This window comes from Ursus americanus, chromosome 23 (genome assembly GCF_024610735.1).
Source record: "Ursus americanus isolate L20-20 chromosome 23, mUrsAme1.1.p, whole genome shotgun sequence".
In the NCBI taxonomy this organism is placed as follows: domain Eukaryota; kingdom Metazoa; phylum Chordata; class Mammalia; order Carnivora; family Ursidae; genus Ursus; species Ursus americanus.
The window spans coordinates 11,015,582-11,159,760 of NC_142149.1; the positions used below are offsets into that span (position 1 = coordinate 11,015,582).

At 41.6% G+C, this 144,179-nt stretch overlaps 1 protein-coding gene, 1 long non-coding RNA gene and 1 other non-coding gene across 3 annotated transcripts; all 3 read left to right on the forward strand.

Moving 5' to 3' along the window:
* The first annotated feature begins 234 nt into the window (after nt 1-234).
* On the forward strand, nt 235-68,313 carry LOC123802947 (ABC-type organic anion transporter ABCA8). The gene is made up of 39 exons (XM_045813962.2): nt 235-467; nt 6,148-6,249; nt 7,341-7,545; nt 10,824-10,988; nt 13,654-13,757; nt 15,165-15,391; nt 16,931-17,072; nt 17,410-17,595; nt 19,400-19,547; nt 22,079-22,247; nt 24,069-24,127; nt 24,871-24,981; nt 26,012-26,187; nt 26,675-26,794; nt 27,232-27,370; nt 27,966-28,056; nt 31,353-31,492; nt 35,019-35,138; nt 37,338-37,536; nt 39,478-39,644; nt 42,506-42,639; nt 43,161-43,298; nt 46,036-46,143; nt 50,729-50,902; nt 51,099-51,212; nt 53,218-53,337; nt 54,174-54,239; nt 54,691-54,782; nt 55,994-56,114; nt 56,973-57,090; nt 57,757-57,848; nt 59,866-60,026; nt 60,669-60,744; nt 60,818-60,912; nt 61,642-61,761; nt 61,932-62,072; nt 63,425-63,504; nt 65,029-65,084; nt 65,210-68,313. Exons 2-39 carry the CDS (start codon nt 6,154-6,156, stop codon nt 65,306-65,308), a joined length of 4,869 nt encoding a protein of 1,622 aa, XP_045669918.1. The 5' UTR covers nt 235-467; nt 6,148-6,153; the 3' UTR covers nt 65,309-68,313.
* Nucleotides 46,837-46,943, forward strand: LOC123803264 (U6 spliceosomal RNA). Its single transcript, XR_006782800.2, has one exon. It is a non-coding gene; the product is annotated as a U6 spliceosomal RNA (small nuclear RNA).
* Nucleotides 68,314-81,211: 12,898 nt separating the features above from the next.
* On the forward strand, nt 81,212-90,640 carry LOC123802935 (uncharacterized). Its single transcript, XR_006782709.2, has 4 exons — nt 81,212-81,434; nt 87,372-87,473; nt 89,072-89,169; nt 90,428-90,640. It is a non-coding gene; the product is annotated as an uncharacterized LOC123802935 (long non-coding RNA).
* The last annotated feature ends 53,539 nt before the right edge of the window (nt 90,641-144,179 follow it).

Below are 144,179 nucleotides of genomic sequence, written 5' to 3' on the forward strand. Positions count from 1 at the left end.
TGGAGAGCTCTGTGTAGAGAGGAGCTTTTCTCTGATTTAACTGTTTACTTTCCCTTCAAAGGCACTGCTTTAAATGGGGATATTAGCTAACAATGACCTGGGACAGCATAGAGAAAAGCTTAGGAATACTGGAGCTCCCTGATAAGATGCTCCTTATACTATGATATGGCCAGGCCACCAAGTGTGAATGCCATTGCGCTCTGCAGGAACTGGCCGAATGTCAATGAGAAGATCAACAGTCCAAGAGGGATCACGTGAATGCGATGTTTGGCAGGGCCCACAGAGCTCGGGCTGTGACTTCTGAAGGCGGCCCTCGCAGGAACGTTTCACAGAAGTCAAACAGTTAAAGCAGATTCTGGACATGTGGTAGACACCAGGGGGAAAAAATGTGAATTGTTTTCTTCTAAATAAGGAGATCGGTGGATACGCTGTGCCTCTCCAGAGTCCTGGCTTCAAAAGTCTCAAAAGTAAGTTCATTGTATTTTTTCTGTGTTGTGATTTGTGTTGGGGGTTTCCTTTTTGGCTTTTAATCCTCTCGCAAAATTAGAAATAAGCCTTTGGGAATTGAATGCTGACCCTCTTGTGGGGAAATCATTTTGAAAACTAATGGGCTATTTTGATGTTTTCGAACACTCAGTGTTTCATATTATGTAAAGGAAAGCACTGAGTGAAAATATTTTTAACTGAGTTTAAATGATTTTTAACCAGAAACTGAGCATGGAAATAAGCCGAAATTTGCCTAAGAAATTTGGAAAAACTAAGTATCTTGAGAATTGATTTGTAAACCTCAGTTGTTTGCAAAGTGATAGTTATTTACTTTTATTGCACAATAATGTGAGGGCATTTTGAATAAACTGTTCTAGACTCTGAGACTGTTTACCAGAAGCATTTGCAGAAGTATTTGTCTTGTCTCTGGCTCTCACTCTCGGGCTATGAGAATTTGGGAAACGTAAGACGCTTTCCAGTATCTTTTACTCTGTGCCCAGGATGTACTGAACCACAATTGAAAAATGCCATGTTTCCTTATCACAATATTATTTCAAATGCACTTATTTTCATAAACAGAGATTTCAAGCTCCTCCAATGTGAGCATTTTGCTCTGAGTTTAACAACCGTATACGAGGAGAAAAATCAGAGTCCTCACAACTTGAAACTGTCTGCTGCATGCATAGGAAGGAGTTCAAGTTGTTCTTAGTCTTTTGGATAAACTACAGAACATACATGAGTTGGGGGGAAATAAAGTAGGCAATACTAATTTCTGATGGAAAATCGAAGGGACTGGAGCCAGACAGATGTTTCCGTGCTCTATCGGGCTGTGGCAGATTCCACAGTGAGATCACCTCTTTCGCCAGCTTGCCCTCCTGCCCAACCTTGCACAGTCCCCTTAAAAGTTCCCCCACTGAAGTCGCTAAACTAGGAATAGCCTATAGGGATCGTCAATCCCGTATCCCTGGATACCCGACCTAATGCTTTTTTTTTTTCGTTTTCTTCCTGGGAACTGTCTTCCTCCCACCCACTGCCATTCCCTGGGCTTTCTAGCCTCTTCATGCAACCTGCTTCCACCTACACGTGCCTGTCAGCCTCATCAGCAGATATGTGTAGATCTTTCCCCAGGCACTGCTCTCCGAGGCTGTCGTGGCTAATTTACCTCCCATTGGAACTGGCTTCTGGACGTCTTCCTTGAGTGTTGTTTCCAGGAAATAGCAGAGCCCTCAGCGTCATTTGTGGTGTGAATGGAATGACAGCTTCGGGCAGGGGCACATCTATTCCTCATCACGATGGGGAAGTTCATGGCAACCGCATGGTTTTCTATCCTTGGCCAGCATGACAGACACATGGGAGGAGGAGAACGCTTGCCTCAAAGTCAGGACTTAAGAGCCAGTTCAAGGTGGATCTGTTGGCTCTGTGCTCCGAAGTCCCGACTCATCCTCCCAAGTCAGGTCCCTGGCATGCTTTCCAGAAAACTGATGATCATTCTAGAATATAGTTACTTTCTGTAATTCAGCTTAGATATGCTGCTTCCTCGTGTAGTGAGGACCTTTTGAAAGCACTCAATTTCCACAGGTGTTTGGAGAGGCTCAGCAAATCATATTTGTGTAGTATTGGTTGGTTAAGTCTTTGGAAAGATGTGGTAGTATTATTATGCGCAGAGAAACTTCCTCCTGGGAGGTATTTTTGGTCTCTGCAAGAAAAAAAAAGTATAAATTTCCCTACCTAATCCACCACCACCAGCTCACATACACACATGCACACACACACACACACACACACACACACACATTCATATATGCCCTTTGCTCAGGGGAAAGGCCTGATCTATTGCTACATAGTTCTCTGGTGCTGGTGTGGTATGTATGGAAGAATAACGCTGCTCTCTGCAGACAATTTTAGGTAGAGTCCATGGGATGTTTTCACTGTGAACTAGCCTGCACACAAATCAGACGGTCCTGTGTTCTTAACCTGGCTAAAGCCTATCCAAGCCTAGTTCAGGTGGAGTGTCTGCCCTCCATCACAAGTACAAGCTCAAATACATCACAGCCTCCCCAGAGTAACCTGGGTAATCCATTAGCAAATTTAATTGACTATAGGTGGCTAAAATAAATTCACTTTATGTATTCTTTAAATTAAAAATTGAACCAAATTTCTATTTAGTAATAACCGGAATGATTGGGTTTGAGATTCAGCAGAGAGATAAGTATCTAGAAAGTCTTTTCCTATAAGAGTATAGGGTTATTACATTACATGGAGTTTCCATTTGAATAAGAAAGATTCTATTTTTCCAGGAAAGCCCAAAAATTAAGAGTAATCTTCAAAAGAATAACTTTTGTAAATATCTTTTATATCTTTGGGACAGGAAGAAAACTTGGGGCGGAGCAGGGGGAACTTGATAAATTTCAATAGAAGGTAATATGGACAAAACTAGAAGCAGAGGAAAAGCAGACTTCAAGTGAGAATAAAACACAGTGAAAGACCATCCAAAATGGAAATTTATACATGACTAAATTAATTCACTTCTTAAAATTATCTATCAGCTTGAATTTCCAAAAATAAATTCTGAATCTTTCTTACATTAATCACACATTTAAAAATTTGGCAAAAGGTTAAAAATAAAGAAAGAGATAAAGCTACATTAGGTAAATACTAAGCTAAAGAAAGTTCATGTCTCTGCTATTATCAGAAGTAGAAGCAACCTACCATTAAAATATGAGCAGTAGAGCAATATTTCATGCACCTAACCTCTTAGCCTTTAAATGCACACAGTAAAAAGTAACAGAGATACAATAAGAAATTGGCAAATCTATTATCAGCCTGGAAAAATTTAATAGAATTCTATCATGAAATGATTGATCTCGTAAACATAACATTAGAAAGGATGCTGAAAATTCAGAGAACACAATTATAAAGATACATAAAACAAACTAAAAGCTGACATATGTTTATTTCAAGCATCCATGGACTATTTCCAAATATTAAAATATGCTGTGCCACCAAGGAAGTCTCAAGAAATTTCAAGGAAGCAGGGGCGCCTGGGTGGCACAGCGGTTAAGCGTCTGCCTTCGGCTCAGGGCGTGATCCTGGCATTATGGGATCGAGCCCCACATCAGGCTCTTCCGCTATGAGCCTGCTTCTTCCTCTCCCACTCCCCCTGCTTGTGTTCCCTCTCTCGCTGGCTGTCTCTCTGTCAAATAAATAAATAAAATCTTAAAAAAAAAAAAAGAAAGAAATTTCAAGGAAGCAGTCTCTTACAGAGTTGCTCTTCCTCTGACCACAGCATGATCAAATCAGAAACCGAAAATAAAAGGTCACTAAAACCAAAGAAACATGGTATTGTAGAAGCTAAATAAGGAATCCTACGTAATATATCTGTCGTCTATAGCTGCATTTACATTGCACAGCAAAAGAAAAAGTAACAACAAATGACACACGATAATAAACATTTATCGCTGGGATGCATGGGGTGGTTTTTCGGAGGTTCTGCTGATCTTGGATGGGCTTGCTCAGATCCCTAGAGTCTGGCTGGCCATAGTCTGATGTAGGCTACTCTATACTGGCATGACTGGCATGACTGTGCTCTTTCTCGTGTGCTTTTCATGTCCCAGAGGCTAGCCCAGTATGTTCTTATAGCAATGACCGAGCCATAAGGGGGCAGATGCACCCAAGGCCTCATAAGGGCTAGGCTGAGAAGTGGCACATAGTCACTTCTACTCCTTTCTCAGTCAAAGTTATAGTCTGCCTTTAAGGAAGGAACTCGAGAGTTACTAGACAAAAGGTGTGGACAAAAGTAGAGATGAGGGATTGGGACAAGAGTTTGGTAAGAATGTGCGTCTTTGTCTTGTTCTGATCCTAGAGGGAAAGCTCTCAACCTTTCACCCATTGAGTATGATGTTAGCTGTGGGCTTATTGTATATGGCCTTTATTATGTTGAGATATATTCCTTCTATACCTACTTTGTTGAGGGTTTTTATCATGAAAGGATGTTGTCTTCTGTGAAATGCATTGTCTGCATCTATTGAGACAATCATATGATTTTTACCTTTCATTCTATTCACATGGTGTATAACATTTATTGATTTACATATGTCAAACCATCCTTGCTCCCTAGGAGTGAATCCCACTTGATCATGGTGTATGATCCATTTAATGTGTGGTTGAATCCAGTTTGCTAGTGTTTTGTTGAGAGTTTTTGCATCTAAATTCCTCAGGGATATTGGTCTGTAATGTTCTCTTCTTATAGTGTCCTCATCTGGCATTGGCCTTGGGGTAATGCTGGCCTCACAGAAGAGTTTGAAAGTATTCCCTCCCCTTCAATTTTTTGGAAGCCTTTGAGAAGGACTGGCAGTCATTCTTTTTTATTTTTTAATTTTTTTAAAGAGTTTATTTATTTGAGAGAGAGAACAGGAGAGAGAGCATGAGCAGAGGGGAGGGGCAGAGGGAGAGGGAGAGGGAGAAGCAGACTCCCTGCTGAGCAGAGAGCCCGATGTAGGATTCGATCCCAGGACCCTGGGATCATGACCTGAGCCAAAGGCAGATGCTTAACTGACTGAGCCACCCAGGTGCCCTTCATTAAAAAAAAAAAAAAATGTTTGGTAGAATTCACCAGAGAAGCCATCTGGTCCTGGGCTTTTCTTTGTTGGGAGGTGTTTGATCACTGATTCAATGTCCTTCGTGCTTTTCTTTTGTTGCTGATTTCTAGTTTGCTATCCTCATGGTCAGAAAAGATACTCTGTATAACTTGTTTTGTGACCTGTTGTACAATCTATCCTTGTATCTGTTGGGAGGTCTTGGATATACGAGAGCTGCTTCTCCCTTCCTTGGTGGATAGACTGTCTCTGCTTTGTGTCAATGCTGGGTCCCAAGCAAACCTCAGGAGCAACTCACCTTTGCTTAGGAATGCGGGCAGGGAGGTTTCCCACCCCACTGGTGGTGGTAGATGGCTATTGTTTTACTCCATGCAAGGGTCATGTTGCATCAACTAAGATGTGTTTGGACGGGTGTTGTTGCAGCCCACTGAAAGTCAAGCCATGGGCACAAGGAGTGCACTGACTTTGCAATAGGGGATCTGAAGGAAACAAAGCTCTGGGGTAAAGGCTCTAGCTCTCTGGGGCTCCCAGATACATTACTGCTCTTGAGTCAAGAGCTACTGAATACACACAGTGAAACCTTTACCATCCAGGCACTTTACATTGGAGAAAATCATTTAGTCTGAGCAGCGGGAAAAAAAATACTGTCTCTAGTAACAGGGAAAATGAACCACTCTGACACCAAAAAGGAGAGCCTCTTCCTCCTACAATGTCTTTTCAGTCCTCCCTCCTGACACAGCTTTACATCATGCCAGCTGGCAAAGAAAATGATTTAAAAGGCCCAGATCCATTTTCACAGAGCAGGCTGCAAAGAATGAATTTTGAGGCAATGCATTGATCACTGACACAATGCATGACCAAAAAAATAAGAAAGTAAAGAGTTTGCAAGTGGGAAACAAAGAAAGCCAGAGGACTCATAACGTGCTAACTCCGGAACTCACAGATTCCAAGCACTCGTTTGTAGCACTGCAATTATCAGGCTGCTCTTTTTCTGTTTGCAGGGCATTTCTTCTCACGGAGATCGTCACATTTACGTTATCTTCTCCGTTTCTTTCTTATTAAACAGGGCAAAATGATTAAGAGAGAAATAAGTGTGTGTCAGCAGACATGGGCATTATTATGCAAGAACCTTCTGAAAAAATGGAGAATGAAAAGAGAGTCCTTCATGGTATGATTCAATATCTCTGTCACTTCTTATTTACAATACGAAAATGTATATTCCCTAGGAAGTAACTACACTTTGTTCATCCCCCCTTCCAAAAACCAAACCAAACCAGAAAACCTTTCTATAAGAGAAGGAGCTGTTCCTCAAACTTCAGTCTGTCTTCAGACATTTCCGTCGACACAGACCCCAAGTCGAGGTCTAAAGGCCCTGAAGCAGGCCAGCAATAGAAAATCCAGTACATGTTTTAAAAGTCAGTGGTCACATGTTTGCTAGGGTTCCTACTAGTGGATAGTCAGGTTTAAACACTGAGATTCTGAAGGCATGGTGAACAAACCCACGAAGTGGGTAACTGGTAGGTTCTCCCTTGAATTTCTCTTTTTAAAAATAAATCATTCTCTTCAAAAGAGTAGAGAACTTGGAAATGTCACTGGTGCCAAGAAGAAAATTGGCATTAGCTCCTATCATTTTACCATGTAACAAAAATCCTGGTTGAACTTTGATATCTTCTGAAAATCAGATAGATATAAATTAGCAGCATTTCTAACTAAATGAGAATTTTACTGTATATCTAATTGTGAATTTTTCTATCATCAACCATTTAGGAAATAAAGTGACGTCTTATTGGAAGTTTACAGGTGACCAGTAATGATAACTAACAAGACAGTGTTTTTCTGATTGCCTGAATTGTGCTGAGTTTCCAATACCAGGATCTTGGCACGTAGCCAGTATATTATTACTAAGTTAAGCAGTGCCTTGGAACTGCCTCATGTAACGCTAGACTCTCAGTAGAACCAGATACAGCATGAGAAGCTCACACCAGCTGGTAATAATTTATAATAGCTTGCCAGTGTTGCCTCGCATACTTTCATGATCAGTGCATGCTTTAGACTGGTGTTAAATACATTTGAATACCTATAAGAGCTCATTGGATTTACTCAGACTGCTGAATTTTATACTGTACATAGTTCAGACAGTTCATAATGTGGCGTATATTGAAAGCAGAAGAATGCACAAGACAAACTGCATGACCAAATGATTGTGGATAACTAATTCAAAATCATAATTTTCTTTATTCTTTCTCTTGGATTGTATAGGAATGGTTGACTCCATTGCTCCTCCTACTTTGTTTATATCTGTATCCTACTGATCATAAAGTTCATGATTTTTCTTCACTGCCTGCCGTGGACCTGGGACCAGTAGACTCATTTAAAGACTCTGCATTTTCTCTTATATATACACCTGTCACAAATACAACCCAGCAAATAATGAATAAAGTAGCCTTGGCCTCCTTTATGAATGGTGAGTTTTCTAGCAACCAAAGAGGAATTTCTGATGTCAATTTTTGGTTCATTTAACTCCAGATACATGCATTTAATTTGCGTTTCAGTTGATAAACTGTGTTGTCAAAATTTATAGATTATGTGAAATTGAGTGCACAGTCTCTCAACAAAGAAATCTTGATCTTGCATAGCATTGGGGGAAGCATGGAATATAGAGTTTGGCAGACTTTGAAAAGCAGGCGTGTTTAGGGAATTGTTGGCATTTGGCTGTGGAAGCATTATTACTAGAATGAGACTGTCACTCTAGCATTGGCTTGTTATTAGAGACAAAAGCAATGAGTCTTTTCTTGAATTTGATTATGGGAATTCTATCTCCAGCTTTTTACTACCAAAAATTGTCTTACTCTATTTGAAGATTCTATTGATGAGTATTCTGTGTTTCAAGTTTCCACCCTTCAGTGTTAAGATACTTATCAATGAAAAATGAGAAGAGCATTATGATTGTCAAGGTCACTTTCCTGAAGAATAATTTTCTGAAATCAGAGGGAAAACAGCCTACTGCAACAGAGGCAAGAGAGCTAGTCTTAGAGTGAAAGCACATTTGACTAAAAGTACTTCGGTGACTGGGTTTGCTGTGCGTTTTACAAGTCACCAACTCCTCTGAGCCACATTATCACCATATTCAAAATAAGATCGACAGTACTATATTTTTCATGAATATTTCAGTTGAGAATGAGAGAATCCCAATTCAACTTGTGTCAAAGAAAGGGGGACATCTTTTGTCTCACTTTAAGGAAATGAGTATGGATAGAGATGGGTCAGCAATAGAGGAAGAAATATGTCTCCAATTGTCAGGTCTATAGTATGGTGCGCCAGCCTCATTCTCAGATTGAATCTCCCCAAATAGAAGCAGACTTACCTGCAGAATCTCTACATTTAAGCCCTACCACAAACAACTCCAGTGAAAAGTATACAGATCTTTCCCAACAGTTCAAAATAATTTCAGAGATTAGACCCATTAGAATGATGGTCTTCTTTGGATTAGTGTTGGTCTTGGGTCCACCAAGAACTAATCTCGTTCGATAGAAGAATACAGTATTGTCACTGCCCATTGGTTGGGTTCCTAGGCTATGTTGCAGACCATATCCAAAAGACATGGTATGTGAGTGGAAGAGGGGCGCATCTCAAATGAATTTTAGAGTGTTTACTAGAAGGGGGGCTGAATGTCAGGCGAATAAAAACAATTCTTTGCAAATATAAATGCACACCTTAAAGGGAAATCTACAGTGATTGGCCCATAAATCTGAGTTGAGTTCTAATTTAAAAACAGTTTAGAGTTCGCACAACTTTGTGAATCTACTAGAAATCATGAAATTGTACAGTTTCAAAGGATGAATTTTATGTTATATGATTTATATGTCAATTAAAAAAGGAACACAGAAACATGACCTGGGAGCACGTGGGTGGCTCAGTTGGTTAAGTGTCTGACTCTTGGTTTCCGCTCAGGTCATGATCTCAGGGCCATGGGCTTGAGCCCCACATTGGGCTCTATGCTAAGCATGGAGCCTGCCTGAGATTCTCTCTCCCTCTCTCTGCTCCTCCCCACACTCAATAAATAAATAAATAAATAAATAAATAAATAAATAAATAAATAAAGTGACTTGGAAGGTACTCAGTATCAAGTTTAAATACCATAATCCCCCACAAAGAGTATTATTAAGGGGAACTTCTAGATCTTGTTCCACCCAATCACTGGAAGTCTATATAAAGTCTCTTCTCTTTGCTAACCCATGTCCATGATTCTACTACAACTTATGTAACCATTAATTTTGTGCTTGGATCCTGACCCCCTAACTGTATTCAGTATCCAGAAGACCACCTTTCTGTAATCTGTGTTCAGGCTCTTGCTATTTTGAGTCTCTATGGCCGCAGTTCCCAAATTATGTTGGACTTTTCCTTCCTGTCCGTGCTGCATCCCACACTGCCAAGACAGGTGGATGGTTTACATCCAACTTGCTTCCCCATCATGCCTCACCAAGCACCACCGCTTTACTCCCACCTGAACTGGCATGTCTGCACTGTGTGTCTTGCCTACAAACCCTGACTCCATTTCTGATTCAAGATCACAGACTGATCTGCACTGTCCACCTAAGGTCTGGTCTCCCTGTCTATCCCAAGATGTGTTTGCCCTCATCCTCTGGTTCACAAATGTTCTCCAGTGGGGGGGGGGGGTGATTCACAATGCCATAAATTTGTGCCTCTCAACAACACCCTCTCAACCCAGTTCAAGGTCCCGTGCAACTGGGTTAATAAATATTCATTAAATGACTACTGTGTGCAAGGTCTTTACATCAAGTTTATCTCTACAATGAATGCATTGTTATCTTTGTTTTATAAATAATTTAACTGCAATTATGATATTCATTAAATGCTCTCATGTGCTAGATTTTATAGAGACTTTATTCTGTAGTAATAGAATATTATTTGTAACAATATTATTTTGTATTATATTTTTCTGTACTCTATAGTAGTATTCTGTACTAATAATAGATATTATTGTTTATTTCACAAATAATGGAAATTGAGTGATAAAGCTTACATGACTTGCTCAAGATCACATGGGTTTAAGGGATAGATTACAGAAAAAAAATAGTTCTATCAAAATACATGCTGTCTTTTCCTCCAGTTGCATCTTCAACACTCCCACCCCAATCCAGGACTTTCTTTGCATGCCCTCTCATTCTTTCAGTCTTAATGAGACATCTGTATGGCATCGAACACAATATCTGCTGAAAAGAGGGATTATTTTAGTGATGTCAATATAGTCAATTAACGTATTAAATTTTTCATTCTTTCTTTTTTTTTAGTATATTTACCATACTGTCAAGATTGTTAAAGGAAAATGAATCTTTATAATTATTTCCATCTGCTGTAAACCAGATCCTAATTGTGATTTAAACACAGTGACTACCATCCATGACCATTTTTTTTACTACCATTGTAGATTTATTGCAATGCTAATTCTCCTGTGAATAGTTTAACTGGTATGGAATGATATTATATGTGATTGAAATTGGCTCAGGTACTACAAATGAAAATAAAATAACTAATTTTCATGTAGTTCTTCTGAAGAACAATGTCTCTTCCCAAACTTTACTCTGCCTGACCTACTCAAAGTTGATATTTGATTTTGTTTTATTTCCATAAAGAACTCTAGTAAAAGTAATTTATCATGACATCCTGAAGTTGGTCTCCTAGTAATTTACTAACAAATATATTCCCTTCTTGTAATGACAGGTACAAAAGTTTTGGGGCTCTCCAATGAAGAAAATATTAAAGAATTAATGCTACATTATCATGAGGAAGTAATACAGGTCATCTTTACTAATACATTCTCATATCATTTGAAATTCTCACTGGAATACAGAATCCCAATAAAGAAGGAACACAGGGACCATGAAGGTAACTTTCCAGCTATGTAATTCCAGTGGCCTCCACTACAGTTATGTCATAAATTGTATATAGGAATGGATGTTAATATAGCAAATTTAAAAATCCCTATCTGCAATTTATGTCAACAGGATAATCAACACATTTTAAAAATGTACATTGGTTTTGGGTTTGTTAACATACTGTATTAGATGGTTATGTATGGTTATATATATATATATATATGGTTATATAAATATATATATGGTTTATAAATAAATATATATATGGTTATATAAATAAATATATATTTATTTATACATTTCCAAATATGCATGTGTACATATACATATATATTAGATGCAATATGTGGTTATAATATAGTATTGCTAAAGGAAAGTAAATTTGTTTATGAATAAAATAGAAGCTTCTCTTCAAATGCCTGAGTAAACTTATTTTTGAGGGCCCAAAATGAAGAGGGCACCAAATCCAGTGGAAAGCTCTCTCGTAAACATGAAAACTAACATATGACTGAGAAGACACTGTGGGTAAATCATCTCTCCACAGAGAACAAAATGAAATTATCTCATACTAAACAACCAATTCCAGGGACAGAACTCAATGAAAAAAACATCCTGTAAACTTTCTAGAAGTCAGTAGAGGAGAATATCTTTGTAACTGTGGGGTAGAATAGAAAACAAAAAATACGCAAACTATAAAAGAAACCTTTCCTAATTTCAACTAGATCAAAATTAAGGAATTATCTTTACCAAAAGACATCAGAGAGAGAGTGAAAAGTGAAGGCAAAACTTGTGATGAAATATTTATACAAATGAAACTAATGAAAGATCAATATCAGAATATATAAAGATTTTCTCTGAATAAATAAGAAAAAAAGCATAGAAACAGGAAAGAAGTGAAAGATATAAATAGGAACTTCATAGAAGGAGAAACAGATCAAGAATAAACACTTGGATCTGCATTAGTAATCAGGGAAATGCATTTTGAAACCACATGTGATACCATTTCATATTTAACCAAACCGGCCAAAAACAGTAAATAGAACGATACAAAGTATTGACAAGGATACACAGCAAAGAAAACCCAATATTATAAAATATTTTAAATAATTACAGTGGAGAAATTTTGTTTTTAAGTTGAAGATGTGTGTAACCTGTAACCCAGCATCATAGAAATTTTATTAGTGAAAGTCTTATCCCTGTGTTAAAGGTTTGCAGCCTATTCTCCTCTCCTTCTGAGGGCATAGAATAATTGTTTTGTGGCTATAATTAGATACCTAGATTCAAGGCATTGAAAAACAGATGCGAGTTCTCTACACCCTTTCCTCACCTGCTTCTGCAAGCTAGATGGAAACTCTGTCAACTTGGAACCCTTAGATGTGAAACAGAGGACCTCACTCCCCTCCTTCCAAAGACCTATGCCGAAACTATAGTCTGAGTGAGAAGTAAACTGTTGCTGTGATAAGACATTAAGATTTTGAGGGTTGTTTGTTACTAGGCATATCATAGACTATCCTGACTGATACATACATACTCATGAGAAGACATATATAAGGACTTCCATAGCCGTGGCTTTTTTTTTTTTTTGTAATAGCAAAAAGGAAAAGGAAATTAACCAAATTATCATCAGTGAGAGAATGGATAAATACATTGACTTGCATACCTACCATGTGGTTCTCCACAATCATAAGAAGAAGAAAAAATAAGGCCATTTATATAAATTTCAAAATCATAATATAGAACAAATGAAGCAAAATGCAGAATGATGACTATAATGAGATAGAAGATACGGAGTTAAACAACGTTAAATTACATGTGTAGTTTGGGGATACATTATAGAAGCTTAATGGCATATATAAACACAAAGTTCAGGAAAGCAGCTAGCCAGTTAGAAGCTTGGTGCTAGGAACAGCAATAAGATCGTAGACAATATACAGGGATTCCAATCGTATTTGTAATGATTTATTCATATTTTAAATTTGGCCATGGGTAAAATTTGGCCATATATGTTCGTTATATCATTGTTTGTAGGCCTGAACTATTTCCAAATGACTTTTAAATATTTAAGATGTTAATGAAACGTGCCTTTATTTCCAATACTCAATTTTACTTTTTCATATTAAATATCATATTAAATATAAACTCTTTAATGCAGTTTAATACTCAATGGACTGGTAGGCGCTTTTTTTTTCTAAGATTTTTTTCTTCAGAAGATGTTCTGATTGACATGATTTAAACATAACAGGTTATCTCCTCCGAACTCTCAGTTGCTCATTATTGCCTGTGTTGTATGCAATGTTAGGCAAAGCTTTAGTTCTCAATCCATATGCTTCTCAATCCATATGAGACCTACTAACCTTTGAACAACATAAAAAGATTGTTTGGACAATACAAAGTCACGGAAGAGAAGAGCTCCACAAAATTCTTGATGGGTGAAGAAGCAGGGAAGATGGTGTGAGAAAGCATAGTGTATTCTAATTTAATGCAGAATATCCCCTGCCAGTGCTCTGTCCACCCTGCTTGGAGAATCATTATTCCAGTTTATGTTTTCATAGGCCTTGAGTCAAAATAACATTTGGAATATGTGGACATTGTATAGGAAACACTCCACTGTTTCCTATAATCAGGACTGAAATAATCCATAATGGTATTTATGGCTTTCTTTTCTTTTCTTAAAGCTCATTGTTCTGAAATGGGTGGAGATGTTTACTGCCAAGTTTCACAATACTGGGAGAGAGGTTTCGTGGCTCTTCAAGCTGCTATCAATGCTGCTATTATAGAAGTGAGTACAAATGTTCCATGCTAACTAATGTTGCATGCAGACTAATGGTAGTAGAGGCCTCAGAAGGTTCATGAAATAAAATATAAGTGGGTAGCCTTGTTCTTTCACTTAATCGCTGGTCTCTTTAGAACAAAGTTTATTTAAGTTTCTATGTGCCTTGGGAGCTACAGACATAAATAGAAGAGAAATTTTCTCTCCCAAGAATTCAACCTTGTCAGGAAGCCAGGCATCTAATAGGAACATTATTAGAGCCCAAATGTCCATCAACTGATGAATGGATAAGGAAGTTGTGAGATATATATATATATATATATATATATATATATATATATATATATATATATATATAGTGGAATATTACTCAGCCATCAAAAAGAATGAAATCTTGTCATTTGTAATGACGTGGATGGAGCTAGAGTGTATTATGCTAAGCGAAATAAGTCAGTCAGAGAAAGACAAATACCATGATTTCACTCATATGTGGAATTTAAGAAACAAAACAGATGAACATTGGGGAAGAAAAAAAAAGAAAGAGGAAGGCAAACCGTAAGAGACTCTTAACTGTAGAGAACAAACTGAGGGTTGCTGGAGAGGTGAGTGGGGGAGGGGCTAACTGGGTGATGGACATTGAGGAGGGCACTTGCTATGAAGAGCACTGGGTGTCGTATGTAAGTGATGAATCACTAAGTTCTACTCCTGAATCTGTATTATGCTATATGTTAACTAACTAGAATTTAAATAAAAACTTTAAAAAAATTAAAAAAGAACATTATTAGAAAGGGAAAAGTAGGGTATCAGGAAGGTATAAAGTGTCTGTAAGTAAACAAGCCTAACTTCTCAGCCTAGAATGGCATGGAAGAATTCCCTTTTTTTTTTAATAATGATTTTTTATTATATTATGTTAGTCACCATACAGTACATCCCTGGTTTCTGATGTGAAGGTCGATGATTCATTAGTTGCGTATAACACCCAGTGCACCATGCAATACGTGCCCTCCTTACTACCCATCACCAGCCTATCCCATTCCCCCACCCCCTCCCCTCTGAAGCCCTCGGTTTGTTTCCCAGAGCCATGGAAGAATTCCTAATTGAAGTAACATTTAAAACTGAAGATTGAGATAAGATTTGCCAGTATATAAGGTCATAAATGTATTTCAAATGCATTATAAGGCAGTGTCAGGCAGGGAGGTGATAAAGCACACTGTACATTTTGAGAACTGTGAGAAGCTCAGAATGCCTGGAGTCAGGGCCCCAAGTGGGCCCATGGCGGAACACGGAAGTGAAAATTGGGCTAGCCTCAGATCCAGACTGACCAGTTATGTGTTCAGAGGAAAACAGATGACTGAAAGAAAAAAGAGAGTGCCATCCATGAATATACAAATTTTGTTTTTTAATATATTTCTTCAGACTGCAACAAATCATTCAGTGATGGAGGAGTTGATGTCCATTACTGGAAAAAACATGAAGACACATCCTTTCGTCAGTCAAGGAGGAATTGCAGCTGATTTCTTCATTTTCTTCTGCATTATTTCCTTTTCCTCGTTCACTTATTATGCCTCTCTTAACATTACAAGAGAGAGGAAAAAGATGAAGGGCTTGATGAGGATGATGGGTCTTTGCGATTCGGCATTCTGGTGAGTAAAGTGTAGCACAAATAAATAAATGTAGGGATTCAGGGGAAGTGGGCCTCTTCAAAGCATAAGTATTCAAACCTAATGATTTTCTAACTCTTCCCTATGAATGGGATAAATCGTTGTTGATGTAATGCTTGCCAAGTTAAGGCTGTGGGTTACCGTGCTTCTCAGACTAAAGAAAGAAAAGCAGGTTTGGGTTTGCGTGGTGGTTGTGAGGTAGGGATAATGAGGGATGGCCATTGAGTCTAATGGTAAGAGTGCAGTAGAAATGGTGGATTTGGGCATCTAAGCCAGATAGAAGTGGAAGGAATTCAAGCCAGCACAGGACTGAAAGGGGAGAAAAAGAGGTCAAGGATCAGGAGCTCTTTTGAGACTAAAGATCAGGTATGATGAATATATTTGAAGGAACAAGCTGGCAAAACAGGATTGTGAATAGGGCCTGGGTAGTTTGAATTTAAAAATTGTCAGAAGCTGTGTAATCCCAAGGATGGACAAGGCCCTGTGTGAGAAAGAACTTGATAATGACTGAAAAAGCATGGAGGTGTTGCTCGTAGTGAAGAGAAAGTAAAGTAACACAGAGGCTAGGAAGCCAGGTGGAATATGCAAATGGCAACAGATGTGGAGTCTGGAAGAAAATCCTATAAGTCAATATTGAACTGCTTGTTGAATTAATATTGGAGGGAAGTATGGCGCAGCAGTGAAATCTAATGACTCTAGAGCCCAAATGCCTAGACTTGAAATCATAGTTACTTAACATCTTTGTTCAGTAAGTTCTTTGTCTAGAAAATGAAGAGAATAATGATGCTTCTGCATAGAGCCTTTGTGAAAATAAGAAGATTTTATATTTGCTAAATTCATAAAACACTTTCTGGCATAGAGTAATTGCTGTATGTATGGGCTATTATTTTGTTGGTTTTGCTGCTGTTTTGTTTTTCATTATTTCTTTATACCCTTCAAAGAATGTTAATCAACATGATAAAAGAATTGAAGAAAGGAAAGTGAACTCTCCTATATGTCTGAGGAAATCCATGAAGCTCCTCACCCCTAGAGAGGCCCTAGAGAGGAGAAAAGGATCTGAGATTCACTGAGGGGTTACCACGTACTAGGACAGTGTCCCACATAGACATAACTTCTTTGAACTAATCCTGGGGTATTATTCCTAGTGTCCAGAGCAATAAAAAAAAATTATGAAGGATGACAGAGTTTGCTCAAGGTCACAGAGTATGAATGCAGCAGAAAAAAATGTTTGAACCCAAATCAATCAGAGTGGAAGAGTGTTTTCTCCTTTATCCCACAATGATGTGTGTGTGTGTACATGTATGTGTGTGTGTATATTTCTGGCATTCATTTTAGGACAAAAAATATCCCTAAGTCCTAAAGAATTCTTCCCAAAACATTTACCTTGTATTTATATATCCTGAAACTTAATAAATATCTACTGAAAGAAAGAATGAATCAATGAATAATGTTAGAATCCATTCTGGATCCTCCTTTCAATGGAACATAAAATTCTAAGATAACATCTTGTTTCCATCCTAGGCTCTCCTGGGGTCTGCTCTATGCTGTTTTCATCTTCATTATGGCATTTTTCTTGGCACTTATTATAAAATCTGTCCAGTTCGTCATTCTGACTGGCTTCATGGCGATCTTCACCCTCTTCTTCCTCTATGGATTGTCTTTGGTGAGTTGGTAAATTGAATAGCTCTCCATTCAACTCTTACCCTAAGGATCAAGTGTTGGCTTCTAAATAGGTAATTATTCTCCATATCCCTTTTCTTCACTGTCTGCTGTTTGCCCGAGAACATCTATGTACATCTGTGTATTTGACTTGTAGTGCTTTTTTTAAAAAAGATTTGTAGTATTTTGTAATGCCAGTTTATAGTGCAATTTGTAGAGCACAGTTTTGTATTATAGGAAAAAAAATGTAACTCTGATTTTGTATATTCAGTCCCTTATTGTGTTATGCTAAGAATAATCCTTAGAGAAATATAAACCAACTGGATCTTCTCTCATTTTAGATAGCTTTGGCTTTTCTGATGAGCGTCTTGGTGAAGAAATCTTTCCTCACTGGTCTGGTCGTGTTCCTTCTCACCGTCTTTTGGGGAAGTTTGGGATTTACAGTATTGTACAGGCAACTTCCTACGTCCTTGGAGTGGATTTTAAGCTTTCTTAGCCCCTTTGCCTTCATGCTTGGAATGGCCCAGGTGAGAAACAACCCAATTGTTGATTGATGGCATTTCAGAAACATCTTTCTTGTCTGGAATTCAGTTATTTATAGTCTTTTCTATGATTAGCATTGTCAGATTTAAAGCCTCAGTGCAACTACCGTGACATTGCAAAGATAAACTTTTTTTTTTTAAGATTTATTTATTTATTTATTTGAGAGAAAGAGAGAGAGTAGTGGAGAAGGACAGAGGGGAAAAAGAGAGAGAATCCCAAATGGATTCTGTGCTAAGTGCAGAGTCCAATGCAGGGCTTGATCCCAGGACCCTAAGATCATGACCTGAACCGAAACCAAGAGTCAGTGGCTTAACCCACTGAGCCACCCAGGTGCCCCCCCAAAGATGAACTTTTAAAGCTTTGGGCATACTGAGCTCAGCAAAATAAGCCATTTGGTGAATAAAAAAAATGGAAGGTCAGCATATCATTCTTCAGAGATGATCTGAAGTGTTTTCTTTGGCTATTAATTAAATATGGATTTGATACTGCAAATCTAATTCTAATTATTTTAGCTCTTATTTTGACTTCGTAATTGAACAACACACATGAATGTATCAATCACTATATAAAAGAAAAAAAATCAAAAGTTAAAAACACATTAATAGACCAGCAAATTACATCTCTGCTCATCAAATGCCATTTCTCTTTATCTGGGTCTCACAGTGAACTCGCTTTGCTCTCCATCCAATTAAATGGCAATGTTGATCATTGCATACTTAACTGTTATTTAGTTCTTGATGAAACGATTATTAATTATAAAAGACCCATTAATTTGAACATTATAGACAAGCCCACTTTTCCCATAGGTTCTCCTTAAACACACCAGTTCTGTTTTGTTCTTCCAAGATCATGAATTCTCTCTCATGTAGCCACTTTCAAGGAGGACCACATGTTTGTCCTGTATCCTATTTGCTAAAAATTTATCTAAGGTTGAGCTCAAATGTCACCTTTTCCCATACTTCCCTGCCTCCTCCTGTTAGGAGTTCATTGGGCACTTAGGTAGTCAGGGCCAGGGTCCCCAACAAGAAAACAGGGAGCCAGGACAGCTAAGACGAAACCACACTAGCATCCTGTTTTACAGATTAGACAGGACCACGATGGCACCCCGTCTACCAGCCTCTGCTGGAGTCGCTTTTGCAAAACATCCTGAAACGAAACAATGAACCATAAAACGTGGCTCATTACCACAAGTTGAGGCAGTGCGTGTCCAAATGTCAGCCCAAAAGACCATCAACACATGAACAACATCCAGATAGGTAGAAGGGTGCATGATCAAAGCCCTGATTGGCACACCTTAGTGGCCAGTCCACAGGGGGCCCACACTCAGGATGCTCAAGATACATCTGCAAAAGAGCTTAGAAAACCCCTACATCTAAATGCCAGAGCAGCCGCCCTCTCGGGTCCCCTCCCTCTCCGGGAGCTTTATACTATCGCTCAGTAAGCTTTGCTTTGCTGCCCACCACACTTCATCTGGTCTACTCTTCATTCTTCAAAGCTGTGTAACAAAGAACCATGGGCACTAAGGGAACAAAAATCCCGTAACACTCCTAATACTCCAGTTTCACTTGGAACATGCTTTAATCATAGCAGTTACTAAATTCCATGACAGTCGGTCACACACCTGTGCTTTCCAAAAGATTTGAGAATTGTAAAGAAGGCAGTTTCATTCAACTTTGTGTTCCCAGTGGGAGGCAAAAGGTATCTATTATGCTCCCTTATGCTAAACCTAATTGTTTATGATTTATCACAAACCTAACATCCTTCCATTAATTACTTTTTAATTTTCAGCTTTTGCACTTGGACTATGATTTGAATTCTAATGCATTTCCTAATCCGTCGGACTACACCAATCTGATAATAGCAACAAATTTCATGTTGGCTTTTGATCTTTTCTTTTACGTGGCATTGACGATTTATTTTGAGAAAATTTTGCCAAGTGAGTACTGATATGATTAAAATCAAATATTATCTCCTAAAGATGAATCTCCTAACACATGTGTTATTTATATTTTAAAAACTACTTTGTGCATCAGAAGGAAGGCAATGAACAAGGGCATTAGTTCTTTATTTCTTGCTACTTGACCGGTCAGAACTACAACTTGAATTTGGTTTATAGGGTCATTGATCTTTGAACTTCACTGTGCTCTAAATGTCATTTGTTTCTTTTTAAAGAGATGCTTAGAAAGCTATTTCCTGTATGGGTCTGGCTTGGTACTTAATCATGGAAATTTACAATTGCTTTTGCCTAGCTAGTTTGCTCAGTGGTTCTTAGCCCTGGCTGTATTTCAGAACCACCTCGGGAACTTAAAAAAAAACAAAAAACAAAAAACCAAGCACAATTCAACCCAAAGAGATTATGATTCATTTCATCAGTGGTGGGACCAGGGCATCTATATTTTTAAAAATCTCCCCAGAGTTCCACAATAAGAAAGTCAATAAGTCATACATTTTTGCTTTTATAGTAGATCCCGGGTGTTTTCAGCACGCACACACACACAGAAAAATGATAACCACGTGAGGTGATGATACGTTAATTAGCTTGATGGTGATAATACTTCACAATGTATGCCTGTATCAAAACATCACATTACACACCTTCCATGTATACGGTTTTTATCTGTCAATCATAATTCAATCAAGCTGTAAAAATTATAGAAGTTACTAATGAAATAAACATATTGAGCGTATTTTTTTTTAAGTCAAGGATTCAACACCTGGTCAAAGGGACAAAGGAGAAAGAGTGAGGGCAAAGGTGCAGAGAAACATCTGGAAGCAGTGAATTGATCATGTTGTTGTTTTCAGATAATCCCCTAAGAACAATAATTGTCTCTGCGTTTCAGAAGTGTCTAGGGTAATAGATGCCAGGGTCTACCATTTTGGCTAAAACATTTATTATACACTTGGAATTATTTGCATCATCCATTCATTAAGACTGAATGTAAGCCTGAATTCGGACAAGGTGACTTTGTTCAAAATTCTTTGAAAGATAAGCAGTGTGAATGGGAGAAAGGAAAATTAACTGGCTAAAATGACATAATAAAGTGAATCTGGTGATAGAATGGACCCCATCGAGCTATATAATTTCATTCGCTGGATTTCCTCATAAAGGGAAAAAGATAAGTCCTAACTAATAATATACCAAATGGCAGGTGTTTCGATACCAAATGTTTGGTCAATATTGCATGAAGGAATGACTAAACACGTAAAAAGTGCACATAAGTTTAAAAACCCGTCATTATTACACTGGAGGTCACTTGCAGAATATTAGTGAAATATATGTATTTTTTTCATTTCATAATGTCTCTCAACATGTAGGGAAACAGAAATGACAATTAAATGCAAATACACTGTGGATTAATTTCCAGAAAGAGGGTCATGAAGAGTAAATTTGCTTCAGATGAAACTTATTATTTGGGGATGAGATACAGCATAAATACAAAGTAGCTTTTAGAAGTTGTGGTCCATATATACAATGGAATATTACTCAGCCATCAGAAAGAACGAGTCCTCAACATTTGCTGCAACATGGACGGCACTGGAGGAGATAATGCTAAGTGAAATAAGTCAAGCAGAGAAAGACAATTATCATATGATTTCTCTCATCTATGGAACATAAGAACTAGGAAGACCGGTAGGGGAAGAAAGGGATAAAGAAAGGGGGGGGGGTAATCAGAAGGGGGAATGAAGCATGAGAGACTCTGGACTCTGAGAAACAACCTGAGGGCTTCAGAGGGGAGAGGGGTGGGGGAATGGGATAGGCTGGTGATGGGTAGTAAGGAGGGCACGTATTGCATGGCGCACTGGGTGTTATACGCAACTAATGAATCATCGAACTTCACATCAGAAACCAGGGATGTACTGTATGGTGACTAACATAATATAATAAAAAAACATTAAAATAAAAAAATAAATAAAATAAAATAAAATTCACATAACCTAAATAGAAAAAAAAAATTCCACTCTGTTAAATTTCAATGAATTATTTTGCCCCTTTCTTACAGTGTATCCCCCATTTTCGTTAAATCCTGTTCTGTTTTCTCTTGGAATATTTGTATCCAATAGTGACTTTGGATACAAATTCACAATTTCTCAATTTCTTCTTCCTTTGCCGATGGCATGACACCTGGGTTTCTAGATAGCATTCAGCATGGCCAGCATATCTTGCATTTGTATTCCAATAGCTGGCTTTCTTGGGGTTAAAGAAAGTCTTAACACTTATTTAAGTCCCCTTAGATTTTTAAAAATTCCAGTTTCCTTTCCTCCTGTAGGAACGATTATTATAATAGAGATATTTTAATGATTTTTTTTTCCTTATGTGACTACACCTATCAAGGAAAACGTGTGCAATCCCTGTGTTGATGGCATGTTCAGGTGTCTGGGAAAAGAGATGACATTGCTCTACTTTATTAGGGTGACTCTTTCCCTTAAACTGGTTATTGACCCAGTATTTGTCTCCTGGTTGTGTAGATGAATATGGACATGGATATCCCCTCTTATTTTTCCTGAAGTCCTCCTTTTGGTCACGGCAACAAGAAGTTGATCGTGTGGTCCTCGAAGATGAAATCGATTCAGATCCTTCATCTAATGACTCCTTTGAACCAATGCCTCCAGAATTCCATGGGAAAGAAGCCATCAGGTAACAAGGATGCAGATGGAGAGCAGGCCAAAGACTGAGAAGCTAACAGCCCCGAGGCTAGCACAGTTCTCTTTTGTGCCCTACGGACAGCTCCCACCTAACCCCCTCCACGCTACTTTCATCATTTTCAACTTCAAGTTTAGAGAAAAATTCCTTTAACCTGTTATATCTTACATCATTGACATTTACATTAAGTATAAACTTAGATTTCAAGAACAAAGATAATCCAATGAAAACTTTGCCTGGATTCTCAATCTTTTCTCTGCTGTTTCTCTTCTCCGTCCTTAGCTTCTCTCGTTTCTTTGCCTGGTCTCATTTATTCACACCTTGCCCCACCTCCTTTACCATACTCCCTATTTTTTTTTCTCGCAGTTTTTTAAACTTCTCTTTCCTTTTCTCTTAATTGCCTTTTCAAAGGGAATGAAAGAGTAGGGGAGAGGAAGGGAGAAAGGATCTATAGACAGACACAAAGAGAATTGAGGAACGTGTGTCAGAGTGTCGTGCACATCTTCGTTTCCAGATATGTGTTTCCTTTGGTGCTTGCAACTTTTCTTTCCAATAAGAAAGTAGGAAGAAAGTCCTCAAGATCCCTGACTGCTCGCATCTTACTTGTCCATCAGTGATGGACACCTGTCAGCCCTCTGTGAATGGTCTCAGATTACCCCAGCCTACAGAGCTTCTAGAGCCCATGTCAGTTTTTATTTTAGCCTGTTCCATATTTATCTTCTATCCTTACATTTGTCCTATGACCTAAGCTAGGTTTAACTTCCAGCAGAGCAGCTGGAAGGTAGCAAAGCAATGGCTTTATTTAATGTGTTTCTGTGTTTCTTTTTTGTATTTCTTCTATCTCTTTATCATCTCACCCAACTACAAGTGCTATGGAGTGATAGTAAATAGGATTAAAACAGAGTGAAGAATCTAATCAAACAATCCAGTATGAATGGGGCCCCTGAATCCTTTGATGAATAGATGACAAAATAAAACAAATTTGATTTCGTTTATGGATTACATATTTACCTGATAGAATCAAACCAGTAAAGTGCCTAGGATTCCAGATCTGTAATAGCACCCAGCGTATGTTAATTCTATTCCTTTCTATTATACTCAATGTAATCTAACTGATACCATTCTATGTTTATTGAATATTTATCATGTATCAAGCACTATGCATGCAAGATGAAATACTTCACTCATCCTTCAACACAACCCTAAAACACTCAAAAGTTTCAGGCTGCAAAAGCTGAAACTTACCTGGAATAAGTACATTGGTTAAGGTAACAGCTACTAACTGGTATAGATAGTATGAGCTCAGTTAGATAAGACTGCAAAACCCATGTTGTCACTGTTAACATCTTTGCATCTCTTCCTTACTCCACCCTTGTACCTCTTAAGCAACTTCTGTAGACCTTGACTCAAGATAACCAAAGATACCTCCAAAGCTGAGCCAGCAGTTCATAATGAGCCTTTCAGTACTGGATGCCATGTTACCTGTTGGTCTAGCTTTCTTGGCTCTGCAGTTTAGAGATGATCCCTGTCCTCAATACTAATACCAGACCATACCCTAAGCTTTGGAATCAGACGATCTGGTGATGGGATAGAAGCATAGGTAAATTTATAAAACTCCTCAGGTTATGCTAATGTGGAGCCAAGACTGGGAAGCAGTATTCTAGCTGATGCTCTCACATAGCCGTGACTTCATGAGAGTGAAATCCCACATCTTCCTGTACCCTGAGCATAAGATTTATTCAATCCTCTCAACCAAACCTAGAATTACAAACTGAAGAAGATTGTCATATCTTGAAGTATCTTCTTTCTTTTCAGAATCAGAAATGTTACAAAAGAATATAAAGGAAAGCCTGATAAAATAGAAGCTTTGAAAGGTAAGGGGAGGAAGAACATTTAGTTATTATATTGATATTGATTTGTGATTTGGTTTTATTTTTTATTTTTTGCTTGTGGTGAGCAATTACTGGTGGTATTTCAGATTTGAAATGACTTATTTGAGCCACATGATAAAATTTCCCTTCTAATACATGCTTTGACTGCATAAAAGTTAGGGGGAAAATGATTATGCTTTAGAATTAGATGTAGTTGAAAGATACATTGTGTAATAGTGAGGTAGTCTAAGGATTTTCTTGGGGGGCTGGTTTCTACAAATTCAAATTTTTCTCCTGTCATTTCAAAGCTGTTGTAGATATTGTATATTTTTCTTTTGTGCAAAAAGAGCAATTTATCTCAAAAGATTTTTAGCCACATAATAATTTGCTGAACCATTAATCTGTTATTTAGTCCATAAATATTAACATCCACCCGCATATGCCAGGCAATGTCAATGAACCTGGGACTGTTAGGTTTGTCACCTGCTGTGAAACCACATAATTTCAAAATTTCAAAACAGGATAGACATATAAACTGATAAGAGCACATTTTATTATTTTTATTTTGAATTTAATGACCCAGTGTATTCATATTTAGAAAACAAGGCCATTCAAGGACATAAAAAGGCAACCCATTAGCTCCGTAATACAGTTTTATTTTTGAGTTTGTTTTCCTTCCTGTCTCCCTACTACTTCCCCTTCCTTCCTTTCTCCCATCTTTTTTCCCCTCTCTTTTTTCTTCCTAGATCTGGTATTTGACATATATGAAGGCCAGATCACAGCAATCCTTGGTCACAGTGGAGCTGGAAAATCAACACTGTTAAACATTCTTAGCGGGCTATCTGTTCCCACCAAAGGTAAGAGGTTTTTTCCCAAAGTCAGGTCAACATATAAATCAGCTGTTAATATAAAGTCCTTCTGATTATCAATCACAAACACAGACAACTATGAAAAAATGGAGGTTAACTTACGGTATTCATCTATAGAGGTATGTAGTATTTAATTGGTATGTGTGAAATTTGAGTTGTTCATGAGAATCATTGTCATGGTCATTAGTTACTATCTGACATTTGAATTTGTACCTGTTAGTTTTGCTGTATAACAAGCATCCCCCCAAATTAATTGGCTTAATATAAAAATGTTTTATTATTTCTCATGATTCTGAGGGTTGACTAGCAGTGTTTCTGGATTTAATTGGCTGGTGCTGAATGGTTTGGTGTGTCCTAATTCACATATCTGGGGCTTCAGTTAGGACTGCTGCTCCCTTCTGCTTACATGGACTTTCATCTTCCAAGAATCTGGTTGGGATTCTTCACCCAGGGGTCCATGATCCCAGAAGCAAAGAGAAGGCGTATCTCGGTGCAGAGGCAACTTCACAGTCTGCTTCTATCCCATTTGCTAGGATTCTGTTCATTACATAACCAAGGCTAAATGGGAGGGGTGGATAAATAGATGACAGCTTGATGGGAAAAGCTGCAGATGGAAATTTTTTTCTCTTTCCAGTATACCATACAACTATAACAGAAGCTCATAATACCTGAATTGTAAAGACCTTGAAGAGAAAATCATGTGCCTAAAATGTAATTAATAAATGTATAGTGATTTTTCATCTAGAAAGAGCTTTTCTTTTTAAGTGTTTATTTCAATTCTGGTTAGTTAAAATACAGTGCAATATTAGTTTCAGGTGTACAATATAGTGATTCAACACTTCATTCAACACCCGTGCTCATCACAAGCACCCTCCTTAAGCCCCATCAACTATTTCCCCCATCCCCCCAGACCCCTCCCCTCTGTTAACCCTCAGCATGTTCTCTATAGTTAAGAGTCTGTCTAGAAAGATCTTAATTCAAGCATTACCCTGATATTAACTTTTAACCTTTGTTATAGGTTCAGTCACCATTTATAACAACAAACTTTCAGAAATAACTGACCTAGAGAATATCATCAAGCTCACTGGAATTTGTCCACAATCCAATGTGCAGTTTGACTTCCTCACTGTGAAAGAAAATCTCAGGCTCTTTGCTAAAATAAAAGGAATTCAGTCCCGTGAACTGGACAAAGAGGTACTAAATAGTTAGAACGAATGTACTGGTCAAAATGAGATTGTTAACTCTACTTGCATGGAATTCTTTATGCTTTCACTAAATTATATTTGTGCAAATCATGTCTAAATGTTGGGCCAAAAAAATCTAATTTAGATAACAGCTAACATAAATGTATGATTTACAATGTGTCAAGCATTATCCTTAATTTCAAATATAGTAATTGACTTATTCCTCACAAAAACTCTATGAAATAAGTACTATTATTATCCCCATTTTACACATGTGGAAACTGAAGTTCAAAAGCAAGTTACTTGCCCAAGATTACGCAGCTAGTTAAAGTGGTGCAGTTTTCAGATCCAGGCAGTTTGCCTCGGGATCCATGCTTTTAACCACTACACTTTACAGCCTTGTATTTTCAAATTGGAAAGGGAAGGGGAGGGGAGGGAGACGGAAGAGGGGAGGGATGGGATCTTGGTTTGTGACATAAATGTTGACATTTGGCTAGATACAAAGAGTTTTGCTGGAACTGGAGATGAAAAATATTCAAGACGTCTTGGCTCAAAACTTAAGTGGTGGACAGAAAAGGAAACTCAGCTTTGCAACTGCCATTTTAGGAGACCCTCAGGTAATTCAGACTAAATTTAGAGATGAATGAAGCATGAGAGACTATGGACTCTGAGAAACAAACTGAGGGCTTCAGAGGGGAAGGGGGTGGGGGAATGGGATAGACCGGTGATGGGTAGTAAGGAGGGCACGTATTGCATGGTGCACTGGGTGTTATACGCAACTAATGAATCATCGAACTTTACATCAAAAAATAAATAAATAAGTAAATTTAGAGATGAATTCAATTTTTTAAAAATGAAACTTTTAGTAGTAGTTCAGATTCTTTTATTTGCAAAGGACATCTGTGATAAAATGTTTGTGATAGAGCATTAAATATAATAACCAGGTCCTAACTATGATATCCTTTTAAATATATAAGTAATACGGTTTCGGCATGTTTTCTGGAAGAACAGCACTTTCCTGGAAATACCCTTTATATACATCCGTCTTTGATAGGTTTTCCTCTTGGATGAACCGACTGCTGGATTAGATCCCTTTTCAAGGCACCAGGTTTGGAACCTCCTGAAGGAGCGGAAAGCAGACCGTGTGATCCTCTTCAGTACCCAGTTCATGGATGAGGCTGACATCCTGGCTGGTAACTGCTGACTTCCCTTAAGTATCCTGATGAGGTCTTCATGAGACTTGAAAAATATGGATTGGTGTTCTGACCAGCTTTATTTCATAATGTGGTCATCTAGCCATACAGGGCAATCTGGACCACTGGTAATGATGTGAACTGGGCCCGAAGAGTCTCACTCCCAACCCTTTCCATGTGTCTCTTTGAATTTTATATCATTTGATAACACAGGGGCATGATCTGCCAGGAAAGTCAATTATTGAGAAGTGAGAGTCTGTATTCTAATACATTAATCTTTTTACACAAAATTAAAGTGAATCAACTTGAAATATTCAAATAATTTTGGCGTGTGATCCATTAAAATAAATAATATAATGGTAGTTTATATCAGAAGACACAGCCTTATAACCTCCCTCGCTGGCTGGATGGCAAAACAATAGCCTGAAGTATACAAATAAGATTAAAGGGAGCCTGTTTCAATGAGTCTTTATTAAACCCTGGATTTAAACATGCAGAACTCCTCAATTAGAGTTGGGTCATGATTACCTGTCTTTTCTTGGGAAAGAATGGGCGTCTTCTTAACAAGCTTTCTTCTTTGCTTCTTCCTTTTCAGATAGGAAAGTGTTTCTCTCCAAAGGGAAGCTGAGGTGTGCAGGCTCTTCTCTGTTCCTAAAGAAGAAGTGGGGCATTGGCTATTACTTAAGGTAGAGCCACATACGGAGGCTGGGAGAATGAGAAGTGAGCTGGAGGCGGCATGATGCTTGACGTAGCACATTACAACACAGGAGAAACTCCTGATTTGTGACACACAGATGTTGGCATATACATACGTTGGAGATACTTGCGTACATATATGGAATTGCTGTGTGTGTATGAGAGATACTGATTGGTAGATTGTAGAGATTGAAAATATAAGATAACTTGGGGTGTCTGCCTGGGTGGCTCAGTCGGTTAAGTGTCCAACTCTTGATTTCAGCTCAGGTCATGATCTCAGGGTTGTGAGAGTGCGCAGACTGCTTAAGATTCTCTTTCTCTCTCCCTCTGCCCCTCCAGCCCCACCCACCCCAGCTCAAACGCAGGCATGCACAGTCTCTCAAACAAAATAAAGGGAAAGAAAAGAAAAGAAAATATAAGATAACTTAACAAAAAAATTAAGATAAATGTGATAGAAAATATATTCACAACACACTGTTAAGGAAGGTTTGTACTAAGGAAACTTTCACAAATGACACGTTTTTTTTACCCTCCTCCTCTCTCCCACCTGTTTACATAGTTTTTTAAGTAGGCTCCTTGCTTCTCCTCTTCCTCCCAGTTGTCCTGTTCTTGTGCTTTCTCTTCTTTCCATCCACTTCATTTTATTTTTATCATTATTTTGAATTGTAGCATATTCTAGCTGTTATTGAGTCATTCAGAGATAAGATACTTAACATTATTTTATTTAGATCTTTTTGTCTTTTGAGATAGAAATTCTTGTTACTTTTACTCTACGGATAAACATTTGGTCTTCCTAGGTTCATAAGCGATAGAGCCAGGAATTGAACCTGGGTATTTTTAATGCCGAAGACTAATATCCAAGCCCATATTTTAAATTACCTTTTAATTTATTTGTGAATTGGTCAGTTTGTCTAAATTACGGCTCTGATTTAGACCATCTATACCTTAAAAAGAAAAAAAAATATATGACAACAAGACAAAACAAACAAAAAAACTTTAATGGTTATATTTTACCTATTGGAATCTGAATTTTATAGTCCTGTGATGCTGGTGTGGCCCAACCTATCATGATTTCCTTATTATTTGCCCTTAGCCAATTCAATATCCTTTAGCCAAAAATGAAATATTCATTGTTCACAGTACATGTCCTATTATGACCTACATTTCCCCTTGTTTGAGGTTATTTGCTGAACTTTGCCATTTTCTTGGACCCATTACCACCTGTTCAAGTCCTAAAGCATTATTTGAATGCCATCTCATGTAGTCTTTATTAATCTTCCAGCTCTGTGTATTTTTCCAATATTTCATTTCCTAAGCCACGTTGTTTGAATTGCTTTTTGGAAATTAATTTAACTCTCTGAAACTCAGTTTTCTTACTCATGAAGTGGGAATAACAATTCCTAGTTGAAAGTAAAGGTTAAAGAAAAGTAAATGACTTGGCACCTGCACTTAGCATAGCAACAGAATATGTCCTCAAAATTAAAAATGCTCATCAGGTTCCCTGCCCGATTCACAAGTGTCTTCATGGGCTCCTGGACAATACTTTGTGTAGTTACCTTATTTCTTCTAAATCAGGGCCAGCCAACTATGATTCATGGGCCAAAGCCAGCCCACTTCCTGTTGCTGGAAATAATGTTTGATTGGAACACAGCCATACGCATGTGTTTAGATATTGCCTGTGACTGCTTCCACATTGCAAGAGCAGTGTTGGATAATTGCAGTAGAGATCTACTGGCCTGCAAAGGCTAAAATATTTACAATCTAGTCACTTTCAGAAAAAGTTCACTGATCTCCATTTCCAAGCTATACAGTCTTCGAGAGAGGATACATGTACTGCTCCTGCCATCCTCTCTAGTACCCTACACAAATGCTTGTAAGTGACCAAGAAGTATTTCTTAAATTGTTCTTCTTTCAGGGGGCAGCAACATCATGGAGAACAATTATGATTTTTTTGGTTTTTGTTTCATTCCCTCAGTGTGTTTCACGGCTTCTAATAATAGCATAAATTCTCAGATGTTCTTAATACTTGAGTAAATAGCATAATTTCAATATAAGCATTTGATCAAATAAAATAGGAATTTTTAAAGGACTTGCTAAGTGCAGACATCACTATTATTCAATTCTTAGGACAACCTTAGATGTTAGGAATCATTATTCCATTTTTGCTAATGAGCAAACGGTCCAGATAAGTTAAGTAACACATTTCAAATGGCAAAACCGAGGTTAGAAGCCAAGCCACTACTGATACTACATACTTTATAACCTTGCTCAATATATTTTTATTTGTTTCCCAACACTGGGGAATTATACATGGTATTTTTTTTAAAAGATTTTATTTATTTATTCGACAGAGATAGAGACAGCCAGCGAGAGAGGAAACACAAGCAGAGGGAGTGGGAGAGGAAGAAGCAGGCTCCCAGCGGAGGAGCCTGATGTGGGGCTCGATCCCAGAACACCGGGATCACGCCCTGAGCCAAAGGCAGACGCTTAACTGCTGTGCCACCCAGGCGCCCCTATACATGGTATTTTTTAATGGATAGACTTGTTTTCTCTATGATACTTTGCTCTTAGTCAAAGTTCTGGGATTAGCATACAAAGAAAGCAAAAATTAGCGACCTCAACAACCCATACCTACATTCATCCACAATTAATTTCTACCTATAACCCATTTCCTTCCTAGCACTTACTATGATTGTTAATCATTTCTTTATCTGTTTGTTTTCTCCCTGTCTCCCCACTAGATGGTCAACTCCACAAGAGCAGAGCAATGCTCTCTTATTCACCATTGTACCCTCAGCATTTAGGGATATTTTTGTTACATACTAATAACTTAATAAATCTGCATGAAAGAATCCGTTGAATACCTGAATCTGCTTTTTATCTTTGCCTATCAAAAATCCCTTCTCCTTGCCCAATACAATAATCCTCTTAAGCCAACTTAAACTCCCTTCAAAAAATCTACACCATTTTCCATTTGGTGTAATCCTGGTTGTGTCCCTGGTATCTGTACTCTGCCACTATTTTCCTTTTAAGGACTTGAGTCAGTATCAACCTTGTCTGGGCATCATAACCTGAATGCCTGACAAGTAGTTCTGATTAGCTCCCTCTGCTTTCTCCCATTATATTTACATGATCTGATTTTTTTTGTCCTCTCATTTATGTTTCAATGGCCTATCTCTTGCATTAGATTTTAATTGATTTTTCTTTGTCCCCTAGAAGCTACTAATTTTCCTCATGCCACTGGAGACTATGTCAAATAACATAGATCTTTTTTTTCAAACACCAGTTTGCAGTTGAATGAAATGCACGTTCAGGAAAATATAACATCACTTATTAAACAGCACATCCCCGATGCCAAATTATCAGCAGAAAGTGAAGGAAAACTTGTCTACATATTGCCTTTAGAAAGAACAAATAGATTTCCAGGTAATGTACAAGAACACAATGAAATGAAATATGTAAATAATATTCATAGTAATAATGATAATTCTTATATATTGAGAGCTTACAATGCGTTCAGCTATTTGAAACATGATGCAAAGAATAATACAGTAACTGGATGATTTTATCTACAGTGGGAAATATTATATTCTAATAGTTGCATTACAATGTCTGGGTATTTTAGGGAGCTCTTTTGTCTTTCATTCCCTTTGTAGTACATAGCAGAATATTCTAGTGTTCATAACTGTGAATGAATACAAGTGATTGAAAACCTCTGGCTTAACCATTACAAACAACCCCACGATTCTTTTCTTAACAAGACTTTTGTGATAACTTTGGGGTTTTTAGGCCAATGCATAAAAGTTTACTTTATGGCAGCTTTTTCCTTTTTTTAATGACAGCTAGTTTGAATTCTTTGTCAGGTAAATCATATAGCTTCATTTCATGAGGGTCTGTTTTTGGAGGTTTATCTTGTTCCCTTTTGGAAACATCTTCTACTGATTTTTCATCTTCCTTGACACTCTGTGTCAAAGCCTATGCACTAGATAAAGCAGGCACCTCTTCCAGTCTTCAGAGACTGACCTTCTGCAGGAGAAGACACCCAGCAATCAGCCTGGTCAGAGATTCTGAGCACCCCCATCAACTCTTTTGAAGCAGGCAGCTGTGGTTTTGGTCAGAGCACTCTGTGGAGAGCCAAGGGAGTGAGTTATAGCATTACGTGAACTAGAATAATTGAGATAATGTGCTATTGGCAGAGTGATCAACACAAAGATAGATAGAACAGAACCGAGAACCCAGAAATAAACCTATACAGATACGCCTCACTGATTTTTGACAAAGGTGGAAAAGCAATTCAATGGATGAAGGATAACCTTTCCAACAAATGGAGCAAGTAGATCCATGGGCATAAAAATGAACCTTTACCTAAATCTCACACCTTATGCAGAAATTAACTTAATGTAAATCATGGACTTAAATGTAAAATATAAAGCATAGTTTTTTTAAATGAATAAGAGAAAACCTGCAGGATCTACTGCTAGGCAGAGTTCTTAGACTGGACACCAAAATCACTGTCTATGAAAGGAAAAAAATTGTAAGTTGTCCTCCATCAAAATTTAAAAATTGTTTTGTGAAAGGTCCTGTTAAGAAGATGACAGAATGAGCCATAGGCTGGGAGAAGGTATTCACAAACTATGTATCTGACAAAGGACTGGTATCTGAACATATAAAGAACTCTGAAAACTCAACTGTAAGAAACAAACAACCTAACTGGAAAATGTGCAAAAGATAAGAGGAGACAGTTCACTGAAGACGATGTACAGGTGGCAGAGACGCACATGAAAAGGTGTGCACATCATATGTCAGTAGGGAACTGCAAATTGAAACCACTACGGGATCTCATTACCTACTTAGCAGAATGGCTAAAAAAAATTTTTTTTACACAGTGATAATATCCAATGCTGGCTAGGATGTGGACAAAATGGATCACTCCTACATTGATGATGGGAGTGTAAAATGGCACAGCCAACTCTGGGAAAAAGTTTGCAGTTCCTTTGAAACACTAAACCGCAGCTTCCATACAACTGAATCGTTTCACTACTGGACATTTATCCTAGAGATATGAAACCATATTCGCACAAAAGCCAGTACATGAATGTTTATAGCAGCTTAATTTGGAACAGACAACAGCTTAAAGGACCCAGATGGCCTTTAACAAGGAAATGGTGAAATTGTGGCGCATTCATGACATGTAATGCCAGTCAACAAGAAAAAGGAACAGGCTGCTGACTGCCATATGCAATAGCCTTGATGAATATTCATAGAGCTATCCTCAGTGGAAATAGCCAATTCTAGGACTCAATGTATATAACATTCTTGAGGTAACAGAATTACAGAAGTGGAGAGCAGATGGTTGGGAGAAGATGGGATCAGGCTCTATGGGTGTGGCTGTCAATGGGTAGCACCATCTTTGTGGTGATGGAAATGTTCTGTATCTTGATTGTGTCAATGTCAATAGCATGGTTGTGATAGCCTACTGTGGCTTTTTAAGATATTACCATCGGGGGAAACTGAGATCTCTCTATTATTTTTTACAACCACATGTGAATCTAAAATTATCTCAAGGGACGCCTGGGTTGTAGTCAGTTAAGTGTCAGACTCTTGATTTTGGCTCAGGTCATGATCTCAGGGTCATGAGATCGAGCTCTGCACTGGGTGTGGGGCCTGCTTGGGATTCCCCCTCTCCCTCTGCCCCTCCCCCTGCTCACTCGTTCTCTAAAAAATAAAATAAAATAAAAATAAAATAAAATAAAATAGTCTCAAAATAAAAAGTCTAATTAAAAAAGAAAGGAAAAGTTTACTTATTGTGTATGTTATTCAGAAGATTTGCTCCCTGGTAATAGGGCACAATGAGGGCCGCATTGGGTGGTTGAAGCAATTAGCCTGGACATACGTGTGGTTAACAGACACATAAATTACCCCACGAAGTCATTCAAATACACATTTTACGGTGACAGCACAAGTATTCCTTAGAGCCATCAAGCAAAATACCAATTGAACCCTAATTAATGTGTTTTCATACAAGCTATAATTTAGAGGAGGTCTGTAAAATTTTAGGTAAAATGAAGAATGACACCTAAGGCTCATTCACAGTTTGAATCTTACTTCTTTTCTGCTCTTCTGTATATGCTACTCTCACCAAGATGGAAAGCCTTCAACTTATCCTTTTGCCCAACGAGAAGCTGCAGGTGGAATCCTCAGGACGTCTATAATCATACTAGGATTTAAAATTAGGTTTTTATTCAACCTTCATTGAATTAATTATTATTCTGATCCATGTAGGCAGGGACCTTGTTCATTGTTATAAGAATACCGAAAGTATTTTTGGTGAAAATAGTAAGGGATGAGTGGATATAGAATTGCTAGCAGGAGACTGACTACCACTTTCCTACTATTCCAAGATGCCCTGGGTCAGCTGTGCATTCTCTATGAGATCTTGTGAATTTTTTCTTCCACCATCAAAAGCTGAAATTTTTAAAAAATGATTTATAATTTATGTCTTCCCTTTAACAGAGATTTTCTGAACTAAAATAACTTCTGCACCATCCAACTAATTCTCAAAAAATTAGTTCTTCCCTCGGGTCAGTTAAAACACAGATGGCTCTGGAAAAGAGTCTTCAATTAACTCAAGTTGAAAAAAACTGAAGTTCCACTGGTAATTAAATGTTAAAAGCAAGCCAGGAAAAAAAATCTAAAATAAATCTTAATATGAATGACTATAAATGAATATTTGATCAAAAGAAGTTAATACATGGGCTGTAACACAATATACAATGGAAAATAACATAGAGAGTTTGAAGAATAAGGTTACGTGTTAGGAAATGTGAGTTTTAAAATGTCTGACTTATCAGAAGTGTGATTTCATATATTTGTGCTTTTTAGTTTAAAAAGTTGTCCTCAGCTCACTAGCGATTTTTTTTGTTTTGATTTGCTCTTTGTATGTGTCCTGCAGCACTGTATGAGGATCTGGATAGGTGTCCTGGCCTGGGAATTGAGAATTACGGAGTTTCCATGACAACCTTGAATGAAGTGTTCCTGAAACTAGAAGGAAAATCAGCTATTGATGAATCAGGTAAATAAAATGCATGAACAATAAAATGCATGAATTACGGAGTTTCCATGACAACCTTGAACGAAGTGTTCCTGAAACTAGAAGGAAAATCAGCTATTGATGAATCAGGTAAATAAAATGCATGAACAATAAAATGCATGAATTACGGAGTTTCCATGACACCTTGAACGAAGTGTTCCTGAAACTAGAAGGAAAATCAGCTATTGATGAATCAGGTAAAATACATGCATGAACATGTAACAGTATTTGTGCAACATATATTTCCATAAGACACAAGTCCATTCCTAGACAGGGATAAATAAAGCCAAAATGCATCCCTGTGATTTCTGATACCTTTACTGCCACATTACCTTGTTATTAGAGATGGCCCGTTTTCTTCTAACCAGGGCTCATTGCCTTCATCCCGCTTCCCAAGAGCAATTTCAGACGACACATTGATTTTCAGTCTCTCTCTTCAAGCATTCTGATTACATCCTCTCACTGCCCACTGGCCTCCATGGTTTCTGAGGAGAAGTCAGCTTCAGATCTTACTGAGAATCTCTTGTGTATGATGAGTTGTTTTTCTCTTGCTGCTTTCCCAATTCTGTTTCCGTCCTTGGTGTCTGACAGCTTGACTCTGCTGTCGTTGGGTGTTGCTCTCCTTGCATTTATCCTGCTGGGAGTTTGGTGAGCTTCTTATATGTGTGCTTAATGTTTTTCATCAAATTTGGGAAGTTTTTAGCCATTCATTCTTCAACTGTACTTTCTGACCCTTTCTCTCTCAACTCTCCTTCTGAAACTTCTCATTAATGTACCTGGTAGTGTATGTTAGTATGCTGGATAATGTCTCTCATTTCTCTGAGACTTCACTTTTTCCTTCCTTTTTCTTTCTGTTCTTTACACTTAATAATCTCAATTTATCTTTTGTCATGTCATGATTTCTTTCTTCCACCAGAAGACATCCGTTGAGCTTTTATTATATTTTTATTTTTATTTATTTAAAATCAATTATTATACATTTCAACTCCAAAATTTCTAGTTGGTTATTTTAAATAATTTTACACTTCTCATTATACACCCTATTTGATGAGAGAGTATTGTAACACTTGGTGGTTTATAAATGTGTCATTCAATGTACAAATACTTGTGGATTTCCCAGATTGTTATTGACATTAAAATCATATTCCAGCACAGGCAAAATTCAAGACCTCTCTCTATGTTATACAGCCCCATTGCCCAATTTCTCAACAATAAGAGTGGTCTCCCTGATTTTCAGCTTGCTATCATTTTTTAAATTTATTTGTTTTGGGGGGGATCTTCAGTTTTTCTGTTACTACGGAGTTAACCTGACTCTCTACTCATGACCATAGCTCACCATGTCTTAGGAGATCTCTCTACCTTACCACACTACACTCAGACATTAGCCCGTCGATGTATTACACCCAGCCAAGGTCCATTCGACCTCAGTGTAGCTCTCTCTGCTCTTTTGTCCAGTAGCCATCCCCTGGTGGATTCCCTTCACAAAGGAAGGCCCCATGTACCTTGATGATATCTTGCACAAGACTCTGTGTAACTTGGTGTGCATCTTTCTTAGCTTTTCTTTCCATCTCCAGCCTTTGTTCCCATGCATTTGGTGAAGTGCTTATGGGAAAGAATTGGTAAAAGGTGTAAACTCAGTTTGTGACTTGGGTACAAGGCCACATGTGACCAGAAGAGTTTGTTTAATGCTCTCTTCTCATTCGTGTCTGAAGTTGTTCTTTCCTTCTACCATGCCCCTGATGTGAAAACACCCATACGTATCATCTCGCCAGGAATGGCTCTTCCCTTTATGAAAATTATTATTATTATTTTGCTTTCCTTATGCTCTCGTGTATCTGGTGGGTTAAAAATAGCGGGTATTATTCTCTTGGTCAGAGAGGTGACAGTCTCTGGGGCGCCTGGGTGGCACTATGTGATCTTGCATATTATCATAATCTCTTGAATGTATTGTCTGTATCCAAGTGATCTAAGATCCCCTTTCTACTCTTTTTGTTCAAGGAATGAATCTTCCATTGATGTTTCTAGCTCATGGCAGCAGCCAGTAGCACTACATAATGCCTAGAGTTTTATAGAAGACTGTGATGTCGTTGGTAAAACAACTCCTCCAGTAAGCTCCATAAGGTCCATCGAAAGTGGGATTTTATGAATTGTTTTGTTGTGGGGTTTTTTTGTATTTTGCAGATGTTGCCACGTTGGGAGAAGCACAGGCAGAAAGCACTGAAGACACAGAGAGGCTTGTTGAGACGGAACAAGTTCTTAGTTCACTCAATGAGATGACAAAGACAATAGGGGGCCTGGCTCTCTGGAGACAGCAAGTCTGCACGATTGCACGGGTTCGCTTCTTGAAGTTAAAGCATGAAAAAAAAGCTTTCTTATCGCTGTGAGTGTCGGAGGGCCACGGGTGTGTTTTGTTGTTGTTGTTGTTGTTTTTCCAATCAATACGTTAGAAAACTAATCTAAGATGTAAAAACCGAGAAGACAATCAAAAAATAAAAATAAATGTCTGCACCTACAGGGGCGCCTGGGTGGCACAGCGGTTAAGCATCTGCCTTCGGCTCAGGGCGTGATCCCGGTGTTACGGGATCGAGCCCCACATCAGGCTCCTCTGCTATGAGCCTGCTTCTTCCTCTCCCACTCCCCCTGCTTGTGTTCCCTCTCTCGCTGGCTGCCTTTATCTCTGTCGAATAAATAAATAAAATCTTTTAAAAAAAATGTCTGCACCTACAAAACTGGATAGAGAATAATATCCAGTTAAGTTAATGGTTTTAGTGGTTACCTATCAACATTCTAGCCGAGGAAATTTGTAAAGTTTTTGGAGGCAATTTTCAGAAAAAAAGTTGAAGTAATATAGTTTTCCTGTGTTTTTCCATCTCTTTCAAATTTTCCACTAGGGTAAGTGACTGAAATATTGGGATGTGGATTTTTCCCCCCAGCATACCCATATGCCGATGCCTTATTTTGAATACTATACAGTAATGCTCCTGACTTCCCTGGATGTCCTGACTCTCCCGCTGCGTTCTAGCTGCTCTTACCTACATGTCATAACTTCCCACCAGCCCTCTTAAGTGATGCTAGCTCACTTTTTTTTTCCAAGAATTTATTTATTTATCAGAAAGAGAGCACGAACAGAGGGAGTGAAAGGCAGAGGGAGAAGCAAGCTCCCCGCCAAGCAAGGAGCCTGATGCAGGACACAGTCCCAGGACCGTGGGATCATGACCTGAGCTGAAGGCAGACCCTTAACCGACTGAGCCACCAGGCGCCCCTCATTCCCCATACTCTCTATGTGCACAATGGGCACTATCCCTGCTCCTCAGAGTCACATCACCTCTCATTGGCACCCTTGTGTCTATGGCACTTTGGCTGTCAATCAGTACCTGGGCTATCAGTTAAGCATCAAAAAGATAAGAGGCTAGTTAGCACATAGTAGAGTCTCAATAAATACTTTTGAAATAAATAAGTAATGGGAATTCATTGAGAATCTTTGACAAGGAGATAGAATGATTTAAGAAAAATCTGGAGAGATGCCAAGCATTTAGCAAGATTTCAAACAAGATATAATATTGTAAAACTAGAAATTAGGAATAGAGAAAAGTTTTGAGGCAAGATATAATGAAGGAACGATAAAAATTTTCAACTGAGGGGTGACAGGGTGGCTCCGTTGGTAAAGCATCCGACTCTTGGTTTCAGCTCAGGTCATGGTCTCAGGGTCGTGAGATTGAGTCCTGTGTCAGGCTCCTTGTTCAACAGGGAGTCTGCTTGGGGATTCTCTCTCTCCCTCTCCCTCTGTCCCTCCCCCCATTCACACCCTCTCTCTCTCTCTCAAATTAAAAAAAAAAAATGCTACTTACTTGAAATGGAGAATACAGGACAATAAAGAATAAAGAATAATGGAAAATTTGAACCTGGAGACTAAAGAAATCCTGCTGTCACTAACAGAAATAGGGACTATGTGAAGAGGAGTAGATGTGAAGAAAATTGAGTACAGAGCATTGATGGATTAACTAGCAGGAAGGGAGGGCAAAGAATGGGAGTCTCAAGGGAGAAGCCAAATCTACACACACAGTTAAAGGACACCTGCCCCCTTGAAACTGTGCGGGATATACAATGGCCAGAGAGTAACAAGAGAAGTGAGCAAAGGATCAATCCCCATTTTAACCATCTTTAAGAGGTAGGAAAAGGGCAAAATACTCAAGAAATGGAGGCAGAGAGCTCTATGTTTTATTTTCATAATCTCTCGATCGCGTGACATCAGCATCTGCTCCGACAGTTCTGAAAGGTTCAGAAATGACTGCATTCACGCTGGCCCTTTTCTTCTGTGTAGGCTCTTGATTTTAGGAGTTGGAATTTGCCCTCTTGTTTTGAAGAGCATCATCATGAAAATATATGAAAAGAGCTACACTTGGGACCTTTCTCCTCATTTATACTTTCTTGCTCCTGGACAACAACCACACGATCCTCTCACTCAATTATTGATCATCAATAAAACAGGTAATGACAGGTGAATACTCTATTCCCAAATGCATTCACTGTTATACGCAGAACCCAGAAAACATAAAATATGAGAGAGAAAGATGAGCTTTGGACTTCTTCATCATAAAACTTCTTCATGAGGCTTGAGGAGATGAATAGAAGCCCAAAATGGAGTAGGAACTAGGAAAGGATTTGCCGAGGAGAAATTAATTTTTTTGGAGGGTGTGTGCAAAACGAAAGAATTTGTATCAAAAAAATTTTGTGTAACAGCTTGAGATATAACTCATGTGCTATTCCATTTATTGCAAGTGTACAATTCAGTGGATTTGAGTATATTTCACAGAATTGTGTGACCACCATTACCTTATTTTAGACCATTTTAATCTCGAAAAGAAATCCAATACTCGTTGAGTAGTCACTCCCATTCACTCTGTCCCCAGCTCGGAGAAACCACAAATTTCCTTCCTGTTTCTAAGGATCTGCTACTCTGGACATTTAATATAAGTAAAATTATACAATGTATGATCTTTTATAACTGACTTCTTTCAAGGTTCATCTATGTTGTAGAATGTTTCAGTATTTTATTTTTAAGTTGTGGAATAATATTCTGTTGTATGAATATGCAATATTTTATTTATTATTCATCAGATGATGGGTATAGTCCCCAATAACCGGCTATTATGAATTAATGTTGCTATAAAGGTCTACGTACAAGTTTTTGTATGAACATTTTTTTTCATCTCTTTGGGATATAAACCCAGGAATGGAATTGTGGGGTCATATGATGACGATTATATTTAACCTTTTGAGGGACAGTCAAACTTTTGTGAAGTGACTACCCCAATTTATTCTTATGCTAGCGATTTGTGAAGATTCCAGTTTCTACACAGTTTCTTCCAAACTTGTTATTTTCTTTTTTTGTCATACCCGTCCTGGTGTGAATCAAGGAGTATCTCGTGATTTGATTTGCATTTTGCTAATAGCTAGTGACCTTAGGCATCTTTTCTTGTGCTTACTGACCAGTTGTATATCTACCTTTGGAGAAATGTCTTTTTAAAAAACGGGCTGTATGTCCTTTTTATTGAGTCCTAAATGTTCTTTATCTATGTTCTTAGATGTGTGTCTCTTATTAGATGCAAGAGATCCTCACTATTCACAGAGTCTGTATTTACAAACTCGTCTAGTCAGTAAAATTTATTTGTGACCCTGAAACCAATACTCATGGCTCTTCCGTAGTCATTCACAGACATGCTCAGAGAAGTGAAAAGTTTGAGTCACCTGCTGCACACTTTCCATCTGAGGTACAAGGTGATACTCTACCTTCTTGTTTCAGCTCTCATACTGTACATAAGTGTCCTTTCTGTAGTCTATTCAGGGCCATATTTTTCACATTTTCATGCTTTTTTGGGTGATTTTGCTGTTGAAAATGGCCCCCAAGAATAGTGTGGAAGTGCTTTCCAGTGTCCCTATGTCGGGAAGACTGTGAGGTAACTTACAGAGAAAATATGTGTGTTAAATAAACTTTGTTCAGGCATGGGCTATAGTGCTGTTGGCTGTGAGATCAATGTTAGCGAATCAACAATATATATACCAAAACGTATATAAAATATGGTGATATATTGATTGGTCAAAGAAACTGTTGTGACCAGAGGCTCACAAGAACCCAACCTTGTGTTTCCCTTCAGAGCAATAATTAAGAATTCACTAATTCACTGTTTGTGGTGACTTTAGAGAATATATGTACCATGAATAATAAGAATCAATTGCAAGTGTTTTGCAAATATTTCACCTCACCCTGTAGATTGCCTTTGCATTTTCTCATTGGTGTCCTTTGAAACATAATGTTTTAATTCTCATGAGGTCTAACTTATTTTTTTTCCCTTGCTTGATGTCATATCTAGGTAAGCTTTACCTAACCCAAGATCACAAAGATTTACTTCTCTATTTTCTTCTAAGGTTTTTGTATTCCTAGTTCTTATATGTAGGTCTATGATCCATTTTGAGTTAATTTTTGTGTATGGTGTAAGGAAGGGATGCAACTTCAATGGCTATCCAGTTATCTTCCTAGGAGGGGCTAGCCCTCTCATTCCTTCCAGTCCTGCATTGCAGAAACTCCATCCCACGCCGTGAGAGGTCTGGAGTTCTCTTCTTCCATCCATCCCCTACTCATAAGATGGCAGCTGTATCCTAGGCACAAGTTCTTGGCTAGATCCAGTCAGAGTGGAGCTTGTGTCATACTAATCGAGGACAGGGAGTGAAGGTATAGGTTTTTGGCTCAAATGCCAATTTCTTAGTGTTCTTACCCAGATTTATTAGATTTTCTTAAATAAATGTGGCTTTTTTTTCCTATATGCCCTTAAGACAGTCAAGAGATTTTAACTTGTTGGATTTTTAGTAATTTTCACAATTTATGGTTGCTTTTCTGGGAGAAGGTCCACGAGCCTCTCCGTGCCTTCATCCAACAAGCTGTCTTCCTATTTCAAGACACATTTTGAAAGTCAGTTAATAAATGTACCAGTCATGAAGTGAGATTAGCAATTTTGGTGGTTAATTATTGGAGATTATCTGTGTCATTAAAACCTTAATTGTTGTGGCCACTCATTGCAATATTCTAGGGGAAAACACCTATTCCAAATGCCATATGGTGGTAAAAAAGACTTTTACCTTTCACATTAGCAGTAATCAGAAGCAAATAAACATACGACAAGTGAATAGACTTTAAATTCACAGTAGCCAGTATGTTCTTATGTGGAAAAATATCCTGATAGTCCATATTATAGTAAGGATCACATAATGACATTAATTATAATTTTACTCTACAACTTGATACTGACTTTCTAAGATTTGTGATATACCTGATATATTTAACTACAACGTAGGGGCAAGTATTGATGACTTTATACGTTCTGTGGAGCATCAGAACATAGCTTTGGAGGTGGATGTATTTGGAACTAAAAATGGCCTGGATGACCCATCTTACAATGGAGCCATCATAGTGTCTGGTAATACAAAGGTATGCTGATCTCTGTTTCATGTCTCCCAAAGGTGTGGAAAGCTAATATAATATCAGTGTACTCAGTTCTCCCCTGTAGGAAATGAAATGAAAAACAAATACTGCTTTTATTACTTAGTGAATGGTAGTCATTAAGATGATGAATAATTCGTATCTCCACCATTGTCCACCAGGACAAACTGTGTGTATTAGTAAAATAAATACTATATAATACCTACTGTCATGTGCATATTTGAGTCCAAAGAACTCAGATTTCCTCTCAGGGGTTTTATAATACATATATTCTGAAACCTCTGTTTTATTCCGAAACAGTAGTACGTGGTTCCAATGTTAAGCCAGACGTCTGGTGTCCTGAAAATGAGATACAGCCTACCTATATGTTTTGTTTTACTTACAGAGTGTTTGTTTTTGTTTTGATTATTTGACATCATTTTAAAAACATGATCTTTTCATGAAAATATTGAATTCAGCAAAAAAAGGAAGATCTTTGAGAATTTATAACCTTGCTTTTTACATTTTAGAGTTACAGATTTTCATTAGCATGCAATACCAAAAGACTCAATTGCTTCCCAGTTCTTATGGATATTATTAGTAATGCACTACTTGGAATGATTACACCATCAGCACATATCCAAACTGACAGAAGTACACTTTTAAGGGTAAGTATATTGACTCTCCTCCATCAGGATCTGAACTCTTCTCCATCAGGGATCTCCCAGATCACTCTTTTGGTGCTGTGATCTCGTTCTTGTTGAGTAAACTACTGCATAATAAATTACCATTTGGATTCATGCTAGCTCCTGGTATTGAAAAATCAATACACTTTTTAGAGCTTCAATTTTTTAAGTAATCTCTACACCCACCATGGGGCTGGATCTCACAACCCCGAGATCAAGATTCACATGCTCTACCAACTGAGCCAGCCAAGTGTCCCTAGAGGTTCAATTTTTTAAATGCAAAACAGAACTAACAAAATATTTTTCAAAGAGAATGTGAGGTAATGAAAGTGAACTCATGCAGCACTGAGACTAGCACAAAAATAACACAAAATGGAAGGAAGGAAAAGAAAGGAAGGAGGGAAGGCAGGAGGGAGACAGAGAGGAAAAGAAAAGAAATTGAAGTCTTATTAGTACTTTTAGAGATGCTACAAAAGGAAAACATTTAGGACATAGTTCAGGCCAAAATTTGCAGACTGGTTACATTAGAATTACTCCAGTTCCTTGTAATATATACTCATTATCTGAGCCAACCCTAGACCTAACAAACCAGCCTTTTCATACCTGGGGCCAAAAAAAAAAAAAAAGTCCTTATTTCTAAAAAAGGAGCCCAGGTGATTAGACTGTATATAGTTTTGTTAAGTTTGGAAACCAGAATACCTATTAGAGTTTGTAATTATTCCTTTTTGATTATTTCCTAAATATATTTCTTCCTCTAAGAGTGTTCTTTGAACACAGAGACCATGTATTTTTAACACTACATAATATTTTGTACCTGAGGTAGGGGCTGGAACCTGATAATCACTAATTAATTTATTTTTTATATGTATAAATGAATGTCAGGGGTCAGCAAACTATCTATATTCCATTCCACTATAGGGTTTTATGACAATATATACGGCTAGGGACCAGTTACCCATGTGTGTATAAAGTGAACCCACCATTATTTTTATACACTCCTGCAAGATCTTGAATTAGCCTCTCACAACATACCTCTTGGTGTGTTCAGAAAATAAAAATCCCTTTCAGTAAGAATGTGTAAGAAGATAAATCATTAAAGCAAAAAGTTCTAATCATCCATCAAGTATTAATTAATTTTAGAACCTATGCTATGGTTCATTTACTTGCCTTCCTATCCATTTTCTGGTTTCTGAGGGAGGATACAAATTGAGCAAATTGCCTTGAGCTTCCATCTACGAAAACATTCTCTTTTAGCTATGAGGAGTTTGATACCAACCTCTTTATTTGACCTTGTACTTATGTGCCCAACATCTGAACTTTAATATCTCCAGCAACTCACTTCCTATTCTATTTGAATTTACCTATTCCTTGCTCAAGTAGGAGTTTTCTGTAGTTTCGGACCTTGTGTCTGTCCTGCTCAAAGTCACGGACTTACCACTGAGTACCGAACCCACCCAGCACGTAAGGTGTTCTGAAAAGATCCTGTCAATAGGCTTAAATCTCACCTTTCTGTAGTTAGCAAGTGTGTCTCTAATATCCAGGCTGAAGACGACCAGACTCTGCTTATAACTTCTTTCAGTAATGTGCGTAATCAAACAACAGCTATGTGGATCGTGAAAGTAACATGGGAACTGCTTTCAGGGCAGTCTGTGAATCTTCTGTCCTCAAAGATTGTTCCAAACAGGAACAACAATCCCTGTAGCCAAGTGCGAAGATTTTTCTTGGAGATTTCACTTCCCCTTCTCATACTGTACTTTATCTCTACTTTTGAACCCTCAACCAATATTTATCTGGTCTCGTGGTGTCCCTAGAAAGATACTTATCGCCACTGTGCCTATAAAACATCTGATATGATTTTTTGACTCAAGCTATCACATTTGAAATAATTAAATAGGAGTAAAAAATGGAATGTTTCAACTGTGAATGATCACTATTTAACATCAGAGTAAATTTTAGGAGCATAACATAAGAAGATGACAAATCTTACTCCTTTTTTAAAATTTTATTTATTTTTTTATAATAATTTTTTATTATGTTATGTTAGTCACCATACAGTATATCCTTAGTTTTTGATGTAATGTTCCATGATTCATTATTTGAGTATAACACCCAGTGCACCATGCAATATGTGCCCTCCTTAATACCCATCACCGGCCTATCCCAATCCCCCACCCCCCTCCCCTCTGAAGCCCTCAGTTTGTTTCCCAGAGTCCACAGTCTCTCATGGTTCATTCCCCCTACTGTTTACCCCCCCTTCATTTTTCCCTTCCTTCTCCTGCCGATCTCCCTGCTATTTCTTATGTTCCATAAATGAGTGAAACCATATGATAATTGTCTTTCTCTGCTTGACTTATTTCACTTAGCATAATCTCCCCCAGTCCCGTCCATGTTGCTGCAATGTTGTGTAATCGTTCTTTCTGATGGCTGAGTAATATTCCATTGTATATATGGACCACATCTTCTTAATCCAGTCCTTTTTCATTTTCCAACTGTGTCATATTATTCATTCACCGTCTTTGAATCATTTTCCTTATCCATGAATTTGGATAGACAGCCACGAGTTAAACTTCAAAACTGGATGGATAATGAAAGAGTTTGGAAACCTCCGCAGGGACGTAAGGCAGGAGTATATATTGTCCATTTAATATTTTTTAAAATGTATTCCGGAAAACCAATTTTAAATTTGTTATTCTGCTCATTGTATTCTTCATATTTTCAGGAAAGAGAGAATAATCCATTTGAATTCCAGGCATATACCATCTTCTGGTTGATTTCGATATCCTCCTGTTCTCCTTATATTGCCATGAGAAGCATTGATGATTATAAGGTAATAATGAAACCTTCATTACTCTGTATGAATAGAAACTGAAGGTAATATAATTACAGGATTTTCCTCAGGGCTATTTATATGCGTTTAATAGAGCAGCCAACTCAGCAATAAGTCCTGAGATATAAAAATTTTTTAAGTCTTTATAAATATAGGGTTAAGTAGATTACAGATCAAGAATGATTCTAAAATTTACACGGATATGCAGAGCCTAGAATAGACAAAATAATGTGGAAAAAGAAAAAACAGTGTTGGGTGAGTTATGCTTCTGACTTCAAGGCTTACTACAAAGTTACAGGAATGAAGAATGTGTTGTATTTATTTAGAGTCATATGGGTGTGTGAAACGAAATAGACAATTCAGATATTATCAGTTGATTTTCAGTAAAAGTGCCAGGGAATTCAGCAAATTTTACCAGAACAACAACTTGATATTGCTATGAGGAAAGAAAAACGTTCTCAACACTCACCTCACACCATATGCAAAATTATTTTGAAATAAATCATAGATTTCGTGGTAGGCAGTTCTTTCCTAGGAACGGAATAAGCATATACCTTCAAAGAAAATGAGAACTTGAAACTCGTCAAAGTTAAAATCTTTTGCTCTTTGTAGAACACCAATAATAAAATAAAAAGCTTCAGGCTGGGAGAAAAATATTCACACTACTCATACATCTAACAAAAGCCTGGTATCATGCTTGCTTTGGCAGCGCATAAACTAAAATTAGAAAGATATTCAGAATAGTATCATGGTCCCTACACAAGGATGTCACAGAAATTTGTGAAGCGTTCCATATTAGAAAAAAAAATGGGGGCGCCTGGGTGGCACAGTCGTTAAGCGTCTGCCTTCAGCTCAGGGCGTGATCCCGGCGTTCTGGGATCGAGCCCCACATCAGGCTCCTCCGCTGGGTGCCTGCTTCTTCCTCTCCCACTCCCCCTGCTTGTGTTCCCTCTCTCACTGGCTGTTTCTGTCTCTGTCTAATGAATAAATAAAATCTTTAAAAAAAAAAAGAAAAGAAAAAAAAATGATTTGTGTGAAAAATATAAAGCACTCTTAATAATAAAAGATAGCCTAATTTTAAGGATGGGCAAATATTTGAACAAACACTTCACCAAGGAAAATATATAGAAGGAAAACGCTCCCATGAAACGATGGCTGATATCATGAGTAATCAGGAGGATAGCCCCAGTGAAGTCCCTCTGCTCATTAAATAAAACGAATAACATTAACATGGCTGAAAAGACCAAGTTTGTGAGGATACAGAGACACTGGAACTCTGATGCATTTTTGGCAGGAATGTAAAAGGCACGATCACTTTGCTAAGCAATTTGGCTTTGTCTGATAAAGGTAAAAATACATTTCTTGTATGGCCCAGAATTTCTCCCCTAAGTATTTACCTGGAAGAAAAGAAAACATCTTTCCACATACAGACTGGTACATGACCATTCTTGGTAGCTTTATTCATAATAGCCAATGATCTGAAACAGGCCCAATTTCCATCAAGCTGTGAATTGATAAATTTTTGTGTGGCCATACAATGGAATACTAATGAGCAATACAAAAGAAGGAACAACTAAAAATGTGTCAGCATGGATACAACTCTGAAGACAGAAAAGAGTAAATTCTGAAGGATTTCATTTATAGGAAATTCTCAGAAAGGTGAAATACATTCGTAGTGATAGAAAGCAGACCTGTGGTGTCTTGCAACCAGTGATAAAGGCTATGGACTGCAAAGGAGCATGGGAAATTGGGGGCTGGCGGGTCATGAAAATGCTCTATACTTTGATGATGAGTGTGATACAGGAATACATGCATTTGTCAAACCCCATGCAACTGTATACTTGACAGGGATATTTTTTATTGTTTCGAAATTACATTTCAAAAAAGTTAATGCATTGAGATAACTGAAAAGAAAATGGTATTTTGAAAATGTGAGAACTTAGATAAAAAACAAATTTCGGTGTTTAATGGACAACCTGCTTATACATTTTCATTCACAGACACTCCTTCATTAATCCCAATGCATTTTTAGTGTATCTACAAAATTTGGAGCATCTTGTAAGATGAAGATTCTGATTCAGTAGTTCTGGGTGGAGACAAATTTTGAGTGGCAGTCATGGGGTGGTGAATTTATATGGCTAATCAACCCAGGCCAACTCTCGCATTAGCTTTATTTACAAATCTTTTTTTTTTTAAAGATTTTATTTATTTGTTTGACAGAGATAGAGAGGGAACACAAGCAGGGGAGTGGGAGAGGAAGAAGCAGACTCCTAGCGGAAGAGCCTGATGTGGGGCTCGATCTCATAACGCCGGGATCACACCCTGAGCCGAAGGCAGACGCTTAATGACTGTGCCACCCAGGTGCCCCTATTTACAAATCTTAATAGAAGATCCTTTAATGGTTCCATTTTTGTAACTTTATTACACAAAATGATCTTACAGAAGCATCTTTGTCTGTTTCAAACATCCTCCCTCTCCAGAGTATTCTTGTTGTCCAAGAGAAGGGAGTGTTATCCAGATAATGTCCTCTTCTCTTCCTAGAAGAACCTCCAGGAATCTTGGAGAATGCCATTTGCTGGCCTGATGTACTGTCAGTCATCCTGGTGTTAACAGAGTCCTAATATAAAAATGTCTGTCATAGGAAACGCACACGTTTTCTTTCTCTGGCCTGTGTGATGCCACAGTTCCGTCATAGTTCTCCCGACACGTTGGCCACTGTCTGTCTGCCTCCATTGGAACTTCTAATTCTTCCCCATTGTCTCTAAATTCTGGAACTCCTCAGATCTCAGCCCTTAGCTCTCTCTTCTTGATAGATGTCACTCTCTCCTCGGCAAGCTCATTGAACCCGAGGGCTTCAAACCCCTTTACCTAACCCGTCACTCACAGATTTGACTCTAGCCCAGATCTCTAATTTCTAACATTACCTCCAGGGCTGATCCGAACTCCCTTCTCAGGGTCACCACTGGGAGCAGCATCACAAACTCAAACTTCACATCTCCAAAGCTGATTTATGATATTCTTGAATGTGTACCCCCTTCCGTATTTCCTGCCTCCATAGATGGCAACACCAGGCACTCAGGTGCTCTGTCAGGAACCTAAAACCACAATTTGTCGCTCTCATGGCTTCACCCAGAGATCAGCCCATCACCAGAACCTTGTCAGTTGTGTGAACTGAACAGGCCTTTGCTGGGAGATTTTGTTACGTATCTTTAGGTCAGATTACGTCTAAGACAGGAGCCTCATTTAACTAATCAGAGACCATCAGCAAATGAATTTAAGCATTTATAAGTAGTTAAGTAGTATTTTTAAGTAGTTAATAAGTAGTTTTTAAAAATATAATTTAGTATATATTCAGAGAATGACAAGGAATACAAAATACATAATATTTATGAATGTAATAATATTTTATATATATTATATACAAAGAGAGAGCACAAGTCTCTCCCCAAAGATGATATATTTTATATATACAAAATACTATATTTTATTTATGATTATATCCTACATAAATATATAATATTATATGTATTCTTACATACATATAAAATTGCTTTATTCTTTTAATTATAAGTAAATGATGCATTAGGGTAGTTTTGGCATAGCGCACATTCAAATATTTATTACCCATCCAAATATTTATGCATACATACATCAATATTATTACATTCATAAATATCATGTATTTTGTATTCCTTGTCATTCTCTAAATAAACATACCAAATCCCGTATTTTAAAATTACTTATCAAGTGATGTGGCATTCGGCACAAATTAAACAATTATAATAAACAATTAAATGATTTTGAATATTTTTTTCTTTTAAAAACAGTTAAGTTCGGGGTACCTGGGTGACTCAGTCGGTTAAGGGTCTGCCTTCGGCTCTGGTCATGATCTCAGGGTCCTGGGATCGAGCCTCACGTCGGGCTCCCTGCTCAGTAGGGAGTCTGCTTCTCCCTCTGTCCCTCTCCCACTCATGCTCTCTCTCTCTCAAATAAACAAAATCTTTAGAAAAAATAGTTAATTTGCTGATGGTCTCTGATTAGCTAAATGAGGCTCCTGCCCGAGATGTAATTTGATTTACGCTCCCATACATCAATAATCTCCATATTGTTTACTGCAGCATCAATACCTTGATTACACTTAGATCTTCCTTCACGTATTTCTACCAGGTGTTCTCTCTCTCTGTTCATCAAAGCAGCAAACTGATCATTCATGTTTGGAACTCTCCGTATCCCTTGGTCCGGATGATGCTTATAGCATGATGCAGAATTATTACAAATGAAAATTTTGTTTGACTATTTCCTTACATAAGCCACATTTTCTTTTTTCTTTCTTTTTTTTTTTTAGATTTTATTTATTTATTCGACAGAGATAGAGACAGCCAGCGAGAGAGGGAACACAGCAGGGAGTGGGAGAGGAAGAAGCAGGCTCATAGCCTGATGTGGGGCTCGATCCCGTAACGCCGGGATCACGCCCTGAGCCGAAGGCAGACGCTTAACCACTGCGCCACCCAGGCGCCCCCATAAGCCACATTTTCTTAAACCTCTAATTGAAATACCACTTTGTGTTTTTGCCGTTTTTTAACAGAGCAAAGCTCAGTCCCAGCTATGGATTTCAGGCCTCTTCCCTTCTGCTTACTGGTTTGGGCAGGGGCTGGTGGATGTTCCAATGTACAGCTTCATCATCCTGCTCATGTATTTGATGGAATACGGCTTAACCAACCCAGAGACTCTGTTGACAGGTGTCGATCAGATTATGCAAGTAAGTGGCCAGCTTCATGGAACAAATATCATTATGCGATTTAGTGAAAAAAAACTGAAGGGGCAAACTGTTTTCATTGATCTCGACATTGTCATGCCTGAACTAAGTATGGAACCCTATGCTCTGACAATCTTTTGAACCTTAACGTTTTCTTAGATTGCATTTGTCATTAACTAAACATTCCTGTTGATTTCAGATCCTGTGTGCTGTTGGCTATGCCGCCTCCCTTATCTTCTTGACATATGTGATTTCATTCATTTTTCGCAAGGGGAAAAGAAATAGTGGCATTTGGTCTCTTTGCTTCTATATGGTAAGTATATTTCTTGTGAATATTCATTTTATGTATTTAAATATATAATTCTGAGCCAGCACTTTATTTTTTTTTAAAGATTTTATTTATTTATTTATTTATTTATCTGAGAGAGAGAGACAGAGATGGCAAGAAGAGGCCATGAGCAGGGAGGAGAGGGAGAAGCAGGCTCCCTGTGAGCAGGGAGCCTGACACGGGGCACAATCCCAGGACTGTGGGATCATGACCTGAGCCCAAGGCAGATGCTTAACTGACTGAGCCACCCAGGTGCCCCGGAGCTAGTACTTTAAAATGTGCCCTCAGTAGAATGAAAACTTAGTATTACAGTCTAAAATATTTTGTTTTCCTTAGGTAGGATCCTTTTCAAAATCTGCATCTTTTTCCTCTTCCTAATTTCTACCCTTGTCTTTTTTAAAAGTCACTAAATTTTTTCTAGAACCATAAAGTATTTGCTAGAATGGAACATGGAAACCATTTGTATCTTCTTACTGAAAAAGAAATAAGCCCAAAGACCTCCACCAAGCTCTACAGAATTACAAATACTGTTGCTGGCATAGTTAAAACTAGAAACTACTCCATACTCTCCTAGAATTAATGCCGTAAAACAACACTTATTTTATCTAAACAAGAAAGGAAAAATATGTGTCATCTCCTAGTATCTATTCTAATTTCCTGTTATTTCAGCTGCCAAAAAGTAAATTATCATTTCAACAAATATTAATTGGCTTCCAACCATGTGTCATAAACTAAGACCGATAATGCAGAAGAAATAGACAGTTTCCACCCTGAGAGGACACTCAGAGGGTAAACAGAGAAGTCAACAGCCACTTACTGACACAGAGTGATAAGGGAAAGATTATCTCTTTTTAAAAGATTATTTCTATGACAACCAGAGAAGGAAAATATTAACTCATGAAAATGAGAGCGCAGATTTCCTTGGGGAACTGAAACCTGAAGAGTTAAGATTTTAGTAGCGAGAGAAGACCGATGATGCAGTGAATGAACAGAGACTCGGGAGAAAGTCTTGGCTTGTCCTAGGAACTGGTAATAATCTGGCATGGGTACCATGTGCAGTGTGGCCGTGGCCCTAGTTATGGTAAAAACATTGGTTGGAACCACATTGGCCTTGAATGATGCACTTAAGTATTTATTCTACAGGCTGTGGGAAGCCGTGGAAGCTTATAGTGCAGAACAGAAATACGATCAGAAAGATACTTTCAGGAGCACCTGGGGTGGCTCAGTTGATGAAGCAGCAGACTCTTGATTTCAGCTCAGGTCTTGATCTCAGCCTCAGGAGATGGAGCCTTCATCTGCTCCACGCTCAACAGGGAGTCCGCTTGAGATTCTCTCTCTCCCTGTGCCCCCTCCCCCCACTTTTGCAAATCAATAAATAAATCTTAAAAAAAGAAATATGCTTTTACAAGTATATACTGAATGCCATAAAAATGGTGATATGTAATACAAAGAAGTACAAAAACTTTTAGGAAGCTTTTATCAATGCAATGTTTTAGAAGAAAAGGTCTGAGAGCTCCCATTGTCCCTGTAACTATCTCTTATCCCTGAATTTTGAATTTGAGTACTTCCGCTGAAGCCACTCTGGGTTGTTCCATGCTTCTGTTTCCCCACTGGTGTCCCTAACAGAAGTCTTCTCTGGTTGTTGCCGTTGTGTCATTTCCAGCAGATGTCAATTTATGTTCCCTCTGATTATTGCTTATCTACTAATTTTACCTCCAAAACCAATTAATGCAACACTCTTCCTTTTCTGTAATGCAAGTAGGCTATCTGTAAGATCCTAGATTTATCCAGCCATGCCTCATTCGTGACACTCCCAGTTAAAGGAATCTGGCTAAGTCACTGAGAGAGCGCGTCGATGGAGATATGTTGATTTCCCTTGTGTTTCTGAGGTGGGAGGTGAAATTAGGAATATCCTCAAGATGAGCCATTTCAATTTGGAACATCTACGGAAGTGCAGAGTGGTTAACATGCATGTTTCTGTCTTCTTTAGATCACCATCTTCTCAGTGTTTATATTGCTGTTTGACCAATATGGACATGTCACACTGTTCTGCGTCACCTTTTTAGTACCACATGCCACGTTAGTTGGCTGTATGTTCTTATATTTTCACGTAAGTAATGCCTCTGTCTGCCCCAGCGTCCTGGAATTCTTAACCAGTTGTGGAAGCTATGCTTGGGGTTGGGGCTCTCCTCCATGATGAATATACACGACATTTAAAGATTTCTACCTCATGGATTCCAGTTGAATTCCTTCCAGATAGGGCTGTGTGCTCCAGTTAGAAAACCTGGCCTTGGCCCATGTGTGGGAGACAGGGTAATAGGTGGTGAGAAATAGAGCAGCCTGTCTACACTCCTGGGCATGTTCAGCTTTAGGAGAAGACAAATGAAGTACCCCTGATCTTGGGATCCTGAGCTTCTAGAGAGGCATTCAATAGGAATAAAATCCCCCTCTTTTTTTCTAGCTGATTGATAGAGAAGTATCAACTTCCACAAATAGATAGATAGAAATGGAGAAGTATAGACTTCTACAAAAGGAACAAAGATACAGTATGTGAGTGAAGATGGGGAAAGGGAGGGGAAAAAAAGGAAGAGGACTTCGGAAGGATCAGTGGACACAGGAAGGTGTATGAATCTCTGGGTACTAAGGGGAAACCCTGTGTCTCTCTCATTATTTGAGGAAGCTAACACAGAGGCCCAGGATTGTCTCGCCAGGTAAGGAGTAATTGCTTAATCCTATTGCTTCAAATAAAAGCGTAGTGCCTCACAGACCTTGGGAGGAAGGAATACCACTTCTTGCTACACATTTTGGAATGGACATCTACCAGTACCCATGGTGAAATCAGGGCACGTGTTAATAGGGTTGTTCAGTGGGTCAGTTCACATTCATATAGACAAAGTTCATGAAACCAAAAAACTTCCTATTTAACCATTGTTTTTCCTTTTGCAGGCGGTCATATTTTATTTCGGGGATGAAGAACCAGGAGGTGTGGTGCCATTTCTGGTATTCTTAATTGTAAGAACACACTTGTCTTTAACAATCTTCGTGTCTTTTACGATACTGAACCTTTTAAATCCCTGTACACACAGTGAAACTTTTTTTGTTAAGGTAGACATATGGATATTTGTAGCCCATGGAGATAAAGTATTTGTAAAGTATGGAACAAATTTTTCTCTAAAGACTGACTGACCAGAAAGTATGCTTCCCAAATTTTGAAAACACTGTACCAGTATTAGAGGAGGTAACATAAAGTAATGGTATTCCATAATTATATTTGTTTCCTGTGTTCTGTAAAGAAGATTGAAAATGAATTTGATAGTTTCACAATTTGACAAATAGATCAAATTCATAATGTTTTTTCCAACTGTATCTGGAGAAATCAGACTACTTCTGATTCATCCTGATGTGAAACGTTCTTCTTTGAGTGCTTCTAATCACGCATCTCTCTCTTTCTCTTTCTTCCTAGCCTTTCCTTCATTTTATCATCTTCGTTTTTATTCTTCGATGTCTGGAGTGGAAGTTTGGAAAGAAATCAATGAGGAAGGATCCCTTCTTTAGGTTGGGAGAAACCAGATTGGCTTCTTTTATTTCAGTCATTAATACTTAAAATTTTTTCATGCATAAATTAACCAATCAGTAAAGAACTGCCAAGTCCTGGGATAGGCTGAGGTAGCAGCCATGTGCCAATACAAAAAATAGAGATCCAAGTACCTAAATCAAAGAGGATTTTAAGTAGGGGGGAGACAGACCTGAAACATTGATTACTAAGGGCTCTAACACCACATGCAGTAGAAGGGGGGGAAGCTACATGTCACTACTTCAATTTAAATAGCAATCCATTGAAATAGATTGGCAGTTGAAGGAAGGCTGCCAATCCAGGAAAGAAGAGTGGAATGATCAATAGGCCAACGACAGCAATAATTGTGCTCTTTTCCTGTGGTAGTAAGAAGCCCAACTAGTGGATCACAGATTGGTCCAGTTATTAATGGGACTTAAAAGCCGAGACCGTCTTTTTGCACTGTGCAAGGACATGGCCATAAGCATCTTATTCCCTCTGTGTCTCCCACTGGTTTCATCTTTACCTGTTACAGACAGTTGAGTGGGCAACTTGCAAGATGACCTTTAACTATTTATTCATCTTTAACTATTACAGACAGTTGAGTGGGCAAGGTGAAAGATGACCTTTAAGAAATCTAAGATCAGTATGGGGGGTTAGGTTGAGGTAAGAGAGAACAGAATGACCTATAAATATGGGTATGAAGGACCAGACTTCAAGTGGAGGAGAAAGTGAATCTGACACATATTTCCAAGAAATGGCCAGGTTTCACAAGAGACGAAGCATCTAACTTGTATTTTTGGAGACCATCCTGACTTCAAATACTCCAGCTCATTATCCCTATGAGAATGTAATAATGCCAACATGGCAGTGGTGTTAAAGTTAAGGTTTCCAGAAAAATCACATCATTAAACTATGCTATTAAAATCCTCCATTAGATAATAGATACTAAGTTGCCCAGTGATAATGGAAAAGGAACTTTCCATAGATAAGTAGGATGAAAGGTATGTACAAATCAAGGGTCACTAAATATAGCAGTACCCTTGACAGGAACTAGGTTGGGAAGGGAGGAAGAGTCACCTCACTGAAAGGAAGTTATGATAGTTTTTTAATTACCCAACCTACTCAAAGCATAAGATTTAAAGAATGCAGTATTCTTAATACAAGGATGAAAACCCCATATTGATGATTCATGGATGGCTCTTGGCTCTAGAATTTCTCCGAGAAGCAATGATGTGTGTCAAAATCCAGAGGCTCCAGAAGGAGAGGATGAAGATGTTCAAATGGAAAGAATGAGAACAGCAAATGCCTTGAATTCCACAAACTCTGATGAGGTAAAATCTATGAAGTAATTATTTCATCAATTAACACAAACATTTGTCAGTGAAAGTAGTCAGTCTACAAGTCTGACCCTCAGAAAGTCCTGAGTTCCTCCGACCCGTACAAACACACATCACGACTTCCTTATAGTAAGTAGTCATCTTGTTTACATCGAAACAGATTAAAAGTCACGTTACCTCAGTTTGTCGTTCTTGGAATAAAAAACAAGAAGTGGAGTACAACCAAAGCTGCAAAAGCCAAGAAAGAACTTTATTTTATTTTTTAAAGATTTTATTTTTTTTATTTGAGACAGAGAGGGTGCACATGGGTGGGGGGCTAAGGTGGGGGGCTAGGGTGGGGGGGAGGGGAGGCAGGGCGGAGGGAGAGGGAGAGGCAGACTCTCTGCTGAGCAGGGAGCCCAATGTGGGACTCGATCCCAGGACCCTGAGATCGTAACCTGAGCTGAAGGCAGATGCTTCACCGACTGAGCCACCCAGGCGCCCCAGAACTTGTTAATTTTAGAATGGGAACAAAGTGACACATAGCACTGCTCCTTGGAGAATTGCACTGTACGGACTTCAGGGCAAAGTCTGGCCAGCAGCCCGTGTCTTGTCCTTAGAGCAGGACTCAGTACTTCTCCAAGTCTCTTTGCTCCTGTTCCGCACAAAATAATGTGCTTCTGAGTAACTGCCTTGGTAGGAGGGGAAAATGACCACCTCTTCTCTCCAAAACCAAGGACCAGGATTGGAGAATGGCCAGTAAACATGTCCCTTCATGGAAGGTCTTTTGTGATGGCATAGAAAGTGGGAAGACAGAGCTTCAAATTTAATGGAGAGAATTAAGGTCTGATGAGGTTTACTTGTCACTTACAGAAACCAGTCATTATTGCCAGCTGCCTACGCAAAGAGTATCTGGGGAAAAGGAAATGCTGCTTTTCCAAGAGGAAGAAGAAAATTGCCGCAAGAAATGTCTCTTTCTGTGTTAGAAAAGGTTTGACACCCCCCCCCCCGGCCCTTCCCCTGTTGGCCCTCATGAGCTTTATGTCTTGACGAGAGTCATTCTGTACATTGCCTCGTGGTTTCACACACAGACCCATCAGCAGGTGACCTTCACAGCACCTTTTACACGTCCCATCTCTCAGTAAGAATAAGTAACTCACCCCATGGATGGGCGGAATCACATCTACACGGAAACCGTAAGCACTCTATTAAAACAAACCACTGAAGCCATGACATTTCTATTTCACGCGCATGATCGATTTCCTAGCGTTTGTTATATTTCACAGGAGAACGAACTGGGGTTGTGCCAGCACAGTCTGCAGGCTTGACCAGCTGCTGCGAGATGACCTCATTTCGTGTCCTAATCCCGCCGTGCTTAGGGTCATGGGAGACAGAGTCTGACACACTGGCTTCCAAGAAGGGCTTTACCCCTTCCCATCAGTGTGACCGGGGGCCGCTCACCTCATCTCCGAGAGCCGTCCCCAAATACGTACAAAGGGATTATGATAACAACCTCTCAGGGTTGATGAGGAAATGAGCTACCATATAGAAAGCACAGAGCACAACACTTGTCACATCGCAAGACTTCACACTATGTTTTAGTCTTAATTTTACTATTCAAGTCAATTCATATTAAGTGTAAACAATTTTTTTTCAGGTGAGGTTTTAGGATTATTAGGACACAACGGAGCTGGTAAAAGCACATCCATTAAGATGATAACTGGAGATACCACACCGACTGCTGGACAGGTAGGGGAATTAGGTGGAGAATGCGTTGTCTCGTGATGCTCAGAATAAACCCACAAGATGTGAAAACTTTGTAAAGCGCAAATCTCATTTCATCACTAGACGAGTGAAGTAGATAAAGTAGCGGGATAACACATTCACAAAATTCACATGCTCATACATGGAAAAATTAATCATTGGCAGGGAAGAATTACTTCGGCCTTCAAAGACATCTAGAGGGAATGTCTAGTATCAGATCAGAAATCAACATCAGAATCTATATAAGCCTTATGTATCGTAACATAAAACACATGGATTTGCACTTTTTTTTTTCTTGGCAAACTCTTTGCTTCTATTTGTTAACAGTGAGTGCAGTGTAACACATTACATTTTTGGCTTTGATTTTTTTTAAATGGAAGTATAGTTGACATATGGGATTTGTACTTCCAGTGGGTATTGTCTTCCTAGTATGTAATGCTTTAATCTTGAATTAAAATGTTTTTTTAAAAAAAAACTTTATTAAGCCATTATATTCCTTGTCCTTCACAAAGTGCTTGGATACTGAGACATATATTTGTAGAAATACACTATTTCTTGAGAGTGTTTTCAAGGAATGATTCAAAATTGAGCAACAGGGATATGAAGTCAACCTGACTCGTACATGCAGTTGACCTGCGTAAGGTGCTCAGACACCAGAAAAAGAGCTCAGGTTTAGTAAAGAGAGAGACAACATGAGGTATAGAGAACATATTTCCCCCAAAATTCTATGGCAGCAAATAGACAACTTTAAGAGCTTCTTTGGAAAGGATGTCCAGGGATTGGGGAGAACGGAATACAAGGCAGAGGTCTGTGGCACCACAGCAGGGGAGAGGGAGTGGTGCTCAAGCCCAGAAGGGAAAAGACCTCCAGGAATATGATTGACACTTATCCCACCAAAGAGGGAAGAGGAAACAAATATTCACAGTCCCTCCGAAGCCGAGATGAGAGCACGTAATGGTGAACGGGTCCGCTCAGGGATGTTGGTGGCTCTCTCAACCGTAACTGGACTCCTTAGCTCAGTGGAGCCCACACTCCCATTCAGTCACCATCTGGGCCCTAAATCCTTATTTGATTTCTCATTAAGCGTGGGGGGAAAAAAGGAGGTAGCAACTGTGCATAGATAGACGGTAATGAACTATTTTAAAAGGTAAGTAAAATCCAAGTTAACAAAGCGAACTATTTGGGTGTCATGGAATGAGCTTTAATCAGATCAGCCAGTGTGATCTTTATAAAAAATGCCATCGTCATCGTACTTCGGTATTTTCAACAACCTCTTACTGCCCCTCCCTGCACCCCGCTGGCTTGTCCCAAGGGGGCCGATTGTAACATGCCTTCCTCACTCTGCGCCAGGCCCCCAGCTTTGCCTCGGGTCTAAGAACAGATCGAGCATCATCACGGAACAGGGCTTTGCACTGGTGCTTTGCTCTGCTCCAAATTCCTTTCTTCCGGGCTTTTCCGTGGCAGGTGCCTGTCCCACTTCCGCCCCAGTGGTCCCTCAGCAGAGGGGCTGTCTCTGACCATCCTACCTAGTGATGTTTGTAGTTAGTCCCCGCCCCCAGCATCCTGTTAGTCCCCTCCCGGCATCCTGACTACTTCCGTGAGAGCACCACTTAGCACCACAGACAGCTGTCTGTATTCCAGCCGCTCATTTTTCTACTTGTTTATTGCCCAATTTGCTCAGCAGAATGAAAATTTCATAAATTCATATACTTGTTTCCTGACTATGATGACAAAAAAATTGGACATAACCTGGTGGCCATGATGGCAAGACATATTTGCGAGATACCCGACTTTTCAGCTTAGATGAGAAGGTGCACACACTTGTTTTCATGTATTTCCTCTGTGACAGCCTCTCTCCGCGCAGAATGATTACAGATTATTCAGCCCAGTTAGGACTTAGAGAGTGCCTAGTTTGTCTAGGTTTGTAAGGAGAAGAGGCCATTGAGATATGCAGGAAAAACAAACCCAGAGGCAGGCTCTGAGACTGCGCTTCTCTTTGCAGGTGCTACTAAAAGGGAGTATTGGGGACGGCTCCCTGGGCTTCCTGGGGTACTGTCCCCAGGAGAACGTGCTTTGGCCCAGTCTGACCATGAAGGAACACCTGGAGGTGTTTGCTGCCATCAAAGGGCTGAGGAAAGCGGACGCAGCAGTCACCATCTCGAGGTGGGTGGGAGCCACATGTGTTCTATACCTGCCGGGATGGGAGATGGTTGGGAGTGAGGAGTTTCACTGTCAGTCCAGAACAGGAGACCCAGATCACACAGGGTAGATTCCCCACTAGAAACTGGTTTCCTGGATGTGTTAATTTTCTTCTCATATTAAATATAAAAATAGAAATCATTGGTGAACGTTATCAAAAATACTAAAATCTAAGTATAAAGTATTTATCATAGAACAACTATTTAGAAATCATGAAGTGGGCTTATTTTCTTTGAAAAGGGAAAACTTTCTATCTGGAGGGATCAGACCAGCTAGTTGAAGATTGCCTGGCATCAGGGCATCTGGGTGGCTCTGTCAGTTCAGTGTCTGCTTCCGATTTGGTCATGATCATAGGGTCCTGGGATCCAGCCCTGTGTTGGGCTCCCTGCTCAGTGGGGAGTCTGCTTCTCCCTCTCCCTCCGCCCCTCCTGCCTGCTTGTGCTCCCTCTCTCTCTCAAATAAATAAATAAAATCTTGTTTAAAAAATTGCCTGGCATCTATTTTCCGAACTGCATTTCTGAGCTCTGCTCCCTATCCCTGTGCTGCGTGGCCCATCCTCCTACCTTACTTCCTTACTGTAATGCTCCTGCGTGTTTGCTAATTCAGGTTGGCGGATGCACTCAAGCTGCAGGACCAGCTGAAGCTGCCCGTGAAGGTCTTATCCGAGGGAATAAAGAGGAAGGTAAGAGGGGGGCTCAGTGTCACTCTGCGCACCCCACAGGTCGGTGCCAGACTCGCTGTTCCTCTCGTTGCAGCTGTGCTTCGCGCTGAGCATCCTGGGAAACCCATCGGTGGTGCTTCTGGATGAGCCGTCCACCGGCATGGACCCCGAGGGGCAGCAGCAAATGTGGTGAGGGGCGCTCCCCAGCCAGGGCCCTCTCCAGCGCCTTGCAGGAAATTTGTGAAGTGTTTTACTTGTGTAAAAATGGTCCCTTACACTGTTTCTTAATGGGGGGGGGGGGGGGGAACACCTCTCAATATTAGTAACACCAATATTTTGTAAAACAAACACAAACCCTCTCTGGTAATATTTCATCATTGAAGAAAAACTAAGCATTGGCTGGACCCAGTCACACTCACTGTAAGTAGGACCATTGCCCCACTGATCTTTGAGGTCGGGCGGCGCGTCTGTGGGCCAAGGTCGTCGTGGCCAGTGCTCCGGAGGGGAATGGTCATTCCCATTAGGTTGGAAAGGTGGGCGTGGGTTCTGGATCTTGTCTTGAATATTTATTCCACATGTATTTTCTCCTACTAGGTTGTGACGCCCCTGTGGTTGAATTCTGTCTCTGTTCCTTGGCACGGCCCTTTCATTAACAATCTCTTGCTCAGCATTTCTCTCTCCACACAACCTGGTGATCAACTCCGTGTCCGGTGACTGCTTCTCCTCCAGCGCCTGCCTCGCGTCCAGCGGCCCTACCTGGCTCACCCTCCTCGTCCCACCTGCCCTCTCCAGGGTCCTCCCTTGCTTGAGCTCCCTTTGCTAATGACTCACCCGCAGGCCGCTAAAAATTCTTTTCTCCGCCCATTTATGATTAATTAGAAGTCTTACTTAATTGCAAATGGTCTTTTGACGATGTAGGCAGGCGATCCGGGCCACCTTCAAAGACACAGAGAGGGGCGCCCTCCTGACCACCCACTACATGGCGGAGGCCGAGGCCGTGTGTGACCGCGTGGCCATCATGGTGTCGGGAAAGCTGAGGTGGGTGCCCGTCCAAACCCACCCTCGGCCCCCAGCTGCACAGTGCTCGGCCGAGCTAGACCCACTGTATCCGGGTCTAACAGTGACGCCTGGAGACAACCCCAGCAGCAAATCAAGTCTCAAAACATCGTGTGCCCCGTCCCTTTCCCCTTTTCTGTGACGACCTCCAGATGTATCGGTTCCATCCAGCACCTGAAGAGTAAATTTGGCAAGAATTACCTGCTGGAGATGAAGGTGAAGACCCCCGAGCAGAGGGAAAGCCTCCATCAGGAAGTTCTGAGGGTTTTCCCCCAGGCTGCCCGCCAGGAAAGGTAAAGAGGGCTGCTGGATTTGAGCTGATACCGAACGTCAGCTTTTCCTTGCTGGTGTCATGGATTTGGCATCATTAGAGTCCACATTGAGCCCCAAAGGAAACCTAAAAGAAAGCATCTGTGGGACACTGCAGAAACTAAATGAGAGAAGAGGAGAGCTGATGGAAAATCGGAGATAGCATGTGCTGGGGTCCTACTAGCTGCAGACACGGTCGTGGTCTCGTGCTTTCTTGTTTCATCCGCACTGAGACTTGCCAAGGTAGACACTGTTGTCGCAGTGAAAAATGAGATGACTTCCAAAAAGCACTGTGAGCAGCTGGCCACTACAAGGACCTTAACAAATGGAATTGAATGTTATCTTTAAGTGTAGGAAACTGAGAAGTTAGGTCACATGACAGAGCTAACAAGGGGCATAGGTGGAATAGAAAGCTAATTATTTTCTTTCAAATCTATTAACACTTCCAATTTGACATACAGTCTGGTCATGGGTCAGTTCTCAGGAAAATCATACAGTAAAAAATCAAAGATTAACTTTCGGGTCACTTTTAACGCCTAGAATTTACTGCAGAAGACAGACAATTTAGGAGTTAGTAGAGAAAACTGATAGAAAAGAGTAATAATAAGTCATAACAATATGGTGGGGAAATATTTCTACCCTGGAGTGTAAATATCAAAGCAAATGCTGTACTTCCGTGTGCAGCCCGTGACTGAACAGAAACAGGTAACAAAGGCGCAGGGAATGAACAGAATAGATGAGAATGACCGTCCCATACATAGAGGAAATAGTATCTTATGCAACGAAATCTAAATCTTCCTGATTTTCAAATGATAAAAAGACAAACGTTCATCTGGGAGACAAATTATTTTTTAAAAATTGTTGCTGAACATTATTAGGTGTTGAATTCCTGGTGATTTCCAGTCCCCTCATCACAGACTCAATGATACCCTAAATGAGAAAAGTAGTTTGGCTAGCACAGGGTGAGGCTGGAGAGGTACGAGTTCTCTAGAGAAAAGACTTAGACCCCCACCTGAGTTGGGTGACTTTAAGAAACTACGTGGCATCGGTCCCTGGTGGCAGATGAAGCTGGAGAAGCAAGTGTTCAGCTGAAAAGACAAGGTGGCAGGCAACTTGGGCAAATGTCCACGTGTCCTCTGCACCTGTTCCTCTCCATCCCAGGAGCCAAGGACATGAGCCTCTCCCATCCCCTGTTCTCCTTGTGAACAGCCTCACCCTAGGCATTTCGCCGGCCCCACACTGACTCTTATTTAAGGATAATGACCAGAGACAGGGTCGAAGCCAGCTTGCACCTGCAACGGCGGGATCAGCCTCAGCCCCGCCTCTCCTCCCACAGGTACTCTTCTGTGATGGTCTATAAACTGCCAGTGGAAGATGTGCGGCCCTTAGCACAAGCCTTCTTCACATTAGAGAAGGGTAAGAGCAATAAATTTTGAAATAAGATCCTGGAAAGCAGATAATTCCAGATCATAGACTAATCCATCGGCCTGACAGAAATGGAACATGAGCTAAGGTGTTAATTTCAAAGATTTTATTTATTTTAAGAGAGAGAGCATGAGCAAGAGAAGGGGCAGAGGGAGAGGGAGAGAGAGAGACTCTCAAGCAGACTCCTTGCTAAGCGTGGAGCCTAGCACGGGGCTCGATCTCACGACCTTGAGATCCTGACCTGAGCTGAAATCAAGAGCTGGACGCTTAACTGATTGAGCCACCCAGGCATCTCTAAGGTGTTAATTTTTAAAGTTAAAAATCTCCAATTGAATTTTAGGGGCACAAAAGCAAAGAAGTGGAGGATTCTGTGTGTGTTGGGGTGTTGAGGGGCAAGGGGTTAATGAGAGTGATTTTACTTTTGCTTTGTGGGATTTTTCCATGTGTTTTTGTATATATATATTGGGAAAACCTAAGTCAAAATTCAGTTGTGTATGCATTCAAGGAGGATGCTTTCTTTGGGAACATTGATGCATGATGCGTATTTACAATTTAATTTTATATGGACTTGGCGTATTATTTTGTGGCCTTAGGCTGTGTATTAAGAAACTGGCCTCCTGTCTGGTCATTAAAACAATCTTCCTGTGTCTGTTGTGCTTCACAACTGACCACACTGCATCTGTCACCACCGCCCCGTGTTTGTCTTGCCACCTGAGCTCATTAACTCTGCCTCCCTGAGCTGCGCTAGCCGGAACTCCCTCCCTATATGCTCTTTTCATTGTCGCAGCTCTTTTTGCTTGCTTATCACCTTCCCTAGGGAAGAGATTCAAGTCTCCTGGTTCTAGAAGGCTCTTTGTACTCCTGCTGATAACATTCATGGTCATGGTGACACCCCCTTTCCATTCTCTGTGGGGAGCACCCTGACTTTCTGGACCACGTGATCATGCAGACACTCCCAGATTGGCACTGTGACCAGTACTGGCCTGGTACTGTTGGTGACATTGCCAGGCTGCTGCCACCTATCAGGGCTGTGACCACCCTTCCCATCTATTCTGGTCAAGGAGGAAGGTTTTCAACTCAATTAGGAGCAAGCAGTCACAGTGGAAAGAGGGTCAAAGGATATCTACTCCCCAGGGAACCACAGACGTTCTTTCTCCATAATCTTCTGAGGCTTCCTTTTGCAAAACGTGTCTTCCTTCAGCCTCTTTCTGTGCTGAATGTGAAAAGCGCTGGCTCCCACGTACCCGGAAGGAAACCTTTTCAGCACTGTTTCCTTCTTAGATAGAAATCTCCAGCTCTGTGCTAAATGAGCACAGTGTAGGTACTCTTCTCCCCAGACCCCAGTGAATGCATGGGTGCACTTTTAACTGCATGTGCTTAAATCAGCAGCATTCTTATCTAAACTGTTTTATTTAAGATGTTTTTAAAAATTGCTGTTCGTACGGTATGCGGACTTCTAAGACCGTCTGGGTATAAAAATAGATGAACTCCTAACATCCGTCCGTCCTTCTGCAGTTAAACAGAGCTTCGACCTGGAGGAGTACAGCCTCTCCCAGTCCACCCTGGAGCAGGTGGGTCAGTGTGAGTGACTGTTTCATCCGCGGGCCGCAAATGTACAGCGTGTGCATACGCTTTGCACTCACTCGGAGCTACAGGAGGCAGCGTGACATCCTTCCTTCTTTCTTGTCCCTCTCAGGTTTTCCTGGAGCTCTCCAAGGAGCAGGAGCTGGACGACTTTGATGAGGAACTTGACCCTTCAGTGAAGTGGAAGCTCCTCCCACAGGAAGACCCTTGAAGCCCCAAACACCCTATGTTTCCATTCAAGCCTGTGGTTGTTTTTTAAGACATTTATTTTTATAGCATCAATGTCATATTTTTAGAAACCGTATTATAGACACTGACATGGTTCTTCCTGTGGTGGAGAGGAGGAGCAAGGGCTGGGCAGTTGCAGCAACCATGTGGACAGAGGCATGTGGCTGAGCCCACCTCCCAGTCACCACCTCTGTGTTTCTGCAGGTCACCCTGATTCCACCTTCCTGTACAATACTGAATAAGTACATTTACTTTTATGGGGTTATGTCATTTTCTGAGTACCATAAACACATTTTGTTTAATTTTTTATCAAAACCATAAAATACTTTTTTCTAACCTAGGCTGAGAAAGTCCGTACATTTATTCTTCTACAAGTTTGATACTTTGTGAAGCTGATATTTTAGTAAGAACTTTAAGTGACCATGTTAAAAGCATCACACATTTTTTAAAAAAAATTTTCATGTATATTCTTCTGGCTAAAAATATTAAACCATCATTGGCCATAATATCTGATATCAGTATATCTGAAACCATATCCGCTGGTAACACTATCAATAGTATAGACCTAGTCTGATACTGGCTATTAGGAATTTATTGTACTTTTTAAAATTTCTATAAATCAATGAAGTCCCACTTTCATTGTATTTTAAAATCGAGGCTTTAGAGTTGCCTGTTTTTATAACTGACGTTTTGTGTATGTTTGCCACCTGGTCTAAGAATGTTGATCCATTTAGTAACAAATCAAATGACCAAGTTGGTGGGAAACATAAATCTCATATGTGCAGTTTTGAAGTACATTTTCTATTTCAAATATTTTCACGTGTCTTTTTCTTGACAAAGTGGCCTCCCTATTTACAAATTCTTTGACATCAAGTTGAAAAAAATTCGAATATAAGAGCTAGTTCACTGCTTTCATCAACATGTTACCAAATGTAAAGAAAAAACAAAAAACAAAAAAACACCACACCATGATTAAAGAAGTTAAAGGTGGTGGGAAATAGAGACATTTCCTAGAACGGTGGTTTTTGTTTTTAAATACCGGGTGTGATTGCCATGCGTAAAATGTAGTTAAACAAGATTTTCTGAGTGGTGGAGATGATTCCCTGAGCAAATTTTCCTGCCAGTTCTAACTTTGTGTGTCCTTTCTTCCCTTGGGAATCCCTGACCCTCTCAGACTCAGATAATTTTTAGCAGCTCAGAAAATTCTGTTCTGGAGAGCATGGCTCCCATGCTCCCTTCCCAAGGTCTGTTTGCTCATCTTGTGCTGGTTTGTGCAAGCACACCCTGATTGCCCCTTCAATCGCTATCTTGAGAAGGTGGGGATCCCATCCTTCCTCTGCATTCCCTACAAGCAGACTATGCAAAAGAACGTGCTGTTCAGCGTCCAAGGTCAGGGGCTCTGGGGGTGGCCAACCTGGAGCGTCTCCTTCGTAACAACGAATATCCAGATGGCAGGCTTTGGTCTCCTGGGAATGCTGCCCATGCAAGAAAGGGAGAAGCAACAAGTAGTTGTGAAGCGAGTTGCTATGTTACATAACCTTGCAGCGGGCGGATCTCCGCAGTGGACACTTTGTCTAGTTGCTGCTCCTGGACACTCAGTGCATAAGTTCCCCCCGATAAACCTCCATCTCCATCACCATCTTGGGCCATTTCTTCAGTCTCGCTGGGCCATCACCTACCCTCAGCTTAGAGTCTAGGCGACACAGCTAAGAACAAAAACATGGGCAAGACTCAGTTCCTGCCTTCAGCGACTGTTGCTGTGTGGCACGGTGGTTTAGAGGTTGGCCTAAATTCAGTTTGGGGTCTACCATTTACTACCTATGCACACCTAGTTTACCATCTCCAACATGAGCTACCAGTACCCACCTCAGAGGGTTACTGCGACCACCCAAAGCTACAAACGCAGTAACAGCACCAACTGCTGTCCAGCTGTTAACCAGCATCCAGTGACCAAGAAGCTCTCCTCCGCCCCGGACGGCTCCCTCTCTCTCCCCTAGACCCTTAGTTCTCAAGGATGTATCTACATGGACCTGTTTTGACCACATTTCCTAAGGGCCAGCCAAGGTATCTGTAAATAACACCAAACAGACTTATTTTCAGACACAAGCCATGTCTTCTTGACATCCTACACCTGGTTGAAAAATAAAGATATTGGTCCATTAGCGGGGGTATTGTTTCTACCAAGCCAATCAATTTACTTTAATTGAATGTTTCCCTTGAATACTATTTTGTTGGATCTTTACACAACCAAGGGAAGGTAAAACAAACCATAGAAGACTTCACATTGCAACCCAAAGAAATAATACAAACTAACTCTGTTTTCTTCTTTGAAGTTATCTGGGAGGTCAGCGGGAGAGACATCCTGAAGTGAGCAGAATTTCAGCACTAAGCACCTTTTTACTCGGCCTGTGGATTGAATCAACCTTGACATTACAGACAACCAGGTCTGTGGACAAATGAAAGTGACACTTGTGTCAACCCTGAGTTTTAGTTTTGTACTTTCTCTTTCTCCAGGAAAAGTCTTCACGTGGCTTCGTGTGGGACCAACGTCTGGCGTTGGCCTCACCTGGTGCACCTGCAGAGGATATCTGCTGAATCACAGACATGGGGCCACACAGAGCATGGTGAACTACAAATGTTCGGTGACTCCGTGGCAGATGTAGACATTTCTGAGGCCAGTGGGGAAGCCAGAAGCTAAAAGCACAGACTAGCTCTGTGGGTTTTACTCCCAACCTGGAAGAGCCCATTATATCTGCAGGCCACATAGGACAGGGAGCATTGCTGTGCTAAAAATCACTCTTTTTGCTCCTTACGGTCAATCTTACTCTATCCATCCTTTTCCTCTTCATCTCACTTGTAGCCTATAATATTCTTCTAACTTCCTTTGTTTTTTTGTTTGTTTTGCCTTTCCTTTGGTTGTATAGAGATCCAACAAAATAGTATTCAAAGGAAACATTCAATTAAAGTAAACTGATTGGCAATACCCCAGCTAATGGACCAATATCTTTATTTTCAACCAGTTGTATGATGTCAAGGAGACATGGCTTGTGTTTCACTGTCCCCAACTCCGTCTTATTCCAATCTCTGTGCTTGATTCCTTTCCAGCTCATTTTTTGGTCTCACCCCCTTCTATTCAGATCTATGCCACTTTCAGAGCCTTTCCTAAAATGTTGAAGTAAAACGGTGGAGGAGAGTTTTTCCCATAATTAAAAAAAAAAAAAAAAAAGCACAGTGTTCCAAGATCTCAAAGAGGTCAAGTAATACATTATGTTGAATAACAAATGCTAAAGGCATCAGGAAAGTTATGCAATGACTTTAAGATGGTGGGAACCAAGTGTCTCAGGAGACGTCCTTTGTCTGCTTCATCCAAGAAGAATATGCACAGATATGCAAGAATTGAAGGGCTAACTAAAGCGGTACCAATCATGTAACACAGAGGAAATGCAACATTTTGAAGGAGGGAGGCTTAATATTCTTTTTTAAATTCCAAAATGTCCTCACGTTCTTCCAGTGATTTAAAACTCGTGTCTTCTTCCTGCTCTTCATGTCCAAGAAAAAAAACACATGTCATCTAAATTGTAGAGATTCTAGAGTTGAGGTCTTAACCCCTGGAAGCCTGAATGATCTAAGTCTCCCTTTGGGGATTGAGAGGTAGCCTGTACCCAGGTTCTAGACAGGCCGGTACTGCTCTGCTGCCACCAGTCAGAGCATTCATGAGGACAGACCATTGAAAGTGCCAAGAATTCTTAGTATCCTGATGAGTTGAAATCTGACTCCCTGGACTGGTTGGAGTGACCCCAAAACGAAAGAGAGGAGAAACTTCTGGCCTCTACAATACTGGAAAGTGCCCAGGAAGGAGGATGGAATAGATGTTGGAGTCTAATTTATTGAATGCAATGAAACTCTCCAATAAAGCAGGGCAAATAGTAAGTGAGAGTGACTGGAGCTACTTTAGATTAGGTGGTCAAGGGGATATTTTAGAAGAGGAGACATTTGAGCTGAGGCCTGAAGGATTATCAGGAGCCAAGCATGCCTAGAGAATTGAAGGAAGGGGATAGGAAAGAGGAGACCAAAAAGTTCCCAGAGCCACTTTTTTCAGATCTGAGCCTGGAACCCATGATTATTTGCCCATTTTTTGGTATAATGGCCATGGCCATGGCTTGTGGCCATTCAGTGTATTTTCTTGGATTTGTTGCAACATGCAAACCACAGCAGCTGGGCATTTAGCTGCAGCTGTCTAAGCAGTGACACATCAAGTCTGTGTTTGTTGGACACTCTGTGGGTCCCTTTGTAAATGGCCATTTCCTTTGTTTTCTCTGAAGAGGGATTTTGAAGGGCAGAGAGGCTTAAAAACAAACACCGAGAGATTGCTATTTCTATGTGAATACAGATTTTGGATACTCTATGCTGTGTATCTGCTATTCAAAAAAATTGGATGTTATGAAGAACCTGTGTTCTGTGCTTCATAAGGGCGAAGAGCCTGGCTCCTTCAAGAAATCCCAGCAGGGCAGAAAGAGGGATGGTGCCAAGGGACCCCGGACTAGAGAGGGAGGGAGCTGATCTGCCATTTTGTGCACTAATGAAGACTTTGCCAGAGTTCTCGAAGGACAAATGTTCGCAAAATTTGCAAAGTTTGAATACAAGGAACCAGGGAATGTCTGTTAAGCTACTGGAGCCTTTAAGACTAGTGAGAAAGATCAATTAGTACAAATATCCCTATTCAAGATAAAACTATGTTAACATTGTTTCTGCACTCAAAATCGCCGTGCAAGTTACCTCTAATGACCAAGTCTTCAAAAATAACACTGCTTTTGTTTTTGTTTTTATTAACCCATCTGCTCAATTGTATGCTCTAAACTTCTGGGCAGGAATTTTATAAGGGCTTAGTGGGATTCTGTTTCCCTTCCTTTCGGTACCATTAACAGGTAACTATAGAGTTAGTAGTAATGTCACGGGCCACTTGAGCAGATGGGGATCCAGGCTGTCTGCCCTTCCCAATGGATCCATGTTGCATTTAGGCCTTTGATAATACCAAGTTAAGCTAGCTCAATTTTTTCTCAGAGCATCTAGTTTCATTTGTGAATTAAAGTCGAAGCTGAGAAGTGTTCTAACAGGATATTAGGACTCTACCTCCTCCACTGGGGTTCAAAGAGATTGAACTGATAGGTTGAGGTGTCCTCAAATGAGGCAAGATGATTATATTTTGTTTGTTTTACATTTCACCTAACATCAATAACACAGTGAGAGTGAACTTGGGAAGTAAAGGGAACTCGGTTTTAAAAGACTCAAAAACACAGGTTGAGGGGTTTACTTGTTCCTTGTCAGTGATTTGCACTCTTGTGATTTTTGTAAGTAGAAGCAGAAAGTACAAGGCTGGTTCTTCAAAGATTGTGGCTGCCCATATAATGACTCTGCCTCTTAGCTTAAATGTGCAAGAATTTTAGAAGAAAATGATTGAATTATTGAATATAATATTCTCATTTATTATTACTTATTATTCATACCATCTCACACTGATAGAAAGAGTTGAGATAGCTTGCACTAAACAAAATACAATCCGACTATGAGGACAAGGGTAAAAGAACAGAAAAACTAGAACAACAACCAAAAAAACACACAGGAGGAAATGGGTGGATAAAAATTTAGGCACGTGTAAAATGATACGCCATGTTTGCAAATGGGTTTAAGAGGGAACAGAATAATTTTTCAACGTTAAAAATGGCTGTAGCCGTATCTCAAAGGAATTCATCTAATCTGGCCAGCCAGATTTCACAATAAATGAACACTTGGAAATACTGCAGCTGCAAAAGACCTCTGGGAGAGTGAGCTGTATCAGCCTGGAACATTCCACAAAACATAGGGGAAATAAATTGCCCTTGTAGGTAGGTAAGAAAATACTTCCATAATGGCGACATTCTATTAAGAAAAACTTGATTTTTTTCTGCAAAAGGCGTAAACACTGGTCGGTATGTGAGAACTTGAAGTCATATGGAAATTCAGCTGGACCTCCAGCATGCCACCACGAAGACTGTCTCTACTATCCTTACTTCTTTACCTCATTTCCCCTGGGTTCAAAGACTCAAGCTGGAGCATTTTACTGGAGGGATTGAGAGGGAAGATGGGTCCATTTGGCATCCATGGTGGACACCCAAATCAGGCCTTCCACCAAGGCTTAAACTTTATCAGTTTTGCTCAGTGTAGTGTTGGAAAGAGATGTACTAAATTTAAGAAAGTTTGCATGAGGATTAGGAAAATGGCTTGCTTTGGCAAGCAATGCTTCAGGGATTGGAAAAGATGGACTTATCATAGAAGGAACACATACCCTGTAAAAGACAAAGCTTCACGGGAGAGAACATCTGGAAGATCAGGAGCTGTGAAAATATGAGAGGATAAAGATCACTCAACACACACAGAAAAAATCAGATTCATCACAGGACTTTCCTGTTCTATTCTTTCTTGTGGTCTGTTGTTTGTCACCACTCCAGGATCTCCATACTCTTCTGGATGTTCACCAATTATTAGCTCTCTTCAGTTTAAAGATTTTAAATATTTGGACTTCATGTGAGATTTTCTTCCATACCCAAATAAAATATCCTGAACCCCAAAAATTCACTAAACAGAGACCCTTCATCTCAGAAAACTTACTCATTTAATGCTTTTAGGTATGTTTTTGTATGATGGAGAAAAGAATAACAAAATGGTGTTGATGACTGATTCCTTAGATTAATTGATAATTCCCAACATGATGACCAAAGGGCCTCCACGAAGGATTGGTTCTATCTACTTTGTTGTACTTGTAAACCACGATGCTGGTTGCTTTTGAAGCATCCTTGGGATTTCAAATAACTTCCTGCATGTTGACAAGATGGATGACCACTTTGTTCTAGTTCTGATTCACTCTTTAATGACACAGTGATAACACAGTTGAGACCTTCCAGAATCACCAAAAATTTTATCGGATTCCAACTTTCCATTTAAACTATACTCTGGTACCTTCCCCCTTCTTTCCTGAAATCCAAACTTGCAATGCCTGTACATTTTTGAGCCAAACATTGAGATCTTCCTTCAACAAGGGCTATCTACAATTTGGATAGTTTGCCACCTGAAAGCTGCTCGAGGTCAAGAGGGAAATCCAAAATTTCACAAACTTTCGATTAAATAAAGCCAACAAAAGAAAATCTTTACAATACTGTTTTTGTTTTAAACCAACTGAGAAACTCTGTCATCATGTCATTAAAAATGGAGTCTGACTGATTTTGTGCATTTTACAGTCAGAAAAATAGGCTCAGATCTGAACCTATGTATCATTGATAAACGCTGGAAGGCAAACAAACCACTGGGGCTCTTACATAACTTGGCTTTTAAAAAATCAATTAAAACCAAGTGCTTTTTATCCTTTTGCTTGTTCTTCTTTTTTTTTTTAAGATTTTATTTACTTATTTGACAGAGAGAGACAGCCAGTGAGAGAGGGAACACAAGCAGGGGGAGTGGGAGTGGGAGAGAAAGAAGCAGGCTTCCAGCAAAGCAGGGAGCCTGATGCGGGGCTTGATCCCAGGTCCCTGGGATCACACCCTGAGCTGAAGGCAGATGCTTAATGACTGAGCCACCCAGGCACCCCTATCCTTTTGCTTCTTCTTGAGACTGGCACAGAGTAAATCCAGTTTTCAATATCCCATCTTGTGATGCCTTGAAGAACTCACTCCTCTCACACACAGACTCAAGATCTTGCTTAAACAGGAAGACAGTGGAGCCTCACACTTCTTTCCTTGACTGCTCCAATTGTTCGGTAAAGTCTTTATGTACAGCGATATGCCCAATCTTTCTGAAATATACTAGAAAGTGGGGAGTCTTTTGTGGGGGGAGGGGAGAACGGAAAGAGGCTGATGCTTGGTGTCCTTGCTATTTTCTATCTCAATCTTAAGTGGAAGATTTCTATTTCAAGATAAATAACGACATCCTTCCCTCCCACTCAGACTCCTCAGAGATTATGAAAAAGATGCAAAAACAAATGAATGGTGAGCATGAGAAAAAACAGAGACAACTGGTAAACCGGGAACTGTGAAGACATCCTGAGAAAATATAAAAGCTACCTAAAACACATTGAAAAAAGGAAACTTACCCCAACATGGGGATCAGAGGGGGCTATAAGAAAAAGTGGGAGTGATGCAATGCTCCACATTCAGCAGAGGTGATACCAAGAGTAACCGTGGCCCAAGGCCAAAGAGCAGATGATTTTTTGGAAAGGTTGACCCTGCACGGCACCCTCCGTTTGGGCCAGGACTGTTCATGCCCATGGCTGCAGACATCAGAGAGAAGAGGTCAGTGGGTGACCCAACAAGGCTGAGGTGCGGGAATGTATTGGGACCAACACTGCATTTCTGAGAGATCAGTCCTGATTCCATCTGTCTTCAAGCCTTTCACCTCATTTGGTGCTTACTTGAATGAAGCCACATCTGTTCTCCATATGAGCGGGTTGTTTATGCTAGATTAGAGATAAATTCTTCCCCACTGAAGTCATTAAACTTTGTCCTTAATTCTCTCCCCAGCTTGATTCTCTCTCCTTCTAGCAAAATCAGGCTTGTTCTATGGAGGGTTGTTTGGTCTCTGAGGGATGGCCCAGCCTTGGTTTCTCTGGAGCAGCTCAGGATTCATCACCTCCTACGCTGGGAGTGTGGACGTGGCGTGTGACCCGTCTTTGCCTCCGAGTATCTCTGTCTGGCATCGCCAGTGGCTCACACTCTCTGCCATGTGTCCACCTCTGCCTTCTACCCAAAGTACAAATTCCCAGAGAATTCCCCATTACTGGAATTCTTCCTTTCCTAACGGCCACAACTCATACAAAGGCACAGATTTAAACATAGCATCTGTTGGGATACGTAGACAGAGGAGAAATGAGCCAGGAAGACCAGTAGTCGGTATTTCCTGTTAACTGTGGCCATAGATTTGAAAGCTGTTTGGACAAAACAAAACAAAACAAAAACACCTTATATGAGACATAATAGTTCCATCAAATATAGTCATTTTGGTTAGTATGTCAATCATCACATTTTAAACATCGATTGGAATTACATCAGTCTGGAGTTCACAATAAGTGTAATCTATACTACTATGTAATTAGACAAAGAATAATTTTAATAGCTGGTTTTCTGAGGATGCAAGCATGGCTCCTGACCAAAGGGGCTGTGATTTCTGAGACGAGAGTGCTAGAGATAAATAGTATTTTAAAAAATTAAATTTGGGATTGCCTGGGTGGCTCAGTCGGTTAAGTGTCTGCCTTTGGCTCAGGTCATGAGCCCAGGGTCCTGGGATCGAGTCCTGCATCGAGCTCTCTGCTCAGCGGGAGCCTGCTTCTCCCTCTCCCTCTCTGTGCTGCTTACCTACTTGTGCTCTCTCTCTGTCAAATAAATAAGTGAAATCTTTTTAAAAAATTAAAGTAGTGTTGTGTATCTACAAGTATGATCGAAGCATTGTGTCAGCTTCATCAAGAATTTGGGCCCTTCTTACTTCTTGCTCTGAACGTGTCTATGTGTTGTAGCTGCCTCTTATTCTGAGTTCAGGCCCAGCCCAGCTCCCACAGCAAGTGGCACACGCGTGGCAGTGCCTCCCCCCCCCCCCCCCCGCTGTCTGCCTGGACACTGCACTCACCTTGCTGCCCTTGCTGCTGGTGACCCGGCACTGAGGGGCTTGTCCAGCAGAAGGTGGAATGCGTGCCTTGTTCAAAGACGACACAAACCTCAAGGCTTTTTTAAACCAAGTTTAGCTGAGGGGCTTGGCACCTTTTGGTGACAATAGTGGGTTCGGAGTGCAAAAAGTGTGCAGCCATTTTGGAAAGCAGGATTTCCCTTCAGCCACGTCTGCTGACCCAGAGCGAGACCCACCTCATGTGGAGCAGCCCGGAACCAGAGCAGCCCACAAACCTACTTCAGCTTCATAATAAGTCTGCTCGTCACTTCAGCACAGGTGCGTGTCTCCAGGGCTGCCCGGGAGATTGGGAGCCCGAAGGAAGGTGAGCCTTGAGTGCCGAAGTCTCGAGATATGTGCCAAAAGTAGTACCTTATTGACTTAGGGCCTTATTAGTTTTTTCATCAGGCAGGGAGATTCTCTTCATCACACTAAACATACAAAAACAGCACCTTCGCCTCAGCTTCGTGCCTGGATTCCCCAGGGACTGGGAAGACTTCCTGTTTCGGAAAGCGATGGGAATCTTCCAGAGGGGCTGCCTTCCCTCCTTGGCTGGTCTCCTTTTAGGAGGGCTCGTTATTGCTCCTTGCTCTGCTCTACTGTCACTTAAGAAAATACTGGATGTTAAATTAACTCCCTTGGGAACTGAACAAATTACGAACTCAAGGGCATGGACAGTTTGACTCCAAACTTACGGATCCCGAGAAGGGCCTCCAACAGGGGAGTCGTCCTTGTCATTTCTTTGTACTGCGGTACCGCCTGATGGCACCGTGAGAGAGGAGCCCGCGGCGACAAGAGCTGCCATTTGACAACTTCGGTCACGCAGACAAGACACCTGTGCTCATGGCCGGAAAACGGAAAGGGGGGAAAGACAGCGGCTCCCTCCTTGGAGCTCAAGGATCCCTGGCTCCATGCTAAGTTTCTCTTACAGCTGTTTACAGACAAGACAGGCCAAGGCAGATGGCCACGGCTCGTGCAACATTTGCTCAGAGGAATAGGATCATTTTATTTCTGATAAGGGATGATGTGCTTTTGTGCCGGGTGTTCATAATTCAATCCTTTAATATTAGGTCCATTAATCTCTTAAAATGAGTGACTTTTTGATTGTTTTAGCACAGTACCTAAGACGAAGGCTTTCCGTGGGCACCACTGGGCTCTGCCTCAGGCTCCACCCTCCGGGACCAGAGACCTATGTCCCTCACCGCTCATTGGGTGCCCTTGGCCGCACGCGGGGATAAACGCTGAGGTCCCACACAAAGCCTTACATTTCAGGAGGTTCTTAACAAATCTGGGAGTGGAAAACCACCTCATATGAAGTACCCTTAGTCTTCATGCAATGTCAATATCCACTATGGCTATTTTTGCAAAATCGCAACACAATGTTAAAAGTCTTCATAACATCGAGGTTTCTTATGAGTTTCCGAGTCATTGGGATCATGGCTCTTTCTATTCATGCTCATATGTACTTATAGCATTCCTTCTACTTCCCCAATATTTCAGCCATTTGCTCCATTTATTCGATTAATTTGTACTGCGCCATGAACATGCTAAAATCTGGGGATGCAAAGATCAATAAGACTACTCTCTGCCCTCGAGAAGTTCAGCTGAATGGGAGAGATGCAAAAAGAATACATGACTCCAATAAAATGTAAAGGCTGCTATAATTAATATGTGTCTAGCCTGTTAGGGAAGCAAAGAAGAAGGGGCTAATAGTTCTTCCTGGGAGCCTTTCCCCTCCACCACCTTTCTCCCCTAAAAGGCCATAAGACTGAAGGAGAGTATAGATCTCTCATGTTATCTTATTAAATACAATTCTCAAATTCTCGGGGCGTCTGGGTGGCACAGTCGTTAAGCGTCTGCCTTCGGCTCAGGGCGTGATCCCAGAGTTCTGGGATCGAGCCCCACATCAGGCTCCTCCACTAGGAGCCTGCTTCTTCCTCTCCCACTCCCCCTGCTTGTGTTCCCTCTCTCACTGGCTGTCTCCGTCAAATAAATAAATAAAATCTTAAAAAAAAAAAAATCTCAAATTCTCAACCTAAATTAAAAGAAAAATCCATTTAAAAATTATTTTTTACTTATGCAACTATATTTGAGGATTCAGAGCCTCACATAAAAAATATAAAAATAAAAATAAAATTTAAAAAAACTGCCCCAAGCATTTGGGGCAGGTAAGTAATAATAATTTGCTTTAACTTCCCAAAATCACTTTCAAAGGAAGGGGTTGTCTTGTGCTGTGATTCCTGTTGCTCAAATCAGAAACCATTTTGTTTGTCTCTCTGCCGATGTGGGAATTTACTCTTGCGCATACCCTGGAGAGATGAAATATTTGTGATGTTTCTTATTAAGTTGTTGACTTGCTGCAGCTTTGAAAAATCTCTAACTGACATCGGCTAGAAACATCAGAGCTCTGCTCTTTTTATTACTATCTTGCCTCACAGTCCTGCATAGAAGTGGTAAGTCCATCGTCTCCAGCTGATTTGGGCAATTTGAAAGTTTGCAAATCCAAATTTATGTCACTCTCATTAAACGGGGCAGTCGAACAAAACAATCATCCCGTTTTGCTTCAAAATTAACTTTAAGAAAACTTTGCGAACAAGAAGATACGGCCTATCAGTTCATTCTCCTATCAAGGGATGTAGGATCGAAATTAAAAGGTGTGAAGGTAGTATTACAATTAGGTCTTATTTGAGCCCTCAGGTTATGCGACCAAGGCTCACTGGAACATCCCTTGGGAGAAAGCATTTCATTTGCTGCTTGCTACTCTTTGTTCTAAAATGTATGCAACCAATATTCCTGGTATCAGCAACCTCTGAACTTACCACCTACCTACCTTTGCCAGTTCAATGTTCTTCCAAAAGTGGCAATCATGAATTGTTTTTAGTAATGAGCCTCATTCATTGAGTCCTTGAAACATGTGCAGCCTGAATGTAACCCAGCTGAGGTCGTGAATGTGGCTTGTCTGTCTTTGTGTCTCAAGCAAATGTTGATGGATGCAAAATACTACTGGAGAAGACACTTGACTGAGCAGACACTGCCGTCACAACTCTCTTGAAAGATCCACGCTGGGAAGACATACAGGTAAAAGGATTGCAAAAAAAACTGATTAAAAGGGGCACTGAAAATGATACTTTACAGGATCATTTCCAGTTCCGCCATATTGTTGCCATGGCAACTCGCAGGAGCCGGAGGCGTCAGATCCCATTGAGCTCACACTCAAGCTCTGACTGCCTTTTTCTTATGCAGAAAATGGGCTTCATAGTTCAGCGAACCAAAGAGACATTTTGAAAGTCCCTCTTGAGTCTCCAAGTGTCTTGCAAATGGCTGTGCTGGAAGGATGCTGGTAGGAAAGGGGGAAATGGGTCTTCTTGGGGAGGATTTGAGATGATATTATTGTCATAGTTATGTTTAGAAGGTTGTTCTAGGATCAGAACTGCCTTTTCTTCGGAATGGTGCAAATAAATAATGGACTTATTTTGTCCAAGAAATATATTCAGTGACGTAATGGGGTCTTGAATTGTTTCTTACAGACCATTTTTTTTTTCCTTACCTGGATTAAAACCTCATTAGCATAAGAACCAGGTGTTCTGCTCTAGCTTTGCTGTAGACTCAGAACACGTTAATTATTACTGCAGAATCATTATGAGCTCTTACACTCTTTGACTTCTCCTTAACTAGATTATCTTTCTTCTCCAAATTGTGCTTTTTTCTCCAAAATCAAGCTCAAAGGTGTAACTACCTATAAAAGGCTTTGTCAGTTCTGCATAGCCCACAATGTATTTTTCTTCCTTGAATTCTCATTGATGGCACGCTCGTTGGGACAAGGCAGTGAAACATCTGATGGTGGGTTGTTCTGCTCTCTTCCTTGGTTTGCATTAAGTATCTGTAATGTGTCTTCTTCATAAAATTGTGAGGAAATCGAGGAAAGGGACTGAGTTTTCTAGGTCCACTGTCCCCTCACTCAGTGTTTGGTGAGTGCTCCGGCAGCTCGGGGCGGTGGGGAGACCACCAGCTTGATGATAGGCCAATCTGGGTTTTAATCCTCGTGGGGCTCATAAGTAGTTGTATGGCCGTGGTCAATGGATTTATTAACCTTCTCTGAACATGGATTTACTATCCTGGAAAAATCATTAAACCAACCCATCCATCGGTGTCTGAAATCTCTGTAGCAGGAGGGATAGAACAGATACTCAGGGAGCTGTGACCTGCTTGACAGCGAAGTTTAGATTCTGTTAGACAGGACCTTTAGTTTGGTTCATTTCAAACATTGCTCACAGCTGCATGTGACTTGCTGCTTCTACAGACTGTGTGTGTAAGGAATATTAGGATGCAGGAGAGCACCTACAACATCTCCTTGAGTTCTACAGCAACCCAGCAGGTGAGTGGGATGGAAGAGAAAACCAAGGTCTGGCAAGGTTGTGGGGTCACAAAGCTAGAAAGAAGGCACTCTCAGATTGCCTGGGCTCCAAATCCCCTCTACTTCAAGATGGCGGAAGAGGAATGGGAGGTGAGTGTGGAATGGGTACAGAGTTTCAATTTGGCCAGACGAAAAGTTAGTTGTGGGGATGGAAGGTGGTGATGGTTGCGGGGCATCATGGGTATTGCTGAACTGTATACGTAAAAATGGTGAAGATGGCAAATTTTATATTACGTGTATTTTGCCACAATTTAAACATTTAGGTGTGCATCTAGAATGTCTAGAACACTCATAGTCTGTGCTCTATGTCAGTGATTTGCTACGTCTTTTTCCCTATTGTGATACTCATTCCTCTGAACTTACTGTAGAGCCGAGATTCTCTGAGACCCGGCTTCAGAGAAGGAATAGTTTTATAAAAATATTAGATTTAAATTCGCTAGCCGAAAATATCTCTTTCTTCATTTCTAAAACTTTGAGGGAATAAGCTAGAATGATACGAGAGGGTTGTCCTAGGCATTTGGCCTGGTTCCCAGAAACTTGGTCATTAAACCCTCTGAATGGCAAATCTTGAACAAGGAGCAGAATAGCCTCTGTATTTGAATTTGGAGAGGGATGAAACTCTTATAAAAGATGAAGGAATTCAACACAAGAAAAGGCTTTCCTTAGTTTCTCTTGATACAGGAAATATGGATTCCTACTCCTACCACTGATATGTAAAACTCTTTATATTACATTAAGAGCGTCCATATGTTACTGGATTACCAACGTCACCCAATAAACAAGAGTAATTCTCCATCCTTTAAAGATGAGTAAACTGAGGCTTAGCTCAACAAGTTTTCATTGAAGTTTTCCCTAGGCTCAAAAGCTAAGTGGCAGGGGCACCTGGGTGGCTCAGTCGTTAAGCATCTGCCTTCGGCTCAGGGCGTGATCCCACGGTCCTGGGATTGAGCCCCACATCGGGCTCCTACGCTGGGAGCCTGCTTCTTCCTCTCCCACTCCCCCTGCTTGTGTTCCCTCTCTCGCTGGCTGTCTCTCTCTCTGTCAAATAAATAAATAAAATTAAAAAAAGAAAAAAACACTCTTTAAAAAAAAAAAAAAAGCTAAGTGACAGAACCACCCTTGTGTATGGTTTAATTTCAAATCCCTTCACACTTCCTGGGACTTGGAAATGGTGCACAGATGTTGCAATTTCTAAAGCATGACCTCTGCCCTAGCAAATCCAAAGATAAGCATTCTTCTCTCTGCCAATGACATAGTTTTACTGTTACAAATTTTAAGTAACCTCCACAACAACTAAAGTTATGCTCTTTGAGGACAAACACAGTTCAGTACAAAATAGGCCAAATTTCAAGCTAATGACCCTCGGCAGTTCTATACCACAGCTTAAGAGAAGTTAACAGAATCAATATAGTATTATTTTTAAAGATATTTACTGTCTCTATTATCTCCAAATGCATGCATTATAAAAGATGGTGCTGTGGGCTGAATTGTGTCTCCCCCAGACCAAATTCATATATGGAAGCTCTAACCCCCAATACAACTGTATTTAGAGATGGGCCTTTTAGGAGGTAGTTAAAGTTAAATGACGTCATAAGGGTGGGGCCCTGATGAGATCGGAGGTGGCCTTATACGAAGAGATACCTCTCAGGGCACCTGGGTGGCTCAGTCAACTCAGGTCATGATCTCAGGGTCCGGGGATGGAGCCACATGTCAGACTCTGCTCACTGGGGAGTCTGCTTCTCCCTCTCCCTCTCCTACTGTGCTCTCTCTCTCTCTCAAATAAATAAAATCTTTAAAAAAAGAGAGAGAGAGAGATCTCCCTCCCCCTCTCTCTCTTACTCTCACTCTCCCTCTCTCCCCCCCACAAGCAGGTGCCAAGAAAAGGCCATGCGGGCAGAGAGAAGATGGCTCTGCACTAACCAGGAGGAGGACCCTCACCAGAGCCTATCCACCCCGGTACCCTGATCTCAGACTTCAGTCTCCAGCACCCCACATGGGATTCCCCTGAAACACAGTGAGTCAAATCAAAGAGCTCTCACCCAAAGTTCCAGAAAAAAATAAACAAAATGAAACCTGAGGCATTTGCAAGATGAAAAGCATCAGAATAATCGAATAGGGTCTGCCTAAGAAGGAAAAAATTAACACAGGGGAAAATACGTGAAGAAATACCAATTGAAAATTTCCAGAATTAAAGAAACACATAGGGGCGCCTGGGTGGTTCAGTCGTTAAGCGTCTGCCTTCGGCTCAGGTCATGATCCCGGGGTCCGGGATCTAACCCTGTGTCAGGCTCCCTGCTCAGCGGGAAGGCTGCTTCTCCCTCCCCCACTCCCCCTGCTTGTGCTCCCTCTCTCACTGTCTCTCTGTCAAATAAATGAATAAAATCTTTTTAAAAAATTAAAAAAAGAAACACAAAAGCTTCAAAATTGACGTGCGTAAAGCGCTAAACAGGAGAGATGAGAAAAATGAACTCAAATTCAAGTACATTGTCATGACATTTCAGGACATCAAACACAGAAAGAAAAATTTAAAGCACCGTAAGAGGGAAAGCAGATCAACCACAGACGTATAAAGATGATATTGTTAAAAATCTTTCAATGGGAATATTGGACATAGACTAGGAATGGGGTGGTGTTTTCATTGGGTTGAACAAAAAAGAAGCTCTGAAGCTAGAATTTTATACCAGCTGAACTACCATTTAAATGTGACACTGAGATGAAGACATTCTCAGACCCCCAAGACCTTTCAGAGTCTACCAAACACTTTCTTGCCACATTCTTGGAGGACGTGTTAGAGCAGAAGAGAAAAATAATGCTGGAGGAAGCGAGATAGCAGAAGTAAGAACAAGTCAGTGACCTCATGGACCTTATGTTTGCTTAGACGAGCACGAAAACCCCTCACCCCAACAACTTTATTCATCACGCTGCAGAACTATACTCAGGATGCCAACAAGGGAGAAGGCGAGACCCACAGAGGCTAGACTAAATAAAGACACATCTTTTGTAGGACAGAATATTGACGTGATAGCATTAATTGATAGCAAAACGTAAATATATGTATGGGTCATATTGAATTAGCATGAATTTCTTAACAAATGAAAGAGAACGGAACCCTAGAATCTTTGGAAAAATTATCGGAGATGCCAAAATTGACACAGGCAAGGATCAATAAAACAAATTGGATAGAATAATAATCATTAATGATGTGGGGCACCTGGGTTGCTCAGTGGGTTGAGGGACTGACTTTTGATTTGGGCTCAGGTCGTGATCTTGGGGTCCTGGAATTGAGCCCCATGTCAGGCTCTTTGCTCTGCAGTGAGTCTGCTTAAGGAATCTCTGTCCCTTTCACTCTGCACTGCCCCCACCCTCTAATATAAATAAATCAATCTTTTTAAAAAATCATTAATGATGTTGAAATAATAATTGAATCCTTTACACCCAGAAAGCCCCGGTTCCAGATAGGTTTAGGGATAAATTCTATCAAATTTATAAGAAGCAGATAAAAGTTATCCTTGTTTTATGCATGTTAATATTTTATATATATTTGTATAGAATATATGGCAATTTTACTTCATTCTTTGGACTTAACGTCCATTTATCTTTCCTAGTTATAAGCCATAATTTAGAATTGTATATACTATTATACAAAATACATAAAATAGTACATATATTACATAAAATTATAATATATACATTATATATAATATATATTACATATAATATGTAATACATATAATATGTAATATAATATGTAACATATAAATATAATATATAATATATAAATATTATAATATATAATTACAGATGTATGTAATTATATGCATAATACAACTAATATAATTAATAACATTGTTGTATATATTATCATAGAGAGAGAATTCTAGATTATGGCTTGCCACTAGGAAAAGAGAGTTGGGCGACTAAGTCCAGAAAATCAAACAGAAAAAAGAGCAGAAACATCAGAAGCTAGAATCCTGGAGAAGAGGATAAGCAAACTCAGGAATGCACCAGGGCGAGTGGTTTGAGGAAAGGGGGCTCTTCATGTGATTTATTCATGGAGAAAAGAGGCAGAGCTAAAATAAAAACAAAGCCCTTATTTGGGGCCTCAGAATTACCATTTGGGGAATGCAGAATTGGGCGGTAACCCCAATAGTCCCATTCCCTCCAGGAACGAGTCAAGGGTTTTGTGTTTTGTTTTGTTTTGTTTAAGATTTTATTTATTTATTTGTCAGAGGAAGAGTGGAGGGAGAGCACAAGCAGAGGGAGAAGCAGACTCCCTGCTGAGCAAGGAGCCCAACACAGGGCTCCATCCCAGGATCCTGGGATCATGACCTGAGCCGAAGGCACACACTTAACCGACTGAGCCACCCAGGCGTCCTGGTCAAGGGTTTTTAAAGACAAAAGGGAATGCTTGTAGGTGTCATTTACAGAGACTTTGAATGGTGATGGCTGCAGAAGGCTAATCTTGACCAAATATGATATAACTGGTTGCCGAGGCTGTCACTAGGCAGAGTCTCCTATCGTAGGCCACTTGCAGGTGTTTGGGCCAAGTCCTTGGAATATGGTTCCTCCCGTGAGGATGTACATAAGGCCCATCTCCTTCATGGCCTCTCCGTTCCATTGTAACTCCATATAGGACTCTCTTGCTAATGAAAATCACCCTTTGGGATGCCTGGGCAGGGTCCGGGGATCGAGCCTCACATCAGGCTCCTTGCTCAGCAGGGAGCCTGCTTCTCCCTCTGCCTGCTGCTGCCCCTGCTTGTGCTATGTCTTACTCTCTGACAAATAAATAAATAAAATCTTAAATCAAAAAAAGAAACATTGTTTGTAAAAAAAAATCACCCTTTTCCCTAGAGTTACCTCTTTTCCTCCTCTTCTTCTATCCAACAAACTAAACCTCACTTCTACTTAGAGTAACATCACTACTTTTGAGGAAGCATCATAAAAAAAGAACAGGAAAAAATATTCCCATGCATTACAACTTCTAAGCATAGTAGGATTTTAATTAAATTCCTACACTGGGCCTTCTTGGTTTATGATGGGAAGAAATAATTAACCTTAATGCCAGGTATTAGAAAGTCAACTCACTACACCTACATGTAACATTGGTGCAGAAAATTTCATGGTTTAGAGCCTTATTTTACTTCCTGCCTCTTTATCCAGTAGCTATTATTACCTAGGAAAGAAAGAATGAAACAAAAAGAAAAGAAAAAAGCCTCAGACTCCATCTTGTTATGTACATCAACAAAAAAGGCTTTGTTTGCAACTTTCTCGAGAACGTGGTAAAATGTCTCCAACTTTCCCAGAAAAATGCATGAGATTCCTTTGCCAATTTTTCAAAACTGAAAACAGCTTAACAACAACAAAAGTCCCTCCAACAATAATTAAGATGTTCTTTAAGGTCATTAATACAGTGTTGCTCTTTTCTCTGCCTTACACTTCTGAAATCGACATAGAGAACACCTTCCTGTATTTTTTTCTTTTCATGTACCAAGCTAAATTTTCAAAGGGTGCCATCCTTTGGTCTGATTTTGAAATACCCATGGACTTCCAATTCCAGAATGCTTCTAGAAGCTTACTATTCAGCGGCGCTGCATGAATAAATCCTTGCTTTCTATTTCCAACCACCTGGGTGGCATCAAATGTCTCCATCTTCCGAGAATCTGACCCAAGCTTTTTGGCAGGCCCTGGCTGGAAGTGCGTTCCAACAGATGAGGATTGCAAAAGTGTAATGCCTTGTAGATTTAGAGGCAGCTTTTAAGTGTCAACATATGTTATACAAATGCACTTAGTCTCTGCACTGGGGACAGGTTGCTGCCCCGTAGTGCTCTTTCCTGCCCAAGGAACCCAAAGTCCCAAGTCATGTGCTTTCCAGCCTCTCATACATATTCAAAATGGCATCAACCTCGAAATCAGAAGCTAATACCAACCCAAAATGCTGTCATTCCACTTACTTATTTGAGTCACTACATCATGGATCATGTCAACATTTAAAGTCCTATCTTACTCTTCTGAGTGCAATGCACAAATCCTTAGCAGCGTATGTCAGCTGCAATCAAGACAAGATAGTTTTGTCAAAGTAACCTTCCTGATGATAACAATTATGAAATTTGGAGGTCGGGGTGGGGGCTATTCAAAGGCAGTGGAGGACAACTACAGCATACAAAAACTGGATTGGCTGTGACTCTTGAAAGAAGGGGTGCACATTAGACATGCTCCATATTTATCCAGCTTTTCCCCTAAGGGAAATATTTTCCAATTCTGGGAATAGAGCCTAAGCAGAAAGTTAACAGTCATACTGAATTTAGGAGACAGAGTTCAGGATTCATGGCTCCGATAAGTGACTGGAAATTAATCCTGGACAGGAAGGAACCACAAAGCGTGAACCTCCAATTCTACACACCAATGGTCCTGAAATCGTTGGTGTATAGCTCAACGGCTGTGTAGACTGGCCCTCCAAGAAATCTAGTGGGAAGCAGCAGAGGCAGACTGAATTACTAATGGATTTCAGCAGCTACGCTATCCTTGCAAAGTCTGATGAGTCAGAGGGGTTTGGAAACACCTCTATTTGTGAATTAGTGGACTCACAGACAAGTCATCAGAAAATATTCAAACTAAAGCACAAAAAGAGAAGAAAGGAAAGATGGAACAGAGCCCAAGAAATACATGCGATGTAGTCAACTGGTTTACCATATATATAACAGCAATTCCCAGAATCCAAGGAGAGACTGAATGGGGCAGAAACAGTACTTGGATGAAGACAGAGAATTCTCCCAACCCGACTCAAGTATTAGGCTATGGATTCAAGACCCTCAATGAAGCCAAAGCAGCACAAACACCATTAAAACACATCTAAGTCATGACAGACATTTGAATTAAGTTCTTTATTTTATTACTATGAAAGCAACTGTGAACTTTCTCTTACACACGTATTTCTACACAGGTAAGAGTTTTTCCTCATGGGGACAAATAGAATGTTTGGTCAACAGTGCTGGAGAAATTGTCTGGAACCAGATTCATTCCAAAAATTGTTGAGAAAGTAAAAATAGACCTCCACCTTCTATTTTTCAGAATAAAAAAACCCATGGGGCGCCTGGGTGGCCAGTCGGTTAAGCGTCTCCCTTCAGCTCAGGTCATGATCCCAGGGACCTGGGATCGAGCCCCACATGGGGCTCCCCGCTCGGCAGGGAGTCTGCTTCCTCTCCCTCTGCCCCTGCCCCTACCCCTGCTGTGCTCTCTCACTCACTCTCTCTCAAATAAATAAATAAAAATCTTTAAAAAAAAAAAGAAAAGAATAAAAACCCCAGATGCTTTACAAAGCTAGACACACACATACACACACACACACACACACACACACACACACACACACACATACAACCCAGAAATGATAAGTCTATTTGAAGAAAATGCAGCATTTTGACCATGTTCCCAACATAGCTGTTCCTTCTACCCAAGAGTCTCAATACAGGCGGACTAAGGCTTCAGCAAAAGGTACAGGAGAGGCTTCCTGACCATCAATGCTTAACCCCTCCTGATCTCAACCAGTAGTTCTTCGGATGGGTCACACGCTTCTTTTTTCTTTTTTTTTTTTGGAAGCCATGAAGAGGAGACTAAATGCAGGTCAGTGCTAAATGCATTAAGTGCACCATTAATCCCAAGAATACTCGATGAGAAGACAACCAGTCATACTCTGGGAGTCAGAGCCAACCTAAGATAACCACTCTGCTGGGCTCTCGATTCCTTCATTATACAATTTGGTTCGTTTCTTTTTACGTGATGAGGATCAGAAGGCCCTAAAGCTCTCAAAGACCCAAGACAACATCATCACCTGGTGAATATTTGTTCAACTGCTGAATTAAACACTAAGTCAAATACGTTCACATAACAACTGAGATGCAAATGGATAAAATATTTATTTGCTTCAGAAAGTTAATTTCTCTCCCTTCCTCAGCTCCCACTTTACAAACCACTAGTATGTACAGTCGAGGAGGAAGACCTTCCTCTGCCCTGTGGTCCTTCTATCTGGACTTAGGATCAAACCGACATGAAGCAGGTAAGCAGGAGAAAATCAAATGTAATGGGCATATGTGCGGGGAATCCACACAGACTCGAAATTCCAAAGGCATCGAGGCAACAAGAAGCTCTAGGAGCTAAGGAGAGGGGTAGGGTCTGAGGATACAAAGGGGAGGTAGGCCATTAACAGGAAGGAGAAAGGAGATGTTTGGAAAAACAGGGTTGGCCTATTATGCCCAATAAGTTTGTTAGGTAAAGGGGAGTCTCGGTTAATGGGACAGGCTTTCCTTTCTGATGCAAATTTCGGCAGTTGAGGGGGAGGCAGAGAGCTTTTCCTGCATCTGCTGGGTTTTAATTACTTTTTTTTTTTTTAAAGATTTTATTTATTTATGTGACAGAGAGACAGCCAGCGAGAGAGGGAACACAAGCAGGGGGAGTGGGAGACGAAGAAGCAGGCTCCCAGCGGAGGAGCCCAACGTGGGACTCGATCCCGGAACGCCGGGATCACGCCCTGAGTCAAAGGCAGACGCTTTAACGACTGCGCTACCCAGGCGCCCCTGGGTTTTGATTACTTTTAACTCGAAATTATCTTTATGCCCAAGGGGTCCACTTGCGCAGTTTGCCCTTGGCCCCTACAGGCATTTGTCAGAATATAGGTGACAAAAAGTCTGAAATCACACCAGAAGGAAATCGTATTACATCTTACGTTGGCAAAAGTCGGGTCCCTGGTCTCAAATCCCTGTTCTAGCTCTTCCCAGCTGCATATATGGTGATGATAATAGTCCCTACTTCCAGGGTTTGGTTAACATAGATTAACATATACCTGGTTAGTACGGTGCTTGACATGTGGTTGGTTTTCAGTAGATACTAGGTTGGGATTATCACAATAAGAGCAAAAAATAAAATAAGACGAGTCAAGAAAAAGCAGTGTGGGTGCTGGGTGCTCCTGGGGACTCTGTTGGTCACGCATTTTTTTCTCTAAAGGGTCAGATCGTGAATATTTTAGGCTTCACAGGCTACATATGGTCTCCGTTGCATATTCTTTTTTTTTCTCTACAATTCTTTAAAAATATAAAAATCACTCCTAGCTCATGGGCTATCCAAAAACAAGTCAGATCTAGCATGGGCCAAGACAGAATCTTCACTGTGATAGTTACCAGAAGGAAGTTCATCACTGTAATAACCAAACTGGTTAAGATCCCTTTGTGACCCAGGTGGCCATTGTACACACTCTATCTACCCAGTATACCCAGTCTTGTCTCATTCACAAATATATGAAGATGAACTAGGGTTGCTGGAGGGGAGGTGGGTGGGGGGATGGGGTGGCTGGGGGATGGGCATTAAGGAGGGCACTGGATGAAATGAGCACTGAGTGTTATACGCAACTGATGAATCACTAAATTCTACCCCTGAAACTATATATGTTAACTGAACTGACTTTAAATTAAAAATTAAAAAAAACAAAACACCAAGGCCCATTAAAAAAAAAAAAAAAAAGATGAACTGTATGAAATTGCCAGTTCGGTAGGTCAAGAAGTTGAATATTGGTGATTGCACGTGGCCGGACCTAATAGTAAAGCCATGTGACCTGACACCTGGATTCCTCATTGTCTTAATATTTCCCCTTTCTGTCTGCAGCTGTAGCATGAAAATAAATTTTCTTGATGGAAAAACGAAGCCTATCAAACTTCATGTTTTGCAAATCGGAAACAAAAGGCATAATAGTTCCGGTTTGGGTAAGTTGGGGTTTTTTTGTTTTGTTGTATTCACTTTGCAGCCAACTGTCTTCACAAAACGCAGTCATTTCCTCCACCTCGTTTTCCAGATTCTTCCCTGATGGCTTCTTCTCCTGATTTAGGATTTACCAGTTTCTTACCCTTATTCCACCATCTCCTTTCTAGCTTGCTCGCGTTTATTTTTTCTACCCTGAAGGGATTACACAGCCTTCCTACACAGCCTTCCAAGTTGCCTGGCGGGAAGAATGGTTTTTTTTCTCGTAAACAATAAGGAAGGGGAGAGAGTAGGTGGGCGTTCTGGAAACAAACATGAGCGTGGGGCCTCCAAGGGTTTTCTATGCCCGAACCGCACAGCGAGAACATCTGGTGCTGTGTGCAGCTGTAGAAAGAGCTGTTTTTTTTTTAAAAAATAAAATAAAATAAACAAAGCTCTACTATTTAAAGGGGGACACGGTGGTTTTTGTTATTTCAAAGTTACAAGTGCTCCCTCTTGTGTCAACCTTTAGCATTTGTGCTGTCTTTGGGCCACCCTGCACATCCAAGAACAAGTCCTCAATTTAAATAGTAAAATGATGCAGAATAAAGTTCTTCACCCGTGGAAGCTTGAATTATGGAAGCCGTGGGAAAGAATACTGGAACATACTGGAACATTCCTGGGGTAGTGGCAGCCCGTACTAAACGGAATGTCCCCCGGTTGGCAGTGGAGGCTGTGGTTCTGTGCTATTTGGACGGCCTGGCCACCTTTCGCAAACATGGGCCAGTTTCCTAGTGGTTAATCTCTAGCTCTGATGGTTTCCAATGATTCCTCGCGCATTGAGTCACGCTTCTTTGATGGCTTGTTTGCAAAGCCCTGAAATTTCCCATTCAAACAACCGATGCCGGCCCACTGGCTCTGTGACCCCGACCCAAATCCACCCAAAGACAAGTGCCTGAGAACAAACTGCTCATGTTTCTGCTTCCTGTTGCGTTTTTCACTTGAATCTTTTTTTTTTTTTTTTTTTTAATGCCAAGGAGGCTTTTTACTTCCAAGACTTTCCCAAGCACATTGGTGGGGTCTTCCTTGCTTAGCTAAGCACTGCAAATTTTCAACATTAGGATCTCATCTGGAAGTCAGATGACTTATTAGGTGGAGCCCAGGGCTCTGGCTTTCTGGTTAATCTGAGTGATTTGGGAAAAAGAAACAGGGAATTATTACGATGGTTGGTACATTTTTTTTTTTAAACATATTCTCACTGGGATGCTCTGACCCTTTTTGCAGCAAGAATCTATAATGACCCACATGGCACTCAAGAAATACTCAGGAGAAAAAATTTCCATCTGAGGGAGGAAGAAGCCTTGGAAATCACTAAATTCTACCCCCTTGGGGCATGGACATACACTTGTCTTCTAAAAAATAAATCAATAACGCCCAGAGGAAGAAAAGTTTTATTTTTTTAAAAAGCACTCAAAAATTTAATATGTCTGACTGTGAAAGGAGAGTTCTGGAAGTTACTTATATGTCTTCTTTTTAAAAACTTTTAGATTAAAAAAATGAACTTTTAATCCAATCACTTGTTCTTAAATTTGTGAATACTATTTTGATACACTCTTTACTCCAGTCATCACTCTCAGAAACCCTGAGATAAGTCAAGATTACCAAAAGGACACTTTATTTCCAGAAGTAACCCCAGAATTAAATTTCTTCCTTAGGCCTAGAATTTGAAGGCTGGCTTTGAATTCATCTTGGGATCGAGCATTCATTAGTCAATTACTGTAGACTAGAACAATAACCCTACCTGCAACAGAACTCACAAAAAGGTCATGGCTCTGGGGACCTACAAGTGTCACCTGATGTTTATGGTTTGGTTGAACAGTGGTAAAGACACCAAAACGCGGTTTTGCCAGCAAGCGTGATCTCACATCCACGGGACTAAACCCAGAGAGTAGTTGTCTTTCTAACTTTGGTGTATTATGTTTTCCTTGGTGTGACTATTGTAGGTAAAGTCTAGGAGGCAGAAAGATGAAACATGATAGATAGCCCATGTTTACAGCACAAAATCTTGGACCCCAAGCCCAAGAATCGGTATGTAGAGGACCTAATATGTACATTGTCAAAATTTTGTCACCTCTGGTTTATGAGAGCAAAGAAAGACAGCAGAAAGTAATGGCTGAAATTCTGATTTTCGTTCAGATTGATCAAGATTTATCCTAAGGATTTATCGAGATTTATCTCGTGGTCTATGAAACTACCAAATAAAAGGGAAATGCAGAATCCTCCAAACCTCTTATTCACAAACGAAGGCCTTCTGTTCACAATGTTGATGAAAATAACAATACGAAATTAGCCACTTACTAACCCAGTATATGAGAAAAGCATTTTTCTTGCTTCTTGGTCTTACTTGGATTCTGATTGTTCCAAATGCTGTCTATGTAAGTTTAGGTAGATGAGGCACTGGATGTTTGAGTGTCTTTCTCTCTGCTTTGACCTGTACACCATCTGCTTTTCTGCTCTTTCTCCATCTGACTTCGTGAGAAAAATGTGAACAACGTCTGTAAACTATAAAATCCTCTGCATGGCTGGGCTCCATTACTCGTTCTCTCACTCACTTTGCCTCTCGATGCATGGCCATCACGCGTGCTTTTCTTGCTGATATGACTCTATTCTCCCCCCCACCCCACCCCCATCTCTCATTACCTAATCATCTGCTACGGATCTTGGAGTGATATTAACATTTTTGTTTTGAAATGAGGGAGAAAGGATAGAAAAAAGTCAGAAGCTGTTGGCTTTCCTCTTGCTTCACAGAACATTTAGTATTGTTTGATGCCTCATTTGAGTCCCAAATATATGCGTCACAAATAACAAATGAAATGCCTTACTTATCATGTGAGGACTAGCTCAAGAAACTGCCCGGCATCTATGAATGATTGCACTTTCTTTGTATCTTGTCACAAAGATCTCTAAGTCAGGCTTAGAACTTAATAGTTGGGACACTACTTCTTCTAGCTTGGATGTTTTAGGTAAATGTGATGTTTGGTATTAGTTGCTGATTTCATGCAGCTGTTGATACAGTTTTAGACTTTAGAGGTAAATAGCCAAAAAGTATTTCCTCTCATTTCTTCGTTATCCACTTTGCAGTCTAGGGTCCCGGGGCCCATGTGCTAGTGTTCTCTAAGCTGATGTCTCTTTTGAGCCACAGGATTCCCAGGACATAGGGAGTTTCAAAATGAAAGGCACACCAACCCATCTTTCCTGACTCAATCCACAGTGAGTGGCCCCATCTGTGCTATATGATGGCTCACTGTGGCTGACACCATGGTCACATTTCCAGTCTGTAGCCCTTCACACTTAGTCTCCTCTTTGAATATGAACTCTGCCAGTCATTTATCCTTTCCTTTCATAAGCTTTAAAATCTTGAAACCCAGATGCAAGACTGAACTAGAATTTTCCCCGGCTATTAACACAGACCTTTTCATGTCACCACTGAGCTGCCAGGGGCAGAGGGGAGGGCTGGTGGGAACTGGTGGGAACTTGTCACTACCCATAGTCCTTTGCATTCCCATGTCTGTCCAGCCTTGATCTCCTCCCGTACAATATATGGTTGATAAGAGTACCTACTTTATAATTGAATCACAACGATTGAGATGACGACCAGAAAGCCTAATTCGAACATATATTTGCATCCTGATAAGAAGTCAGTAAATGTTAACGAAAGCATCACCACCATCAGTGGCACCCAACTCTGAAGAAGAGTTCATGGCAATTCGTGGACACTCAAAGCTTTGACTATGAAGCCATCATTTCTACTGACATACTGTCACAGACATCACTGTTTGTTGACTGCCTCAAATATATTTTTTCATTGTCAGGTGCTCGTAGCTTGCTTTGATTTAATTTAATATATCTATTTCAGTCAAGAGGAGGAAATAGAAAAAAGGAAGGAAAGCCTTTCAAGTTGTATGTAATAAAGTAGACAAGCTCTAAAATTTAAACTTTAGCACCATGTGGCTTTAAAATAGTGAATCGTAGCACAGAATATAAAATTCTAGAGCATGAAGAGAAACTTACATGAAGAAAACATGACCGTCTCTGATTTGAATGTTATAAAATAACGGCAGTCAAGATTAAAGATCGAATATGATCAGTGAAGAATAGATTTGGACTCTATCTTTCAGACAGTCTGGAAAGGAGATTTTGGTGCTGTTAAGTTCAGGGGGTGTGGGGTGGGGGAGAAATGCTGGTAGGTACAGTGAAAATTCACTTCATTTCAGCTAGTATGGGTCTGTGCCTGCATTTTTATCTGTGAGTATCCTATTTCCAAAAGAATGTGTTCCATTCTCCCAACACGTTTGTTTTTCAAATCACCTCCCTTGTTGGGGTGGGGGCTGGGGATGAATATATATTTTTGTCCAACTTGCTATTATGTTTGTACTCAATTGGGGAAGAACAGAACTATTATTCCTGCTATTCCAAGCATCAAATGGTGGGACGACCTCCATCGTGTTCTCGCGCCAGGACCCAGTGTCTTACGGTACCTTGAATAAAGATAATGACTATGTATTTCATAGCAGGGGTTTCTTGGAGCTCTAATTCTGTGCTTTCCACCAGGAATTCAGAACTAGTCAGAATCAGTTCCACTCAGATGTTTACTATGCTTAAACTACTTGCAAGGAGCAAGTAAGTGAGCAAGATAAATAGAGTGGAAAAAAGTTTTCACACCAAAGGGACAAGTTCTTAGAGTGGTAAGGACTTCCTTTACTTTATGTGAAAAAAAAACAATCCCTGGCTCCTCATTCTGTTATCCCCTTTCTACCCAGTGTTTAAAGCCATTGCACTCACAGGATGGTCACATGACCCTGGCCATCAGTATCTTGGAGACTGTCTTACGGTGGTATGCTCTGGTCCCCTCGGCGCTGCTGGACACTGGTACACGATGAGACACAAACACAGCATGAGCTGGATTTGTGCCAAGGGAACAAGCGGTCCCTTCTCTAGGAAGCTTCCATCCTTAGAACTGACATTTGATCAAAGATGGGCAATCTTCATGACAGGGAAACCCAACTCCTATCACCCTGTGGGGTGACACAACATTCCATTCCAGTCTCTGCACACGGGCCAGGACAATGCTCTCTTGTTTCATAAGAAACACAGCAACTCAGAGCTACAAATAACCCCTTCACCTAGTCAAAGGATCTGTCTGTATGGGACCTTTTCGCTTGAACCCAAGGTCAAGACGGACTCACATTTTAAATGCACTCCAGTGGCAATTTTTTGTTGGGAGAGATGGAGGGCACTTGTCACAAGTATTGATCTTAATTAAATTTTTGGACATTTAATATTAATCAAATCAAAGAGTAGAGAGATGGTTCAAAAAATGAGGGCCCCCCACCCCCATGAAACTAAACAAAGCTCTCATCAAGGGTGAAAAAAACTAGTTCATCCATTGCTGAGCAGGAATAAAAATTCTTGACGATACTCATTTTAGTCTCCTAGTCTCTTGTGGAAAGGGCAAGATTGTTAGCATTTTTTCTGGGTCTGGTATGTCTCATCTTTTTAAGAGCCGATGGCATACAGAAAAAAGAACTCCCTAGAAAAAAATCCTGCTGTCTTCCCTGAAATTGGACCATGAACTTACTCTATCATCATATGATCTATCTTCAGTCCCAGGACTCAATGTTGCAAGATCCCTGCGAGCCAAATGCCATTAACTAAATGCCATCATCGCCAAAATCTCCATCTGCCTAAAAGATGTCTCCTTCCTGGAAAATGCCGCCCTTTGCTGGAATATAATCTGAGGCCTTCTGAGTCCATACAGAAACTCTACATTGAAAAGCCCACATGATAACATAAGAGTCTTCTGGGATTGGTTAGAACGAGATCCTGTCCTCTGACAGTTGGCATCCAAATCACAGTTCCAGCTACACGTACTCATAACTGGAATCAAGTAGTCAGTTTCCTGATTTGGAAATTGTGTAATTGCAAGGACTTTACAAAGCTTTTTCCCAACATAGAAGTACAAGGCAAGATTACATTCTAGGGTATTCCCATGCAAAAGAATGGAAGGGGACCTATTCCTCACACCATATGCAAAAATTACCTCAAAATGGATCAAAAACCAAACCCAAGAACTAAAGCTATAAATCTAAGTATACTATGTGCCCATCGTAGCAACTTTGTATGAGGCAATGATTTCTTAGATACGACACAAAAAGCACAAGGAAAAATTAATAATTTGGATTTCAAAATTCAAAACTGTCCTGTGTCAAAAGGCACTATCCAGAAAATGAAAAGATAGCCCACAGAAAGGGAGAAAATTTTTGCCAATCAAACATGACAAAGGTTGAGTACCCAAAGCATATATTTAAAATATCTTGCAACTCAACAAAAAAGATAAAATGCCCAATTTTAAAATAGGGCAAAGATTTGAAAAGACATTTCTCTGAACAAGATCTACAAATAGCCAATAGGCACATAAAAAGAAGCTCTGCATTATGAGGCATAAGGAAGTACAAACCAAAACCAAAATGAGACAGCACTCTACACCCACTAGCATGTCTCCAGGTAAAAAGGCAAACAAACAGAAACCGGCAAGTGTTGGTGACGATGTGGAGGTCCTGGAACCTTCATACATTGCTGTTAAGAACGTAAAAGGATTCGGCACCATAAAATAAAGTTTGGCATATCCTCAGAATGTTAACATAGAGTTCCTATATGACCCAACAATTCCACAGTAAACACCTCTCTACCAAGGGGAGCATTAAGTGCAAGGTTATACTCAGATCTGTGTGGCTGCTGGCTGGCTTCGGAGCAGGAAGAATCAGGGTCTGCCAGTATGTGAATGCTCGGGAAGAAAACCTGTCCTATCAGCTGCTGGGGAAAATTGGGCTCTGATCCTGGAAGGGTTAGGAAGTGAGGCTGTGGTCCTGGGACTATGACACAACAGGCAAGGATTAAGATCTGGGAAGCAGAGATTGCCCCGAGGAAGACTGAGTCTCAGAATCATGGTGCTGCGGCAGTGTCTTCTTGTTGTAAGACAGATAAAAGGACTCCAAGCCCCAACTAGTGAGATCCCACAGGGGAGAAGCAGAGTAGAACGATCAAATTCTCCGCAGGCTGCAATGGCAAGTTCACTTTCCCTTTGGCATGACGCTGGGCCAGATGCGATTAGGTAAAACATCATGAGTGTTGGATAGAGTGAGGTGCCCGGGGCCTGCGGCTTGGGTGGTTGCAGCACCTGGCTCCATCTTCTGCAGGAGGATGTCTGGGATGGATGGAATACTTGCCTCAGCTCAGCCGACTTTCCCCAAAGAGGCAACTTCCTTGACTGTGTTGGTCAAACTTAAAGAATAGAGCCCCCCACGGCTGGAAGACAACTCCATGAAACGTGCTTGGAATATCTTGAGGCACTGAAAGACTTTGGAGTCTGGTTGGGTCTTACATTGACCTTTCTGAATCACGGTAATAGAGGATTCTGAGACCTCATCTAATATTTGCACCTCAGACTCAAATTATAGGAAGCAAAGACTTGTTTTAGACTCTTTCATATTTGCTGGAGGGTTTTTGCAAACAGCATATGTCTAGGAATGAAGAAGGCTATCTAGAAGGCAAAGACCCCTAGAGTTTGGGTGGGACCCCTTGGCTTCTAGAGCTGAATCTGTCCCAAATCATTCCATGCATGCATTTCCCAAGATGGTAAACATGTTCTGTGAACAAAAGATTCTAAAGTCAAGATTGGACAACATTGGGTTAAACAAAGTTATATTGGTTTCTTTGGGGTACATTATAGATCTCTCGGAAGGGCGCATAATAGACAAGTCTTTTTTTTTTTTAAGATTTTATTTATTTATTTGACAGAGACAGCCAGCGAGAGAGGGAACACAAGCAGGGGGAGTGGGAGAGGAAGAAGCAGGCTCCCAGCAGAAGAGCCTGATGTAGGGCTCGATCCCAGAACGCTGGGATCATGCCCTGAGCCAAAGGCAGACGCTTAACAACTGCGCCACCCAGGCGCCCCAATAGACAAGTCTTTTGCAAGGAATCTAATTACAGAGTTTCATGGAACACATTTGTAGGAAATATTAGGAAGTGAAAAAGGCATTTCACCTGCTTTGAAAGACTTCTCATGGAAAAGAAAAATACACCAGCATCCCCAGTATCAATTTCTTTTAAGGTCCTTACTTTTTAGACTCCTTTCAGCCTAAAACGGGCAAGTTACTGTAGGGACTGATAACTTTCAATCACAATAAAAATTTTTGCCTGGTGTAATTAGATCACTTTAAGCCATGCTTTCATGGTTTCCTTTTCTTATTCCATCAGGAGAAATAGATTAAAACACATCAGCCCCTTCCTATATTTGAAAGAGCCCCTACAGCCCATTCTTCCCATACGATTTTTTCCAGCAAACAAATAAAAAAACAAACACATGGATTTTATGTCTAACGAATGCAGTCGAAACCAAACTCAGTCACTGCATACTGCAGTAAAAGTAATAGCTTTAGACTGTACACATGTAAGTGATAGAAGTAGATGGAGGAAAAGAAAGAGTGCCAGGATTAGACAAGGAAAATAGTGCAACTTGAGTAGAGGAGAGGAATTTACTGGGCTTATAAACAGTCCTTTAAACTAAAATGCATTATCTGAGCCCATAGTAGACTCTTAAAAAATAAAGAATGAATGAACAGTTGAATAAAGTAAGGAAAAACTACTCAGGGAGTATTATATTCCATGCACAGCAATTATACGCCTTTTAAAAAAAAGTGTAAGCAGTAGAGTCTGTGGGTAATGGGAGCAGCATTATTTTTAGCGGAGTGCTTTTTTCTCATTTGTTTTGCACCACAATCCCGTAAAGGAGGAAGAGAAGGTATAATTATTCCCATGTGGGGAATCCATTATTTTGCCAGTTAAACAGCCGTGGGGTGCTCTAAGGGCGGAGAGAGCAGCCCCAAGCAGCCTCTGTCCTCACAGGGCACAGGCAGATGTCCCATGGACGAGGAATGGCAAGTCTCAGAAGGTTACAACAAGTACAAAGAGACCTACAAATAAGGAAATAGAATCCCACAGGGATTAAGTGGTTTACCCAGGGCCAAAGGATAACTGGTTTGGTTTTAGAAATATCATCAGAACCCATACCCTCCCACTCTGGACAGGATGCTGTGTGGCTCAAAGAAAGCAATCACGCCCACTGATTTATTTCTACTGAAGTCATGTTTTTTTTTAAAAAAAGAGAAACATTGACAAATGACTTGGTTACAGAGAGAGCCAACAGAGTAGTAAGAGGGCACAAGCCATGTCTTTTAGGGAACAGTTAGAAAACTGGGTCTAGGAGCGCCTGGGTGGCACAGCGGTTAAGCGTCTGCCTTCGGCTCAGGGCATGATCCCAGCGTTCTGGGATCGAGCCCCACGTCAGGCTCCTCCGCTAGGAGCCTGCTTCTTCCTCTCCCACTCCCCCTGCTTGTGTTCCCTCTCTCGCTGGCTGTCTCTCTCTCTCTGTCGAATAAATAAATAAAATCTTTAAAAAAAAAAAAAAAGAAAACTGGGTCTGTTTAACCTTAAAAGAAAAATTGATAGAATGAGTGCCAGGATATGTTCATAGCACTCAGGTATTTGAAGGGTTAGCGTGTGGATGAAGGGGCATTAGACTGAAGAGCCTAAGATCGATCCAGGTGCCCAGCAGCACAGATGTGCCCAGCAGGGTTGAGATGAAAATGCTCGGGTGGCCGGGTGAGAAGACAGGGTCCCTCCGGGGCCATCCACACGCACTTTGGGTCAGCGAGAACATTGTAGCTCAGTATGTGAGCCCTGGGTTAGTCAGAGGGCTCAAAGCAAGCTCCCTGCCATGACCATCACCACTTGCTAGCGGTAGTCCCTGTGGACAAATTACCTAATTTTTCTGAGTATTAGTTGCTTTACCTGCAAATGGGAAATAATAGTACTTGTCTCAGGTGCTGGGTACAGCATTTAGTAAGGTGAGGCACATAACCTGTTTTGTTCAGTGCCTGGCATGGGAAGCCATGGGCATATATTAATTACATAAGTGGATATCCATTTAATGAATGGATCATGAATAAACAGAGTGTTGAATAAGCAGCATTAGGAGCTCAGTTAAAACAAAAACCTCACATGCAGGTCCAAGGATGAACTGAAAGATGTATCAATGGACCACTGGCCCTGGTGACCTTTGCAAATAGCGTGTCTACTATCTACTCATGAGATCGATTCCTGTGCTGGGTAATCCTTGGACTGAATATTCTCTAAAATCCTTCCCAGGTCTTAAATACCATGAGAGTAAGAAATGTCAAATGGTCTAATTGTAGAACTCAGGAAGTTTCTGTTCCTCCAGGGCAAAAGGAAAGGTCATGGCACGGGAATCATGAAGCTGTTTCTTTCTAGAAAAGGAATAAAAAGTCCTTCTCCCACTCTACTCCCATTTATTATTTACGACAACATAAGAGCGCTTTGTTTTTGTACTTTTCTCTAAAAGAACACGGGAAGCCGTCTCTACAATTCCCAGAATGTACGTAGGAGATTTCTTATTGCCTTTCTCCTCTGGACCCTCCCCAAGACATACACCCAGGGACTGCAAGAATCTTCAAGATATGAATTATGGCCTTTGACAATATTTGGTCTTCTTCCAGTTTTGCTTTGGTCTTTGACCTCACTGTGAATAACAGAAACTTCTTGTTTCTAGTGAGATGCAGACATAGGTTTTTCCAATCGCGCCACCTCCTGGTCAGATATGGAAACCAACACGGCCGATTTCTTGCTTGCTTTCAGCCTAGCAGTCAGTCTACGCCATCAGGGAGGCTGGACCCGAAGCACTTTTTTTTTTTTTTTGGCCCCAATTTTTTTTTTTTAATGTTATGTTAGTCACCATACAGTACATCCTTAGTTTTTGATGTAGTGTTCCATGATTCATTGTTTGCGTATAACACCCAGTGCTCCCTGCAATATGTGCCATCCTTAATACCCATCACCGGCCTATCCCAATCCCCCTCCCCCCTCCCCTCTGAAGCCCTCAGTTTGTTTCCCAGAGTCCACAGTCTCTCATGGTTCATTCCCCCTTCTGTTTACCCCCCCTTTATTCTTCCCTTCCTTCTCCTACTGATCTCCCTGCTATTTCTTATGTTCCATAAATGAGTGAAACCATATGATAATTGTCTTTCTCTGCTTGACTTATTTCACTTAGCATAATCTCCTCCAGTCCCATCCATGTTGCTGCAAATGTTGTGTAATCGTTCTTTCTGATGGCTGAGTAATATTCCATTGTATATATGGACCACATCTTCTTAATCCATTCATCAGTTGAAGGGCATCTCGGCTCCTTCCACAATTTGGCTATTGTGGACAATGCTGCTATGAACATTGGGGTGCATATGGCCCTTCTCTTCACTACATCTGTATCTTTGGGGTAAATACCCAGTAGTGCATTTGCTGGGTCATATGGTAGCTCTATTTTTAACTTTTTGAGGGACCTCCACACTGTTTTCCAAAGGGGCTGTACCAACTTGCATTCCCACCAATAGTGTAAGAGGGATCCCCTTTCTCCACATCCTTTCCAACATTTGTTGTTTCTTGCCTTGTCCATTTTTGCCATTCTAACTGGTGTAAGATGGTATCTCAAGGTGGTTTTGATTTGAATTTCCCTGATGGCTAATGATTTTGAACATTTTTTCATGGGTCCGTTAGCCATTTGTATGTCTTCATTGGAAAAGTGTCTGTTCATATCTTCTGCCCATTTTTTTGTTTGATTATTTGTTTTTCATGTATTGCGTTTGAGAAGCACTTCTCTCCCTAGAATTTAATCCGGGCATCCTGGGTGGTGACAGCTTGAACTGCGTTCAAAGTAAGCCTCAGGAGAGTTTCAAGAGTTCAGTGCTTATTTATTTGGAGGTCCATGTACCCACTGAAGAATAATTACCCATTATGTTCCAAAGTAGTTTCAACCTCTGGGAAGGGAAATTGAATGGGGACCTTTCTAAAATGGTCTCAGCTGCCAATGTCATCAGATGTATAAGCCATTTGGTTTTAGTTGTCTGAACAGGCTCAAAACTACTTCTGTGTCTCTGATAAGGAAACATGAAGAGAGAGCGAGAGACAGAGAACCGGGATCCAGGACCCGAAATTCCCCATCTATTTATGGGCATACCTTGTTTTATTACACTTCAGTTTATGGCACTTTGTGGATACCGCATTTTTTACAAATTGAAGGTTTGTGGCAACCGTGCATTGGGCAAGTTTATTGGTAACATTTCTCCAACAGCATTTGCTCACTTCGTGTCTCTGTGTCACATCTTGGTAATTCTCGCAATATCTCGAACTTGTTCATCCTGATTGTATTTGTGAGAAGTGATTACAGCTGACCGAAAGCTCAGGTAGCTGGTCAGCATTTTTCGGCAATAAAATACTTTTTATTTAAAACACGTATATTTTTTTAAACATAATGCTATTGCACACTTAATAGACCACAGTGTCATGTGAACATGCATTCTCTATGCACTGAGAAATCAAAATATTCACTTGACTCCCTTTATTGTGATTGCTATTATGATTGAAGGTTGACCCAGGATACACGCAAAGGAGCCATTCTGGAGAAACTCTGTCATTTATCACCACAAGCTTTGGGTCCAAACCCCTATGCAAAACCTTTTCTACATCCAAACCGCCAGGACTCCATTTGTGCCTCTGCCCTGAGCCCAAAAGTCAGAAGATTGAGTGACCTCCTTGGACTCACATCTAATCTAAGCCCATGTATGTGGAAAGAAGGCAAGGAAAAATGAACCCCAGTGAAAGAGTCCCCAAAATAACAAAGTTTCTTCCTGAAGCTCAAAAAATCTAGATCAAATCATCTATTCCAGCCTTCCCAGAATGGTCCAGCAGAGAAAGAAGGCAGTTTTACCCAGGAGGGAGACAGCTCTACGCTGACCAGGTACTTAGGCTTTCATGAAAGACCGAACCCTTAAGAAGGCAAACCCAAGACTTGGCATGCTGAGACACCATATGAAGAGCTCTCAGCCCTGGGCTTGTCTCCGCAGCACCTTCAAACCAGCTCTGGACCCCGGGGATACTCCCAAAACTCCCTGTTCAGTGCCCCTCTTGATGAAAGAGTGAGGGAAGAAGGATGCTCTTCATTCTTCCCTGGGACCGGCCGCTTTCACCAGCACAAAAGTCAGAGCATTTTTTGAATCTGAACTAGGTAGGACTTGGAAGGCGCCCTTACGGCTGATGCTGAAAAGTGGTGTCTTTCAGAGAGCTGGAGCATGGCCACCTGTCGGGATCTTCTGGTGCAGATAGGAAGCACATGTTTCCAAACATAAGGTTTTTTGAGGAAGACAGATATTTCAGAAAAGAGCCGTATGAATGAGTTATTCTCCATGACACGTATCACTGTAGATGCTTTCAAAAGGAGCCTAATATGAAAACATATGTATACAAAGGACTGAATAAGTACCTGGTTTGTCATAAGGTAGATCTTTGCTCTATGGCTGTATACTACTTAACACAATTGTCTATGAAAACTTCAGTTTGTAAGGGTTTTTTCCCAGGAAAATACGAGGTACAGGTTGAAGTAATTCAGCGTTTCCCAGCGTTGGTTCCTTGGGGCGTCGTTCCCGCAAGATGCTTGGCCAAAACGGTGTCCGCATCCAAAAAGTTGGGGAAATACTCCGTGTTCTATCTGCCTTTAAGAGAGTCACGACGTGCGTAAGCTCATGAAGAATCTGAGAAATTTGGAGGTTAAGGAAAAATTTTTTAACAGATGAAATTTTATTTAAAAAAAATTTTTAACAGATTGAATTCGCTTCACATCAAAATTTTCAAACTTCATGGGCCAAGAAATACTCATGTAAGGAAATTTAATAAGATGTCAAGGATCCTGTGCCCTAAGAAATGGGCCGTAAGAACCTCTGCTCATGAAACAAGCAAGAATATGAGCTTTTTGTGGGTGGTGATGATGAATTCCTAGAAGCAGGAGGGATGGACCTCAATACAGGGGCCACTGTGCCGTTGCTAGGCAACAATGAAAACAACTCCATGACCTGAGAGCAGAAAGGAGAGACTGAACCAATAAGTCCTTGAGTTGCTGAGACCTATCTATAGTATTGTACTAAGCTTTACCTATAACAATGCCCCGGGTTCCAGGAAATGACAGCACAGCATGTAGTTATGACAACTACAGCAAAATCAGCTTCCCTATAAACAATTTAGAACATGAATCAACTAAGTGGTATGCGAAGAGCTGGATTCTAACGTGAGTATAGTAACATTCTGGCTCCCCTAAAGCTCCTAGAATTCTCGCGCTAGAGATCACTCTTTCAAAAGTGATTGGATTCCTATTTCTTCTGTGCCAAATGAGAACACATGGGTTGGGGTGGCTTGCAAAGACCCCTCCAGGCTTAAGAGTTCATAGCACTCGTGACCAGTAAAAAAAGAAATCCATCATGTGGTCCTTTTTGCTGCCTTTCCTAGAAATTTAAACTTGTACAGAAATTTTTGTACGTTTTCCATACTAGACGTGAGTACTTTCTATTGCTGGGTTACTAGCATACGGTATTGTGTTTCCCGGTTGGGTGAGGGAAGGAGAAGTGTGTCCCATAATCATTGTCTGGGGATTTGCGAATGGTTTTCTCTGGCTGAACCTGTTGAGGGTTGAGAAAATCTCCCTGGAGAAATGCAATTTGCTTTGCCTCTCAAGAGCAGTAAATCATAAACTGGCCACTTTCTTCCTCCCACTTGACCTTCGTCTCCCACAGAGACTTCCTCTGGATTTGGTTCCCTGTGTTTTGCTACTTTAAGCAAAAAAAAAAAATTAAACACTATGCCCTGAAAACCTACTCTGGGTTTCTTTTTTTTTTTTTTTAATGTTTTTTTTATTATATTATGTTAGTCACCATACAGTACATCCCTGGTTTCCGATGTAAAATTCGATGATTCATTACTTGCGTATAACACCCAATGCACCATGCAATACGTGCCCTCCTTACTACCCATCACCAGCCTATCCCATTCCCCCACCCCCCTCCCCTCTGAAGCCCTCAGTTTGTTTCTCAGAGTCCATAGTCTCTCATGCTTCATTCCCCCTTCTGATTACCACCCCTTTCTTTATCCCTTTCTTCCCCTACCGATCTTCCTAGTTCTTATGTTCCATAGATGAGAGAAATCATATGATAATTGTCTTTCTCTGCTTGACTTATTTCACTTAGCATTATCTCCTCCAGTGCCGTCCATGTTGCAGCAAATGTTGAGAACTCGTTCTTTCTGATAGCTGAGTAATATTCCATTGTATACATGGACCACAACTTCTTAATCCAGTCATCTGTTGAAGGGCATCTCAGTTCCTTCCACGATTTAGCTATTGTGGACAATGCTGCTATGAATATTGGGGTGCATATGGCCCTTCTCTTCACTACGTCTTTATCTTTGGAGTAAATACCCAGTAGTGCAATGGCTGGGTCATAGGGTAGCTCAATTTTTAACTTTTTAAGGGACCTCCACACTGTTTTCCAGAGTGGCTGTACCAACTTGCATTCCCACCAACAATGTAGGAGGGATCCCCTTTCTCCACATCCTCTCCAGCAATTGTTGTTTCTTGCCTTGTCAATTTTTGCCATTCTAACTGGCGTAAGGTGGTATCTCAGTGTGGTTTTGATTTGAATTTCCCTGATGGCTAATGATTTTGAACATTTTTTCATGTGTCTGTTAGCCATTTGTATGTCATCATTGGAAAAGTGTTCATATCTTCTGCCCATTTTATGATTTGTTTATTTGTTTCTCATGTATTGAGTTTGAGAAGTTCTTTGTAGATCTTGGATACCAGTCTTTTATCTGTAGCATCATTTGCAAATATATTCTCCCATTCCGTGGGCTGCCTCTTAGGTTTTTTTGACTGTTTCCTTGGCTGTGCAGAAGCTTTTTATCTTGATGAAGCCCCACAAGTTCATTTTATCTTTTGTTTCTCTTGCCTTTGGAGATGTGTCATGAAAAAGGTTGCTTTGGCCGATGTCGTAGAGGGTGCTGCCTATGTTCTCCTCTAGGATATTGATGGATTTCTGTCTCACATCGAGGTCTTTCATCCATTTGGAGTTTATCTTTGTGTATGGTGTGAGAGAGTGGTCAAGTTTCATTCTTTTGCATGTAGCTGTCCAATTTTCCCAGCACCATTCATTGAAGAGACTGTCTTTTTTCCATCAGATGTTTTTTCCTGCTTTATCAAAGATTAGTTGCCCAAAGAGCCGAGGGTCCATTTCTGGGTTCTCTATTCTGTTCCATTGGTCTATGTGTCTGTTTTTGTGCCAGTACCATGCTGTCTTTGTGATCACAGCTTTGTAGTACAGCTCGAAATCCGGCATTGTGATGCCCCCAGCTTTGTTTTTCCTTTTCAACAGTTCCTTGGCGATTCAGGGCCTTTTCTGGTTCCATACAAATTTAAGGACTATTTGTTCCAGTTCCTTGAGAAATGTCATTGGTATTTTGATAGGGATAGCATTGAAAGTGTAGATTGCTCTGGGTAGCATGGACATGTTAACTATGCTAATTCTTCCGATCCATGAGCATGGAATATTTTTCCATCTTTTTTGTGTCTTCCTCAATGTCTTTCAATAGTGATTTATAGTTTCTAGAATATAGGTCCTTTACGTCTCTGGTTAAGTTAATTCCAAGGTAAGTATGGTTTTTGGTGCTATTGTAAATGGGATGGATTCCCTAATTTCTCTTTCTTCAGTCTCATTATTCGTGTATAGAAGTGCAACTGATTTCTGAGCATTGATTTTGTATCCCACCACATTACTGAATTGCTCTGTAACTTCTAATAGTTTGGGCGTGGATTCTTTTGGGTTTTCCATATAGAGTGTCATGTCATCTGTGAAGAGAGACATTTTGACTTCTTCTTTGCCGATTTGGATACCTTTTATCCCTTTTTGTTGTCTGATTGCTGTTGCAAGGACTTCTAGTACTATGTTGAATAATAGTGGCAAGAGTGGGCATCCTTGTCGTGTTCCTGACCTTAAGGGAAAGGCTTCCAGCTTTTCCCCATTGAGAATGATATTTGCTGTAGGCTTTTCATAGATAGTTTTTATGAGATTGAGGAATGTACCCTCTATCCCTACACTCTGAAGGGTTTTAATCAGGAAAGGATGCTGTATTTTGTCAAATGCTTTTTCTGCATCTATTGAGAGAATCATATGATTTTTTAATTTTTCTTTCTGGATAAAATCTAAGACAACAATCGATTTGTGAATGTTGAACCACCCTTACATCCCAGGGATGAATCCCCCTTGGTCATGATGGATAATCCTTTTAATGTACTGTTGGATTCTATTAGCCAGGATCTTGTTGAGGATTTTTGGCGTCCATGTTCATTAGGGAAATCGGTCTGTAATTCTCCTTTTTGATGGGGTCTTTGCCTGGTTTGGGGATCAAGGTAATATTGGCCTCATAGAATGAGTTTGGTAGCTTTCCTTCTGTTTCTATTTTTTGAAATAGCTTTAGGAGAATAGGTATTATTTCTTCTTTGAATGTTTGGTAGAATTCCCCAGGAAAACCGTCTGGGCCAGGAGTTTTGTTTTTTGGAAGGTTGTTTATCACTGACTCAATCTCTTCATAATTAATTGGCCTGCTTAAAAAATCAATTTCTTCCTGTTTCAGTCTTGGTAGTTTATAGGTTTCCAGGAAGGCCAGGAAGGCCTCCATCTTTTCCAGATTGCTTAATTTATTGGCATAAAGCTGTTGATAAAAGTTTCTAATAATCCTTCCAATTGGTGTTGGTTGTGACGTCTCCTTTTTCATTCATAATTTTATTAATTTGGGTCCTTTCTCTGTTCTTTTGGATAAGTCTTGCCAGCGGTCTGTCAAATTTATTGCTTCTCTCAAAGAACCAGCTTCTAGTTCTGTTGATCTGCTCTACTGTACTACTGGTTTCTAGTTCATTGATTTCTGCTCTAATCTTGGTCAACTGCTTCGTGCATGGATTAGTCCTGTCCCTCTGTTGCTGTTCCAGCTTCTTGAGGTGAGAATATAAAAACTGCATTTTAGATTTTTCTATTCTTTTGAGTGAGGCTTGGATGGCTATGTATTTCCCCCTTAGGACTGCCTTTGCAGTATCCCATAGGTTTTGGACATTGTGTTTTCATTCTCGTTGGTCTCCATAAATTGTTTAAATTGATTTTTGATTTCCTGGTTTATCGAATCATTCCTGAGCAGGATGGTTCTTAGTCTCCAAGTGTTTGAGTTTCTTCCAAATTTTTCCTGTGGTTAAGTTCCAATTTCAAAGTGTTGTGGTCTGAGAATATGCAGGGAATAATTTTAGTTTTTTGGTATCGGTTGAGACCTGTTTTGTGTCCCAGAACATGGTCTATTCTTGAGAATGTTCCATGGGCATTAGAATAGAATGAGTATTCTTTGGTTCTGGGGTGTAATGTTCTATATATATCTATGAGGTCCAACTCGTCGAGTATGGCATTCAAAGCCCTTGTTTCTTTGTCGATTTTTTGCATGGGTGTTCTGTCTATTTCTGATAGGTACTCTGGGTTTCTTAAACACTTAAATTGTACTAAACATCATTGATGACCACTTCCCCCCCTCCCAGGAGACTTGTCCCATGCTGTTGGGAAAGGAGATCTCATCTCTTTCCCACCAAGGAGCTCAACCTGATGTGTCATCTATAGGAGGGACGGTCATATGACTGCGAGTCACTCTTTTCAGTAAAGGTCAGAGAGGAGCTACCCTTCTGGTTTCATGAACACAGTCTTTATTTTCATGCAAGGATGAGAGACCTGATCTTTCCAGTCCTTTTCCACTCTGCTATGGGAACGTCTATACAGAGTCAAGGGAGTGGCCATGGTCACTTCTGCCCACACTGACAAAAAGATCAGGTGATTTCTGATCACAAATTGCTACCAGCATGCAGCAATACAAATCAGAAATTTGAGGTGGGGGGTGGCGGGCAGATGAAATTCAAAGACCTATCTTGGACTCTATCAAGAAGACTAACTGCCATCCGTCACTCAGTAAGTCCTGTACTGTTGTGTATTTGAAGATACTGTTGGACTTTTCCAAAGAAGTTCCTGCCAATCCGTTTGAGTCCCCACCTGTCTCCAAGGACCTACGCAATTACAAATATTCTAGATGGCAGATGTGCTCATCTGGCTGATGATGCCCTTGCTAGTGTTTTTCTCCACCTTGCTGTGGTTAAGGTGAAGAGAAAAGCCTCAGAGGAGCTGGATGTCTGTCATTTGCAGGGTGTTTGCTTTTCTCTTTAGGACTCTGAAATAAAACCCAAAACAAACAAACAAACAAACAAAAAAACAACCCAACATTTGAAAGCCCAGGGGACGCTCTGGGACAAGATTCCCCCAAGGAAATTTACCACATTGTCCCGTAGAATTTTGACTCTTCAAGAGTTCCAGAAGACTCTATCTCACTTACTGGGCCTCAAGTATTGAGATTGCTGGCGTTCCTTTTCAATAAGGTATTCATTCTCCACGAGAAATTTAAAATCTAAACCTTTGTGGGCATGGAGTATGGGGCAGGCATCCTGCGGAAGGTAAGAGAACTCTGGTCCAGGAACAGGATGGCACCAACACTTAATCCAAAATAGAGATTGTGGTCATTGCTTGGTCTTATGAGAGCGTGAATTCCCAGCTGTCACTATGAAACCTTCTTCTTACGGGGCATCTATGGTTTCTCATCCTCTGATCCTCTGTCTGCTTCCATTCTATCCCTTTCTTCCTTAATTCAACCCTCAACTCTGGCTGAGGAAGCTGAAGGAACCAATTCTAGCAATAATAAAGTGAGTCATCAATGGTTTCTCCCTTCCAGGGGGCATTTACGGTCATTCCTGAACCCAGATGATTTCCTTAACTTCCTTGAATAGAGCCACTTTGCCTTATTGATGTGTTTGAAATAGTAAAGACATTTTGGGCAAGGAGAAATGCTGCCCTCTACAGGGCTTGTGAATCTCAGCATTTCCTAGGCTACCATTGGTGAGCACAGCATATTCCTCTTTTGGGATTGTTCCCTCTTGACTTCTTTTACTTTGAAGCTAATACAGCCAGTGACAATCTTATTGACCAGAATGACTTCTTTTTTTTTTTTTTAAGATTGTATTTATTTATTTGACAGAGAGAGAGAGACAGCCAGTGAGAGAGGGAATACAAGCAGGGGGAGTGGGAGAGGAAGAAGCAGGCTTCCAGCGGAGGAGCCCGATGCGGGGCTCGATCCCAGGACCCCAGGATCATGCCCTGTGCCAAAGGCAGACGCTTGACGACTGAGCCACCCAGGCGCCCCAACCAGAATGACTTCTGCACACATTTATTGCTCAAGTGGAAAAGGAGAGATAATGCTAAGAAACATATTTAAAGTTCTTTTCTTTTTGGAAGAAAAAAAAAGATCCAGCACAGTTTCCCAGATCAGGTGGGCACAGGGATGTTTGGGGCCCCTAGTATTATGGGGAGGCATGGGAACTTCAATCTCCATTATTAAACTAGCTGTCTTATCCCTCCCTGCCTGTTTGTTTGTTTGTTTGTTTGTTTGCAGGGAAACATGAGTTTATAGTTCTGTTAGTGGAAGAGACAGACAGACATCTGGTCACGTATCAATATCAAGATTCATCTACTGATTGGTAATTAATGGGTTTTTCCAAACAGAAGGTTCTCCTTCACCTGCTGTGTTTCTTCTTTAGCTGCCTACCTGCTGAAGCTGGGGCTCTGTGGATACCTGTGGTCTGTTACATACCTGAGGTTTTGACCTCAGCTTCCAGAGGCCAGATTTCTTTACATTATCCTCTTCCCATCAGATGTGATAGCCTCTTCATCATGTCCCCCTCTTCCTTACTCCTTCCTCACCTTCCTTACTCCTTACGTAGCAAACACCTGCCAAGCCTGCTGAAAGCCCGTCCATGAGCTCACGAAAGGAAATGCCATAGGAAGGCATTTCAGAAATCACATCCTGGTTCATGTACTTCCCCGGCCAGAGCTCAGTGGACAGGGTAGTTCATTGGAGGTCCTCTTCAGGATACAAAGTTCTTTTGAAAATCTCCCTTTTCCCTTACCCCCAACTTCCAAGTATATAATCAGTCACCCCTCACAACCCCAGTGCAGCTCTTTCTGCCCAAAAATCCTGGTCCCCATGCTATAATAAAACCACCATTTTGCACCAGAGATGTCTGAAGAATCCTTTCTTGGCCATCAGCTCTGGATCTCACCCCCCAACACCACCTCACCTAGATTCAGAAACTACATCAGTAGCAGCAACTCGCGTTATAGGCACAGTAACCATTAGCACACTCTTTTCAAACTGGTATCAGTCCTTAATATAAGAAAGCATTGTTTCAGCAGAGAAAGACAACTATCATATGATTTCTCTCATCTATGGAACATAAGAACTAGGAAGATCTGTAGGGGAAGAAAGGGATAAAGAAAGGGGGGGTAATCAGAAGGGGGAATGAAACATGAGAGACTATGGACTATGAGAAACAAACTGAGGGCCTCAGAGGGGAGGGGGGTGGGGGAATGGGATAGACCGGTGATGGGTAGTAAGGAGGGCACTTATTGCACGGTGCACTGGGTGTTATACACAACTAATGAATCATCGAGCCTTACATCGGAAACCGGGGATGTACTGTATGGTGACTAACATAATATAATAAAAAAATCATTAAAATAAATAAATAAATAAATAAATAAATAAATAAATGAAAGCATTGTTTCATGAAACTTTCACTCCCGTTACCTCTGGGGATGTGCACGTATTAGTAACAACATAAATATATGTGTTACAGACAATTCAAAAAACTTGAAGTCCAGGACCTGAATGCAAAGAAGACTTTGTCTGCTGGTCATGCACACTCAAACCTATTATGTGACGATTAGACTCCATGCTCACGGAAACCTAAGAGAAAAGAGAATTTTAAAATGTCAAATCATTAAAATTCTCATCAACTCTACAAGTCTACACACATGAAAGCAGATAATGAACAGTTAAGGCTTAGGAAATACTGAAATGTCTCGTTTATCAATTCACTAGGGCTACCATAGCAAAGTACCACAAAGTGGGGAGCTTAAGCAACTGAAATGTATTTGCTCGCCATTTGGGGCCAGAAGTCAGAGATCAAGATGGCGGCAGGGATGGTTTCTTCTGAAGCCTCTCTCCTTGGCTTCCTTGATGTCTTCTTCTCTAGGTGTCTTCATGTGGTCTTTCCCCTGGGTCTGTCTATTCTAACCTCCTCTTCTTGTAAGGATACCAATCATTAAATTAGGACCCACACTAGTGACCTCACTGCAATCTAACCACCTCCTCAAAGGTCTTGTCTCCATACAGTTACAACATAAGAATTTGAGGGAGATGCACATTTCCGAAATGAGTTTAGAAACTAGAGTTACATACCAATAAGTATGATCTATAGAGATGTTGTACCTTCCACCTCTCTCTTAGCTGATTCTGTGGGATTTTCCTGCTTCTGCCATCTGGCCAGAGAGTCCCAATTAAGATTCAATGTCTTCTTTTTCTCTTTCCAGCAAGAATCAACCATGGTGAAGCGGGAGAGCTGGGTTCTCGTCTCACGGAGCCAAAGAATGATTCTCGTGGGCAAAGAAGAGTGAATAAAGTGATAGAGTTTTATTACACAAGAACACAGAAAAAAAAAGCTCTCAGGAGTGAGAGGGGTCCCAACAGGGTTGCCAAGGTGGGCTTCCACCCACAGTCTTTTATTTAGAACTGACCACAGAGCTTGCTTGTGGCCATATCATTCTTGTGATGTCTTGGTTTGAGTCAGGACTGGTGATCACATCTGTAATGGCTTACTTCTTCTTTGGGGTCTGGTCATTCTTTGTTGGTCACAAGGGGACTGCCATAAAAAGACCCCATTTCTGATGCTCAGGGCAAGGTGGTCTGGTTTGTTCCCTTCTCCCTGGTTTCCTTATGCCTCAGCATTCCTGGGGTTTTTGTGAGCCTGATCCGTAGCCCCTAACCTATCTCTCCCTACCTAGCCCCGCCTGTCCCTTAGTCATTGAGACCCTTCAGATGCACATGGGTGGGTCATATACTTGGGGGATGATTGCCAACATGCATCTTGCTGAGGGGGAGGGGTAGAGATAAAGGAAGTTTCCAAAGGAATTCTTACATGTTAAAGTAGACTTACAGAGTCCTGGGGGTTGGGCTACGATTGTCTTTTGCCCTTAGGAAAGTGTCAACATCCAGGCATTTGAGTCCCTAGGGTAATGTTACTCTGTTCACCTCAAGGACTTGTCAATAGGCTCCAGGTAGTAAGGAAACTTAATAATTTTTCTTCTGCTTTTGTTTCCTACATCAATGGGATGCTTGATGATTTCCCGTCCTCCTCCTCCGTGTTATCCGAGGGTCTGCACAGGATGGATACTCAGTCTTTGGGCTGTGCATGCCTCGTTCAAACATCATATTGATGTTTCCTCACTACTTACAGCCCACTGACAAGTCCTTAAAACAGGCTGAGTGACTTTCCTCTAAGAACTCAGCTGCTTTGATGTTAATACTTTGCTAAGGGCACAAGGCAATCTTAGCCCGACCCCCAGGATCCTGTGAGTCTACTTTAACGCATAAAAATGCCTTTGGAAACTTCCTTTATCTCTCCGGCCCCAAAATAGGGGTTGGCAATCATCCCCAAGGATATGACCCACCGATATACATCTGAAGGGTCTCATGATTCAGGTTTTATTAGACAGTCATAAATGACCCTTTCCCAACAATAGCTAGCCCCCTCAAAGTCCAGAAACCTTGCTTCCGAAATTCCTTAGAGACTTACACTATCCCTAACTCCCTCCCAACTTGAAAGTATATAACGGGTCGCCTCTCATGACCCCAGTGCAGCTCTTTCTGCCCATGGGTCCTGTCCCCGTGCTTTAATAAAACCACCTTTTTACACCAAAGATGTCTAAAGACTTCTTTCTTGGACGTTGGTTTTGAACCCTAACATCTTTCCTACGTCAATATGAGATAAAAAGCCATCAAAGCAGAAGTCTTTTTTTTTTTTTTTTTAAGTCAAATGGGAGAGTTACCCTGAGTAGCCGTTTCACTCTGTGGGATGCTTACACAGGCAGGAAGCTCTACTCTTCACTTCTCCCGGTGATGAGGTTGTGGGATATCGGTGAGGTTCAGTGGGGTGGAGTCTGGAGTCGACAACCAAGAAAGAATTCTTGAGACGTCTTTGGTGCAAAATGGCAGTTTATGAAAGCACGGGGACAGGACCGGTGGGCAGAAAGAGCGGCTGCCCCGGGTTGTGAGGGGTGGCTGATTATATACTTTGGGGCTGGGGGAGGTAAGGACAAGGGAGGTTTCAAGAGAGTACTTTCATATGTTAAAGAAGACTCACAGGTCCCGGAGGTCTTGCCATTGTCAAGTTAAGGTTGTTGACCCCTCTAGCTAGGCATTAACGTGAAGAGAGTCAGGAACTTCCTGGAGGAACATGACACTCTGCCCGCTTCTGTCTATGGGTATCTGTCTATGGGCTGCAGGCTACAAAGATTCAATTGTATTTACATTTCCTTCTGGAAGCTGGGTTATTGATAGAAATGCTTTGTTCTTGTAGACTGCTAAGACATTTGGAAACTGAGGGAGACTCAAGTCTTGCAGGATTGTGGTCTCTATAAGGTAACTATTTCTTTGTCCTTTAGGGCAGCCGGGAGTGCCTGAGGAATGTCATGTACATGGGGGGCGGGGGTCAGTTTCTGCTTTGTCCTCAGCTTGCCTTCTGTTCCCTCATCTCCAGGAGTGCTGGGCAGAAGTCATCAGCTTCTGAGAAGCTGCACCAGCCTCCCGAACTTTGCTTATACTGCAGGGCAAAGAATTCTGATTGGGGAATGACACACCCATGCAGACCGGTAAATATCAAACTTGGGGAAAGACTCTATCTGTTGTGAAATGTATTCACAGTCCACATATCTTCGTGACGATGGCGTTGGGGGAAGTCACACAATACACATTTCAAGCTGGTAGCGACATTTCAGAATTGAATGCACTGTGACAAGGAGGAACTAGCAACGGCAGTACACCTAATACGACCTGGGTGTTGCCGAAGTCATAGAACCATGAAACAAGTGAAGAATAATTCATACTGTTAATGTTAAAAAATATATTTTTCACCTGTGCTAATGTTGCTGGAGGGGCAGAGGACAGGCTGCTGCAAGATGGGCCCCTTTGGCAGAAAGGTTATTTTGAGGGGTGCTTAGGTGGCTCAGACGGTGAAGCGTCTGCCTTCAGCTCAGGTCATGATCCTGGTGTCCTAGGATGAAGCCCCACCTCAGGCTCACTGCTTGGTGGGGAGCCTTCTTCTCCCTCTGCCTTCAGCCGCTCCCCCTGCTTGTCTTCTCTCTCTTGCTCCTCTCTCTCTCTCAAATAAATAAATAAATAAAATTTTTTAAAAAAGATTATTTTGAGTTCAAAGTAATCAAAACCCAGCAGAGACAGGAAAAGCTCTCTACCTCCCCTTCAACTGCGACATTTGCACTGGGAAGTTGAGCCTGCATCAGGAAGCAAGCCATTAATAGGCACTCCCGTTTACCTAAGAAACTTACAGCATAAAGGGCCACCTTTGTTTTTCCAAACACCTCCATCACCTTCTTGCTAATGGCCTCCTTCCCCTTTGTATTCTCAAGCCCTACCCTCCTATTAGCTCCTATACACTTCTGGTTGCCTCATGGTCTTGGAATTTGGTGTCTGTGTGGATTCCCCAGAGGCAGCCTATTACATTGGATTTTCTCCTTGTAATCTGTCTCATTTAAGTTTAATTCTAAATTTGGCGAGAAGGACCAGGGGACAGAGGAAGTTCTTCCTCTCTGACAATGCTACCTATGATGGTGAGTTTTATGAGTCAGTTTGTCTAATAATACCCAGTTATTGGGGCGCCTGGGTGGCTCAGTCAGTTAAGCATCTGCCTTCAGCTCAGGTCATGAGCTCAGAGTCCTGGGATCGAGTAGGGAGTCTGCTTCTTCCTCTCCCCCTGCTTGTGCTCTCCCACTCTCTCGTTCTGTTAAATAAATAAAGTCTTTATATAAAAAAAAAAGGACACCCGGTTATTTAATCAAACACTGATCTAGGCGTTGCTGTGAAGGTATTTTGAGATGTGGTTAATATCCACCATCAGTTGACTTTAGATAAAGGAGATCACCCTGGTTAGTGTGGGTGGGCCTTGTCCAATCAGTTGAAGGCCTTAAGAACAAAAACCAAAGTTTCCCAGAGATGAAGAAATTTTGCTTCAAGACTGTAACATCAACTCCTGCCTGAGTTTGCAGCCTGCTGGCATTCCCTACACATTTCGAACTTGCCAGCCTCCCCAGCTGTGTAAGCCAATTCCTTAAAATCTCTTGATAGTATACACACATTGGTTATGTTCCTCTGAACAAGCGTGACAAATACACTACGTTTTGTTAAAAATAACTCAGGATGTCATAGAGGTAGCCCAGGCCTTACTTCTGCTTGTGCAAAAGGGAACCAGCCCGCTTTGTCCCGCCTCCCAATTGCTAATCACACAAGTAGGGACTGCAGCGCTCACTTGCAACGCAAGGTGGCGATCTTGCTCTATTCAAAAAGCTCAGGCATCCCTTTTGCCGGCCCCGCCTCATAGGTTTTTTTTCCCCTCAGATTCCAAGACACCCCAATGACTCAGCAACGGGAACACAGGAATCATAAAATTCGGACAAATGATACTGCCTACGTGCCCAGGGTACACAAGTTTGTCATCACCACCAACTGAAAAAAAACAAAAAAACAAGAAAACACTTTTTAGACGCGTGCTATCTTGGAAGTGCCATCCTTTGGTAGGATTTAGGGGACTCTAAGCACATAACCCCTTGGGCACGTCCCATGAAACCCCAGTGAATGAGAAAGCCCCCGAGCTGGTAGAAAAGGAGACGCCAAGCTGGCTAAAGTTTGACCGGCCGTTTTGTTATCCTTCCACCTGCTACAGGATACAGGCCGCCGGCTTGTTGTTCTGGTTTTCTGTCTTTTCAGGTCTTCGGGGTTGTCCTTTGGGGATGGAAGCCAGTATCACCCAAGGGTGCGGCGCACGAACCTGTCTGCACGTCCATGCACCCCGCGCGTGACTCAGCCGAGCCCCAGGGTGCCGGCTGTCCCGGGTCCTGGCAGGAGACTCTGTCTGAGCCTGCCCTGCAACCCCCTGCGTGAATCCTGCTGGGGGTCAGCACTGCGCCCTGTCATTAGGCCATGTCCTTGACCGCAGAGCTCAGCACGCGTTCGAGCGCTGGCTTGTTCAATCCTTGCAAACTTCCGTACGAAAAGTTTGAGATGACTTTACTTTTTAAATTTCTGCTTTGCATACGGGGAAACGGAACCAGGTACCCTGAGTGATCCTGCGAAGGTCACCTAGTAATTCAGAGTTAGAATCATGTTGGGCGCCTGGGTGATTCAGTCGGTGAAGCGTCTGCCTTGGGCTCAGGTCATGATCCCAGGGTCCTGGGATCCAGCCCCATATCGGGCTCCCTGCTCATGGGGAGCCAGCTTCTCCTTCTCCCTCTGCTGCTCCCCCTGCTTGTGCTCTCTCGCTCTCTCTCTGTTTAAATAAATAAATAAATAAATAAATAAATAAATAAATAAATAAAATCTTAAAAAAAAAAAAGAATTAGAATCATGGGCACTTAACCTTCAATCAGAGGTGGCTGATTTCTAAATCTCTGCCACGAAAAACTCCCCCCCCTCCCCAGCCCCCACCAATCCTTTCCTTGTGCATATGGTATTTGTTTGGTTCTTATTTAAAGTACACACATTCACCTAAGGATGTGCCAATGTGCCAGTGATGTTGTGTTACCCGCGTAACCCAAAGTAGAAACATCGCCTACCTTTTACATTAGAACCTGACTTTGAAAATATACACGGTCTCCCTCTTAGAGACGCACAATTCAGGAGAGCAACTGAGAAACCCTGAAACGCCTGTAGGAAATAAACATCTTAACTCTTTTTAACTACATATTTTCCAGACTTGCTTGAACATAAATGACTTTTTTCCACAGCACCCCTCCCTTAATATTGTCGGAACAATATTCCCCAGAATAGCCTTTTGGAAATGCTGAATAAAATTATAATCTCTTTGCAGTGTAGGGTCGGGTGTGTAGGCACTGCCCTGCCCCCCCCCCCCCCCGAGGAATGCTAAAGTTCACAGAACTTGTTTTCATAGAGTTAGTTGGATTTTGGGGGTCTCCCAGGGCATCTCAATGGTTGACAAAAGCCAAGTCCCATGGCAGTTTTCCAAACCTGAGATTACGGAATAGAGAGTAGATTAGCTAGTACTCTCTCTTACTTCCGATGGGATGTGCCTTTAAACCACACAGGCATCTCTACTCAAGGCCACCCTGAGTCCCCTCCAGCTGTTGCACTGTTGGCATCAGTGGGGACTCCCCCTTCCCAGTCCTTGGGCAGTGTCCTTTGGCCACCATCAGTCCCTTGAAAGACACATGGAAAGACAAATTGGTAACTGGGATATTCCGTAAAAAAACTGCTCAGTTCTTCGGGTCTCCCCAAACCAAAGCCGTCACCCTGAGGCAGTCATCCTGCCTAACTCTTCCTAAGAACACACACTTCATCCCTCTTATTTGTCTGGAAGAGTGGGCAGCTTCGCACCACCCCTGGTAATCGTCCACCGTCATAGGAACTGGGACAAGGCATGTCCTTGCTTTGACTTCCTGTGGTAGCCGAAGACCTCACAGCCATGTGCGTGTTCATTTTCAAACTCGGTGGAAGTTTCCCAGCTCATCTCAGGAAAACATACTGGCTTAGAAGGATAAATCTGGTGGACAACGTGGCCATCCCGTGCTGGGCGAATTGCTCTGGCTCCTTCATGAGCCTCGAGAAGACTTGTCTGCAGGTAGTGGCTCTTGTAGACCTTCGTTTTACAATAATAATCTTAGTGCTTCTTTAGACAAGTACAGTTGCTAAGTCTGAGAGGACAAGGGGACCCTATAGGATCAGCCCTCAGCCCCTTTTCTGGTAGAAATTGGATTTCTGTTGATCAGGTATGTTCTTGTGAGAACCAGGAAATTCCCCAACTCTACTCTCCCAACAAAAATTCATTATAGCTCCAGGACTATTAACATCTACATCTAGAGACAATCCTACCAAATGTTTCTTCCTTCCTGAAGCTTGGGGTCTAAAACAGATGAAAGAGACTGCTTTATGAAGATTTTATGGAATGAGAGTCCAACTCACTTGAATGACTTGAGTCCTATTGAACCAAGCTATGGAGGAAAAAACTCATCCCTTAAGAGTTCATCTGGACCTGCCTTCTTCAAGAAGCCCTCCCTGACTACCACCCCACACACCTCAGTCTGCTTCAGGCATGCTCTTCTCTGAGCCCTTAGCTGAGGGACAGCTCTCCAGTCACCTGCGTGTGTACTGCAGCGCTTGATTGCCCTGCGCCTTGGCAGAAGGCCTGGGAGTCACTCACCTTTGTGGGTCTAGCACATAACGGTTTACTCAACTACACTGAACATTTCAGGCCAAGGATTCTGGGGATTCAAGGATGGGAGATGACAAATGGCTGCCTGTAGAGTTCATCAAGGCAGACCATAGCCCTCCCTACTCAACCTGCATGTGATGGTTGACAGGGCTCCTTCCCCCACCCATCAGTCCCTAAAGAGCTATTCATTCTGATGCTGGGGAGATGACCGTGAAGACTGAGTGTACTCTTCTCCCACCATCCTCATGACTGTGTTTGAAAAGTCTTGGGCCATACGGATTCTCAGGGGCCTTCTAGATACTTCTCTGTTCAGGGTAAAACATCGCAGGAGATTGTCTAGCCTATGAATCCGGACCCTAATCCTGAGCATCCGGCGCACGAAATTCCAGTGCTCAGTAGACAAAAAGCCACAATAACGGAACCAGCCCAGCCGCCATTTGTATGCATCGATGGCGAGACGCGAATCCCACATAGACCAGGGTAGAAGTTCTAGAGGAATAAGTGATATGTTGGAGCCCATTCAAACCATTTTCAGAGAGAAGATTATGTATATCTCTTTTCAACTCCATCTTCGATGGAAATAAAATCAACCTGGAGTGAGTCCTATCACACAAACCAGCCAATGCTACACACTAGGGCTTTTTTTTTCCCCCCTGAGAGAGCTTTTTGTTAGACGTTTGCCAGCACACCCCTGGGAGAAACGCACTTTCAACTTGATCAGAGCCACTGGTGCTTACACAATTATAGATAAAGGTCTGAGTTTTGTCCCAACCCATTCCTGGGCTTGAGAAGTGCCCGAATGTGACAACCCACATGAAACGGGTTCCCTCGACGTTGCCTTGGTAGCCAGCAGTCCTGTCTCCTGACATATTTAAATCAAGTCTTGTAAAGAACACATCGATGTTTTCACAAATATTTTTAAGCCACCATTACTTAATACCATCCAAATTCGTATCAGGTACCATGCTAATGCAAGTTAATAATTTATGGCAAATAGATGGGGAGAAGGACGATGCTTCTAACTTCAACTTCTTGCCAGAGATAAATAAATCATGTTTTTTAATTGAATTGGATTCTGATCTTGAGAGAGGTTAGTGAATTTTGTTTGTTCGCAAGAAGGTAAAGGGGCAACATTTCTTCATTTGCAAGGCTGGCTTTCAGAAATTGTTATATAGAACTCATCAATTTAGTCAGTTGAGCTGACTAACATTTATTGGTTATCAAGTACGGGCCAATGGCCAGCTGCAGGGACACTAAATTCTAATAAGACGCAGACTGTCCTTTGGAAGCTTAGAGTCAAGGACATTCATCAAAGATGTGGGTGCTGCTCTTGAAGAAATATGCTTAGGCCAATGTTTCTCTACATCAGGTTAAAACTCATGATATTTTAGGGGTGCCTGGGTAGCGCAGTCGTTGAGCGTCTGCCTTTGGCTCAGGGCGTGATCCCGGCGTTCCAGGATCGAGTCCCGCATCGGGCTCCTCCCTTGGGAGCCTGCTTCTTCCTCTCCCACTCCCCCTGCTGTGTTCCCCTCTCTCGCTGGCTGTCTCTCTGTCACATAAATAAATAAAATCTTAAAAAAAAAAAAAAACTCATGATATTTTAGCTAAGTGGGTAAAGTCCAGCCTCCGGGATCAGACCCTATTCAAAGACCCTGTTCTACTATATGCTAGCTCTGTGACGAGGAGTCATTTATTTGACCTCCTTAAATTTTGGTTTCCTCAACCACAAAATGGGAGTGATCATAGCTCTTGTCTGTATCTTGTCATGCGGATTAACTGAGAAAATACATCCAAAGCACGTTGAGCAATACCTCACAGATAGTAAGCTCTCAACAAAAAATAGCATTTACTATTCATCTTCTTCTCCTCACCCCCCCCACCCCCAACCAGGACAGATAAAAGCACAGCCAAACTTCTAAGCTATCTCTACTTGTCCAGTCTCTGCCGTGAAGCCGTTCCCAACGCCATGCTTTCCAGAGACCCAGATCATTTTGTTCTCTGCCAGTTTCCAAGGCATTCATAGTAAATGTAGACGTTGACCAAAATCGGAAAACTCCAAAAGGCAAGTTAAAAGGGCGAGATTGAGATCTACCCCCAAATACCTTTGAAAGGCCAGTGGGAGAGCCATTCTTCTAGGCTGTATTGTCCATTTGTAAGCCCTTGTGTTATTGCCCACTCTCCCAGGGGTCATGTGCTTTGACTCTTGCAAGTCTCTGAGCTTCCCCAGGAGGGGCCGATGGCTCTGTACAGCTGTGGAGTCCCTACATCATCAATCACCCAACAGCCACCCTCCAAGGACATGGCATAGACACTCTGGGAATCGCCATCTGTGAAGCCCAAGGGCGGGTTGTCCAACCATTCCAAGGATGCAGAAGGTGAGCTTTGCTTTTTCACTGGCTCTTGCTCTCCATGGAACATGCCCCTTGCTCTTCCCGCAGTGAAGAGAGAGCGCCATGTTTTCTTTTTAGCTACCTTCCCTCCTCTAGGGTGTGGTGCGTTAGCAAAGCACCTGGAGATGCACAGCTATTCATACCAGCGGCAGCAGCCTGTGGACAGATCTCATGCCAGGATTCCCAAGCTCTTTGCTCGTCATCCTGATTCACCCTCATAACAGGAGTGGAGTGGATCAGTTCTATCAGAAGGCGGCCCTCATGCAGAAGAGATCCTAGTTCAGTGTCTCAACCATGTTTTAGACTCAACTGCCCTTAAAGAGAGAGAAAAAGGTTTGAAAACGAGATCAAGCCAATAGGATATTTTAGAGAGGGTGAAGGGTACAGGATCAAAGAATCACAATCGATTGATAAAGATTTTTTTTTAAAGAAACCCCCATCAGAGTTCATCATTGATCACAATTTTGCTATGTTCTAGGCACTATACTAAGTACCTTACATAGACTTTCTCACAAAAGCTTCTCAGAAACTCTTTGCGGGTTGGGGCGGGGGAGACCATTATTATCCTCAGAGCTGAGAAAATGCAAAAGCTTAGTGGGATTAAGAAATTTCCACAAGGGGGGCGCCTGGGTAGCGCAGTCGTTAAAGCGTCTGCCTTTGGCTCAGGGCGTGATCCCGGCGTACGGGGATCGAGTCCCACATCGGGCTCCTCCGCTGTGAGCCTGCTTCTTCCTCTCCCACTCCCCCTGCTGTGTTCCCTCTCTCGCTGGCTGTCTCTCTGTCACATAAATAAATAAATAAAATCTTTAAAAAAAAAAAAAAAGAAATTTCCACAAGGTCACATAGTAAGCTTTGAGGCCCTCTTCATTTCTTAAAACAAAACAAAGTAAAAAAAAAAAAAATGACTGTATCTGGGTAAGTCAAGTCTTTAAAACCCTGAAGAAGAAAAGAAAAAATACAATTTCAACACTTCTTGGATTGCCTTTGACTAGAAGGGTTGTTATGGGCCGGTTCAATACGCACGATCTTAGCGCCTTAGGTGTTTGCTGGTTGAGCCGCCCTCCTTCACAACTGCTTATTCCTGAAGCGTGGACTGATGTCACCAACCAATCCGGAAAGGAAATTATGGTCTGAGTGGTTTTACAGTGGTTCTTGGTCTCAAGAACCAGCTTCCCGGGTGCACCTGCTTGCTCTGAAAGTCTGAATTCTAGAATATGGTTTTTAAGGGCCTTCTGCTATCTTTCCAGCTTCAGAATCCATTCTCTTCTCTCGGTCTACCACCCAGCACCACACATGCACAGGCGGTGTCCCTCCTCTCTCTCTCTCTGTCTTATTGCCTGGCTTTACCCAATGACTCGTCTAAACACATCTGGGTCTTTCTGATCACTCCTTTGCACATCCTGTTCCGTCCACTCATTTTACTGGGCTCACTTCCAGCATCTCTGCATCCAGAGACACTATGATGTTTTCCCTGATCTAATGAACCCTACCCCATGACATTGGAACTATTAGTTTAGATGTCTGTCTTCCTAACTACATCAAGTGTTCCTTGAGGTTAGAGTTGTCTTCATATTCCCCAGAACCTAGTAAATACTCAATAAATATTTACTAAATGATACAAAGGGATGATAAAAACCCATTCTTTTTTTTTTTAAGATTTTATTTATTTATTTGACAGAGATAGAGACAGCCAGCGAGAGAGGGAACACAAGCAGGGGGAGTGGGAGAGGAAGAAGCAGGCTCATAGTGGAAGAGCCCGATGTGGGGCTCGATCCCACAACGCCGGGATCACGCCCTGAGCCGAAGGCAGACGCTCAACCGCTGTGCCACCCAGGCGCCCCTAAAAACCCATTCTTGATTCATGCCTCCGACAACTGCCAGAGACAAGCGACTGCCGTCCTTCATGTCTACACTGCATCAGCATAAGCTGTTCCCGAAACATTATCCCCACTCCGCATATGTACTTTGGCCAGCAAATTAAAAGGTTTGTCATAGGATGAACCACCATTCAACCCACTATTATATATTCAACGTTCAGAGCCTCCTGGGTACATAAGCTTCTTAGAAGTGGGTTGGGATCTTCATTAGACATTAACAGACGAAGGTAGAAGAGCACTGAAGTCTACGCACAACAACTGACCTGTGCGGGATGCTTTAACATGAACACAATCCAGAACCCCATGGAAACGGTGGCTTATCTTCTTTCTTAGGTGATGAGGGTCTAGGACATTCTCTCACACACCTGCCTGCAGACTATTACGCTGAAGGAGTCTTATATCTCACAGGGTCACCCTCCAGAGAAAGGAGACCCCTCTTCCGTGTGTCCAGCAACCTGCCCCCCTTCTTTTGGTCTCTTGTACTCTTGTGCTCGAGGTCATCAAAGAGCCAAATTGCACCAAGTCCCCACTGGGTGAGTCTTGTATAACCACAGTTACCACCAGGTTAGACTGTTACTGAAATGTCCAGAAATGCCCAGACGCAGGCGATCTACTGTAGATCCCTACTTTGTAAGCACTTAAGCCCACTTGTGATTCCCTTCTCAGCTTAGCCTTCCTCGGAAGGGCTCCGACGGTGGTTCCTGGAAGCATAAGTGGCTTAAACACTTCTTCAACTGTGATTCCTAAATAGAAAACATCATCCAGTGGCAAAAGTGAGTGCTACAGAACAGAGAAAAGGAAATCCCAGCATAGCCAACATCTCAAAGAGACTATTTTGAGCAAGAAGGGAAAAAGAAGCTCTTAAGTACACAATTAATGTTTCATGGCCCAATTACCTCCTGAATGTTGAAAACTCACTCTCCAGTATTTGGAAAGAAATGACTGTCATGCTGATAGGGTCAAAAGGCAGCCCGCAGGACTGGGTAAGGATATCCACGCTCGCTTTCCCCCTCTCGACCTCCCACCATACTTCCAGGAGAGACGAATCTGACCACCCATCCCAACCAGGGATCCCACAGGGAATTAAACCCTAATACCCTAAAATATGTATTGTATGTAATGAATTAACTTCTCTCCTTTCTATCTAGAATGGTCCTAAATCTGTACTGAAAGCATTTTCTGTAGGGATTAATGCTTTCGTGGAACCTGGGCTGAAAAAGTCTGTATGTAGGGGAATAAATTTTGTTTCTTAACAAGGAGTGCTTGGTTTAAGCCACCCAGTTTTAGGTCATCTGTAATGGCAGACCCAGGAAACGAATACAATTGTATGTTTGTAGTTTTCTATGTGAAGGTACTAGAATTTGGGCTAGGTACATTATCCTATTTCTTTTACGTTTTTGATGCTAGGATAAAGACATTATTTTTAAAACATCATTTTCTATTTATCTGTTGGTATTACACGGAAATGCTATTGATTTTTCTATACTGACCCTATATTATGTGTCTTGGCATGAATGTCTTTGGTGTGGGTTTCTTGGGGTGGCGGGCTGAACTTGGCCCACGGGATGCAGCTTGCCAACCTCGGCTGGGCTGATGGATGTGACATGAACATTCAGGCCCAGTATGGTCGGATTTCCTGATTTTACAAGAGAAACTGGAAATACAGAGTGTTCTTTACTTTGAAATCACCTGATTTTTAAAGTGTCTCAATAAATTCTAATTTGGCGGGCAACTGGCTGGCTCAGCTAGTAGAGCACGTGACTCTTGATCTCAGGGTTGTGAGTTCAAGCCTCACGTTGGGTGTGGAGACTCTTGACTTTGGCTCAGGTCATGATCTCAGGGTAGTGAGATCGAGCCCCTGTATCGGGCTCTGCACTCTCTCTCTCTCCCTCTCCATTTACCCCTCTCCCTGCTTGAACTCTTTCTCTCTTAAGAAATAAAAAAATTAAAAATAAATAAAATAAAATCGTAATAAATAAGTAAATAAACAAATAAATAAATATTATTTTTTCACCAAATTACTGGATGAAAAAGGAAAACAAAGAAAAAGAATCTCCCTGGCCCCATGGACCATGGAACATATTTGTTAGATCATAAATGTGGTTCTCTTTAAGAATGCAAAGTAACATACTTTGTTTCATTTAACGCTCCTTGCCTTGACTTTAATGCTGTCTGACTTTACTGCTAACTTACATTTGCCTGGCATGCCTTTTCCCAGGCTTTACAGTCAACTTCTGTGAGCCACTTTATTTTAAATATATCCCTTTTCTCAGCTTATAGTTGGGTTTTACTTTGTAATCCAGCCATATTTTTAACGTCTTGATAATGTAACCCGTTTACGGTTATTGACACGGGAGATACAATTAATCTGCTTCCTCTGTGATGATCAAAGTCTGAGTTTCTGGAGGCAGAGACTCACCTACAGAAGAGACACACAGTCCAGCAAAGATTTTCAATGAGCACGTAGTCAAGATGGCCACCTTGATAGGGTTTAATGTGCGTAACGCTCCTTGGAGTGTGTAACTTTCGGTATACTGAATATTTTAAAGATCATTCTTATTATTTGAAGTTACATCACAGAATCTCCTGAAAGAAAACCACAGGAGAAAAGAATTATACTTCCCTTCCTCCTTTCTTTTCCCAACGTTCAAAAGAGCACAAAGCCAGTTAGAGTGGTGGGATTCCGTGCTTCCCTTGCACCAGGGGTGCCCCCATATTTCTCAGCGGCTGGCTGCCGAGCAGCTGGCCCTAATTTCCAGAAGTGGAGAATTCAGGCATGTGACAATGGGGACTCACTCCGCTGCCCAAGGCAATTGGAAAAACCTTCTCTGGTTTTACAGTCCTGCCACTCAAGCTGCCAACAGACAGAAAGGAATCAGGAGAAAATTGCCTCCTTATCTCAGGCCGTCTGCTTCTTGGTCCTAAGTAGGGAAGATTAATAAGGGAGAGTATTGTCATGCCTCAACCCAGTAGCTCCTCTCCTAGATCATGGAACCCTGAGTTCACTTCCCCCCCTGTGAGGTCCAGGTCCCCCGTTTAGACCGAGAGGGGCAGGAATACAGGGGGAGTCTGCTGCCAGGAAATACTGAGAAGGAACAGAAAAGCAAAGTATCTCTTTGGCAAGCTGTTGGTGGGATAATGGACTCCCCAGCTGAACTTCCAGGCACCTGGGATGGAAAGAAACGTCACCACTCCTTCCACTGAAACTGAAGGGCTCAGAAGGATCGGGTCACCCTGATTCCAGCCAACCCCAGCTGGCAAGGACCCAAGGCTGTGTTTTCTCAGCCTTGGAGGCCAGCTGTGCTTTCTCCAGCCCAGCCCAGCCCAGTGAGGCAGGGACCCCAGTTACTCGAGCCTCCATTAAATCTCCTATTAGGTTCCATTTGAATCTTCACACCAATCAGAAGGCAGGGATTCAAGTTTTAGTTTAGTTTTGTTTGTTTTAAAGCCCTTCCCTGCATCTTAAGGAGTACATTTTGGTGAGCAGAATAAGGGATTTGAAGTCAGCCAGAAGTGGATTTAAATATTGTCTCTGCCACCAAGTAGCTATGTGACCTTGAATTGGGATTCGTTGGGATTCTTCGGAGACAGACTGATTTATTTTAAAGAATTGGCTCACGCATCTGTGGAAGCTTGGTGAGTCCCATTCAAGTCCAAAAGCAGTCAGCTGGTGAAGCAGGAAGAGACAATGTTGCAAGTGAAACCCAAAGGCCATCTGCTGGCAGAGTTCCTTCTTGCTTCAGGGAGGTGAGCCTTTGATTCTCTTCATGCCTTCACCTGATTGGACAAGGCCCACCCACATTACAGGGGGCAACCTGCTTTGTTCAGAGTTCTCTCCCACTCATTTCCCTGATTCTTGAACCAGTAACTCTTCCTTCTCCCAAATACCTTCCTTCTTTTTCTCTGCCTGGGCCCTTTGGTCATTAAAGACTCTGCATTCCTGAATGAAGAGCATCTCCCAGAGATGCTCATGGAATCTTCTGCGTGTGAGTCCCATCGTTGTCCACAGCTGTCCGAATGACTCTCTGTCCTTCACTGAACTCTGCTCCTCCTGGTTCTGCTGCCCTAGGCACCCGGCAGACATTTATGTGCGCTTAAGGCCACCTGTCTCACATTATGTCCAGTCCCTCCCTCTACGGTGTTTAGCCCCTTCAGAAGATATTAGGATAAGTACAAATAAGAATGTTCACAAGCAACAAATAGCAAAGATTGAATGTACCATTTTCTTGACAATCACCCATTTCAAATATTCCTGAGTTCCATTTCTCTTATGTTTGGTTTCCTGGTCTCTGTTAAGAACATTGAACGATGGTACCCCCTCTTGGTTCCTTTCCCCCAGTTCCTCCCTCCCTTTTGGCCAAATCAGTGGAACTTCTTATGCAAAGCTTTTCAGGCATTTTTAAAAAGCAGATGGTGGAGTAAATGGGGATTCGCTCACCAGCGGCTACCGACCAATTAACAGAAAAAGGGATTTGGGGCAGAGGGAAAAGTGTTTCTCAAAACTAGGGAACATGCAAAGATCTGTCTGTGCAGATTAATTGATCTCTAAGAGCTAGATCCTATGGCCACATTTACAATTTCTAAAACCGGAGAAGGACCATTTCTTGAATGCAGAATGACACAGAGCCCCCACAGTGGGGACCAGGAAGATGCCTTAAAGATAAAGAAAGCATGAGAAGCATAGGCACGTGGAACTTGAGAAAATTTAAAGAACACCTTAAACTACCAACCAACGTATGACTGAAAGAGTGTGAAAAGTGACAAATAAACACCCAGAAAGGCATCAGACGCACCTCCTCCTCTTCCCTGGGTATCTAATTCCTACTGAAACTTAAATCCCTGCATCCAATTTTTCCTCAATCCTTACAGATTTCCCAAAGCACTCCAACCTACATGCCATCACCTCCTCTCCAAACTGTTGGAGAAGCACGCTGTCAGACGCTTCGTCTGGCACAGGACCATGCTACCTGGTAAACTGAGGCAACTTTGCTTTGCTGTTGCTCAGCTTTTCCACACTTGGTCTTTTTTGTTCTCTTTGGACTGGAACATCCTTGAGGGTTTTGAGCACAACTTGCTTCCCTATATCCCTCGCAGAACATAACACAGTGATTGCTATGATTACTCAAGAAATACGGTTTGAGGGGAGCCTAGGTGGCTCGGTTGGTTGAGCAACTGACTCTTGATTTTTGATTCAGGTCATGATCCCAGGGTTGTGAGATCAAGCCCCTCATTGGGCTCTGCACTCAGTGCAGAGTCTGCTTGTCCCTCTCCCTCTGCTCCTCCCCCCACGCACTCTCTCTCTCTCTCAAATAAATAAATGAATAAAATCATTAAAAAAAAACAAATAGGGGTTGATTCATGAAGATGTGTCCTCTTTCACCCACATCATCAGGAAATAACCAGAGAACAGCCACCTACTTACTCAGCAAAAATAATAGCTTTTTTAAAGATTGTATTTATTTATTTGAGAGACAGAGACAGAGATAGCGAGGGAGAGTATGAGCAGGGAGGAGAGGGAGAAGCAGGCTCCCTGTTGAGTAGTGAGCCCGAGGTGGGGCTCGATCTCAGGACCCTGGGATCATGATCTGAGCCGAAGGCAGATGCTTAACCCACTCAGCCACCCAGGTGCCCCACAGCAAAGATAATAGTAACAATAATCATATTAGCAGCTGGCTGGTACTTAGCCCTTATTCTGGGCTAAGATATATTTTAACCTACTTAATACTAAGCACTTACATCTTAATACATTAGTAACAAATACTAATGACTTAGTATTAGTAATACTTACTTAGTAACAAATCCATGAAATAAGCACCTTTATTATCCCCATTTTACAGATGAAGAATCTGAGGCACGGTGAGCCCAGGTCTATAGTTAATAAGTGATGGAGCCGGTTTTTGAAACCAAATTAGACTCTTGACCACTATGCTATGTTTAGAAATAAACACAGCCCCCAAAAGCAGACAGACATGTCTAAACCCTCCCAGGACATTTTAAGAACTATTCCATGTGCCCAGCACGCAGGCATACACACATTAATTCGCCAAATTCGAAAAATGTAGGTGATACTCACTGAATACCGTATAAAGTCTAGACACCTCCATCTTCCATCGAAAACCCTTCAGGATTTTCCCCAGCTTAGTCTAGATCCCTCCTCACCATCTTTCTTCCCACGCTGGATTACTCATAGGATCCCAGACACTTTCCAAACTTTCCCCCGTGGCAGCTTTGCCGAAGTCTTACTGCTGGGTGGACCCCACACCCCAGAACTCTCGGCCCAAGTTGGGGCTGCCTTACAAGACCCAACTTTGATCTGTCCCATCCAAGAACCTCACCCAATCCCTTTCTTTCCCCATCAGAATTTACGTCCCTCTCCCCATAATCGGATGGCATCAGTGATAACATGCCCCTCGTGACTTGCATTCAGATTCGCGGTCTTGCCCTGGTGAACAAGGCAAGGGGGCCAGAGCTGGTAAGCCGGTTTCTGTACATACTTCACTGCCCCTCTTACTTATGTTTCTGCCAGAATGAAGCAACCAATCCTTCTATCGGTCCATCGGGATGTGGGAGGTATGTGCCTCAGAAGGAAAAAAAAAGGTCGTAAGCCCCAAAGTTTCACACTCATCACTAATGCTAGAAAAATTGCAAGGGGTTATGAGAAAAATAAGTCTGAATCCACTGAAATTTACTTTTAAAAGTAACTCTTCCCCATCCAATACTTTATTAGTGGTAACAAATCACTAAGTGACACCTTGCACAATGAATTGGACCCACCAGAGGGTGTTAAGAGCAAAGGTGCAAAGGGTCTCACTAATGCCTCCTCTGGCCTGAAAAGCTCTGGAAGGCACAGACTATGTCTTATCCACTGAAAGAGCCTTGACCTGTGCTCCAGTCACAGGAGAAACTTCCTGTCTGCGCATGGCATTGACCGGGACTGCCTTGACCAGACTCCATCCATGGTTTGGTCGGACTAGCTCCCGGGGTACAAGTCAGGGCAGCGGAGACATTGAACAGCAGTAAACAAGTCTTTACCACACACCCCCACTCCCACCCCTCTCCAGGCATGAAGTCCTGAGAGTAGACACTCCAGATAATGGATAGTGGAGAAGGGGCCCGTCCCCACCCTTTAAAGAGGGTGTACGGGAGACAAGACCAACAAATATGTAATCAGCATAAACACGCAGAGAAAAATACAGTAATTCCCTGAGTATGTTGAGGGGGAGGAATGAATGGGTTAGGTGGGAGAAATGAACCACAAGATCACTGGGAGAGAAGATACTGGTTGTTGTGTCTGTGCTTCACCTAGTCATTAGTACCCGGGGAAGAAAACCCCAGCGAGCAGTCTGGAGTGGACTTCGGAGCGACATTGCCCGCTGCTGGGAAGGGCTGGGGTCGGCAGAGCCGGGCTCCAGACTTACTAGAGCTCACTTTGGGATGTGGGGATGTCAACAGCCACCAGTGCACCACACGAGGGTGACCTACCCTCTCTGGGAACCCACGCGGGGCTCCCTCTGTGGTCTTTCTAGAACATTCACGTGGTTGTTGCTCTTCTTGGAAGGAAGGACAGCTCCACATGGAGTATATCTTGGGTGTGGATGACTGCCCACCTCTTGAGCTCCCTGCTACCATCAGTTTGGATGGAGAAATCATTGTGTGGAACGTGGACCCCCAGCTGGCAGCTGGCTACCTCACCAAGTTGGTGGGTGTCCCTCTCAGAGAGAGACACTCAATGACAAAGGAAGGTGAGCAGATGCCATGCTGGCTTCCCCCCAGGTTACAATAATTGGTGATTAGGTGAAAAAGGAATCTTTCTGCTAATAAGCTGTCTTCCCCATAATCATTTATATTCACTACTTTTACATAAATCTCAGGAAATGTCATTTTATATGAAAGATTCTTATTAACTTCTTCTTGCAATGTTATCTTAATGGACTGGGCACATCAGCAGGCCTCCCCTTCTATATTTGACTATCCCAAGAATTCGCAAATGATACAACTTGGCAATGTTGCAGCATGGCCCCCCAAAACTGGAAAATTTGTTCTTACAGCATTAAACCATTCCATTGGGCAACTTTGCAAAAGCTATGTATAATCCCCCAAGGATCTAAGGTTGCTGTGTTTTTTCTTAAGATTTTTATTTATTTATTTGACAGAGATAGACAGCCAGCGAGAGAGGGAACACAAGCAGAGGGACAAGGTTGCTGTTTTTAACATAATTTCATGAATTAAACTTTTGGGGGGCATTGACTTGTAAGTTCCTATCTTCGGTATCGTGCTCTGTTTTTATGAATATCAATGCCGTAGAGTGGATGTTGGTATCCTCATGCCCAAATTCATACGTTAGATCCTAAGGCCCCATGTGATGGTATCAGGAGGTGGGGTGTTTGGGAGGGGAGGAGGATGTGAGGATAGAGCCCTCGTGAACGAGATTAGTACTCTGTAAAAAAGATCCCGCAGAGCTCCCGTGCCCCCCCTGTCATGGAGCACACAGCAAAAAGACAACCATCTATGGCCAGGAAAGGGGCCCTCACTCGTCACCGAATCTGCCAGTGCCTTGATCTTGGACTTCCCAGGTTCCAGCCCTGGGAGAAATAATTTGTTCTTTGGAAGTCACCCAGGCTAAGGCATTCTGTTACAGCAGCCCAGTGGCCTAAGATCATCAAACTTTTCTAGCAGACCTTTGTTACTGTTTGATCAGCAACAATTGCATAGAATAGGAGTATCCCCAATACTTACATAGAGATCCCGGACCCACCACTAGCCAGTTACGCAGTGGGACACAGGTCTCATCAGCTCCTGGACTTCAGTTTCTCCCACTTTCGGAAGGGAGCTAAACACAGTTCCCACACAGAATAGTTGAAGAGTTCAAATGGGAAAATGCCCATGGATCTCTTGTGATGGAAGCGATATACCGATGTTCAGTCCAGCGCTGCTGCTGGCGTTTCTACCCTCCCCTGTGATCACAGGGGACTGGCCAGCAGGTTGGAGAGGGTCATAAAATCCAGATCTAGGCTTTCCTAAAATCCCACCGCTGTCATCAAAACGTCATAGTGCGGCATTTGACCATGGAGCTTTGCAGCTCAGAAATATACTTTGGTCAAACCAGAAAGGACCAAAGATTCTTGGATCATATACGTGCCACCAGGTCTTCTTTTTTTATGAGTATTTCCTTCTGCATCAAAGTCGCTAAGCTTTTAAAAAAATTCTTCCTTAAGGAATAAGGGCGAGTTGTAATCACTCCCATGTTTATTTTTCCTTCTGACATCATGTGAGATCGGCACTTTCTCATATGCGTGGGATGGGCTCGGCCGCACCTGATTGAGAAAACTGAGAACATTGGTCCAGAAAAGAGAACAGTAACGCAGTCAACTTCTCGCCCTTATATATGACTGGGTCGCCCACACAACCTGCCTCCTTCTGGTTTTTATTTCACTCTAGAGCTGATGCAATCAGTTCCATGGCAATTCTATTAGCAAAAGATTGTGAAAAATAATGGCAGTAAATCTGCAGGAAGACTCAGACTTCTAGAGCTTGTGGGGGGTCGTCCGAGGGAATTCAGATTATTATCTATGCTCCGAATGCACGATGTATGACGCGTCTAGAACAATACATAGAGCCCAGGAAGCTCACGGACATGGGTAGCTTTTATGTGATCTGTGTGGCGTAAGGGACACGTGACTAGCACCCTGGGATTCCGACTTGCGAAGCCCTTGGAGAAAGCCTAGGGCTCCCCCGAGAGTGTCTCCTGCTGTACCCTTAGTATGTCTCTTGGCCTCTGCGAAGGACGTGCTTCTCAGGCCTCCTGCAAACAGACTCGCCCAGCAACCCTCCAGACTTCGGACACACCCTTCAATACTAGGGTAAATGCAGTGTCATTTGCCAAATTAGGACCTGGCTGAATTGCAGTAGGTCCCCGCTGGGAGACAGCACGGCACACAGAGCCGAGCTTTGGAGTCAGACTGACCCAGAATCAAACCCAGGCACAGCCACTTCCTAACTTTGTGACTCCGAGTAGGCTGCTTGACCTTTCTGAGCCTCGTTTTCCTTGTTATTCAGAACCCAAAAGATTTTTATTTTATCAAGTACTTATACATAACTTACTAAGTACTTACCAAATATCAACTTACTTAATTCTCTGAACAAGCCCATGATGTAGGCTCTCTATTAGCCTCATTTTATAGATGAGCTCATCAAGGCACAGAGAGGTCAGGTCACTTGCTCAAGGTCACACAGCTGGTTTGTGGCAGAGACAGGATTCGAAGCCAGGCATTCTGGCTACTGAAACCTTGCTCTTAACCACCATCCTATCTAACCTATAGCAGTCAAGCAAGAAGCTACTTGTTATAATTTTGTTAAAATGGAAATTTTAATAAAATACTGTGACTATCCCATAGCGGGTGCCCGGTAAACCTAAGTTTCCCTTTCCCCTTGGAGATAGGAGCAATCAGAAGGAAAAGCCCCCTGATTACTCAGTAGTCCCCTGCAGTACTTCCAAATCTCCCCAAACCTTTCCGGCATGAAGATCCTCACCAGAGTGCCTGGATGCTTTCATTCTTCCCCCAAATCGTTTACTTCTCTGATTCTCCATGGCTCCATTCTCTGTGGCACGGAGAATGTCCCAGACTTGTTCTCTTATATCATGAAACTCCCCTACTTTGAATCTGGCACAATGCCAGGTGCAGAGTTGCCATTCAATATATTTTTGTTGAATGGCTAAATGAATAAATGAGATTATCTAAGCATCTAGTGAATTTTCAAGAAATTCGTGACGATTCTTTTTCCATACATGTGTGAAGTCAATTCCACGGAGCTAAGAGGTTTTTTTTTTTTTTTAAGTACTAATACTTTGGAAACCCATTTTAATGTGCAGAGACTAATAATATTCAATCCACAGATCCATCATCAAGTAGATATTTTTTAAGTAGAAGAAAAATGTACTGTTTTAGTTCAAATGTCTCTCACTCTCCTTATTCTCTCTTTTTAAAAATAAAGAGTATGCAGGCCTTTCTGTATCTACATGATAATAACTCTGAGTTAGTGAATTACATTAAGTTGTGTTGGGTGTAATGCTTTCTGTTTAAGCTGGAATCCATTTCCGTACCCAGATAAGAAGCTGAGATAAGGAGAATAAATGACCCCAACTTTCACTTAGAAGAGCGGCCCGGGGGGCGGAGTGAGTCACCTTGCAGAATGAACTCGTGAGCTCCCGCAGATCCCGCTCTCAACTGCGTCTCTGGTTGAGCAATGACTGCCCCTGAAACTTCTTCTCCCAGCGTGGTGTCCTGGGAAAAGCAATGCCCCTCCCGCATCCTTCTGCCTATTCCTCCCTGAAGAACGGGGCAGTCAGTCCCACAAAGGTCCAACTCGGGGTCTCTCCACTGCTGGAGTATCTTTGGGGAGGAAAAGGGGTACGGTTCAAGAGAGCCATGGCCTCGAGGCACAGGGTGCCCTGGGGCGGAGGGAAGGGGGACATGGGTGGCCTTCACATTCGTAGCTGGAACCGTGAATATGGAATTAAGAGAGCAAAATGCTAGGTCCGGTTCTATCATTAAGTGAAACCTTCCTCCTCTGTATTTAAAATAAAAATCTTCTAACCCCACGGTTTTAAGGGACCTCAAATATGCTGTCTGACTCAGAAGGAATCACCACGGCCTAGTGCAATCGGCTTACGTTTCTTGGGTTGCAATCTCCTGTTGTAATAGTCTGACGCGGACAGTTCGAGATGAAGGAAAATGACACGAGCCAGGCCTGGCCTCATTATTTCATGGCTCGGAGCCCTCGTGCCCTGCCTCAGAGGGGCATGTCCTGACTTTGCTTCTTTCTGAAAGACTGAGATTCCTGATGAGAAGTTTGCTACCATCTCTAGTGCTTTAAGATTCGGTAATTATGTTGACAGACGGGGGCCAACGGCTCTTGGTACCGCGGGAAGCCAGAGCCGACCCTCCTGCTAACGCAGCGAGGCTCTTCTCCCTCACCCTGCAACTGTAAAACAGACTGAAACGCTGCAGATGAAGCAGTCAGGTGCGTTGGAGGAGTGGCTGGTAAGAACGGGAGCCGAGGTTTGCGGTGAACAGCCGGTGGAAATTCCCTGGGCCTCTGCGGGCAAGAGGCAGAAACTCACTCCATCTCGCTTCCAAAGTGGGAGATGGAGTTTGAGGTTGCACAGACATTGCTTGCAACGGCTCCCTTGGGGGCCCTGGGAACTGACAGCTGGGGTGCCATCAGGACCTCAGGCAGCTTCTCTCCGCACCCTTCTCTCTGGGGCTGCAGGTTTTCTGCTGTATGCCCCCCCCTACCGAGTTCCACCCTGGCATCTGCTTGTGCTCACTCATTCACTCGCGGGGCACCGGTGACTAACGTATCAAGCTCCAACGTATGACCTTCCAGTTCCCCACGCCACGGCTCACTGCTTTAGTTTCTGTGCCTCAGTTTCCAAATTCTAAATCTCTGAACCCATTGAATTTAGCTGTCTGCCAACAGTCAGGACCCGAATAAAACGGCCACATCGACCCCCGCGGTCCTCCCGCTTACATACCCAGTCTCTGCGTCGAAGCTCACTCATTTAAACGCTGCATGGAGCAGCCATAAATAAGCCGGGTCAAGGCATTTTTAAAGTGTAGTTTATTACACAGAATATATGGTCACTGTAGAAAAATTAGAAAGCACAAAGGAAGATATAAATAAGCCATAATCTAGGAAATTCTATGTATCTCCTTCGCATGCATAAATATAGGTACTATTTTTACAACTTGAAATTATATTGCATTTATTGTTTCGTGACCTCTTTGCACTCAATTACATATGATGACCATCTTTCAATTTCTCATCCTGTCAAACGAAAGAAAAGGAGACTTTGATCCAGGGAGGTTAGCTAATATTTACTGACCATCCAACTTGTGTTTTTCTATATCCTTTGGTTACATTTGCTGATTTAAACTTCACAACAACACGAGACGGGAACCATTAGGAGCCCTATTTCAGAGATAAGAAACCAAGGCACAGAAAGGGTAAGTGACTTACCCAGAGTCATTCAGAGGGACAGCGCCCTGCCATCCAGCAACAGAGCCACACTCTTAACCTCTATATTGTAGCGACTCAACTCCTAAGTTCTCCTCTTTCCTCTCCCAGAGTTTTGGAGACGGGGAAGAGACACAAGGCAAGAGCCAGGGAGGAGCGTGTAAGAGAGAGACACAGAGATTTGTGGTGGGAAACAGAGAAAGGGTGCAAGAAAGAAGCAAAGAATAATTAAAAAATAATAAAATAAATAAATAATAAAAATAAAATAATAGCTAATTAATTCATTAAAAATAATAAAATAAATAATAAAATTTAAAAAGCTGATAATAATAAAAATGTGGTGGGGAAGTAAAATATGGAACTGAACTCCATTACATTGACATTTTTTGAGTCAAAACCAATTGAATACTGACAATTTCATGAAACTCAGCTTATTAAATTTATCACCAGAGGAGATGGATTTCAGTGCTCTTGGTTCTCCACTAAACTCAGGGACATTTTATGCTTCTCTCCACTAATTACATATGTGAGGCTGATAAGTGACCAAATAAAAGCGTCTTGGTTTCTGGAGAACCTGGTGGATTTATCCACATGTGAGATATCCCAGCTCCTGAACATACCCTGCAGCTCAAGGGTTTGCTGGGGAAAAAAAAAATGAAGTCGTCAGAGTTGATTCTGTTGCTAAGACTATCTTAGAAATAGAATATGTAACTTCCAAAGACTTACAGGCAAGGAATAAACAGATTAAAGAAAATCTACTAGACTAAAAGGTCAAAAATAAGGCAGGGAGAAGGGGCAGAGAGCAAAGAAAAAGTATAATAAATAGAAAAAAAAAAGCATGCCAGACATTAGTCCAAATAGAGCTTCATCAGAATAAAGACACACGGCTTACCCTAGAAATAAAGATGCTTTAACCATATACATGTCAGATGGAATAGACTAGGAAAGATATTATTTTAAGGAAGGTTATCATATAATAAACCAGAAAAATATAAGAAAGCAGAGACAGTGAACATCAGCAACACAGCCTCAAAATATTAGGTTGAGCCACAGGAAACTGTCAATATTTCATTGACCTATAAAAGCAGTGATTTCATAAAAGTTGCAGCATTAGGAAAATTTGGACTTCTTAATGTATGATTTTAACATTCACCTGTTACAAACTCATCAAGTGATCAAAAGATTAATAACGATGTTGGGTATTTGAAGAGCATAATTTAGATACTTTATAAAATCCACATGTTTAGAACTGTCTCAACTCCTAGATAATCACATTCTTTGCAAGTTCTCAGGGCATACTTCCAAAAGTTGAGCACATGCTAGGCCATAAAGGACATCTCAAATAATATCAAAGTATTGATAAAGCCTACAGGCGATATTCTCTGACCACAACACAATAAGAACTCAATTCTGCCCTCCTCACCCCTCCCAAAAAATAAAAATAAAAAATAAAAAAATAAACCCAGCCCAAACCACCCCTGTGTGTTTGGAAACTAAAGAGTGATTCTCAATTCTTCATGAGTCAAGAAGGAAATCCTGACAGAAGTTAGGAATAATGCCAAGCTGGTTTATCATGGTCTGATTTTTCCCATTTTATTCAGTTGGTGTGATTTCACATCTGGTAATGCTAGTAAAATGAATACAGTAGGCCTCAGGTACCAAAGAGCCTGGTTTGTAGTGGGAAAAACTATAGTCTTAAATGGCGTATGTATTTCACCCATTTGTCCACAGATCTTGTGTCTAGGTTTTACTTTGTGTTTCCCCCACTTTCTTCCCTGGGATTCCTCTAAGAAGCCCCCCAGTCTTCGCAGTTGAAAAGCCCACAGGTGTGGAGTACTTGTCACGTGACCCCAAGGCTGTCCCAAGGCCCTTCTGCGAACCGCGGGGATTGCTGAGAAAACACCCTGGGAGTATGTACACAGACAGCCAAATGACATCTCAAAATACGGCTGCTTTCATCCATCACACATAGGCTTCCCAATCCATAGTATCACTTCCGGATTCACCCCGGTCGGCCATCTTGTTGAAATAAATACACATCTCCGCTCCTCATGGATGTGGGCAGATCTGATCGTGCTTCTTTAGAGATCCAAGCACACGAAAGCACATGAATAGGCAATTGCTTAGAACAGCATATGCTTCCAAATCAGAGCGATACCCATGAGAGCAGGGGGATGTATTTTGCTTCGGAGCGCATTTTCCAACCCAAGAAAAACACTTCCTTAAAAATGTCTGGTGTATTAGAACATACGCGGGAGAAAACATGCAGAGGTAAGCAAAGCTTACCTAAAATCTCTTCCCGAGGCCTCCCGGTAAAACAGGCCCAGGAATTCCATCTGCAAAATTCTTCTGGGAACATCATAATGTCAACATTCCAAGGGAGGCTAGAGACCCCAGAATCATAGTCTAGGATGCCAGGGAAAGGATGGACAGGGATCCCCATGAATCCTGGGATTTTGTCTAAGGGCAAACGCTAAGGAGCAGGAAGTAAAGTGTGAAATCCTATCAACACTGTTGACTCTGGACACCATCCTAAGAATGTCCCACTTCATTAATTGGAAGGTCTCCCAAGTAAGCAAAAGCTTGATGCCGTATGACAATGTCAGGTAACCGGCCCATCTCTCTCTTCCTTTATGTCATCAGGGGCAAGTTCTGGCTACTGGGAGCACAGTCTTTCTTAAGCACAGGCTTTGGCCTGTCTGTCACCCAGTATTTTAACAACATGGATAAAGAAGCCATAAAAAAATTGTGACTGCCTTTGTGATAAGGTCAGAGGGGTTGTGGATATTTTTCTGTATTAATTTCCTTCAATGTTCTATATCTTAATATAATATTAAGATGATTCAATAAGTAAAAATAATGACCATATTAGAGTAAATGCATTCACCACGCCTAATATGACTCAGCAGCTCTGGCACAAAGGTCCAATGTAAAGGGTCAGTCTTGCGAGGAAGTCAAGGAGAGAGCATCGAAATTTACACAGAACACTCAGAGGTATTGAACAAATGAAGCTCATGGTTGGTCATCATACTCTCTCACTCTGGAGTTCCCATTCCTTCTTGATGGCAGATGGAAAAAAAATTGCCAATGAAGGTAACTTATTCTATTCCTGTTTGTATTTCCATTAGATGACCACAAATTTGCAAAGTGTTCTGATGATAACAATAGCTAACCTCCAGTGCTTTCTGCAGGCCAAGCACCTTGGGAAGCTTTTTGTTGATGTGATTTAATACTTAGGAGAACCTTCTGGAGTAAGCATTACTATTCTCTCCAGTTTACAGATGGGGAAACTGAGACTAAGAGAGTTAAAGAATTTGTCCAAGGAGGGCCAGGGTGGCACAATCAGTTAAGCATCTGACTCTTGGTTTTGGCTCAGGTCGTGATCTCAAGGTCATGAGATGGAGCCCTATGCAGGGCTCAGCACTCAGTACGGAGTCGGCTTGAGATTCTCTCTCTCCCTCCCCCTCTGCCCCTCCTGCTCATGCTTTTGCTCTCTCTCCCTTTCAAGTAAACAGATAAATAAATAAATCTTTAAAAAAATAATTTGTCCAAGGTCATACAAGCTAGTCGAGAGTCCATATAAGATCTGAGACCAGGCTGTCTAAGAGGGGCAGGGAGCTGGGAAGGGACAGTGGGGAGCTGGGAAGAGCACCTCCTATCATAGCATCAGACAGCTGACAGTCACCGTCTGGAATGGTGGGGGCCCCACGTCACCAGCTCAGTGTTCTAAGAGAAGCTTGTGATGCACACTGCATAAGAAAGGCCCCCATTTTTTAATGTAATTGTTCAATTACAATATTTTATCCAATTTCACAAATGGGTGATTTAAACCCACTATAAGCCTCCTGTTTTCAGATTTTGCTGGACGGTGACAGAGAAACCCCACCCAGCACCCCAGCACCCCTCCCCGCACAGCGTAATGCTTGTCAGCATCCTTTACAGGCTACCGGTAGTGTTTGTTTCCAGTCAGACTGACAGCCCTTATGTTGGCAAGTTTAATAAGAACGACATGATGGGCTATTTGTGGTTACCAGCATGAATAAAATACCATGCTAAGAGCTTCACCTGTGTCATATCACTTACACTCCACATCAGCCCCACAATTTGCATGTATATCATTACCCACCTGGCGGATGAAAACATTGGGTTGGGAGACGTGAGGTCACAAGCCCGAAGTCACAAAATAGAAAACAGCAGAGCTAAGGGACCAACTCGGGCCTCTGTAACTCCCAAACTTAGGCTTCTTCTACCCAAAGTCAAAGACTTTCCCCAGCCCGACTCTGAGATCGTAGATATGGAAACCAGAAATCGAGAGGGACAATCTTATCCCTCCAAGTCAGGTGCCGGTGAGAAACTCCCGATCGTGCATTTTGCATTGCAGGCTGCTCCCCCACCGTCCAAATACTATGCTTCCTAAAAGCACCATCCAGAAAAGAAAAGGAGATAAGCAAAGTAAAGAGTGGGACGGCGCGTACTCGGAAGCAGGCAGGCTGGTGGAAAAACAAACAATCTGCGGAAAATGCATAGAAAGGCTGAGACGCAGCGAAGAAATGAGACGAGGTCCCTCAGTTCATGCTTTTTCCTACTTGCTTTACAAAGCAAGTGTCATTTGTAGAGTTGCTAAAAAAAAAAAAAAAAGAGTACCACTCGCTGACACTCAAAGGACAATATTAAATAGGTAGAGTGTATCCTCCCCTAGGCATGCCTTCCCAGCCCCAAGTCCTTCTTTCTCTCTCCACGTCATGTTTCTCATCCTCCTTTCTGGATGTTTCTGCCATCCTTCTCAGCACCAGCAGCTCTCGGACCCCCTGCACCCACTCCTCGCCTAGCACCTTTATTCCAGCACAGGAAGGAAGTCTGATCAAATGAGAAGTTGCAGAGGAGAAAATCCACTGTTACGTATTTCCACACACTATGCCACTCACTGCATTTATTATTGACCCTTGAGCCATCCCCAATTTCTCCAACCTGAGTTGTCCTGAGCTCCATGGCATGTTCTTCCAAACGTTCCTGTCATTACTTCTAAAGTGACAACGATAAGTGATAAACTTCACCCTTCCAAGAGACTTCTTGCCAAGAGACTTCTCCATTTCTACCTAGAGCTTAGAAACAGGTGTCCCTGGTTCATACGTTCAAAACAGATATCCGGTCCCCACCTTTCCACACAACGGCCATTGCGCCCCTAGGACTGCCCGTTCCCTGTAAGTAGCACTGGCATCCACGTGTTGTTCAGGTCAGAACACCAGGGGGTCTCTGGGTCTTCTTGTCCCTTGTCCCCTCTGGCCAGGGGGCCTTGCCAAGTCTACTCCCCAAACCTCTCCATCCTGCCCTCCCCCCCCCCACCTCCACCGACACACCTCTCACACGGAGGCTGATGCAGCCACCTTCCACCCAGCCCCCCCCCCCCGCACCTCCCCTTCCTCCTCTCCAATCCCTTCTTCACAGATTGGCCAGTCTAATCCTCATGAAATGCAAATCCAAGCATGGCATGTTCTGCTGGCTCTCTACTTGCTTCTGGAATAAAATCTAAAATCCTGAACATTCCCCGTGGGGCCCTGCCTGACCCGACTCTGGCCTCCCTCCAGCTGCAAATCACACCACTTTCCCTCTCTCTGTCCTCTCCAGCCACACTGGCTTGCTTTCTCTTCCACAAATATTCCAAGTCCTGGACTATCTCGAAGCCTTGATTGTGACTGTCTCCACTGCCCAGATGCTCATCCCCTAGTGTCTCTTCGAACAGCTTCTTCTTACCTTCAGGTCGAAGCTTCTAATTCTTTCACCCAAAGAGGCTTTTGGGACCACCCATTCCAAAGGACTGTCTTCGCTGGCACCCTTGTTTGTTTTCCTTCTGGCACCTTTCCCAAACTACAATTACTTCACTTCTATACTTACTCCACTTCTAACAACTAACATAGAGTTTGGGACATCACGAAACAAAGAAAAACAAAACAAAACAATGACAACGACAACGAAACACGAGTGTCGAGTGAGTAGAGCCCACAGGCACTCTCCCACAGCTCCGATAAAGCACAGAGTCAAAGTGAAGGGAGAGACACCGTTGCCTGCGTGTGAAAACACACAGCCAGTGCAACTTATAAAAACATGATTTGTGCATAAGATCCCAGAAGATGTTTTCTAACTGGCGATGTGCAATTGCAGAATGAGATGCAAAGATAATAAACACCTTTAATTTGAAACAGATGGGAATCTGGTCACTGGTTACTTGACTTGGGGCCCTTGAAGAAGTATTGTCTTCCCTTCAACATTTTGTGCGCTTAATTTTTTAAGTGCCAGAATGTGCTCTCGTGGAGGACACCCCCAGCTCCCCGACCATCACCTGATGACAAGGAAAGACTTAACTGCGTCCTGCGGACCCGCGCTCGTTTGCCTATCTGCCTGGGTCTGGTTGATGGCAAGGCACAGCTACGACTTTATAAACAAGCATCCCAAAGTGAGTGAGGCACGTTAGGGTCCTTGAATAGGGCACTAGAGACATGTATAATAACACATTTATTGAGTGTAGATTTCCTTAATGTGCCAAAATACGCCTTAGGGTTGTCAGTACAAATGTTACAACTTGCTAGAAAAGTTGGAGGTATCTGGTGATCAGACACAGAGCAGATGTTCTTTTAAGCTGAAGAATTTTGTTTTCCTAAAAAACTTCCCACCTCCTTGCAGCTATGGGGCATACGAACTGCTGAAGTGGATCTTTTGAGGGGAGCAAGAGAACCATCCTAAGGGAAGAGAAGCTTCAGGAACCACAACTTCAGAAACCAAGTGTAGACTCATAAAAGAAAAATGATGCACTTTTTAAAAATTTGCATGGCACGGAGAAATGTTTAGGTTTCTGTCCAATATCAGTGAGGATATTTCAATGACAGGTCCTAACCTGAGGCTCCAAGCAGAGACTGATGTTTCTATACCCTTAACCATTCTCTTCTAATTATCACCTCTAGGATGCCAGTTTTCAGATTAAATTTCTTTGGCTTTCAGGGAAAAAAGTTAAATCCACCAGAGATGTTGCCACTTAGTGCTAACCACAAAATTCCAAAGCAAAAATCACGTCCTGCTTTCTGAGCCCTTACTGTAGTCAGACACTCTTGATGAATCCCAGATGCAACCTTCACGGGTACAGAAGCACCCTCGGACTTTCTGCTCCTAACTAACCCTGGTCATCCCTGCGGATCTGAGGTTGGTTACATTTGTCCCTCCGACATTCCCTTCCACATAGTTAATATTTTGAATCTACTGTCTTTTGTTCTTCTCTACCTTTATTCAATACCTTGTCATCTTTCCATCCATCCAACCTCCCATCCAATATGGATGAAGGGTATGCCTCTTGATAGATATAGTGCAATGTGTTAAGGAGACATTGGTGAACAAGACAGAGCCTGTGACTTCATAGAACATAAAATCTAACAGTGGAAGTAGGTATGAAAACAGACCATTTATTGTACAACTGGTCACTACTAAAATGGAGATACTTGAAAGATGCCAGAGAGGACCTGGGTGGCTGAGTCTGTCAAGCGTCTGCCTTTGGCTCAGGTCATGATCCCAGGGTCCTGGAATCGAGCCCCACATTGGGCTCCCTGCATAGCGGGGAGCTTGCTTCTCCCTCTGCCTCTGCTGCTCCCCCTGCTTATGCTCTCTCTCTCTCTCAAATAAATAAACAAAATCTTTGGGGAAAAAAAAAAGAAAGACAGAGACCAGAGACCAGAGGGAGGGCAAGTCTATATCTCAGTGTGGGAACTGCGGGGGGGGGGGGGGGGGGAGTGTCATGAACAGCACCATAGAGGAAGTGATGAGTAGGAGTTCCCCAGGAGGATGAGCGTTCAGGGAACGGAAGGAGGGAAAGTGTTATATTCCAGGCAGAGGGAGAGAGACAAGCCAATCCCAGAAGCCCAAGTGCCAGCAGCATTTCCGGGGCACTGGGATGGTTCTCCTGGAGAAAGAGCACTGGAGTGGGGGGCCGGGAGATTAAGTAGAACAGAAGATGGAGAAGGGAGCAGAGGCAGATCAGGAAGGATCTTGTGGGTCTTGGCCAGTGGGGTGACTTGGATGTTGGAAAATCACTGACGGGGAACCTGCGTGGTGCAGTGGGTTAAACATCTGACTCTTAGTTTCGATTCAGGTCATAATCTCAGGGTCCTGGGATCGAGCCCTGCCTTGGGCTCCGCACTGAGCACAGAGTCTGCTTTAGATTCTCTCTTCCTCTCCCTCTGCCCCTCCTGCTTGTGCTTTCTGTCTCTTTCTAAAATAAATAAATAGAATCAAAAGAAAGAAAGAAAGAAAGAAAGAAAGAAAGAAAGAAAGAAAGAAAGAAG

Bases quoted from the DNA above. Each gene is read 5' to 3' on its own strand.
- LOC123802947 (XM_045813962.2), top strand. From the start codon at position 6,154: ATGATTAAGAGAGAAATAAGTGTGTGTCAGCAGACATGGGCATTATTA. The intron at 27,371-27,965 runs GTAACTGCTGAC...CTTCCTTTTCAG, and splicing joins TGAGGCTGACATCCTGGCTG to ATAGGAAAGTGTTTCTCTCC. The intron at 35,139-37,337 runs GTAAATAAAATG...TGTATTTTGCAG, and splicing joins ATCAGCTATTGATGAATCAG to ATGTTGCCACGTTGGGAGAA.